The 143164-nt window shown below is 45.3% G+C and overlaps 3 protein-coding genes across 4 annotated transcripts; 2 read left to right on the top strand and 1 right to left on the bottom strand.

Annotated features, from left to right (window-relative positions):
* Window positions 1-17832: 17832 nt before the first annotated feature.
* TRIM25 (tripartite motif containing 25) lies at window positions 17833-40467 on the top strand. Its single transcript, XM_041724411.1, has 9 exons — window positions 17833-18520; window positions 22574-22669; window positions 25315-25548; window positions 29082-29253; window positions 30954-31019; window positions 33207-33233; window positions 33576-33665; window positions 33747-33845; window positions 36556-40467. Exons 1-9 carry the CDS (start codon window positions 17927-17929, stop codon window positions 37083-37085), a joined length of 1908 nt encoding a protein of 635 aa, XP_041580345.1. The 5' UTR covers window positions 17833-17926; the 3' UTR covers window positions 37086-40467.
* A 9368-nt stretch (window positions 40468-49835) lies between these two features.
* Window positions 49836-77861, bottom strand: DGKE (diacylglycerol kinase epsilon). Its single transcript, XM_041726117.1, has 12 exons — window positions 77713-77861; window positions 76956-77432; window positions 69056-69215; window positions 66932-67051; window positions 65750-65893; window positions 65343-65500; window positions 64915-64966; window positions 63675-63788; window positions 62574-62645; window positions 59159-59286; window positions 58832-58943; window positions 49836-58451 (listed from the first exon to the last, which is right to left on the bottom strand). Exons 2-12 carry the CDS (start codon window positions 77408-77410, stop codon window positions 58272-58274), a joined length of 1695 nt encoding a protein of 564 aa, XP_041582051.1. The 5' UTR covers window positions 77411-77432; window positions 77713-77861; the 3' UTR covers window positions 49836-58271.
* Window positions 77862-83351: 5490 nt separating this feature from the next.
* On the top strand, window positions 83352-111788 carry C12H17orf67 (chromosome 12 C17orf67 homolog). 2 transcript variants are annotated; one of them, XM_041726118.1, is made up of 4 exons: window positions 83352-83718; window positions 92719-92819; window positions 109657-109794; window positions 111441-111788. In XM_041726118.1, exons 1-3 carry the CDS (start codon window positions 83601-83603, stop codon window positions 109771-109773), a joined length of 336 nt encoding a protein of 111 aa, XP_041582052.1. In that variant the 5' UTR covers window positions 83352-83600; the 3' UTR covers window positions 109774-109794; window positions 111441-111788. The 2 variants fall into 2 exon arrangements, with proteins under 2 accessions (XP_041582052.1, XP_041582053.1); XM_041726119.1 differs by lacking the exon at window positions 83352-83718 and adding an exon at window positions 91043-91106.
* The last annotated feature ends 31376 nt before the right edge of the window (window positions 111789-143164 follow it).

The raw sequence follows: 143164 nt of genomic DNA on the forward strand, positions 1-143164 counted from the left end.
ATTTTCTCATTGGCAACTAACACAGGTCAGTTGCTCTTGAAGTGAGAGACTCACTTGGCTCATTGTCAAGCAGATGTCTGCCAGACCCATGTCTGAACAACCACATGTTCTTGGTCAGTAATTATTTCAAGTAACAATGGTGTTCCACAAAAAGAGCAGTTCGGCTCACCATGTAACATGCCTTTCCGTGAGAACACCACTGTTCTATGGTCTGTGGTAGCAAATGTTCCTCTAAAGGTCATGGTTTCATAACAGTAATTGTCCGTTCTCTATCAAGGACACTCTTAAGGCAACTGGCTTTTTTTCTTTTCTTCTTTCTGAATCCAGAGCCCAAGTGGTACCACTGGCTCAATTCATGCAAAAGTGTGGCAGTTCACTGCTTTTGCACCATCATTGCAAACATATAACATAGTTGAAAGACAACATCTTCATAGTTTTGACCTCACAGACCCCCTGAAAGCATCTTGAGGACCTGCAGTAGTCCACAGACTACACTTAGAGACCTGCTGGCCCACTGGAAAGACATGGTTTGTTTTTGTTTTTGTTTTTTAAGATTTTATTTATTTATTCATGAGAGACACAGAGAGAGAGGCAGAGACATAGGCTGAGAGAGAAGCAGGCTCCCCGCAGGGAGCCCGATGAAGGACTTGATCCCAGGACTTCAGGATCACAACTTGAGTCAAAGGTGTCTAGCTTGGGCATCCCGGGTGGCTCAGTGGTTTAGCGTCGCCTTCGGCTCAGGGCGTGATCCTGGAGACTCGGGATCGAGTCCCACGTCAGGCTCCCTGCATGGAGCCTGCTTCTCCCTCTGCCTGTGTCTCTGCCTCTGTGTCTGTTATTTGCTCCCGAGGGGGGGGCGGGAGGTGGGGTTTGCTGGAGTGTGGCCAAGCCGGCAGGCTCCTGCCTCCCCATCACCCGGTTAGGAACGGTTAGGAACGAATGGAAGGAAACAAATACGCATTAGGAATTGAGCAAAAGGTTTGCGCCGAATCCCTTAAGAATATGTTCTTGCAAAAATTGTTAAAGGGAAAAAGCAAAACACAAATGAGAACAAGAATGTGCTTTTGGCCCACTGACAGCTGCTCTGTCTGTACATCATAAATACGGGGCTTGTTTTTTTTTTTTTAAACTTGTTTATAATAATGACCAATGGAATATTTTAAAAGTTGTATTTTTTAATGTAAATTCAAATGTATGTGTTTCATGTCTGATCATATTAAGATTTTTAACGACATACATCTTCCTCCTGTTCTGTTTTTTTCTTTTTTCTTTTTTTAAAGTTCTTATTTATTTATTTGGCAGAGAAAGAGAGAAATCGCACAAGCAAGGGGAGAGGCAGAAGCCGATTCCCCACTGAGCAGGGAGCCAGAGATCACACAGAGCACAGGACTCCATCCCAGGACACTGACTGATATCGACTGGAGCAGAAAGTAGCCCCCCCCCTTTTTTTTAAAGATTCTATTTATTCATGAGAGACACAGAGGTAGAGGCAGAGACATAGGCAGAGGGAGAAGCTGGCTCCCCGCTGGAGCCTGATGTGGAACTCGATCCCAGGACTCTAGGATCATGACCTGAGCCAAAGGCGTCTGGCTGAACCACTGAGCCTCTCAGGTGCCCCCAAAGGCAGCCGCTTAACTGATTGAACCACCCAGTTACCTTCCCTCTGCCCATCCCATTTTTATTTATTTATTTATTCAGTATTTTTAAAAATTTATTTTATTATTTTTTAAATTTATTTTTTCAGTATTTTATTTTTTTATTCCATCCCATTTTTAAAAACAAATGCTGTCTTACAAAAACCCTTGGAATTTCAAATGCTTATTCCATTAATGCTACCAGTTTGCTAACTATCTTTGGACCTCCTTTCAGGAACAATCTTGAGAACTCTTGTCAAATAATCATAGCAATAACAATAAGAAAAATATAGCTAATAGACAATTTGAATTCTCACTTTTAAGCATAGATTTAATTTCTGGAAACAGCCAAGTTTGGTGACTCCATTTTTAAAAATAGACTTTGCTTCTGGAGCAGTTTTCACAGCACAATGGAACAGAAAGTACAGAGTTCCCATATATCCCTTGACACTCCGCCATTATCAACATCCCACACCACAGTGGTACATTTGTTTCAACTGGTGAACCTACACAGCATCATCATCCAAAGTTCAAAGTTTCCATTAGGGTTCACTCTTGGTGTTGTACATTCTATAGTTTTGCTAAATACATAGTAACGTGTCAATTGTTATAGTGTTATATAGAATAATTTCAAAGCCCTAAAAATCTTCTGGCTGTGCCTATTCATTTATTCCCATCTCCTAGCCCCTGGCAACCACTGATCTTTTTACTGTTTCCATATTTTTGCCTTATCCAGAATGTCATATAGTTGGAATCATGCATATAGCCTTTTCAGATTGGCTTTTCTCACTTAATAATATGAACTTAAGCTTCTTCCATGAAGAAGCTTTGTGGCTTGGTGGCTCATTTATTTTTAGCACTGAATAATATTTCATTGTCCAGAGGCACCACGATTTATGTACCCATTCAGCCATTATAGAACATCTTGGTTGTTTCCAAGACTCGTCAATTATAAATACAACTGCTATAAATATCTGTGATTTTCAGATGGACCTAAGTTTTCAATTGCTTTAGGTAAATACCAAGGGCCATGATTGCTGGATGGTACAGTAAGAATATATTAAATTTTGTAAGAAACTGCCAAACTGTCTTCCTAAGTGGGGGTACCATTTGCATTCCTTCCAACAATAAGTGAGAGTTCCTGTTGCTCCACATCCTCACCAGCATTTGATATTCCAATGTTCCAGATTTTGGCCGTTCAAATTGGGATATAGTCATATCTCTTTGTTGTTTTAATTTGTAATTCTTTGAGGACATATAAACTGGAGCATCTATTTGTAAACTTATTTGCCATCTATTTTCTTTGTTGGCAAAGTATCTGTTCAGATCTTTTGCCCATTTATTATTTGAGTTTTTTTTTCTTGTTAAGTTTTAAGAATTCTTTGTATATTTTGAATGACTGTCTTTTGTCAATGATGTTTTTTGCAAATATTTCTCCCATTCCGTGGCTTGTCTTCTTTATTCCCTTGATCTCAATCCATTTTTAAGATTGGAGACAGAGTTGGGGTGCCTAGGTGACTCAGTTGGTTGAATGCTTGACTTGATTTCATCTTGGGTTGTGATCTCAGTGTCGTGGGATCAAGACCTGGGTCAGGCTCTGTGCTCATCATGGAGTCTGCTTAGGATTCTCTCTCTCCCTCCTCCCCTCCCTCCCTCAACTCAAACTCTTCACTCTCTTAAAAAAAAAAAAAGAAAAAGAAAAAGACTGAAGAGAGAGTGAGAAGAAATGACTTAGAAAGAAAGAAAGAAAGAAAGAAAGAAAGAAAGAAAGAAAGAAAGAAAGAAAGAAAGAAATAGGAGACAGGGTGGTGCTAGATTATCCAAACAGTGGACTAGGCCTAAGTTCAGGGTACCACCAAAAGGATCATCAAAAGCATGAGGAACAAAATATTTTTGAAAGAATTTGGGCAGCCTGGGGATCCCTGGGTGGCTCAGCGGTTTGGCGCCTGCCTTTGGTCCAGGGTGTGATCCTGGAGTCCCAGGATCGAGTCCCACATCAGGCTCCATGCATGGAGCCTGCTTCTCCCTCTGCCTGTGTCTCTGCCTCTCTCTCTCTCTCTCAGTCTGTGTCTCTCATGAATAAATAAATAAAATATTTAAAAAAAAAGAATTTGGGCAGCCTGGATGGCTCAGCAGCTTAGTGCCTGCCTTCAGCCCAGGGCGTGATCCTCGGGTCCCAAGATCGAGTCCCACATTGGGCTCCCTGCATGGAGCCTGCTTCTTCCTCTGCCTGTGTCTCTGCCTCTCTCTCTCTGTGTCTCTCATGAATAAATAAATAAATCTTAAAAAAAAAAAAGAAATAATTTGATGTTAGATAACATCCACTTTTGGCTATAACAGAGTAATTGGTACAAGAATTACCCTTCCACTGAACAACCACAAAACTGAACAAAATATGTTATGCAACTTTTTTCAAGTATTGGGCAAAAAGTAGCATAGGACTTTGATCCTGTGAAGGGAAACAAGTGAAGGAAGCCTCACAATTGCCCCAAACTCCTGTGTGTTATGGGTCACTGATCTCAAGTGGAAAGTATCTTACAGAACTGAGGGGACAGAGATTGGATTAGTGGGATACTGAAAAGTTAAGAATTGGAGGGCAGGTTCCTGAAGAAAAGGAAGCTGTGTGTGGGGAGGAGGATTCTGGAGATCTACACAGGGCTCCGCCATGGGTCTTTAACTGGGGCTGCCATGCATTGCTGCAGTGTGAGGCTTTGCAAGGCCTGGTAGGGATTGTCTGTTGTGGGATTGAGAGTTGAATGGTGATAGTAGAGTTTGTGTGGTTCTGAGAGATGTTAGTGCTCTGACCTGGCCAGACTGGAAAGACTTCTACGAGCTCCTTCAACTTTCAGGTGAGACTCCAGAAAAGACATGATTTAGGAGTCAGGAATATGTCTTAGTTTAAGGGCCAAGCCCTAAGATCAAAGCCAAAACTAAAATATATGCATTCTGATGGGTATACTTTATTTATTTTATTTTTAAAAAAGATTTTGTTTATTTGAGAGCAAGAGCTCACAAGCAGGGGGAGAAGGAGAAGCAGACTCCCAACAGGGAATCCAACACAGGACTCTATCCCAGACCCCAGGACCATGACCTGACCTGAAGGCAGATGCTTCACCAACTGAGCCAACCAGGTGCCCCTCTGGTGGGTATACTTTAGTAAAGAATAAAACCAAAGCTGACTTGGCCGAAAAGCCATGCCTATGATTTAACAACCTAGCAGAACAAAAATCACCCTGTAAAGGAAGATAGTATAATCCAGACTTCCAAAAATGTATCATCCAAAATATTATGTATCCAGCACACAATAAAGAAATTATTAATGTGGAAAAACAGGGAGACTTGACCCTTCCTCCAAGAAAAACAAACAAATTAAAAAATCAATAGAACAGACTCCAAAATATCACAAATGTTGGAACTGACAGAGAAGGATATTCAAGTAGCTATTATTATAAATATTTTTAAGGCCTTAAAGGAAAATATAGTCAAAATGAATGGATAGATAGGAAATCTCAGCAAAACAATCGAAACCATTAAAAAAGAGCAAAGTGGGGATTCTAGAATGGAAAAGCAAAATATCTGAAATTAAAATTTAAACTGTAGGATATTAACATCAAGTTGGAGACTTCAGAAGAAAAACTGAATAAAGCTGAAATCAGATCAGTAGGGATTATCTTATTTGAAGAATAGAAAGAAAAAAGATCAACAAAGCCCCAGCAACCTATAAGCAATATCAAGCAGGCTAACATATATTTTAACTAGAGAGAGAGAGCATGGGGCCAAAAACACTGAAGAAAAAGTCCAAGAAATTCCCCAAATTTGCAGAAAAACTTCAAGTTACAAACCCAAGAATCCTAGCAAACTCCAAGCAGAATTAAAGAAAAGACATCTAAGGCCATCATAGTTAAAATGCTGAAAATGATAAGAGAATAATCTCACAATTCACCAGAGGAGATAAAATACCTGCAGAGAAACACCTATACAGGGACACCTGGGTGGCTCAGTGGTTGAGTGTTTGCCTTTGGCTCAGGTTGTGATCCTGGGACCTGGGTGGCTCAGGTCCCCGGATCCTACATTGGGCTCCCTGCATAGAGCCTGCTTCTCCCTCTGCCTGTGTCTCTGCTTCTCTCTCTGTGCCTTTCATGAATAAATAAATAAAATCTTAAAAAAAAAAAAAAAAACACAACAACACATACAGTACAAGTGACAGTTGACATCTCATCAGAAAAATGGAATCCAGAAGACAATAGAATGACATCTTAAAAAAAAAAAAAAGATTGCTCTATCGATTGATTAGAGAGAGAGAGTGCATGCAGAGGGAGAAGGAGACAGAGAATCCTCCAGCAAGACTCACCGCTGAATGTGGAGCTCAATGCAGGGCTCAGTTGATCCCAGGACCTGAGATCATGACCTGAGCTGAAATCAAGAGTCAGCTGCTTAACCGACTGAGGTATCTTTAGAATGACACCTTTATAAAGAGTTGAAAGGAAAGAAAATAAATTTAGAATGATATATCCTGTGAAGTTATCTATTAGAAATTAAGATGAAATAAAGGCATTTTCATATAACCAAAAGCTGAAAGAATTCATTGCTACATGGCCTGCACTATAGGATATACTGAAGTCAACTGGTATGCATAAGAAGGAAGAGTACCGGGAATGGTAAATATGTTGGGAATTTATCTATATTTTTATATTGAACCATATTTTCTTCTTTTTTAAAAAAACTTTTTTGGAAGCTAACTGGCTTTAAATGTAATAATATATTACTGTTAAAAGATAAACTGAGGCACATGACATTTTTGAAGAGTTTATTTGAACAAGCACTGATTTGTATCAAGCAGTACTTGCCCTGAAGTGGTTGGGGGTGCTCTACTGGCAGGAGCTGGGAGAAAGCTTTGTGTTATAATTGGCTATACCTTAAGCAGCTGCCTTATTTGGGAAAGCCTAGTTCACTGGTTGTGATTGATGGTTCTTAAGCTTTGCTTTCCTAACCTCAAGGCACTATTCCTCAAGGAATGGGCTCTGGCTCAGGTTTTGGTTTGGCTGCCGAAACATCAGAGCCATCCGACTAATGACTTCCTTGTTTAATGACTTTTTCAGTAGTTGTGGGGTTTATTATGTAAGTATATGTGACATATGTGGCAACAATAGCAAAAGGTAATAAGATTCTCGTATTTTATATGAATTATTAATGCAATGTTAATTCTAAATAGACTGTGATAAGCTAAAGATGCATATTAAAACCCATAGAACAATCACTAGAAATATAATAAAAACTATAGGTAAAGGCCAATAAGAGGAAACAAAAATGAAGTGTATAGTGTGTGTGTGTGTGTGTGTGTGTGTGTGTGTGTATGATTTTATTTATGAGAGAGAGAGAGAGAGGAGAGAGAGAGGGAGGGAGAATAGTCAGGGGGAGGAGCATAGGCAGGGCTCGATCCTAGGATCCTGAATCATGACCTGAGCTGAAGGCAGATGCTTAACTGACTGAACTACCGGGTGCCCAGGAAATGTATAATATATTTGATTAGAAAGAAAGACTGGAAAAGAGGGAAAGAAAAACAAAAACCAAAGAGATAACTAAAAAAAGTAGCAATTTGGTAAATGTAAAAATCAATAGGTACATTAATTGCTAATGGACAACATACTCTAACTAAAAGGCTAAGATTAGGGGATCCCTGGGTGGCTCAGCGGTTTAGCGCCTGCTTTTGGCCCAGGGCGCGATCCTGGAGTCCCGGGATCGAGTCCCACGTCGGGCTCCTGGCATGGAGCCTGCTTCTCCCTCCTCCTGTGTCTCTGCCTCTCTCTATGTCTATCATAAATAAATAAATCTTTAAAAAAATAAATAAAAAAAATAAGAGGCTAAGATTATCAGAGTGGACAAAAAAGCAAGATCCAACTATATTTAATCTACAAGAGACACATTTTAAACATAAAGACACAGAGAAATTGAAAGTAACAGATAGAAAGATATACCATGCAGGGAGTAAGATAAAACTGGTGTGACTCTTGCTATCAGATAGAATAGATCTTAAGAGAAAGATTAGTATGAGAGATAAAGGGGGACTTTTCTTTTTCTTTTTTAAAGACTTTGTTTTTGGGGTGCCTGGGTGGCTCAGTCAGTTAAGCGTCTGCTTTCTGTTCAGGTCAAGATCCCAGGATCCAGCCCTGCATCAGGTTCCTTGCTCAATAGGGAGCCTGCTTCTCCCTCTTCCTCTGTCCCAATGCCCTGCTCATGCTCTCTCTCTCTCAAATAAATAAATAAAATCTTTTAAAAAATTGTTTTTAAAAATACTTTATTTTTGAGTAATCTCTACACCCATTGTGGGGCTTTAACCCACAACTCTGAGATCAAAAGTCACATACTCTACTGACTGAGCCAGCCAGGCACCCCAAAGGGGATTTTTCATGTTTATAAAGGAGTTAAATAATAAGAAATACATAAAATCCTTAATGGCATGTACCTGTATTCGTTTCCTAGGGTTGCCATTATATAGTACCACAAACTAGGTGATACAAAACAACAAAATTTCATTCTCTCATGATTCGAAAGACTAGAAGTCTGAAATCAAGGTGTCAGAGTGACCATGCTCCCTCTGAGACTTAGGAGAGACTCTTCTTGCCTCTTTCTTGCCTCTTCCTAGTTAATGGTGGTTTGCCATCAATCTTTGTTGTTCCTTGGCTTGCAGTTAACAGGACTTCAATCTCTGTCTCCATTGTCACATGGCATTCTCTCTTCATGTGTGTTTGTCTTCACATTGCATTTTCCTAACTTGTATTGAGTCCTAATGAACCCATCTTAATTGGTTACATTTGCAAAGACTCCTTTTCCAAACGAGGTCATATTCACAGATACCAGGGATTAGGATTTTATTTTTTTATTTTATTTTTTTTTAAGATTTTATTTATTTATTCATGAGAGACAGAGGGGGAGGGAGAGAGAAAGAGAGAGAGAGAAGCAGAGACACAGGCAGAGGGAGAAGCAGGCTCCATGCAGGGAGCCCCATGTGGGACTCGATCCTGAGTCTCCAGGAACAGGCCCTGGGCTGAAGGTGGCGCCAAACTACTGAGCCACCTGGGCTGCCCGGGATTAGGATTTTAATACGTATTTTGGGGAGATACGATTCAATCACTATAGTACTAATAACAGAACTTCACAATACATGAAGAAAAACAGGTAAGTGAAAAGTAAGAAATCGACAAGTTCATTATCATATTGAGGAATTAACATCTCCTGTCAGATACTGGTAAAACCTCTGGACAAAAGGAAAATTGAGAAGGATACAGAAGATCTGAACTTTAATATTATTGACATTTATACATTCAATAACTGGAACACACAGTTTTCTTTTCAAGTATACTAGGAATGTTCGTTAAGATAGACCAAATGCTTCCTCTGTGAGATTTCTCTTCATGTCTTTTGCCCATTTCATGATTGGATTGTTTGTTTCTTTGCTGTTGAGTTTAAGAAGTTCTTTATAGATCTTGGAAACTAGCCCTTTATCTGATACGTCATTTGCAAATATCTTCTCCCATTCTGTAGGTTGTCTTTTAGTTTTGTTGACTGTATCCTTTGCTGTGCAAAAGCTTCTTATCTTGATGAAGTCCCAATAGTTCATTTTTGCTTTTGTTTCTTTTGCCTTTGTGGATGTATCTTGCAAGAAGTTGCTGTGGCCAAGTTCCAAAAGGGTGTTGCCTGTGGTCTCCTCTAGGATTTTGATGGAATCTTGTCTTACATTTAGATCTTTCATCCATTTTGAGTTTATCTTTGTGTATGGTGAAAGAGAGTGGTCTAGTTTCATTCTTCTGCATGTGGATGTCCAATTTTCCCAGCACCATTTATTGAAGAGACTGTCTTTCTTCCAATGGATAGTCTTTCCTCCTTTATCGAATATTAGTTGACCATAAAGTTCAAGGTCCACTTTTGGGTTCTCTGTTCTGTTCCATTGATCTATGTGTCTGTTTTTGTGCCAGTACCACACTGTCTTGATGACCACAGCTTTGTAGTACAACCTGAAATCTGGCATTGTGATGCCCCCAGCTATGGTTTTCTTTTTTAAAATTCCCCTGGCTATTCGGGGTCTTTTCTGATTCCACACAAATCTTAAAATAATTTGTTCTAACTCTCTGAAGAAAGTCCAAGGTATTTTGATAGGGCAAAAGACATGAAGAGAAATCTCACAGAGGAAGACATGGACATGGCCAACATGCACATGAGAAAATGCTCTGCATCACTTGCCATCAGGGAAATACAAATCAAAACCGCAATGAGATACCACCTCACACCAGTAAGAATGGGGAAAATTAACAAGGCAGGAAACAAGAAATGTTGGAGAGGATGCGGAGAAAAGGGAACCCTCTTACACTGTTGGTGGGAATGTGAACTGGTGCAGCCACTCTGGAAAATTGTGTGGAGGTTCCTCAAAGAGTTAAAAATAGACCTTCCCTACGACCCAGCAATTGCACTGTTGGGGATTTACCCCAAAGATTCAGATGCAATGAAACGTCGGGACACCTGCACCCCGATGTTTCTAGCAGCAATGTCCACAATAGCCAAACTGTGGAAGGAGCCTCGGTGTCCATCGAAAGATGAATGGATAAAGAAGATGTGGTTTATGTATACGATGGAATATTACTCAGCAATTAGAAACGACAAATACCCACCATTTGCTTCAACGTGGATGGAACTGGAGGGTATTATGCTGAGTGAAGTAAGTCAATCGGAGAAGGACAAACAGTGTATGTTCTCATTCATTTGGGGAATATAAATAATAGTGAAAGGGAATATAAGGGAAGGGAGAAGAAATGTGTGGGAAATATCAGAAAGGGAGACAGAACATAAAGACTCCTAACTCTGGGAAACGAACTAGGGGTGGTGGAAGGGGAGGAGGGAGGGGGGTGGGGGTGAGTGGGTGACGGGCACTGAGGGGGACACTTGACGGGATGAGCACTGGGTGTTATTCTGTATGTTGGTAAATTGAACACCAATAAAAAATTAATTTATTAAAAAAAAGATAGACCAAATGCTGAGCCATAAAATAAGTCTCAACATATTTCAAAAGACAAACATCTTAGGTAGTAGAGGTGAATAAGATTGGATTAAATTAGAAATCACTAACAATAAGATATCCAGAAAGGCTCCAGATATTTGGAAACGAAGCCGTATCCTTATAAAGTAGCTAATGAATCGAAGAAACTACAAAGGAAATTAGACAATATTTTGAATGGAATGATAATAAAAACACATATATCAAAACTTGTGGGATATAACTAAAGCAGTGCTTAAAGAGAAATTTAGTTTTAAATATATTAGAAAAGAAAAAGTTTAGCAATGATGATCTAATGTTAGAACTTCATGTAAGCTTGAAAAAGAAGAGCAAATTAAACCAAAAGTAAATAGGAGGAAATAATAAGAAAATAAATCAATAAGAAAAAAAAGAGTACATAAATAACAGGTAAAATTAAAGCCAAACTTTGATTCTTCAAAAAAAATCAGTAAAATTAATAATATATTAGAGGGATTAATCAAGAAAAAAAGAAAAACAAAAATTGCTTATATCAGGAGTGAAAGAGGAGTTATTACTACAGATGCTACTGACATGGTGACTTCAGCAAAAATGGCAGAGTAAGAATCTTTTAGGGTTCCTGAACCTAATTCCAATATGAGTGGGGGGTACCTCCAACAACACCAAACAAGTCTTGGATGCCAACAGTGTGTCTGAGAATTCAGCTCAGTTCTGACACTTTTTACCTGGAGATAGCACCAGATTCTATAGGTTAAGGGCTCAGTCCTACAAGACTGCTCCCCATTTACAATGTCAGATGCCCATTGCAAGACCCAGACTGTTTCCTGCACTTCTGACCAACTAGCTATAGATTGGAGGCTCCAACAATCTCCTCCTTAAGTTTGATTAATTTATTAGAACAGGTCATAGAACTCAGGGAAATTATTTATGTCTACCAGTTTATAAAAGGATATGATAAAGAATATGAATCAATAGCCAGATGGAGAGATACATAGGGCAAGATCCCAAAGGAGCTTCTGTCCTCTTGGAGCTTGGAGCCTGGCTTGGTGACATATGAAAACATTCTGGTTCCCCAAGCATCAAGGTTCTCTGAAAAGGACCAAAAAACTATTATCTTGGAGTTTTATGAGACTTCATTACATAGTCATGAGACTAAATTATTGGCCATTGGCTAATTAAACCTCCAGCTCTCTTTCCTCTCTGGAGATAGGGGTGGGGAATACTAAAATTTCCAATCCTCTAATCACTTGGTTGGTCCTCTTAGCAATCATCCTCCATCCTTGGGTGGGATCCAAAAGTCCCCCTCATTAATAAGAAGCCACCCATTTCACCTTTATGGCTCTGGAGTGTTTTTAGGAACTGTGGGTGAAGATCAAATATCTGCGAAATATATTTTGGTTATTCAAATGGCCAAATAGATATTTCTTATAAGTCATTATATTGTGAAAGACCTCTGAAAATTCTGCTTTCATAAAAGAAACCTAACAAAAATGGTCAGGATCAACCTTTTCAGAACTCTGGAAAAGAGTGAAGAGCTTGCAGCAATTCAGGAAATGCTTATTTAAGAAAAGTGGCTTAATATCGATGAGGACAGCAAGCTTTGGGTGTTTTAACTTGCTGTATTCCCATTATTCCCACCCCAGCTCCATGGTAGTCTTAAAAACCAACAGTCTGGGCAGCCCTGGTGGCTTAGCGGTTTAGCGCCACCTTCAGCCTGGGGTGTGATTCTGGAGACCCGGGATCGAGTCCTGCATCAGGCTCCCTGCATCAAGCCTGCTTCTCCCTCTGCCTCTCTCTCTGTGTCTCTCATGAATAAATAAATAAAATCTTAAAAAAAACCAACAACAATATTCTGCAAACAAGTCTGAGCCCTTGGAAAATACTAGAAAACTTATTGGTTCTAAGGATTTAAGGAAATCTCTATCCAGTCATTAGGTGATCACTAAGCCAACTGAGCAGAGACTCAGTATATAGAATTTAGGGCATTAATTCAGGAAAGTCACTAAACAAAAACAGAGACAAACAGCTATAACAAATCCTGGGGAGAGAGGAATCCAGCGTCCATAGTATCATGCTGTATTATTTTAAATGTCCAGTTCTGAAAAAAAAAATGAGGCAAAGAAACAAGAATGGCCCATATAAGAAAAGAAAAATCAATAGATACTGTGTCTGAGGAAGTGCAGATGTTGGACTTACTAGACAAAAACTTAAAATCAGCTATTTTAAATATGCTCAAAGAATATTAGAAGAGCATTTTTTTTTGTTTTTTTAAAGATTTTATTTATTCGTGAGAGACACAGAAAAAGAGGCAGAGACATAGGCAGAGGGAAAAGTAGGTTCCATGCAGGTAGCCGGATATGGGACTCAATCCCGGGACTCTGGGATCACATCCTGTTCCAAAGGCAGATGCTCGACTGCTGAGCCACCCATGCATCCCGAGAAAAATACGTTTAAAGAAATACATAAAAGGATGAAAATTATGTCCTTCTCAACAGTATCAGTAAGGAGATAGAAAAAATTTATTTATTTTTTTAAAGATTTATCTATTTATTTGAGAGAGAGAGAGAGATGGAGAAAGAGTGGTGGGGAGGGGCAGAGGGAGAGGGAAAGACCGTCTTAAGCCGACTCTGTGCTGAGCATGGAGTCTCCATCTCATGCCTGAGATCATGAGCTGAGCTGAGTTGGATGCTTATCCCAACTGTAAGGTGCCTTCTCCCAATTATTTTTTAATTTTAAATTTTTATTTATTTTTAAAAAATATTATCCTTTCCAGAGGTAAGCAAGCTTTTTTTAAAAAAATATTTTATTTATTTATTTGAGAGAGATAGAGCATGAGCAGGAAGGAGAGGGAAAAACAGACTTCTTGCTGAGCAGGGAACGGGATGTGGGGCTCCATCTCAGGACCCTGGGATCACAACCCAAGCCAAAGGCAGACGCTAACTGGCTGAACCCTCCAGGCACCCTGCTAATTTTTTTTTAAAAGAGCCAAATGAGCGCTCACTTTGGCAGCACATGTAAAAAAAAAAAAATCAAACAAAACAAAACAAAATCAGAACCAAATGGAAATTCAAGAGTTGAAAAGTAACAGAAATGAAATGAAAAATTCACCAGAGTTCAATAGCAAACTTGAGCAAATGGAAGAAAGAATTTGTGATTCTGGGGGGGATCCCTGGGTGGTGCAGCGGTTTGGCGCCTGCCTTTGGCCCAGGGCGCGATCCTGGAGACCCGGGATCGAATCCCATGTCGGGCTCCCGATGCATGGAGCCTGCTTCTTCCTCTGCCTGTGTCTCTGCCTCTCTCTCTCTCTGTGACTATCATAAATAAATAAAAAATATAAAAAAAAAAAGAATTTGTGATTCTGGATACACAGACCATTGGAGATGATCCAGCCTATGAAGCAGAAAGTGAAAAGAATAAAGGAAAATGAACAGAGCCTCAGAGATCTGTGGAACACCAACCACCATACCAACAATATAGAATGGGAGTTCATGGAGGAGAGGGGAGAGTGTTGTGCCCATGATTGCGAATCTGAGAAACCACCAAGGAGCCGACACCGATGCAAGCGCACGAGGGTTTATTAGCAAGCTCAAGCTTGGGTCCAAGTGTGCCCGACACAGCAGAGCAGGGACTTGGACCCCGAAGAGGGTTACAGCTGGGTTTTTTATAGGCTGGTCTAGGGGATTTTCAGAAGGGGTGGAGGAATTTCTCAAGTTCTGTTTACATTCTGATATGAGGCTTAAGGACATTGAGCTCTGTTCTCATTCTAATATGGGACTTTCTACCACGGACGTGGGCTCTGTTGTCTTTCTGATATGGGATTCTCTGCCAAGGACATTGAGGACATTCTGCAGTTTTCCCTGGTAAAGTTCAGCTCTTATTCACAGGGGCCTAAGATGGCTGTACTTGTGCTAATGCTAAACTTTAGGGGGAATGGCCTTGATTTTTCTCGGCCTCCACAGAGAGAGGGAGGGTAGAAAGAATATTTGAAGAAATAACAAAGGAATACAAATAGTGCACCAGAAAATATTTAGCACGAAGGAAGGCAGTAATGGAGAAACAGAAGAACAAAAAAGATATAAGACATAAAAATGAATAGCAAATGGCAGATATAAATCCTACCTTGACAATAATTCAATGTAAATGGCTCAAATGCTCCAATGAAAAGGCAGAGTTTGGTAAGATGGATAAAATAAACACGACCTGACCATATGCTGTCTACAGAAGCCATCCTTTAGATTCAAAGACACAAATAGGATGAAAAAAGAAATAGCATGCAAACAGTAATCCACAATAGACCACATTTAGGAGATAAAAGATGTCTCAATACCTTTTAAAATATTGAAACAATATAAAGCATATTCTCTAACCACGATGGGATGAATTTAGCCTAGCAGCGACGTAGGCCAGCCTGGGCTGAGGACCCACAGGAGTAGGTCCAATCGCTCCTTACAGGACCAGTCAGGAGGGCCCTTGGCTTCAGACAGCTAGAAATCACATGTGAGCCAGGAGGAAGTGAACATGGGGTTTACTGAGCAGTGATAGGGCGTTAGCAAATGGAGTGTCTGGGAGACTCAGAAAAGAAAAAGTGAGTTTTCCCATCACTTGGGGCTAGGAGTTTATACAGGAAAGGGGTCCAGGGTACGTGTTCCTTCAGGAATCCAGGGTAGAGTCCAATCGAAGACGAGTGTCAGGTGAACAACAGGTGTTATTTCATAAATCACCGCAGGTAGGGGTATTGATGCTAGCGTGGGCTGAGATTTGTTCAAAGCTAATGTCCTGGAACATGTTTGGGATCTGGTTCTTCTTAGATGTTATCCAGTGTTTAGGGGGCTGGGATGAGACTCGGAGAATGAATCACTCCCTTGCTTCCCCCTTGGAGTGGGAAAGTAGCTCCTTTGGTTTAGCCACATGCTAGGTGAAATAGAGAGGGTGAGTATATGGGGCCTTTCGAAAATGGAGCCCCTTCAGCTTCTCTGTCTCAGGTCTTAGTAAGTATCTACTGCATGGAATTTGATAAAGATAAACTATGTTCCCTCTAGTCTTCACTAACAAGCCCTTCTAAACACTCAGAAAATTCTAGACATTCTGGATGAGTCACCAGGCCACCTCACCCACAAGAGCTAAGTCATAGGGTGTTTCACATAATTTATTTCCTGGAAAGGGCTCCATCCCTCCCATTGGGAGGCAACCTCTTCTAGTAAGAAATGTTTGGTTTCTAGAATGTGATAGGCTGCATGCCTATCTGGCATCTCAGGCAAGCTACTTTGTTTCTCTAAGCCTTGGTTTTCTTATCTGTAACATGAGATAATAATACCTACCTTAAAGGTTTAGTGCAAGGATTAAATGAGATACTACATACAAAATTTGATTTCCTAACCCTTCCTTTCCTTCTGCCTTCCTCCTCCCCAAGCTAACAACAACAACAACAACAACAACAGCATAATATAAAAGTGAACAAATGGGGTTGAATCTTGGAGGGATAGAAATAGTAAAACCAGGAATTAGAATTTTAAGCAAAGCAGTCCTGAGCCACAATCTCAGTCCTGTGTTGTATAATATATGTGATCCTATTCTAGGACCCACCTTGGGTGGAGAGATTACTTAAAAAAAAAAAAAAATGATGAGCGGAGGGCACTTGGCCGACCCAGTCCTAGAGCGCCAGGACTCTTGATCTCAGAGTCCCCAGTTTAAGTCCCATTTGGGGCAGGGTGATTACTTAAAAAAAAAAAAAAAAAAACCAACCAAACAAAAACCAAACACATGACCCTCATCTGTAAAATGGATGTAGTAAGTCTTCTAGTGTTTGTAAGGATCATAGGACATAGCATACGTGACTTATCTGGCACAGAGTAGGTGCCCCATAAATGGTAGGGTTTACTTTTAGCAGTTTAAGACATTTACCTTTTGTAATTTTTGTGGTTCACTGTGTCCCCAAGGCAAACTCCAGCTAACTCTTCTCAAAACACTACCTTTCTTTTCTGTACCCCCTCTTCCCTCCTTTGAACAGCTGTCTTCTCCTGTACACTCACTTCTCTTGCACCCAGGCCAGGGGAACAGAGCTGAATGAATGAATGGAAATAAATCTAAGCAATTTTGAGAAAAACGTTTGTTTCAAAGTTATTGTGTGTGTGAGTGTGTGTGTGAGAGAGAGAGACAGAGAGAGTAGTTTAATATAACTAGTTTGTTAAAACTAGTATATCTGCAAACCCCAGGAAAGTAGAACTGGAAATTAAAAAACAAAATACAACTGCATGTTCTGTCGGTTGGTATGGAAAGAAATCGCCAGCTTTAAGCACGAGTGCCTGGGGTCGGCCTTCAGGGACCACCTATCCTTAGCTGCTGTGCCACAGTCCGACCGACCAGCGGGGAGGAAACGAGTCTATTTTATGTATTTGTTTATTAAAGGTTTTTTCTCCTTTTTTTTCTTTTCTTTTTAAAGATTATTTATTTATTTATTCATAGAGACACAGGCAGAGGGAGAGGCAGGCTCCATGCAGGGAGCCCGACGCGGGACCCGATCCAGGGCCTCCAGGATCACGCCCTGAGCTGCAGGCGGCGCTAAACCGCTGCGCCACCGGGGCTGCCCTTTTTTTTTTTCTTTTAAAAAATATTTTTATTTTTATTATTTATGCATGAGAGACCCAGAGGCAGAGACATAGGCAGAAAGAGAAGCAGGCTCCCTGCCAGGCCCGATGGGGCATCGATGCCAGGACCCCGGGGATCACGACCTGAGCCACCCAAGAGCCCCAGGGAGGAGTTAGGGAGGGAGGGAGAGGGCAGCCCGGGTGGCGCAGCGGTTCAGCGCCGCCTGCAGCCCAGGGCGTGATCCCGGAGACCCGGGATCGAGTCCCACGTCGGGCTCCCTGCATGGAGGGGCTTCTCCGTCGGCCTGTGTCCCTCATGAATAAACACATAAAAGCGGGAGGGAGAGGGGCACCCTCCCTGCCCGGCCCTCGGGCGCTAGCCCAGCGGAGACAGCCCGGCCCGGGCCCCCAGCGGGAGCGCAGCTCGGGGAGCTCCGCAGGGCGGCTCAGCCTGCGCCCGGGGCGCCTCGCTCGGCTGCTGGGGGCGGGGCCGGGGGCGGGGCCGGCCGCGGGGAGACACCGCCGCGGGGGGGCGCCCTCCCCCACCGCCCCGCCCCACGTGACTTCCCTGGCGCCGCGGGCCCGCCCTGCCGCTCGCTCGGTTTCGTTTCCTCGGCCTGGGGCGGGGCGCCAGTGTCCCCGAGCCGGCGCGTCCCGCGCGTCCCGTCCGGCCGCCGAGCGCCATGGCCGAGCTGGTGCCCCTGGCCGAGGAGCTGTCGTGCTCCATCTGCCTGGAGCCCTTCAAGGGCCCGGTCACCACCCCGTGCGGCCACAACTTCTGCGGCGCGTGCCTGGACGAGACGTGGGCCGTGCAGGGCCCGCCCTACCTGTGCCCGCAGTGTCGCGCCGTCCACCCGGCGCGGCCGCAGCTGCACAAGAACACGGTGCTGTGCGCCGTGGTGGAGCAGCTCCTGCAGGCGGGCGCGGCGCCCCAGCCCCCCGACGGCCGCCCGCCCGCCGCCCCGGCCCCGGCCCCGGCCCCGGCCGGCCAGGTGGCCTGCGACCACTGCCTGAAGGCGCCCGCCGTCAGGACGTGCATGGTGTGCATGGCCTCCTTCTGCCAGGAGCACCTGCAGCCGCACCTCGACAGCCCCGCCTTCCGGGACCACCAGCTGCAGCCGCCCGTCAAGGACCTGCTGCGCCGCAAGTGCGCCGAGCACAACCGGCTGCGGGACTTCTTCTGCCCCCAGCACGACGAGTGCATCTGCCACATCTGCCTGATAGAGCACAAGGCCTGCTCGCCCGCGTCCCTGAGCCAGGCCAGCGCCGACCTGGAGGTGCGCGGTGCGGGGTGGCGCGGGAGGGCTGCTGGGCGGGCGGGGCCGAGGGCCCACGCGGGTCACCTGGGCTGGGAGGATGGGCCTTGCTGGGCCCGACCACCGAGGCAGGGCGAGGAGAACATACAGGACATACAGGCCTCCTCTGTCATCCGCGGCCCACCCTCCGCGGGCCCTCTGTGCAGCAGCTGATGTGGCTTGCCTTAAGCCTACTCCCCGGCTGACGGCGTTTAGTAGACGGTTTCCAACATCAAATAGGAGCCCTGGAGGTTACCTCGGGAGATCTTGGCAGCATCCAAGACGTGGATCTAATTGGGTTCATCCTGCAGTTGAGGAAGCGGAAGATCCAGAGAGGTTAATTTAGCCTAAACTAACCCCGTGAGTGGTGGGGCAGGCATTGGGACCCCTCCCTGGTTCGACTCTAGAGTTTGCCACTTTTCCCCATGACCAGCCCTGTACCCGAGTTTGGGACATTCCTGGAGGCTTGAGGTCATGTGAACCAAAAAGCTTCGGTAGGCAGAGAGTTTTTTTTTTTTTTAAATAGTCACACACACACAGAGAGAGAGAGAGAGGCAGAGACATAGGCAGAGGGAGAAGCAGGCTCCATGCACTGGGAGCCCCACCTAGGATTCAATCCCGGGTCTCCAGGATCGAGCCCTGGGCCAAAGGCAGGCGCCAAACCACTGCGCCACCCAGGGATCCCCGAGAGTTCTAGTGACCAGGGAGGATCATGATGAGCAGAACCGTGGGCAAATGCCAGATCTCTCTGGAGACCTCCACAGGCAGCGCCAGACTCTTGCACCACAGTACCCTCCAGCCTGGCTGTGAGACTTTCCGAGCACACTGTTGGTCCCCGGGGCCTGAGTGCTCATCGGTAAATTGAGGAGGTGGGACCAGGTGGCTCCTAAAGGAGCCTTCCAGGTCTGTGATGGTTTTAGTGGTTTGGGGTAAATCATAATTTCCCCTTCTGGACTCAAGGCAGGGCTGACAAGGTGTAATCGGACCACCTTTTTTTATATCAGCATGAGCTCCACAGTATAGCCTGATTGCCTTTAAGTCTCTCAGCCCTGTCATGGAGAACAAGGACTGTCCTGTTGTCGAAGGAGATAGGAGGCCTGGCAGAGGTTTGGGGCGGGGGCGGGGGCGGGGGCCTCCAGGACCAGGGGCCAGGTCTTGTTCCTGTGCAACCATAGCCATTCCCGGGCCTGGTCTGCTTCTCTGTCTGAGCTGGGGCCCTCAGAACTTCTTCCCTGAGTCTCAGAGACCAGACCTCAAGACATGGCCTGAGAGTTGACCTCTGAGGCATGACCAGGTCAGGCACGGCCACCTGGGTCTCCACCAGCTGCCTTAAAGAACCTGTGTCACTTTTCAAGCCAGGAGCTGCATTCTGCCCCATATCAACTATGGTTTGGGGCAAGTAACTGCAATTTTCTGAGCCTCAGCTTCCTCATCTGTAAAATGGGATAGTAGCCTTCCCTCCCAATCTGCGAGGGCGGTCAGGAGGCTCTGGAGGGATGAGCTGTGTGGAAAGTGCTTTGTAGGCAGGCCCCCATGTCAGGCAGGTGGCTGGTTGACCTGGGCTCTGACCTGGGCTTGGTGTTGACTCCTGGGTTTGAATTCTGACCGCTTCCTCTCTGGGCGAGTACTGCCTAAGTGCTGCAGGTGTACTTTCTGTGCAGCTGGGGTGGAAGAGAACTTGCTGGGGGGGGGGGGCAGGTATCAGGCTGCCCATTTCTTCTTTGCCTCAGGGTGCATGGGCCTATCCTTGAGGACCCATGATGGCTCTTGCCAAAAGGCTCTTCTAGAAGTTCTTGTCCATGAAGTCAGAAGGCAAGTAGGGTCAGGAGGATTCTTCTCAGCCTGGCCTGGAGCTACAGCTCTCTCTCAGCCTCTGGGGCCTGCATCCGTAAGTGCTTGGCTTTGTAATCCTTGTAACACGCCTGGCCTTGCCACCTCCCCAGGCCTCACCATTGTCCTGGCTAGCAAAGTCCTTTGATCGGCCTCCCCTTCTAGCCCTGCTGCTGTTCACTACTGGGACAGAACCAGTCTCATTGGTCAGTGCCCCAGCCTTTAGTGGCCGGCTTGGCTTGGCTACTGGTGTGGGGCAGACTCAGGACTCTGGCGCTTCCTACATCCTCTTGGAGGACTCAAGTCCCCAATATGTGAGCAGAACCTCAGAACTTCAAAATATTCTCTACCCTCAATGAGGAGATTGTTGCGCCTCTCAAAATCCTTGGGCCACTTTCTTTTGCCTGGAGCCTGTTGGCCCCTCTCTCTGCCATCAGGGGATTGCCATATACATTTCATTAGTGGTGGAAACAATTTTCCAAACCATAGAGTTTTGGGGTGTACTGCAGAGAGTGGCTTTTGGAGGTGGAACAGTTGACAGCCCTGGGTGTTTTGAGTTCTTTTCTAGCTCTGAGACCCGTGAGTCAGGATCTGCCTTGGCCTGGCCTTCTGCCTTTGGCCCACTGTTTATCTTGGCCACCGTAAGAGGACGGGTCAAAGGGCATTGTCACGCAGGTTGAATCTGAAACATCATCAGTACGTTGGGCTTTCAGGGACAAATTAGTGTGGCCTTGGTCTCTGCCTCCAGCCCTTCCATGTGACTCTCGTTGGGTTGTTCAAATCCAGATTCAAGGTCAGATTTAGGCCTGAATATCTTAGTTGAGTGGGAGAGGCAGGAAAGTGGAGGCGAGGCTGGAGGATGTTGAGCCAGCTCATTAGGGGAAGTAAATGTTTTTTCTTGACATTTCTAGTGTACTCAGTGCTTTCATTATAACGCCAGGACCTTGTAACGCTAGTTAACAGAAATGTGACCTCAGGCAAGCCACTTAATTACTCTGTTTTTCCATGTCCCAATTTATAGAAGACAAGTAACTCCCACATTATAGTGTCAGTTCTTAGTTTTTGATCAGTTAATGCCTATAAAGCACTAGAACAATGCCTGGCTCGTGGTGCAGATATAAGAAACTCTAGTCACTATGATTATGGTGCTGGGTTTTTTTCCTTCCCGTTTCTGTGCCCCTGTTTTTCACCTTAGCAGGGAGGTCGGACGCTCCAAGATTGATTCTGAAAATTTATAGAAATGCTAAGAGGCCTTGGATGATATTATCTTCCTTCATGCATAATTGGCTCTGGTTCCTGGAGGTGGCTAGGGACTTAGCGATTTTGAGTCACCTTAGTTCAGTTTCAGGGACTGAGCTGATGGTTAGCTGGCCTACTGCTTGCTCATCCTTATTCCCAGCCTGTAGCCTGTGGAGATCCCCGCCCCAGAGCCTTGGACTTTGACTCCTGTCCCTCTGCTTCCCTGTGGTTGACAGTGGTTCTTTCAGCTGTCTTCCGGAATGGCAGGTGGCTCTGGGAGAACCACTCCAGACGCCAGGCTGATTTCTCTGGATTTGCTCCCCCTAGATCTTGGCTGCCATCCTTCCCTGTTTGGTTAGCTCCCCATTGTCATTAAGCAGATTTTTCTACCCAATAAGTTTGCTTTTCTGGTTGTTTATAGGGGGAGGGTGGGCCCCAACGACCTCATCTACCATCGTGGAATGAACCGTCCCTGCTCGTTCTTGGCTTTGTGAGCTCAGCCCCCGTGCAGGCCTTCTTGCCTCTGTTTCGTCCTCAGTAAAATAGGTGCTAACAAAGAGGCTCCTAATAAGCCAGGCTGACATTTCGTTTATCCTTACTAAAATCCAGGCACTGTGCTACTGTGCTGAGTTCTTACATTGTTTCTGTTAATCCTCCACTGGCCCTGTGAGGTAGAAACATTTGTATCTCTTTCTTGGCCAAGGACACAGGTGAGAGATGCTTGGACAGCTGGGAACTGGGGACTGGCACCCTGGTCTGTCTGTCTCCAGGTTCTATGCTCAACTTCTTTCTTGTACTGTCCCTGTAGGAGTTTGAAAGGAGGCAATAAATACGAGAATACTACAAAGAGCTAAAGGCAGGCAAGACTTGGGTTGGCGGAAGGCTCTGTGGGATAGATTCTGGGGGCAATCCCTGCTGTTGGGGGCTGGTTGAGGTGGTTTCTCATGCTGGTGCTTTTCTCTGCAGACCAAGCTGAAGCATAAACTGACTGTCATATACGATCAGATCAGTGGTGCATCCAGGGCGCTCGAGGACGTGAGAACCAGGCAGCAGGATGTGCAGGTGAGTGACGGGGCTCTCCACCGCCAGCCACGGCCCTGGGGGCTCCAGTCGGTTTCACACACAGGGTCGGGAATAGGCATCACCTTGCAAAACATCCAGAAAGCTATGTCCCTGAAAAGATCTTTTGTAGACCTAAACTGGAAACTGTCTACAAGCCCTGACTGTGGTACAGGGAGGACAGGGGCAATCCCTAAAAATTTGGGCTATACAGTAGTAATATCGGGGCGCCTGGCTGGCTTAGTTGGTAGAGCAGGGGACTCTTTTATTTATTTATTTATTTATTTATTTATTTATTTATTTTTATAGGACTCTTGATCTTAAGGTTGTGAGTTCGGGCCCCATGTTGAGTGTAGAACTTACTTAAAAGAAAAAGATCGTGAGGGGCTCCTGGGTGGGTCAGTCAGTTAAGCATCTGCCTTCAGCTCGGATTATGATCCCAGGATCCTGGGATCGAGTCCTGCGTCAGGCTCCCTGTTCTGTGGGGAGCCTACTTCTCTCTCCTCCTCTCCCTGCCATTCCCCCTGCTTGTGTACTCACTCTCTTCCTCTCTCTCTCTGTCAAATAAATAAATAAAATCTTAAAAAGAAAAAGATTGTGAGAAAAAAGTGCTAATATAAAAAGTGGTTATGATTTAAATGGGAAAAAAAACAGGAAGCAAAAATGTAGGTCTAGGGCTATCGTACCACAAACTCAGTTTACCAGGACAGAAATGTGTTCTCTCATGGTTCTGGAGGCCAGAAGTTCAAAAGCAAAGACAGGGCCACACTTCTGGTTCTAGGGAAGAATCCTTTCTGCCTCTTCCAGCTTCCAGTGGCTCAGGCATTCCTAGGCTTGTGGCTGGAGTGACTCCAGCCCTGGCCTCTGTCTTCACATGGCCTTCTCCTCCCTCTGTGTCTTTTCTTCTGTCTCTAATAAGTCATCTGTCATTGGATTTAGGGCTCACCTGGGTAATCCAGGATAACTTCATCTCAAGATTCCTACCTTAATTTACCTGTGATACTTGGCTCCTGTGGGCAGATCTCTGAGCCCAGCTGCACAATGGAATCACATCTTTTTCCCAAAGGTGGCTGTGCGGCCTACATGAAGGCATGTACAGGAAAGTACCTGTACTGGTTGGAGGGGGTCGGCTAACCTGCTAACAGAGATTACCTCCCTCCCTCCTCCAAATTTAGAGGCTTAGATGAGATAGAAGTTTCCTTTGTTCCCTTTGGCAGATCTGAGCCACCCAGACTAGTGAGATGTCTCTGTCCATGTGGACAGGACAGGACTCAGAATCTTTTCTTCTTCTCCTTTTTTTTTCTTAAAGACTTTTATTTATTTATTCATCAGAGACACAGTGAGAGGGGCAGAGACATAAGCAGAGGGAGAAGCAGGCTCCCTGCAGGGAGCCTGATGCAGGACTCGATCCCAGGACCCTGGGATCATGACCTGAGCCAAAGGCAGATGCTCAACCACTGAGTGACCCAGGTGCCCCGAGTCTTTTCTTCTTACCTGACTACTGCAGGGGGTTATCTCACCCCTGGCTGAAGCTGGGTGGCCATCACATCTTCGTTCTAGCCTGCAAAAGAGGGGACAGGGAAGAAGAGTGTTGCACACACCACTTCTGCTTATGTTGCACTGGGGCTAGCTTAGTCCCCTAGCCGAGTCTAGCTGCAGGGGAGGCTGGGAATATAGTCTGTGACAGGGCAGCCATGTGCCTTTGTAAACCCCAGGAGTGTTCTCTTATTGAAAGAAAGCCATTCTGTTTGTTCCTAAGCATTAAAGGGCATCATGCTGTATGTTGTCTTCTGCAGGTTGTCTTTTCCCTCATGGAAATTTGTCTGTGCATTGCCCCAGCTCATTAGTTTTCATTACTGTTTAATAGTATATCCCATGAATAATTTGCAGATTTGTGTCTTATTGATAGACATTTGGTTGTTCCCGGGGTCCTGATAATTCAAACAATGCTGCTTAGGAGCATTCTTGTGTCTATCTCTGGGGCAGGTTTTTATTTTTTTTAATTCAATTAATTAATTAATTGATTGGTTGGTTGGTTTTATTTTATTTATTCATGAGAGACACACACACAGAGAGAGAGAGGCAGAGATACAGGCAGAGGGAGAAGCAGGCTCCATGCAGGGAGCCCGATGTGGGATTTGATCCCGGGACTCCAGGATCACACCCTGGGCTGAAGGTGGCGCTAAACCGCTGAGCCACCCGGGCTGCCCAGGTTTTTATTTTTAAAATTTTTAAAAAGATTTTTAAATTTATTCATTTGAGAGAGAGAGTGAGCGACTAAGAGCATGAGAGGGAGAAGGGGCAGAGGGAGAGGGAGAAGCAGCCTCCCAGCTGAGCAGGGAGCCCGACGTGGGGCTCGATTCCAGGACCCCAGGATCATGACCTGAGCTGAAGGCAGATGTTTAACCGACTGAGCCTCCCAAGCACCTCATCTGAGTGTTTTTCTAGAGAATATTCCTGGATCAGGTATGAGCAGATTCAGATTCCCTAGATACTAGTAGCCAAATTCCCATGTAAAGCCATTGTGCCCATTTGTCCTCACATGAAGTACAGCTAAGACTACCTGGTGTTCATCTCACAACACTTGGTACCACAGGCTTAACTTTCTTGCCTATCTGATGGATGCCCCTGTGTCTTGGCCCCATTAGGAGACTGCAAGTCAGAAGATGAAGCAGGTTAGACAGGAATGCATGGAAATCAAGGCCCTCATCGATGGCGCAGAGGCCATCTCAATACAGAAGATAAGGGAAGAGGAGAAGAGGGTCAGTACCAAGTTGGGCAACATTTACCAGATCCTCCTCAAGAAGAAGAGTGAGATCCAGACTCTGAAGGAGGAAGTTGAACTTGCCCTGATCAAGCGAGACGAGTTTGAGTTTCTGGAGGTAGGTCTCGATAAGACACTGGAATGCCCTCTCCGCCTGCCTGCATGCTGTTGACAGTGCAGCGGGGCCTGACGAGGTGTGGCTGTAAGTGGTCATCGGAAGCGGCCCCGAGTGCGCACTGTACCCGGTTCCTGTGCTGCAGGACTACCTGCCACAAACTTAGTGGTTTGTACGGGCATTTCTTTGTCACCTCATGCTTTCTGTGACCCAGGGGTCGGGACGTGGCCTAGAGGCTTGCAATCTGAGTGTTGGCTGGGCTGCATACCTTTTGGAGCCAAGGGCTCATGGGTTTGTTGGCAGAATTCAGTTCCTGGGGTGCAGGCCCGAGGTCCCTGCTCTCTCCCTGGCTGGCTGAGGCCTGCTCCTGGTTGCCAGAGGCCGCTGCAGCTCCTTGCCGAGTGTCCTCCTCCTGGTTCCTGACATGGCAGCTACTTACTTCTTCAAAGCCAGCAGAGAATTTCTCCCTCCAGGAAAGCCTGGTCCCTTTTTTTTTTTTCTTCTCCTTAGGTTATTGGTCTTTCTCTTTCTCTCTCCTCTCTCTATCTCTCTTTTTTAAAAGTAGGCTCCACACCCAATGTGGGGCTTGAACTCATGACCCTGAGATCAAGAGTCATGGTCTACCCACTGAGCCCGCCAGGTACCCCTCTTTTTTAAAAAAAATGTATTTATTTATTCATGAGAGACACACAGAGAGAGGCAGAGACATAGGCAGAGGGAGAAGCAGGCTCCTCACAGGGAACCTGATATGGGACTTGATGATCCCCGGGACCCTGGGATCCCACCCTGAGCCAAAAGCGTCTGGCTCAACCACTGAGCCACCCAAGTGCCCCCCCCCCCCCCCGCCCCGCTTTTTAAAAAAATTCTAATTCCAGTATATAGTTAACATACAGTGTTATGTTAGTTTCAGGTGTACAACAGATTCAACAGATTCAGATTCAACAATTCTCTACATTACTCAGTGCCCATCATGATAAGTGTACTCCCAGCCCCCATCCCCTGTTCCCCCAACCCCGCACCCTCCTCCCCTCCAGTAAGCACCAGTTCCTAGAGTTAAGAATCTGTTTCTTGGCTTTGTGTGTGTCTCTCTCTATTCTTTTACCCTTTGCTCCTTTTGTTTCTTAAATTGCCACATATGACAGAAATCATGGTGTTTGTCTTTTTCTGACTTATTTTGCTGAGCATGATACTCTTTAGCTCCATCCATGTCATTGTAAATGGCAAGATTCCATTCTTTTTTATTTTTTATTTTTTTTATTTTTTTATTTTTTTAAATTAATTTTTATTGGTGTTCAATTTACCAACATACAGAGAAACACCCAGTGCTCATCCCGTCAAGTGTCCGCCTCAGTGCCCGTCACCCATTCCCCTCCACCCCCCGCCCTCCTCCCCTTCCACCACCCCTAGTTCGTTTCCCAGAGTTAGGAGTCTTTATGTTCTGTCTCCCTTCCTGATATTTCCCAACATTTCTTTTCCCTTCCTTTATATTCCCTTTCACTATTTTTTATATTCCCCAAATGAATGAGACCATACACTGTTTGTCCTTCTCCGATTGACTTATTTCACTCAGAGTAATACCCTCCAGTTCCATCCACGTTGAAGCAAATGGTGGGTATTTGTCGTTTCTAATTGCTGAGTAATATTCCATTGTATACATAAACCACAGCTTCTTTATCCATTCATCTTTCGATGGACACCGAGGCTCCTTCCACAGTTTGGCTATTGTGGCCATTGCTGATAGAAACATTGGGGTGCAGGTGTCCCGGCGTTTCATTGCTTCTGAATCTTTGGGGTAAATCCCCAACAGTGCAATTGCTGGGTCGTAGGGCAATTCCATTCTTTTTTAAAAAAATATTTATTTATTCATTCATAAGAGACACAGGCAGAGAGAGAACCAGGCTCCCTGCGGGGAGCCTGATACAGGACTCTATCTTGGATTCCGGGATCACACCCTGATCTGAAGGCAGACGCTCAACCGCTGAGCCACCCAGGTGTCCCAGCAAAATTCCATTCTTTCTTATAAGCCTGATCCCTTTTAATGGCTCTGACCTGGTGAAATCAGGCCCACCCAGGACACTCACCTTTCTGATGAACTAAAAACCAACAGATTGGGGATCTTCTTTACATCTGCAGTATTCATTCAGTTTTCCCATGCTTGGTAACTGAACCACAGGAGTGATATCCTGCCGTATTCACTGTCCCACCCGTACTCCAGGGCATGGGGAGGGGGGAGCAGATTATACGGGGTGTGTACCCCCAGGCCAGGTGGGCATCTTGGGGGCCATCTTAGAACGCTGCCTACTGCATATGCCTCTGCCCCTCCTCCCCATGGACCCTGGAGGTGTCTTTCTAAAGGCCCTCAGTGACCAGATCCTGTCTTTGCCAGCAGCCTCCTCTCTTGCCACCCGCCCCCAGCCCATGCTCTGTGCTATAAGCACCGCACAGCATTCATCGTTCCCCAGACACACTGGGCTTTGGATGGGAACTCCAGGGCGACTTCCTCTGCCTAGTATATCCTGTTTTTTTTTTACAGGGCCACCCCAGCTTCCCCCCATCTTCCTCAGATCTTGTTACCCTGCCATTACTGGTGATGGAGCAGGTCACGCTGCCTCTGCTCTAGCACTGGGTGGCGTGCTTTTAGATGTGCTTGTAGTCATGTCCGTTCAGACTGTCTGCTCCTTCGGGAAGCCCATCCCTCATCACTGCCCCCTTCTCCTGGCACGCAGCGCATGTTCTGGTGAGCCCCATCGATGGGGTGACAACGCCTCAGAGGACCAGATTCCTTGTTTAGGTCCTGGGGAGAGTACAGGAGTGACTGGGAACCTCCTCTTCTCCCTGCATGGACTTCTCTCCATGCCTGGGCTGGGCACCACTGATTTTCATCTCCGTATTCCTTCCTGTTTGTTGGAGTGGCTGCCTGCAGCTCTTTGAGAATGATTCTGAGTCCCTTTCTAGAGCCTCTTAATGCTGTATGACCCAACTTTATCTCAAGGTTTGGGACCTTCGGTACATTCCTTCCTTTTCCCTGCATATGCCCTGGCCGAACCTGGGCCCCCCAAGGCATCCCTGTCCAGTTTTAGAACGTGTGTTCAGAGCTGGTCCTCGAGGGCCGGACATGGTCCTGCACCTCCTTACTTGGCCCACCACAGCTGGAGGAGGGGGGAACATTATCCATGGGGTTCAGCAGATTGTGTCCCAACTTTGTCCCTGCCACTAATTGGCAGAGTTCCTGGCAGGATGCTTGTTATTTCCTTTTTCTTTTCTTTCTTTCTTTTTTTTTTTTTTTTGACACTTGTTGTTTGTGGACTTTAGTGTCTCTCATGGTAGGTGACTGGTCTCTGAGGGCCTGTCCCCATCCAGAGAGCTGTGACCAAAAGTGACACATTAGCCTCCAGCAACTTCTGGCCTGTAATTTGGGAAGGCTGATTGGACTGAGCACATGTGGGCATAGGGAAGCTCCTCGTGATGTTCATAAAGCCGGAGCTCGGCCCTGGCTTCCCTGGAGCTGCCTGAACTAACTCCTTGGCTTGTTTCAGAAAGCGAAAAAACTGCAAGGAATCTCAACAAAGCCACTCTACGTCCCCAAAGTGGACCTGAATCAGGAGCTGATAAAGGGTATCTGTCAGGGCACCTCAAATCTCAAAGAGAGGCTGAAACACTATATCAGGCAGTCCCAGGACCAGAAGGCTGAGGAACCCACCAGCTCAGGTAACCATTAGCAACCACCACGCTCCCCTCCTGGGACCCCTGAAATGGGTTGGGTCCCCTCAGTGTTTTGGTGTCAGGGAGAGGGTCTTGATTCAGAGCACAGGGGCTTGAATTTCAGGGTCCTGAGACATCTGCCCCCTCCCTCCATCTGGGAGGTGGTGGGGAAACATCCTGGGTTGTAGCCATCCTGCGTAAAACATTTCTGGGGGCCTTGATGCTAACAATGGGACTTTCTGGACAGGCTCTTTTTGTCTGTGATCTTGAGGCTTGCTCAGATGGCTTTTTTTTTTTTTTCTAAAGATTTTATTTATTTACTCATGAGACACACAGAGAGAGGCAGAGACACAGGCAGAGGGAGAAGCAGGCTCCATGCAGGGAGCCCGATGTGGGACTCGATCCTGCTTCTCCAGGATCATGCCCTGGGCTGAATTCAGCACTAAACTGCTGGGCCACCTGGGCTGCCTCTTTTTTTTTTTTTTTTTTTTAAAGATTTTATTTAAGATTTTACTTAAATATCTCCTGACTCAGTCCACTGGTCCCCCTGCCCGCCACCACCTGCCTGCTTTCTCTTGCCACCACCTGTGGCAGCTTTCTAAATAATCCTTCCGTATCCATGCCTGTTGTGGCCAGAGAGCTTTTTAGGATGCAAATCTGATCTCCTGGGACTTTCTTCCCTCACCCTGTTAAGAGAGTTTCCATTGCTTTTAGATTTCAGACCACGCTCTTGACAGTGTTCTACAGGACCCTGCCTGGTCAGGCCCTGTTCACTTCACCAGTCCTGAAGTGCCCCCTTGTCCCACACACGTCTCTGCATTCAGTTCCTCACATATGCTAAACTTCCTACCACAGGGCCTTTGTACATGCCCTTCCCACTGCCTAGAAGGCTCAGACTCCACCATCCTCACCAGTTCACTCCTCTCACTTTTCAGAGATTGGGTGAAACATTGTATTTCTCAGCAAACCTTCCCTGTCACCACCACTCCCACTCCTCAGACTAGGTCCCAGGATCTTTATCTTCCTTTGGGAGCCTTTGCTTTTCTGTCATTTTGTTCTTCCCCCACTAGATTGCAGTTTCTGTGAGGGCGGGGCTCAGTCTGTTTTTCATCCAGTACTCTCTCCCCTCTGCCAGGCACTGAGCCTTGCACACAGTTAATCTTACTGCATAACCCAGGTGGTGGGCTTGCATTTCAGCTTGGCTAGCTGAGTGTCCTTGCAGAAGGGCCTCTGAGACAGGTGTGGCACACTCTGTATAGAGGGTAAAACTGTGGATGAGTTGGCCATGCATTTTTATTTTCCTACTACATCAGTGATTGCTAGTCTGGTGGAGGAGGGTTGATGGAAAAACTGGAGGGGGAGGAACTAGCACTGCATACCAGGGTTATTGGCCTCATTGCCACAAGCAGGGGGCTCATCCCTGTTGACACTGGAAGAAATTGAACCTCAGAGAGGCTTCAGAGGTCATGGAGTGGGGCACTGGCAGAGAAAACACTTGACCCCCGCTATATTTTAAGCCAGAGAAATGAAGGACACAACAAACTTGTCTTCATGTCACCTTGTTTCTAGCTCTTGTAAATGAATGGATGGGGAAAGTCACTGGAAATTGCCTTTGTAAAGCCTCTCTTCTCCCGGCCCTAGGCAAGCTGGCCCGGAGGGTGCCTTCAGAGGAGCTGCATAAACTAATGCCTTCTTCTTTGGCACAGGGAACCCTGGAGAGCATGGCTCAGCATCCACGCACAAACCCATACATTTTGCGAAAAAGCTCCCGAGTAAGTAACTCTGCTGCTGTTCCTGGGGCGCAGCATGGCTGTGGCCAGCCGGGGCTCCAGCCGAGACCCTCATAGGCATGGCTGCTCCCACCAGCCTGGCCCAAATTGCTGGGGGAGGGGGGCGAGTGCCTCTGGAGATGCATCTGGCCACGGGCCACTGAGCAGGAGCTGGAGGGGCTGTGGTGAGAGCTCCCCTGGGGTGCTCAGCAGGACTGGCCCATCAGCACTGGCTCTGCAGGTGGCCTGGGCCAGCAAGGTTACCAAAGCCCGCTTGTCTCGAGAAATATTTGCCAACACCCAAGTTTTGGCCCTTAGGCAGAGTTGTTCCCCCGCCCCCCCGCCCTGGCTCCCACCCCGGGAGGAGCCTGGCAATGGTCCCCGAGGAGCCAGGGTGGCTGCTCCTCATGGAGCTCAGAGCTGTTCTGTCTTGAGTCATCCTGTGCTTCTGCTGGCAGGACACTTCCCGCCCTTCCTCCCTTGTCTTTCCCTTACTTCCCCCTGCCCCCCCAGCCACTGAAGACATTATTTTCCTAATCGCCCGCACCCATGAAATTTTAATACCGTGCATATGCAGTAAGTCTATTTATAGACTATGCTTTTATACATATAAAGAATAAGATTTTTTTCACCTTCTACCAAAAATCCATTTTGGCCCGCTTGGGGGCATATCACTGCCACGGTGAGAAGGCATGTGCTATTAGAACAGAATAGAGCCAGGGCCCGGGTGCTGGGTATGCGTGGAGTGGGAAGCCCCCAGCTCAGCGGGCAGATGTGGAAGGACACTTGGCATGACCAAGGGAAAAGGAAAAATAGCAGAACCAATGCTGTGCACCTGTGTCCTTCTCAGAGCACCACCCCTGCCCCCGGCAGAATTTCTTGCTGCTGCCCCAGGTCACAGCGCCACTCTGGCAGGAGTGAGCTGTGGATGCTGGCCACGGGCTGCCATGGGGCAACGGGCAGGGAAGGAGTGGACCAGTCACAGTGTAAACGGGACTTGGAGCAACTGCGATGACCTGGGAGGGGGCCCTCCGGAGATGCCGGTCCTGCGGGAGTGGGCGGGAGAGAGGGAGATGGGGCCAGTGTGAAGACAGCGTCTGGAAACAGGACTCAGGAATGGGAGGAAGGGGGACCAGGGGGTCACATGGGGCTGAATGGGGGCTGGCGGGGAGGTGGAGGATGATAGAAGAGAGCCAGGGATGTCCACCACGTGAAGTACCCTGCAGGCAGGCAGGGATAAGAGCCAAAACACCCCTTTTCATTCTAGGGGTGGGGAAGGTGGCAGAAGGAACCCGAAATCCTCTAGCTCCAGTAGATTTGAATATGTTTCAGACTCACCAGGGGTTTGTAAAACACAGATTGCTGGGCCCCACCCGCAGACTTTCAGATTCATCAGGGTCATGGGTGGGATCCAAGAGTGCATTTCCTACAGATTCCCCAGCAGTGCTGATGCTGCTGGGTGGTGGGGGGGTGCGCTTTGAGAGTCTTTGCTTTAGCTAAATTCAGTTTTCATAGTTGCATACTCCAGATAGTTTTTTTTTTATTTTAAAGATTTTATTTATTTATTCATGAGACACAGAGAGAGAGAGGGAGAGAGAGAGAGGCAGAGACACAGGCAGAGACACAGGCAGAGGGAGAAGCAGGCTCCATGCAGGGAGCCTGATGTGGGACTCGATCCTGGGACTCCAGGATCATGCCTGGGGCTGAAGGCAGGTGCTCAGCCACCCAGCCACCCAGCCACCCAGGCGTCCCTCTCCAGACAGTTTTTAAAGATTCTTGTGATACTCAGCAAGCACCTTTCTTTGCTGACTCCCTTTTCCATCTTTTTTTCTTTTTTGGGGTTATGTTTTCTTTTGTATTTTTATTTTACAGAGGTATAATTTAATTAGAGTATAGTTAATTTTGACAGACGTGTATGTGTGTGTCACCTTACCCAAATCAAGTTAGAGAATTACCCCAGAAAACTCCTTCATGCTCCTCATTATCGGTCCCAACCCCCAAAACCACTGTTGCATGTTTCTGTCATCATAGATTTGTGTGCTTGCATCCAATGAAAATATCCTAGTGAAATATATTCCCAGTGAAAGTATCTGTGTGGATCACATTCATGCAAATGGTTCTCATGGGATTTTGAAGGTGTCATTGGGCTGTGCTTGCAAAGATCTTCATTCTGAAAATTTTCTTTTTCAGAAGAAGAAAGGAAAACCAAGAAACCTGGTAGGTTATGTACCTGTGCATCTTTTTGTTTCTGGAGATTGCTCACGTGTGAAGCTAAGTGCTGGCAGGCTGCGAAGGCTGTCCTCTGGCATTGGGGCTCCGGGATGGAGCCCGAGTTCTGGGATTATGTTCCTTTGGGGCAGGGTGGGGATGAGGCCTGAGGTTGGGGGTGAGCTCAAGTACATGTGAGCGAGATGAAAAGTGAATGTTGCCCTGGGTGGGCTCACCTGTATCATGCCAGCTGTCCAGGTGTGTTTGTGGAAGTAGCTCTTGAAGATGAGTGTGGAAGGGAGGACAGGCCATCTAATCCCTCAGTGTCATGTTTCTCCTCCTCATCCGCAGCCACTGCCTCTGCCTCAGCCTCGTCTGTCAAGATGCCAACCTTCGGAGCCCCAGAGCAGTTACCGGACCTCAAACAAGCAGGCCTGGAGAGTGAGTTATTGCGGGCAAGGGGCAGTGCGGGGTGCCCACGCTGACTTTGTTCTGAAAATGGCTGTCTGTGTCCTCACCCAGCTGGAGCCAAAGCCACCTCCGAGCAGCCAAACCTCGTGTCCCTCAAAGCCAAGGTGCTGGAGAACTTCTTACTCAAGTCCAGGCCCGAGCTCCTGGAGTGTGAGTAGTGTTGGCTCTGAGGTGTGATGCTGTTGGCTCTCAGGCTCTGGGTGGCTCTGTGCATGGCTTTGCCCTCGCCTCCGCCAGGAGGTCCAGCTTGGTCCCCCTTCTTCTTGCTGGTGACTGGCCTATCCTCCACTCTGCCGCAGCCTGACTGGCTCCGTCCCACCAGCACCTTCCTCCCCCCTCCCCAGCTTCTTTCCAGCACAGATTCCACAGACGGTGCTCTAAACCCCTAGCCCTGCATGAGCCCAGCTCCCCGCTTTCTCTGGGGTCCCACCTGCTGTGCCTCAGGCATTGCTGGGGGCCCACTGCCGGTACTCTGGTTTCAGTTTTCTCCTGACTCCTCTGCCATCCCAGAACCTTCCCACTTGCCATAACCAGTCTTCTCCCTATCCCCCACCCACCCTCACTTCATAGAGAAGAGGGGCCCCTCCTCCCCTTGTTACTCCCATCTCTCCTGCATCTCCACCTGCCCCCTCCTGCGCCCACCCCAAGGCCAGCTACTCCTGTTCTGTCTGGACTCAGGCTCTGAGTTAGGCCTCCCATCCCCACCTCTTCACCCTCACTGGCTCTCCTGGGGCCTGCCCTTCCACAGCATGTTTAAATTTTCCTCATCACGAGAGCAAAAGCGAAACAGAGGAACACAAAAGCAGCCAAGGCAGCCCGCCTTTCTTGGCTGCTGCTCTGTGTCTGTTTCCCTCTCACCTGAATACTGGTTAAAAATACAAATTCCTGGGCGCCGGGCCAGTGCTGCAAGATCAGGCTGCAGGGGACCAGCACAGAAGGCTGTGTGGTCCTCTCATTTCCTCGGTGATCCTATTGAGGGAAGTTGGAAAAATACAGCCGTGTGGAGGGGAGACTCCAGTGCTGGGCCTCAACTGTGGCTGCATGTCAGAGGCCCCCCTGCCCTGCCCGCCCCAGGCTTGACCAAACCCTGCTGGTGGAGCTGTAAGTCTCCATGTTGCTGGAAGCCCCCCAGGGCTGTGGGGGCCAGAGCCACGGGCCTCATTCTCCCACGGCAGTCTGGCCTCTGACCCTGCTCCCTCTCCAGGCCAGCTCTGGCTGCGGGTAGCGGCAGCCCCATGCAGCTAAATGTCAAAGCTGCCATTCAGCTTCAGTTGGCTGGGCTGCACAGCTCAGCGGCATTCATCGTTCTAGAAGGGAACACTCACCATGCTGCTCTGGTGCTCTTCCTTAAGCTCCTTTGCGAGCTTGCCTCCCTCAACCAACTGTAAGTGGTTGGAGTTGCATCCTCAGGCCCAGCTCTGGGCTCCTCCTGCTTGCTCTTTCTGTTTCCCATCCACACCCGCAGCCTCGCTCAACAGCCACCCGTACCCTCGTCCACGCAGTAGCCGAGACTCCGCCATGGAGCGTGCCCCTGGCCCTGCTCCCTCCGCAGCTGCAGGGGGCCAGGTGTTGGGGGCAAGGGGGCTCGGCTTTCTCAGGGCCTGCCTCCCCGGAACTTCCTGCTCTCCTGCCCCCATCAAGACCCAGGCCTGGCAGAGCCGCGTAGCCGCTGGTGGTGCCCTGACCCTTGTGTTTCTGGAGCCCTGTGCTCCTTGGGAGCAGACACGTGAGCAAGGGAAGGCAGTTCTAGCAACTCAGGGCCTTAGAGAACATTTTCCCTTGTCCGTTCGTTCATTTTGCCCAGGGGGAGCCTCCGGCCTCCATGAAAAGCATCTTGCCCTAAACCACCTAGCAAGGGAGTGGCAGGTGGGGGGAGACTCCAGGCCTCTTGGTTCCCAAGTTCCTGGGCTAGGGATTTCCCCTCTGCCCTGCTGCCCTGGGACCTGTTTCCCACAGTCCAGGGTCTCCTGGGAGGGGAGGGGCAGAGATGAGTGTGTCCCAGGAAGGAGGTGGAGAGTCAGGACAACAAACAGCTGAGCTCCATCTTCAGATCTCCTGGAAGTGGTTGAAAGTGTGGCAGGAAGGGTGGGGAGGCCAGTGCTGGTGTCCCAACCAGGAATATTCAGGTAATCGCTATGTTTACAAATGCCATTTGGCTCCCTGCTGCCCACCAAGTAGAGTCTAGATTCTTTAGTTCTCTGCTCTGTGGCCCAGACATGTCTCTCTTCTCCTGCTAGGACTTCTCTCCCAGGTGCTCAGCCTTGCCTGGTCCTACCACGTGCCCACCAATCATTGTGACCCCAAGCTTTGCTCTCAGTATCCCCTGTGTCCAGAATAGCCTCTCCCTACCCTACTTGCTTCTGTTTAATTTTCCTCATCAAACAGCGAAATGTTTCCCTGTACCCTCCCCACCCTTCAAGTAGGACCACTTGTCCCTCTAGCAGTGTAGGCAACCATTCGGTGGGGTGCGGTCTCACGGTGTTGTTATTGATGGGCTTGTCTTGCTTGTTGCAGTGTGTACTCTGTGGGGTCAGGTACCATGTCTGGTCAGAGTTGTGCATCTTGCCCAGAATCGGGTGCTAAGTAAATGGCCCTGGATGGATGAATAGACAGCTGGGTGACTGATAGATGGAGAGATGGAGAGACAGATGGACAAATGTCTGGCTGGCTGGACAAAATGGATGGATGGATGTGTGTATGATGGGTGGATGGTTGGATGGGTGGGTAGATGAATGGATAGATGGATGGATCAGTGGAAGGATGGATGGATGGATTAAAAACCTGTCCCAGTTAGGGAAAGGCTTAAAAGTGAGAGCACTTTGGGCTCCTGTAATCAATTCCTTGGGTGATGCTTTCTTAGATGCTGTGAAATTCAGCCTGGACTACAACACTGCCCACAACAAGGTAGCTCTGTTGGAGAACTACACTGTAGCTTCTGTGGCAGACTTACCCCTGAACTACCAGCCACATCCCAAGAGGTTCACATACTGCTCCCAGGTGCTGGGCCTGCACTGCTACAAGAAAGGGATCCACTACTGGGAGGTGGAGCTGCAGAAGAACAACTTCTGTGGGGTGGGCATCTGCTATGGCAGCATGCCACGCCAGGGCCCGGAGAGCCGGCTCGGCCGCAACAGCGCCTCCTGGTGCGTGGAGTGGTTCAACACCAAGATCTCTGCCTGGCACAACAATGTAGAGAAAACACTGCCTTCCACCAAGGCCACGCGGGTCGGTGTGCTGCTCAACTGTGACCATGGCTTCGTCATCTTCTTTGGGGTCTCTGACAAGGTCCACCTGATGTATAAGTACAGGGTGGACTTCACTGAGGCTCTGTACCCAGCCTTCTGGGTGTTCTCTGCCGGGGCCATGCTCTCCATCTGCTCCTACAAGTAGGCAGGCCGCAGACACTGGCCTCTGGGTGCCCGGGACTGGGATGACAGAGCTGCCAGTGGACCTCTCTGAGAGCTTCCTGAGATTTCCTCAAGGGTTGGGAGTGTGGGAGAGGACCTGTGGAAAGCTAGGGTTAGGGGGTTGGGGTAAGAGGAGCGATCTGGCCAGGGGAAGAGGTGGGGTGATTGCACTATGGGCCAGGAATCACGGCCACCTCCTGGTGCCCATCAGGGCAGGGAAACCTCCTCCCCCTTGTTCTGCTAGGTCCCCGGCTACTGGCAGGTGGATGGGGCTTTGGGGAGTAAAATCATTAGCACCCTTTCCTCTTGGAGGGAATCTGTAGCCACTGCACACTCTTTCTCAGGCCATGTGGTGTAGGCTCCTTTGCTCTCTGGAGCAGCCTTTGGATCTTAGCTTTTTTGATTACTCTCTATAGGACTATTCAACTCAATAGATTTTTTAAAAATTCCAAAATAATTGAATTTCAATATTATTCATCCCCCACCTGTGGGGGTTCAGGTGTATGCTCAGGTTCCTGGTTATTTTCTATCCTTAAGCTACCCATAGCGGTCTCCACCCAGATCAGTTTCTGGAAGAAGTGTGTCCTCTCCCTCCACTGGAAAATAGCCCTGCTTCGCTTCCTCTCCTCATACCTGACACCCCTTGGATGGTTTTTAGGACGTTGAATCCAATGGGAAACTTTTCAGGCTAAGGTTTTGAGCCCTGATCTGAATCCCCCTGTGTGGGATTTGTGATTCAATATCAGGGTGACCCAGGTCCCACGCATGGCCACCCCTCCCAGTCCTACCCTTGGTAGACACTCTGGCGGCACCAGAGAGCCTTGTGGGAGGCCTTCTTCCCAAAGCTCAGGCATTGGGGCAAGGGACGCTACTGGGCGAGGGCTGCCCTGGGTTGACAAGGTGTGATGGTTCTGCTCTCCGGAGCGTCCTCTTGCCTTGCTGCTAACTGCTCAGCGAGAGCCTCTCCTCTCCTGGCTGGTGTAGATACCACAATGACCGGCAGTCGAGTGCCTACAATCTTGTGGACAGGTCACTGGGGCAGCTTCGGGGACTATGTGAGCTCACCTGCTGGGGTGACTACCTAGGGCCAGAAGCGCCTTCTGGCAAATCCCGGGGAAATGGCAATGTTCCTGTTTACCCCTGGCCACGGCTGCACACCCAGTGCTGGCCTTCATGGGAGTCAGATGCCTGTCACTGGCTCTGGCCCCTTCTCTTTTCCTCCTTTGAGCTAATTCCAGATGTGGGGATTGACCAGGACAGGGGGCACGGAGACTTTCAGGGCCAGGGAGGGAACAGGCTCCAGGGCCCAAGCAGAAGGGGATGACTTTCCCGCAGTGTTTCTCTGCAGTGAAAAGAACCGTAGCCCACGAAGGGGAAGGAGGGCATGGATTGCCGAATTCCCCGAGCTCCTTATGTCCTGATGTTGTCAGGACATAAATTGCCAATCCAAGAGTGGGAGGAATTTAGCCTCTTGCTGGTGAAATGAATCCTGCTCTGGACTTTCCTAAGAGGGGAGCTCAGATCAGGCTCTTTGTGGTATAAAGAAGAAGTCACCATTGGGGATGTGGGGACCCCAGACCTCTTCAATGAATATTTGAGAATTTAACACATCTCTGACCTTGTGCTGGAATTCCAGGGCACTTCACTCAGGCCCAGAGCACTGGAAATTCCTGACAGGTGTGTTTGTCTGGATTGTCTCCCAGCAAGGACTTTCACTTCCTTGGGAGGGAGATCATCTTTGTAGGGAAGAGATCCCTGCAGTAGCCGAGATGTGGTTTTTAAAAAGCTTTCTTCCTTTGATACTGGGAAGAAGAGTTCTTTAGTGATTCTTCTCTGCTTTTGACCCAGGTTAGAAGCATCTTTATTGATCTTCTGAAACAAAAGTCCTGTCTGAAGCCAATTCCTACTTGGGGAATGGCTGGGGTTAGAGGAGGGGAATGCTGAAGACGAATCCAAGGGTCCTGCTGTGGCCTCCTTGTGCACACCTGAGACTCACAGAGTGCTCGTCCCTGGAGATCGTACAGCTCGGGACAGGGAAGCAGGGTTGCCTCTGTTTCTAAAAGAGGCAAGTAGGTAACCCACGCTGAGCTCTGTACAGGGCGCTCTGGAGATGTAAATGGAGGAGTGCACCCTTGCTGTCTCGAGCCATTCTATTTGCATTGGGGAGACAGTGTTCCCTCCCCACTGCCCATCCCAGAGTTTGGGGCAACTTTGTATTTATCTGACTTCTTGTTTTGCAAAGTAAGTCAGATGAGGAGGTTGGATGACTCTGCTTCCTACTCTTGCCATCCCATCATGGAGGAGATGCCTCCTAGATGCCCCCTGGTACCCTGGGGAAGAGTCAGAAATCCCCAGGAACACAAACATAAAAATACTATCCTAGATCTGGGTATCAGGGACTGACAGTCACTCTGGTATGATCAGGTCAGGGTCAGGTTTTTGTATTATTCAAGGCTGGCCGGTCTGTCTGCTTTAATTGCTCTGAAATGGATCTGTGATCTGTAATATTGAGACATAATCTCTTTATCCTGCCTCCTCCCAACCCAGCACACTATTGATTTTAGTTAATTAGGAGTATTTGAGCTATTATTTCATGATTTTTTAGGGAGTCGATTCTTTCTTTTTTTTCTTTTTAAGATTTTACCTATCTATCCATGAGGGACACAGAGAGAGGCAGAGACACAGGCAGAGGGAGAAGCAGGCTCCATGCAGGGAGCCCAACGTGGTACTCGATCCCAGGTCTCCACGATCACGCCCTGGGCCAAAGGCGGCGCTAAACCACTAAGCTACCCGGGCTGCCCAGGGAGTCGATTCTTTAAGAGCTGATTAGGGTCATTACCACAGATCTTTTGAAACCCAGGAGAACTACCAGCATGAAGGCTGGTTGACGTGCCTAGGAAGCTGTAATGTAACAAAGCAGTGTCTGGTACTTTTTCTTGCATTGAAGACATTGTATGCATTGTCTACACACAGCAAAAAGTATAGCACTTTCTGAGTTCTGTGAGTCCTTCATGATTTTTTTTTTAAGTTTTCACGAATTCTTGAGCCCGAAGGAGTTCGTGTGCCATAGACTAGATGTTTGTGTTGCTTCAAAGATTATATGTTGAAAATTAGCCCCCAGTGCAATGGTATGGGGAGTGGGTTAGGTCATAAAAGTGAAGCCCTCATGAATGAGATTAAGTACCCTTATAAAGAGACCTCCCTAGAACTCCCTTGCCCCTTGTGCCATGTGGGGACATAGCAAGAAGACGGCTGTCTTAATCAGCAAGTGGTTCCTCACCAGACATTGAATCTACCAACAATGGATCTTGGCTGGATCTTACAGCCTTCAGAACTGTGAGAAATAAAGTTTGTGATTTAAGCCATCCAGTTTCTGGTATTTTTGTTATAGCATCCCAGACGAAGACACCGTGGGAGCTGGGAAACTGAATAAAGGAAACTTCATTTAAAATGGAGTTGAGGGTGGGCACCTGGGTGGCTTAGTTGGTTGTGTCCAACTCTTGGTTTCAGCTGAGGTCATGATCTCAGAGTCATGAAATTCAGTGCTACCTTGGGCTCTGTGCTCAGAGCAGTGTCTGCTTGCCCCCCTCCCTCTGTTCCTCCCCCTGCTTATGCCCCATCCCCCCAAATAAATAAAATATTTTTTTCCTAGAATGGAGTTGGGAAGCCAGAAGGGGGGGTTCTCATGCTGTACTACTCCTTGCAGTCCTTTGCAGACCCAGTGGGAAGAAAGCACCTTGCATTCCCAACAGGAAAGCACCTGCACTTTACTACCCCAGCAGGAGGAAGGGAGATTTTTCTCCTCCTCCTGGCAACAGCTCAGCCAATGAGAGACCCTTACAGCTTAGCCAGTGGAAAGCCTCTTAGAACTCCCAGTTTACTCCAGCAGGTGTTTTGTTGGTAACAGCCCTCCCAACTCCCCCCAGCCCACTTTCCTCTATAAAAGAATGTCCATCCCAGGTGGTAGTGGAACACCACTGCATCTTGGACGATGGATGGAACCTAGCCTTTCCTGACCCTGTAGTTATAGTCTGCCTGCATTTTGCTGCAGAACAATCTCAATACGTAAACTATAGGGGGGCAGGTCTAAGGGGAAGAGAAGGGACAGTAATATGATAAGGACGGCTAGTCAGGTGGGAACTGTTTTGGGTGTTTTGGGTGAAAACACGTCATGACTGATGATTTCCCCGGCCCATTTTTGTGACAGAATTTTCTATGTTGAACAGTTGTTTCCTTTGGGAAGTCCAAACACTTGAGGTTTTTCATTTTTTCCACGTGCTCCTGGGTTTTCTCAGTTGAAAACTTATAGCTGGGGGCACATCTCCCAGTTGGATTTTGAAACGTTCCTGGTTGAATGTCCATGAAGCTTGCTGATGAGATGCCAATGCATGGGGCTAGGGCATGATGCATGCTATGGTGCTTCTAGGATGTTCAGCTGTTGCATATGTAGCTTTGTGGGGGCATTTATTGTGCTTGGTGTTCTGTGAGCTTCCTGGATCTGGACTGATGTCTGACATTAATTTGGGGAAATCTGCAGTCATTATTCTGAGGAATAGTTCTGTTCTTTTTTTTTTTTTTCTTCTTCTGGTGTTCCATTATGTGTATATTATACCTTTCTAGTAATCCCATGGTCCTTGGATATTCTGGGGTTTTTTTTTTTTTTCAGTCTTTCTTCTTTATGCTTTTTAGTTTTTGAGGATTCTGTTGAGGTACATACTTTAGCTCAGAGATTCTTTCCTCAGCCATGTCCAGGCTACTAATAAGCCTGTTAAAGGCATTCTTTAGTTGTTACAATGTTTCTGATTTCTGCCATTTCTTTCTCTCTCTTTTTTTTTTTTTAATATTTAATTTATTTATTTGAGAGAGAGCATGAGCAGGGAGGAAGGGCAGAGGGAGAGGGAGAAGCAGACTGCCTGCTGAGCAGGGAGCCCGACTCTGGGATCATGACCTGAGCCAAAGGCAGGTGCTTAACTGACTGAGCCACCCGGGCACACCCATCTTTTTGGTTCTTTCTGCTTACGGCACCCATTGTTCCTGTATGCTGTTTACTTATCTATTAAAGCCCTTAGCTTATTAAAGTTGTTTTAATTTTTTATTTTTTTTTAAGATTTTATTTATTCATGAGAGACCCAGAGAGAGAGAGAGAGAGAGAGGCAGAGACACAGGCAGAGGGAGAAGCAGGCTCCATGCAGGGAGCACAGTGCGGGACTCGATCTCGTGACTCCAGGATCATGTCCTGGGCCGAAGGCAGGTGCCAAACCACTGAGCAACCCAGGCGTCCCAATTATAGTTGTTTTAAATTCCCGGTCTGATAATTCCAACCTCCCTGCCATGTCTGGTTCTGATGCTTGCTCTATCTTTTCAGCTTATGTTGTTTGCCTTCTGGTGTGCTTTGTAACTTCTGACTAGCCAGATGTGGTGTACTAGGTGAAAGGAACTGCTGTAGACAGGCCTTTGGTGTGGTGGGGAGGAGACATGTACCATTGTCCTGTGATGAGGTCTCAGATTTGGGTGAGCCTATGCCTCTGGACTGTGAACTTCACAAATATTTATCAGTTTTATTCTCCTCCAAGTAGGACAGGATGGCTAGAGGGGGCTGGAATGGAGTATTCCTCTGCCCCCAGATCATTAAGCCCTGATAAAACCCCAGCATTGTAGGCTCTGGTTAAATAGTTTCTCCTGAGGGCAGGCCTTGCTAAGAAGAGCAGAGTGCTCTGCTGTGTTTCAAAATGGTTCCTCTTGCCCACCCTCCTGAAAGCTCAAGAGGATTATTCTCCAATATTTACTGTGGGAAACCTGATTGAGCTCTTGGAGGTAAATCTCACAATATAGTGGGAGTACCTCCATGACTGGGTCCCCTTGGAGTTTTTAACCTTCAGAGTCGTCTACAGAGCCTCCAGCAATTCTTCAATTACACTCTAGGTGTTTCTACTCCAGCACTGGTTCCATTGGTGTCTACTTTCGGCAGTCATGATTCCTTGTGTTTGCCTGTCTTTCCAATCTTGGGGACAGCAGTTTGCCCTGCGTCCTCCCCTCTCATATGGGTCCAATGGTTGATCATTCAATCTGTCAGCTTTTTACTTATTGGTAGGAGGAAATTGCAGCTTCTAAGCTTCCTATGTGTGGAACTGGAAACTGGACATTCATTCATGCTTTTATTTTTATTCAGTTCAAAATACTTTTAGTTTCCCTTATTTCTTCTTTGACCCATCAGTTATTTAGAAGTGTGTGTGTGTGTGTTTTTTAACATATTTGGGAGTTTTCTAGATATCTTTGTTACTGGTTTTTAATTTAATTCCATTGTGGTCTGAGAATATACTTCGCATTGTTTGAATTGTTTGAAATTTATCAAGTTTTTTTAAAAAAAGATTTTATTTATTTATTTATGAGAGATACAGAGAGAGAGGCAGAGACATAGGCAGAGGGAGAAGCAGGCTCCTCGCAAGGAGCTCCATGTAGGACTTGATCCTTGGACCCCGGGATCACAACCTGAGCCAAAGACATCTGGCTCAACCACTGAGCCACCCAGGCATCCTGAAATTTATCAGGTTTTGTTTTATGACTCAGAATATGATACAGCTTGGAAAATGTTCATATGCACTTGAGAAGATTGTGTATACTGCTGTTGCTGGGTGGAGTGTTCTATAAATGTCAGTTGGTCAAGTTGGTTGATAGTGTTGTTCAAGTCTTTTATTTATATCTTTACTGATTTACATCTATTTATTGTATTGATTCTTGGGAGAAGGGAGTTACAGTCTTTGACTGAAAGTGTGGGTGTATCTACTTTCCTTTTTATCAGCCTCATATTATGAAATTTGAAGCTTTCCTATAAGCACCTAAATATCAGTTAGGGTTTTTATATCCTTTTGTTGAAGTGACCCTCTTATTCTTATGAAGTGACCATTATATGTCCCACTAGAATTCTTCACTCTGAAAACTACTTGTCTGATATTAATATAGACATTCTAGCTTTCTTTTGATTAATGTTAGCAAGGCATATCTTTTTTCCATCCTTTTGCTTTTAACCTATGTCATTATATTTAAAGTGGATGTCTTATAGATGGCATATATTTGGTTCTTGCTTCTATCTGCAATCTGACAATCTCGGTTTTTACCTGGTATGTTTAGACTATTTACATGTAATGTAATTATGCATGTAGAATGGGAAATAATGCTCTGGTCATCTTTGAAAAAAAAAACTGCCATAATGCTCTTCCTTTTTTTCATCTCTCCCCAAACACTTCTATGTGGGTTTTGGAGTGGCCAGTATCTATGTTAATTTATTTTTTGTTCTGTGAGATTACTATTATTTTACTTTTGAGAACAGGGAAAAGTTCATATGAAAAAAACTACTCAGCTTGTAATTTTACATTCATCTTCTCTATGTAGAAGATTCACACACACACACACACACACACAAAATAACATTTGAACCTTACTACCAATATTTATTAATAATATTGTATTATTACCCTTTGATGTTCCTGGGACTACCAAATGTGAAAACTCTTGAAGTGACACAAAGAGTAGTGTCACCTGCTTAGTTGCACAGAAACTAAATTCTTAAAAGGCAAAGGCCTTTTTTAAAATTTATTTTTAAGTAATCTCTGCACATAACATCGAGCTCAAACTCACAACCCTGAGATCGAGAGTTGCACGCTCCACCAACTAAGCCAGCCAGGTGCCCTCAGAAATTAATTTTTTTTCAGAAACTAAATTCTTAAAATGCCAAACCAAATTAATGCTTCATTAACAGAAATTGCTTCTTTATTAAAAAAAAAAAAAAGCTCAGAAATGCATTCCCACTTTATAAAACACTCATTTATAAAGGAATGACATCTCTTTATGTAAGACCAAATGAAAAGGCTGAATGCAGTATATGCTCTATTTCTTTTTGGGAAAGTTATTTTTAAAAATATAAATCGAAATTTGCTAATGATAGGAGTGGCAACTAACTTTAGTCAGAAATAGATGCCAGCAATGTAATCTTAAAAAGAATTCTATGAAACGTAAACAAAAAGCTTCCCCATTTACTTCCCTGTTGTGGGGTGGCCACACAATTTTGTACTCTTCTATGAGCAGACCTCTGTTCTATTACCAGGAGTCCTGCCTATTAGGTGGGGTGGTTTCTGTTTTGCCTTTGTATTCCTTAATGACTCATAATGAGACATTACTCTTGATGTCTAACAGTTGGATATTTCTTTAGCATATTCAAACAGTGACACATAAGTGACCTTTCATTTATCACCTTTCTGGAAGGTGGCCAATAACCAGAAACTAAGTACAACAGTATTAGGTATGGTTGTACACTTAGGAAACTGCAGGCTTTGCCATGGGGAAAAGGAGAGAATGCTAGAAGTGATCATTCCCAAGGTGAATATGGGAGTATTCTGGCAAGGTGGAGACTAAATGAAGGTGAAAAGTAGATGCTGGAATTGTATCCCAGAGTTGTGTCTCTTCTCTGTTGTGTTTGTGATCATTCCCTTTCCATGAAGTAGTTCCTTTCCCCTGTGCAGCCAAGTATGTCCTGTGTTCCTTTAACAAAGCATCAATAGTTAGTGAAAACCCCACCAACTTGCCAAATCTGGTATAGCTTAAGGGCGAGCTTCCCCAGGTCATAGGTCATCTTCTGTTGCTCTATTTAGGACACTTGTCCCGCCCCTGCCCCAGATATGCCTCTGTGGGTCATCAGTGGTTCCTTGCGTGAAACTCTGACTACAGATCCCCTCCCCACAATGCTACTGTTGCCATACTGGCCTAATGGAGGGAGTATTCAGTGAATACTTTGGAATTCTTACTATATGCCAGGTATTGTTCCAATGCCGGGGATACAGCAGGGCAAAAAAACAAACCCAAATCCCTGCCTTCATGGAGTCTATGTTCTAGGAGAGGGAACAGAAAACACATATTAGGGAAACAGTGCTGTGAAGAAAATAAAGCAAGGTCAGGACATAGTGTCATAGATTTATGTGTGTGTGTGGTAGTCTAGATAAGATTTTCAAGGAAGATCCCTCTGACGGGATGGCATTTGATCAACATCCAGAATGAAGTGATGTAGAAGGTCAGACCATATGAAGCTAAGCTTGGGGAGAAGAGCAAAGGCCTTGTGGCGGGAATGTGTCTGTCATCTGGAGGACATCGTGGCATAGTTTTGGATTTTATTCCAAGTGTGAGGTAATGCAAGGAAGGCCACACTTCCCTTTAGTCTTTCTCTCTCATTTCCCTCCAGAAAGTAAGCTCCACGAGAACAGGAATTTCAACTCTCTTGTTCACACTATTTTGCAAACATGCAGAAAAGTTCCTGGGACATAGTAGATGCATAAGAAATGTTTGTCAGTTTGTGAATGAACATTGAGAATACATGCTCCAATGTGCATGAAAGACTGCAATATGTTTGGGGTCAGCCAGAGGAATTTAGAGCAAAAAAGTCATAATATTTAACACTTGATGCTAAACATGACTATTTCCAGAGTTCTAGGGGAAAAAAGCAAAAGTTAAATCCTTCACAGATATTCCCTAGAAGCCTTCTGGAGCTTAGCCTATCTTTTCTGGTCTGAGTCCATCTCATTTTACTGGGAGGAGAGAGCCCTTTCTTCAAACTTGAAGAAAGAGAAAACAGAGAAAACCTCCATACCCCTCACAAAACCCAGATACAGACTGATTTTTGCTCTGGGATTTAGTTCTTCCCATTTCTCCCCAAAGGACAATTCATACGACACAACATCCGTAGGAGCAAATTCCCTTACACCTAGGTATTTAGTCTGGATGATTCTCAGACATTAGATGCATTTGAATCACCTGGAGGACTTGTTAAAACAGATTTCTGGGCTCTATCCCCAGAGTTTCAGATTCAGTAGGTCTTGAGACTTAACATTTTTTTTTTAAGATTTTATTTATTTATTCATGAGACAGAGAGACAGAGAGAGGCAGAGACACAGGCAGAGGGAGAAGCAGGCTCCATGCAGGGAGCCTGATTGTGGGACTCGATCTCGGGTCTCCAGGATCACACCCTGGACTGAAGGCGACACTAAACCGCTGAGCCACCCAGGCTGCCCGGGACTTAACATTTCTAGCATGTTCTCAGGTGTTGCTGATGCTGTAGATCTGGGGACTGCACTTTGAGAATCACTGGTCTAGAAGAACACCTTCGGGGGCATCAATAAGTATATCCATCTGGGCTTTTGCGTGTCTAGTTTGGGTCCCTTTGATGTCCACTGACTCAAGAGAAAGAACGTTCATTTGGCAGCTCTCTACATGGTGGAGCCTTCCCTTGAATACTGATATTTCTCATCTCCTTGACTTGGATCATACTTCACTTCCCCTTTCCTGGTTATTTGTCATTTCATCCTGTCAATTCTACTTGTCCACTTCCCCTTAAAGGTGAGTGTCCAGGGTCCCTGCTATTCTCACCGTAGCACTCTGCCCTCCAGGAACCCACCAACCATCACCATCATCACCATCACCATCATAGTTAACACTGATTTCCACTTCTTATGTTCCTGGTATCAGACTTTATACACACATATTAGTTAGGACTCCACTTTTGATGCCAATGAACAGAAAACCCAACTTTAAAAAATTGGGAAAATTTTCATCTCACGCACCAAGTAGTCTCAAGGTAGGGCAATTCCAGCGTTGACTGACTCAGTGGCTCAACATTGTCATCAGTGGGTCTTTCCTTCCTTCCACACTGCCATTCTTAGCCTGTTGGCTTTGTCTTCCTTCAGGTCTGCTTATCTCATGGTCAGAAAGCGATTGCAATGGCTGCAGGCATTCTGTGTAGTCATGATGCTGCAGACCCTAACATACCTTATTACATCTTCCAAGCCACGCTGAGAAGGTTCTATTCTCCATTTTTTTTTTTTTTTTTTGTAGATGAGGAACACAGGCTCAAGAGATGTTAGAATCCTGAAGGCGTTATGTTATGTGAAGTAAGCCAGATGCAAAAGGACAAATAGCGTATGATGCTACTTATATGAGGTACATAGAATAGGCACATTCGTGAAGACAGAGGGCAGGACAGTGGCTCGCAGGGGCTGGGAGAAGCAGGGAGTTGGGAGTTAGCGGTTCCTGGGTAGGTGGTTTTGGTTGGAAAAGATGAGAAAGTTCTGGAGATGGATGGATGGTGGTGACGGTTGCACAAGGGGAATGTACTTAGGCCACTGGATTGCACACTTAAAAATGGTTAAAATGATACATTTTGTTATGTGTACTCTACCAACAGAGCAAGAGTGAGATTCCCCAAACGGCCACAGCCCTTCATGCTTTTCCAGAACCTTCCCACACTCTAATAGGCAGAGCTTATTGCTCATTTTGTTGAGACTTGGCAGTTTTGTCACCACCTTGGTCCTAGAAAGTGATAGAGGTGACACTGTGGGACTTTACAGGCCAAGTCACAAAAGGAGCTAGGGCTTCTGCCTGGCTCTCCCTCTCCGGCTTTCCTGGGAACTCAGACACCGCGGATGCGGATGCGGGAGCCCCGGCCCAGCTGGCGTCCCCACCCGAGGGGTATGCGAATGCGTGAGCCCGCAGCAAACAGACCCCGTGAGAAGTGCACGGGCCCCGCCCAGGTTGCAGATTCAGGAGCAAAATAAATATTGGTACTTGAAGCTACTAAGTTTTCAGGTAACTGGTCACACAGCCGTGCGAACTGGAACGCACACACAGTGAGTGACAGCCAGAGCCCGGACCCAGGACCTGGGGCTGAACGCTGCTTGCTGGTCCCCCCACTTCTCCAACGATGACGCACAAATCTGGTCACGGGGCTCCAGCCGGCGTGGCTGTCCTGCAACTTCAGTCTCTGGGAGTGCCGAGCTTATGTCCTGTTGCTCAAAGCCAGCTCTCCCTCGCCTAGAGGACCAGCCCTGCCAGGCCAGCGTGACGTCCTTGCCGGTACCGCTCAGGCCAAGGCTTGAAGCACGCCGTAGCTGAATCTTGCTAGAATGCCTTGTGATCCTCCCAGACGTGAGACGCGAGGTCCGTGAGGAGCTGGTGCGAGGCTGTCTTCTGTTGGTCTCCGCATGCCTCCTGGGAAGCTGTCATGAGAGCGTTTCTCAGCTCCCTGAGGTTCCGGCGAGGCGTGGGTCTCAGAATCTCAAACCACTTCCCTGCAGTGTAGAACTAGCTCCTCAGCAATGCTTGCTCCACGCTCATGCTGCAGTCACCTGGCCCCCTTTCGTGTCACTGGTGTGCTTTTTGGTGTGTGAGGCAAAGATCCCTGGGAGCTCATGCTTTCTCTCTCTCTCTCTCTCTCAAATAAATAAAATCGTTAAAAAAATAAAAATAACAGTTTATTACTTAAAGAGCAAAAAGAATAAGCCGAAGGTGCAAGCTCCCAGGGAAAGGGTGAAGTAGAGTCCTCGCTGAGCAGGGAGCCTGACGCAGGGCTCCATTCCAGGACCCTGGGATCATGACCTGAACTGAAGGCAGACGCTTAGCTGACTGGGCTCCCCTGGGAATCCAGGAAAAAACTGTTTAAATCTAAAAGTGGCTCCTCGTAACTTCACTGATTCAATCAGTCAGGGCTTAGCCTTGGCAATGTATGTGTGAACTTGAAATCCTGCATTTCCCCATTCCTGTCATTTATGTATTCACAGTTCATATTTATTGAACAAATTCATTCTTCCAAGGCTTGGAATCTTTTTTTTTTTAAACTTATTTTTATTTATTTATGATAGACATAGAGAGAGAGAGAGAGAGAGAGAGAGAGGCAGAGACACAGGCAGAGGAGAGGGAGAAGGAGGCTCCATGCCAGGAGCCTGATGCAGGACCCGACCCCGGGACTCCAGGATCGCGCCCTGGGCCAAAGGCAGGCGTGAAACCGCTGAGCCACCCAGGGATCCCTAAGGCTTGGAATCTTGAGACAGCTTAACCCTTTCCTTGAGGTATCCTTCATCCAGACCTGTCAATTCTTCTTCTGTAAATGTTCTCATTTCTGCCTCTATTCTCATCTGTGGTCTCCACCTGCCTTTAAACCCTCATCCGCTCACTCCTAGATTGTAGTAGTGCCCTTGAACTAGGCTTCCTATTTCCAGTCCTTCTCCTTGTGACTCATCTTCCACGGTACTGCCCGAGTAATGTCAAAATGCCATTTCATACGTGGTACCCCAAGGTTTTCAGGCGTATAGTGATGCTTTGGCTTCTTGTTCAAGGCTCTCCGATTTTTGCTGTTATCTCCACATCCATCTTCCAGTAATCCTCCATGTTAACCTTTTCTTCTCACCAGCTTGGCCAAAACAATGCTCTTTGAATATGCCAGGTGGCATCTCCCGTGAGGTTCAGGCCAAGTGCCACTTTCTTCCTTCCTGAACCCGTGTGCTGCTGAGTTCTCTGTAGTACTCAGTGGGTTTGTGGATGAGTCCGAAAAGAAAATGACTAGATTGCAGAGGATAATCAGAACAAGTTCACTGCCAGTTGGTAGTAAATGTCTGAGACATCTCTACTGAGTCTGGTGATCGTGGCTCAGAAGTTCGTAAGTGGAGTCTAGGAGGCCCCTGGAGCTGGTTGTAAAATTCTGCTGTGCGTGTATAGCAAGACTCTAACACTGTGTGTGTGGGTGTGTGTGTCTGTAACTATAACTGGCTTCTTACAAGGTCTGCTTGTGACCTAGTAAAGGCTGAGAACCCCTGACCTAGACAAAACATGGCAGGACTTAGAGACAGAGCAACAACAAACCCCATTAGATTTTGGAGTCATAAGACTGACCGGAATCCCAGCTCTGTGAGACACTGGCATGTCACTAGCCTTTCCGAATCACAGTGTACTTGTTTGGAAAACAAATTACATCTCCTCTGCCTACTTCAGTTGGGCTTTTGTGAGGAATAAATAAAATATATGAAATTGCTTCATAAATGATCATTCTACAAGCATAAATTATTATCCCACTTAATTCCAAGCCATATGGTTCTGCGTATATGTTCCAGTTTACACAATTTCTTACCTATCTTGAAATAACAAGTTCTTACCAGTCTTTTTAATTTGAAATAGAGTTGACAAATTCTTATTTGTCCTCTCTCTCCCTCCTTCCTGTGATCTGTTTCCTTGGTTCAAAGTCCTTTGTCATTACCTGGATCATGGCCACACACTTTGGTAGGATACTAAAGGTCACTGCTCCTATCACCAAATTGCAGCAAGTCTCCTGCAACATTTCAGGCAGAGCTTCTTTGTGAGGAGACTCATTGCAACTGGGCCCCCTCCTCTACTGAGGGATGTAAGGATTTATTTAAAGCAGGGCTTCTCAAAGCTAACTGTGGTGGACCAGGTGGACCAGGAGGCTGGTCAATGCATTAGATATTGGTATTTTTATAAAATAGAGAAAAATGACATGAAAAAGACATGCAAACTACAAGCCACATTTGATTATCTTTAGATTCAATAATCAACTGCCAAAATAAGGTATAAAAATGTCTAAATTCTTAACTCAATTTCTGCATTTACTGCCTGATAGATTGCAAGCAATTTGTGGGCCATGCTTTGAGTACAGATTTACAGGGGTTATGTGAAAACAAAGCCCGGCAGAGAATCTGGTTACTGGTCAATTGACGGGCTCCTGGGTCCAATCAGCCACAAGGGAGGAATGATCACATGGCCCTTTGGCAGTCTTGGCCTGGGGCCACTTCCCGGGGAATGGGGCATGAGATACACACAGGTATGCTGTTTGCCTGGACTGCCCTAGGACTGTCCCTAGCAAGTTCATTTGTTTGAAGACTATGGAGTGTGCTCTGTATGCTGGAAATTGGATGCTGAAAGTACTGTTCTGCAGAGTAAGTGTTCTGTAACACAGACGGAACCTTCACAAAAGATGTGCAAATGCTTGTTAATTTGAATGCAGGGATGAACAAGATAAGCTCCCTGCCCTCAAGAGCTCAGAGTGTACACAGCTTTCTCACAAATTAATTCAGTTCCTAATTCCTAGTTCCAAAACCCTACTGAAAAAATTACATTCTTGTGGCCAATGTGCAATGCTTTCAGTTCATCAAAATCTCTGAACAAGTAATTCATCTTTTTATGTACGTGATGAGTTTCCTTGTGTGTGTGTGTGGGGGGGTCCCTTTGAGGGCTTATCATAAACCCTAGCATTCTCAGTGCCCAGCATAATGATGTGTCTGCCCACACCTTACATTGCTTTCCATACTGTATAGGGTTGATGGGTGTGTCGAGGGTAAAAAAAGCAGCAGGCGTGAGGACCTGGCATTAACATCCAGCTCTGGGCGACCAATCTGTAAAATGGACTTGATAATGTCTACTTGCAGCACTGCAGATTATGAGTTGAAAGTAAAAACATCTAACATAGGACCCAAATGCCCAATAATGTGTTAAATAAAACTGCATAAAAAAAAAAGTACTTGTCCAGGGTTCTTCAGTTAATAGTCTTCCTTGTGAACTTCCGTGGGCGTCACAGCCAAGCGGGGTAATTCATGTTTAAACTGACCGATCAGGAAAAGGTACACTGTCCTTGGCATTGTCTGTTTAAAAAAAGCAGGTAAGTGAACAGGGAATTTTAAGTTACTTCAAAATATTTGTAAGAATGGAACTTTTGGGTAAAGATGACAAGAATGAATGTGCATTCAAGTACAAGTGCTTTGCCCCAGGCTACAAGAACCATTAGCGGTACGAAGCTTCTTTCTGTTCGCAAGCAGCTGACCCAGAGTCTCCCACACAGTTTGTCCTGCTGCAGACCAAGGACCATCTTCTGGGAAACTAATTCAAAGCTGCCTCTCTTATCTCACTGTTGTGTCAAAAAACACAGGATCACGCTTTTTGGAGTGAACTTTAAATTTTATTAAAAAACAAGCAAACGTTTTCAACATATCAAATGTTTTAATTCCATTTCTCTGTCTGTAGGCATCAACCACAACAATACAGAGCAAATGCAACAAAGGCAAGTACAGCAGGGTAGTTAAGTGGTAGGTCTGTGGCCCTGGGGCCGGGGGTGGGGGAGAAAGTGCACAGGGCTGGTGGGCTGTGTCGGCGGGGCCATCCCAAGTGCTGACGCTCTGGGCTCCGAGAGCAAGTGCCGCCAGCTTACCTGCCAGTGATCAGGGCCAAGGATCCAGGCTGCTCTAGACTTGTATAAAATAGAATTACAAACCAGAGTGCGCCCTATCTGTAGGGCTCATTCAAGCCAACCATTCTACAGAGAGACTGCCAGGCCCAGAACTAGAGGAACAAGATCAGATGTTCTGATGAGCCACCGTCCTCTGACACTAGCACGGCTGCCCTTCCAGCAGGAATGTTCTCATCCATGGCATGGTCTGGGCATCTGACAGATCCGTCAGATGCCCTGTTAGTCTGGACAGTGTGAGGGGAACAAGGACAGCAATCTAACTTCCCAGCTCTCCTCTTCAACTCCCCACACTGGTCACCAAAAAGCACCACACTGTGGCAACTTCTATGGTCTATCCTGCTCAGTGCCTGTGTATGCACGCTTCCCTTTCATGGGGAGGCAGCCCAGGCCCCAGCAGAAACTGAGGAAGTGTCTGGTGTCAGCAATGTGCTTGAATCTGCAGCTTCTAGGTGACTCACTTTCTTCAGACGTTTCTGGAGATGACTAACTTCAATCATTTAAGTTTTGTGAACTTCTGTATGAGACAGTGACATTTTTGGATTCTTTCTCCAGATCCTTGGAATGTACCTTTTTGATATTCCTGTGAGCCTCACACACAGACTACAGTCAGGGCCTTGGGAGTAAGTGTGTGTGTGTGTGCGTGCGCACGTGCACACCGTCAGAACTAAAACTAACTGGATTCTCAGACCATTTCTTCACTAAAATTAGAAACATGAGGAACAGAGGTTAAGCCAGTGCTTTACTATTCAACAAAATGCCTTTAAAACTTTGAAATAGCCAAGTTGTCATATTCCAAGCAGCAACCAAGACCTCCAAAATATTTTCCACCAAAAAACATGAGGTTTCTGAATATGTACAAATCAGCAGAAAATTAACCAGGTGACAAAAGTCGTCAGAGTAGTGGCTTCTAAACCCTTAAAAAAAATACAGTGGAATCCTTTTTTTCAAGAAGAGGAAGGATTTTATCTACGGAAACTTATTTTAAGCAGCATCCAGCAGGGGGCTGTGCCGAATGAAGAGAGAAAGCAGGAGCTCTGAGGGGGTCTACTCCACTGATCCCTGAGCACTGCTTGTGCTCTAAGCTTCCATGGATCACAGTCCAAAACCGATTTCCATAGAAGGATCTGAGGCTACCAATTTTTAAGCAGTCGGATAGATTAATTCGGATAGGATATGAACAAACTGTTCATAGAATTCCTTTAGAAGAATGATCTGGGGGGGGGGGGGGAGAAAGCAGTTAGTGGAATCTCCCTTCCTAAAATTTTTCTTAGACAATTTTAAGAACATCCAATTAATTCGATTTGTCTGCAGGGTATTGATTCAACAGAAGCCAACATGAGGTACGGTATGGGCCAGTAGGTTTAAAAATTTCAGGGCATCCCTGGTGGCTCAGTGGTTTAGCGCCGCCTTCAGCCTGGGGCCTGATCCTGGAGACCAGGGATCGAGTCCCATGTCAGGGTCCCTGCATGGAGCCTGCTTCTCCCTCTGCCTGTGTCTCTGCGTCTCTCTCTCTCTCTCTCTCCTGAATAAATAAAAACCTTAAAAAAATTTTTTTTCAGTGTGCATCAGGAGCACTCGAGGTCCTTGTGAATAAAGCCAGAGATGCCTATGTCCCATCTCCTGAAACACTGATTCAAGTCAGAGGCTGGGCTTCAGCATCAGAGTCAGTCAGCTCCCCAGGGGCTTCTGATGCTGCAGACCACCCGTAGATCACACTCTGAGAAACAGGAGATAGGCCTTAAAGGGAAAATTTGAGAAAGTAGGGACAAACTTTAAAACCAAAACCACCTCTTCCATCTTGTTGCTGGGAACATACCTTCATTCAGATTGGGACAGAGTAACATCACTGTTTTTTCTTTTTAAATTCCTAGATATTTTTTTAGATAAATCTACCTATATTCTATTGTTCCAAATTAGGGAGAATTAAAAAAAATTCTGAATATAAAGTGCTGGTTCTTGCTTCAATATTATCATTTCAAGGAAAAAACCACACAAAATTATCACCTATTCTGTTGACCTTTTTGGCCAAACAAGTACAAATTATGAATTCGGATCCACGTGAATCTGTAAATTAATATAACCTTTAAAGTCTTCTATTTAGTGCAAATTTAAAATTCCATAATATACAGTAAATACAATTTTACTTTATATTACAAATGCAAACCATTTTTCTTTTGACATGCTGGTAGTATTAATTTTTATAATGCCAAAAGGACTTTACAATTTCTGAGTCACAGAATATTTTACAACTCTAGGCAAACATATTTCAAAAAGCAAATACTACATGTTTTGACACACCCTACAAAAATAAAAATAAATAATTTTGACTATAAAATTTTTATAAACATTAGCTACATTAAGAGTTCACAGCTAATTGTTACAGAAAACCTAAAACTCATTTAAGATCACGTAATCTCTCTATGAGACAACCTGTATTTTAAAACACAAGTCAGTTTGATTTCTGCTAAACATAACAAAGCACTGAAAATTATCACCATCTACTGGAGGGATCCCTAGGAGCTGCCAGGTATTCAGTGTTTAAGCCACTAAGTTTAAGGAATTAGGAATGTACTAGGACGGTAAAGGAGAGAAATCTAAAAACAGACAAGGAGATATGCTTTACTTCGTGTATTTCTTCCTGAGAATGTAGAATTTGCTATTATGTTTAAGTCAAGACACTTTAAAATGAACAGGAAAATATCATGGCAAGTTATTTTTGGAAAGTACAGAATCCCTGGTAATGCTGACATCTGCTACTCTAATATATAACTTGCAAACATGAGCCTTGTAAACTGCCCTTATTTAAAACAAGACATGTGCCTATCCATTTATTTGAAATGCTGGGTAAATGTACCTAAAAAGTAAATGGGCTTTGCTAAAATGGTACTTTATGATAATGATATTCAGAAATAACTTTCCTAAATGAAAATGAAGTCTGAATGACTGAATAAAGCAACAGAAAAACTTCTTGAATGGTCAGTAGGGGAAAAAAACCTTACTGGATTATGAAAATTGAACAAATTTGTTTAAATACACAAGGGTGTTATACATAAACCTGTTGTAAGTCCAATGTAACATCAGGGTTAGGGTATAGTTTTAACGGTTAAAAAAAAAACTAGTTATTTTGATTATTTTAATTCTGATATCCCAAACTAACTACTTTGATTCTATAATTAGCATTATGGAATTATATTATAGATAAATTACAGCCTAAAGCAAAGTGAATTTAACAGTGTATTTATAAAATGTGGTATCTGTAACAATGTTGACCATGAGTTAAGGAATAAAATTCACTATACTCAAAACATGATCAGTCCATAAAAGAAAATCTATAAAACTCTCCCACCAACCTCGACAAAGGCGTATGAAAAAGGTGAAAACAGATTTACTCACAAAATCTTTCAATACTAGAATTTAACATCTCCTTGTTGAGATCTGGAAGAGATTAACTTAAGCCGAATAAAAGTATTTTATATAAATATAATGCACTGACTACTGTATCCTTTTTTCCTTCAAAACATGGCCCCAGCCTGAGGATCAATGAAATTTAAGTTTATGGCAATTCACGGATGACAGATCCAAAACGGATCCCTAAAGAAGGTTAATATTGTTTTGGGAGATACAGTCTAGTCTTTCAGAGATGAATGTCATGAAAGACCACCAAGCCCACAAAATGGGCCATTTGTTAGAAAAACACCAGGCTGGTTCACACCAGAAGAGCGCCCTCTAACGGTGAACCATGAGACTAGCCCTTCCATAAGTTTTTGGCAAATGAGGGTCAAATAAAAACAATGAAACAAAACTTTCAGTTATGCAAAAGTTGTTTGCCAGTGCTTTCATTACCCTCTTTTTAAAAAATATTGAGTAATATTTTTGGAAAATGAGATTATCTGGGTAATATATATGCCAGGAGAATTAAATTATGGGTTTTAATTACTTAGTCAATAGGCTACATTTCTAATTATGACTATGTGATAAGTTTAACATATTAAATAAAGCCATGTATTGTAAACACTAACCACAAATATACCACAACGAAGAAAATAAATAAATAAAAAAATATCTCTCTCATTTTAAAATAAATAAATATAAACATCTTAGCACAGGAATCTGTCCACTTCCCTAAGGGAAATTTCTGTTAAGTACTTTGGATATCAAAAACTACTGTACTTCAAAATACTACAAGACCACTGGACTTTTAGAAGTTAGTAATCATGACTGAACTTTTTTTTGAACAATTACTATGACAAATTTTCTGCAGTACTTTTTTTGAACTGTTGATACTGTCTTTTACTCAGGAGAAACTGGTCAACAGTCCAACTCAGAAACCCTTTCAATCCAAAGTGCTCTGAATGTTCATCTTTACCATCTCACCTATCTGTCTGCTGGCTACACGTGGTCATAAATGAGATGCTGAATTTCAGTTCAACGTGTTCATTAATAAGATTAACCGAACAACATTTGGGGGTCTGAAAATGCTCTCAAGATAAAAATTATAACAAAACATTTAAGTATCGTCTTTAACACTTGTCCTTTTAGGTTTCCTGGAAATAGATCCTTACGGATCCACTCAGTGTTGGGAGGCAGGAAGTGTTCAGGGGCAAGCTGCAGGAGGAGGCCCTGCATTAACCATGCTGGTTTGACACTAAGCATATCCTTTCAAAAAAGTAGGTTAATTATTTAAAAATGTTATGGTGTCACACATTAAGAATTAAGATGGCAATGATTTTTCCACCTACATCTTGCTGGATGGGTAACATGTCCATCAAATGTGTGCTCAAGAATAAGGAATGAGGGTGCATGCCTCAGAGCAAGGCCCATTCTCCAACATAAAGCCACGAGAAACACTTCACCTTCAAGTAATTAACATTCTGTGACTTTTTAAAGTCAGTGCATTATGAATAGGGCGTTCTGCTGAAAAAGGAACAGGCATCTGTAATCAACTGGAAATTTGGCTGTCTGGGAAATGCTATTTACATAAATGTATCCCCATTATGCTACTGGTGAAATTAAGATTAAACAGTTGGTAGAGAATTTCTAACTTCCGGATGACTATGTATCTACTTGTTGGTGAGGATTTTACTCTTTCATTTCCTCATCCGCCTACTCAGTTTCCTTTATGTCCTCTTGATCTGAAGTACTGGAGATGTCATCATCTGTCTGTTCTCCGGAGAAATACAACATCAGTGCGTGTGTCTTGTGAGTTATGGTGACGGTGCAGGGCCCCTGGGCCCATGGCTCCCCATCTACCTGCATGGGCATCATCGAGCACTTCAAAATCAACTGGTATGGGGGAGATAATTAGACAAAAGTCAGCCCCCAAAAGTTCAGAAGGAGGTCCTCCTTAATACTACCATCCACAGCCCCTTAACCTTTCTCAGGGAGTTCTTAGCCTTTCGTTCTTACAAAATTAATCTGAATTTATCTTTGGTCATCAATGGTTTAAGGGATTCTTTTCCACTGAAAGCTTTGTTTCTTCTACACTTCCTGTATCTTCCCCCTCACACCCAATCCTTCAGCAGAGGCTGAACAACAGTGCAGGCTGTACAGCACCCTTCAAGGGAAGCTATAGTGTGCAGATCTTCTAACGCAGCAGTGGCTTAGAAATGGACTCAGACCATGAGCCTACGTACAGATGAAACACAGAGCAACATTCCACCTACCCGCACCGTGTGCGCTTGTCCTATTCGGAAAGGGTTTGCCAGTTTCACTTGAATCTGAGCGCAGTGGAAAGACCCGTACACTCCAACGACCTCCAGCAAACCATCGTCATGCCTACGGGTGGAAAAAGGAAACACCGATTAGGTGATGCCATGAAATACAACCAGCCATGTTAGGACAACAACGTTTTCACCAAGGTGGACAACTGACTTATTAAATATTCGTATTAATGAGGTATGGAAAAACGAAAAATTTTGAACACAAAATATTAACAGTTTATAGAGAATGAGGGAACATGACATATCAAAAGTGACCACAAGTGTACCCACCTGGCTAGAGGGTAAGTCTCGTCTCCCATCCCTTCCCACAGTCTGCAGCCACCGCCCCAGTATCCGATGTTCAGAACTATAATACCTTCCAGGTTAGGCAGTTCTACTCGCTCGCCATCCAGTTCTAGCTTTAAAGAAATCCGAGGAGTTAGTTACTATGGGGCATGCTATTTCCAGACATATCCGCTCAGGATTCACATCCATTTCCATACATGTAGGGTGTGAGAGACGCACGTGTAACAGATTCCTTCCTACCCGCCCCCCAACCCCCCAGCCCCCCCACCAAGGAATCTGCCTTCCTATTCAGTGGTTATTATAATACATTAATGGTAACATTCTTTTTTTTTTTTTTTTTTTAGGATTTTATCTATTTATTCATGAGAGACACAGAGAGAGAGAGAGGCAAAGGGAGAAGCAGACTCCATGCAGGGAGCCCGATGTGGGACTTGATCCTGGCACTCCAGAATCATGCCCTGAGCTGAAGGCAGGCACTTAACCGCTGAGCCACCTAAGCATCCCTCATTTTTTTTTTTTTTTTTTTTACCAAGGTTAAAATGGCACAGTTTTTGTTAAATCTCAGTATCTTTTTTCCGGCCTCTTCTGATTTGCCGTGGCACCGGAACTACTCCCTTCCTTTGCTTCTGGAAGCCAGACTCTCCTTCCTGGGGTGGTCCTTCTCAGACAACACTGACAGCCCCACCTCCTGCCTCAGGTTGGCTATGTCCAAGGCTCCACACTCTTCTCAGGCTGCAGACTATGGAGGAGAAGCTCAGCAACTGCCATGTCGTTAACTGCCATCCCGGGGCTGCTAGCTCTAGCTCACTGGGCCAGGAAAAGCACTGGGCCAGAACTGTGTATCCTACTGCCCATAAAACACTTCAACCAATTGCGGCCCTTGAAATTGCTATGCATGGCACTGAGCTAACGTGAAGCGTCTTCTCTACGGCCCCGACCACCTACTTCCCAGGAGAGAAGGCTTCAGGCCCCAAAACCTAAGCCACAAAGATAGGGCCATCTTTGCCTACTTCGCTTTCACCCTCCACTTCTAAGTAGCTACCATTTCCCTCACTTCCACTGACAACCAGTCGGGCACTTCCTCAAGCTCCTCCCCCACGTGCTCCTGCCAGCTGTCTCTCCTCTTCCTCATCGCTCTCAGAGCACTAACAAAATGCAAACATGCCATCCCCGATGACAGCCTGTCAGTGCCTGATTCGTGCTCAGTACAAAATCCAACTTCTCTGACAGGCCAGCATGGCCCCTCTGTCATCTGGCCTCAGCTCTTGCCCCTCTCCCTGCCACAAGCTATGCTCCAGCAACTCACTCAAAGACACCACGTTCTTTCTTCCCTCTGGATCTCTACACGTGTTCTTCTTAGTCTAGAACAATCTTCTTTCTTTGGAGGGGGGCGGCAGTAAAGGTTGACTGAGCAAGAGTGAAGGTTACTGAATGACAGAGGACAAAGCTCCCAAAACCCATCTGAGAGCGTTGCCCAGCCTAGAACAATTTTCACCTTTTTTCACTTAGCTATCTCTTACTTAATTTTCAGATTCCACCTTGTCACTTCTTTAAGAAAGACTTGGTATGGTCCCTTTCCCTAGACAGTTTCTCCAGCCTCTGGGTTATGCGCTGCTCTTATTCTTTTAAGATCAAATACTTTCCTTATCACATCATCCCTCATTCTGTATTGCAGCATGGTTTAAGTATCTTCCTTCTCTCTACACCATAACCTTAGTGAGAATGAGGGATTGATTGATTGATTGATTTATCTCTGACTTGTCAAATTTCCTAATTTTTTTTAAAAAGATTTTTATTTATTTATTTATTTTTTTTAATTTTTATTTTTTACTTATTTATTTTTAATTTATTTATTAATGAGACACACACACACACACACACACACACACACAGAGACAGGCAGAGGGAGAAGCAGGCTCCATGTTGGGAGCCCAACGCGGGACTCGATCTGGGGTCTCCAGGATCATGCTCTGGGCCAAAGGCAGGCGCTGAACCATTAAGCCACCCGGGCTGCCCAGAATGAGGGATTTATCACTGTATCTCCAGGACCTAAGACAGTGCTTGGCATTTTATAGGTGGCTTCACAAGTAAATTTTTTTTTTTGTAATATTTTACTTATTTATTTGACAGAGAGAGAGCACAAGTAGGCAGAATGACAGGCAGAAGGAAAGGGAGAAGCAGGCTCCCTGCTGAGATGTGGCGCTCAATCCCAGGACCCAGGATCATGACTTAAGCCAAAAGCAGATGCTTAACTGACAGAGCCAGCCAGGCACCCCCACAAATAATTTTTGTATAAATAAAATATCAGACACATAAAAATAAAGTATTATCATGTTTGGCTTCACTTTACCAATGCTATCAGAGCCCAGGATAAAGGAAAGATGATAAAACCTTTTTTTTTAATGGCAAATCTTGCCATCTATCCTGAGTCGTGGCTGCAAAATCTGTGAGCTCAGCATCAGCCTGACCGCCACGCCCTTCCTCCGTGTACATATCATCAGGCTCCTCACATTCCTTATTTTTCTTTTTCCCAAGCTGTTTGCCTGGCTTTCCTTTTACTTATTTTACTAGTTCTAGGCTTTTCTGGCTTAACGTCTTTGTCGGTATGGTAGCCATTACAGATTCTTTCTGGAAGCAAGCAAGGAATATATATATAAGACTTTGGGGATCCCTGGGTGGCACAGCGGTTTAGCACCTGCCTTTGGCCCAGGGCGCGATCCTGGAGACCCGGGATCGAATCCCACGTTGGGCTCCCGGTGCATGGAGCCTGCTTCTCCCTCTGCCTGTGTCTCTGTCTCTCTCTCTTTGTGACTATCATAAATAAATAAAATTAAAAAAAAAAAGACTTTGCCATATCATGATGTCAGGGATACTGCAGCAATAAGCACTCATTAACATTCTACTTTTACTGCTTTTACATCATCTTTACTTTAGTATAGAAGAAAGATACACATCGCAACCTAATATAAATTCAACTTTGCGTTTAAACTTCCTCTGAGAGTCACTGATGGGGTCAGGCACTGTGTGAGGTTGCTTCACATCTGTCATCCAGTATGAAGGGAAGCTGTTCAGTATCAGTTAAACAGACTGGAGGTGGATAAACTTGGGTTCAGATCCTGATTATGGGTGTATATGGATGGACACTGTATGAATTTGGGCAAATTACTTAATTTCACACAGTTTTCTCCTCTGCATAATGAGAATATAAAAGTACCTGCCCTATAGGGTTGTGGTGACAATTTAGTGGGATAATGCATATAAAGCATTTAATAAATTACCTGGCACATAGTAAATATTCCATGTATGTTAGTGAAATATGTTAACAGAAAATTCAGCACTTTTGTTAAAAGAAAAAAAAAAGTTTACAACCCACAGATCACCTAAAACTTTAAAAACTTACCTCAATTTTTTTATTCAAATCTTTACATTCTTGCACTAAACAGTCTTTGGTTCCATAGAATAAGTAAACAGCCTATGAGAAATGGACAGAAAAAGGGATATTAAAGCAACCTACCAAACTCTGAAAGCAAGACAAAGACCAAAGTTTCCTGACATGACCACTGAGCCATGTTTCCTTAGAATGGACCAGATTCTCATGGGAATAATGGGCACCATTACTTTTGAGCTGAATTAGTCCATTTTTCAGGGAATGTGAGAGGGAGCGGTTCGCCTAAGTGATGTTTTCTCTCAGTTTATCCAAAAAGCTGCATTTTACAAAGAAATACTGTATTAAAATCAGAAAATTCTACCTTTTCCTAAGGTAGAGTTACTCACTGAAACAGGAATACAGATCATTCTAGTGAACATTTTATAATCACTTTTGGATATAGGAAGGTTGATGGAGGCTCTGAGATGTTAATCACTAATCATACAAACAGCAACACTGCCTTAGTAACTATATGAATAGGAAAGAACTCTGTAAATTTGAAATGTCTGTGAAACAAAACCAGGAGAAAAACTGTTTTGCATTTAATTTTCACATCTTGTTGCTTAATTATCAAGTCATTAAAAAAATTCCAAAATCAAACCTCCACCGAAGGAATCAATGGTACTAGAAATTAGAGTGATGATCATAGTTAAAAGCCATAGTAAACAAATTGCTGCTTCTCTTACTTCATCTGCATTTTGGACTTTTTTGAGGCTACAGGAATCTGTTTTTTCCACTGAGGCCTTCACCCAAACTTTCTCCTGCCTAAAATTTTCTTCCTTAGTTTACATTTACGTAAATAAGATAAGCAACATGTGTCTTTCCATTTCTTACTTCCATTAGTTGTCACCTAAGCAAAATGTGAATTTTAGAAAGCTTGTCACAATTATAAAATACTCTGATAAAATACATTTAAGGATCTAATTTGACAGTCTTACACAAAACAGAGCAAGTAAATGTTTCCATAAGTAAGTTCTATCTGAATCTACTTGAAAGAGTGCAAGATAGAATCGAACTATTGATTTTTACTGTACCTTCAGTGATAAGCAGGAAATGTTATTTTATCCAACACACCTTATTAAGAATTCTGCTAGAAAACAGAGATGGTGCCTTCTCACGATGAGCATGAAAATTGAGAGCCATGAGAGCATCAGGTCCAACAGAAAAATAGTTGTTCATTGTGAATTCCTGTGCAAAAGGGTAAGAGTAAGCAACAGATTATGCTTCAGTCTAAGTCTATGACATGTGTAAAAAATGTAAATCTTAGTCTTTTAGTTCTTTGTGAAAATTTAATACTTTCTGCAGTTACTTTTCACTTAGAGCTGATGCTACCCAGTGAAGTTTCCAGAAATAAAGCTTCAGTTCAAAGGCCAATAACAACCTATATGAATTTCTTCTGGTTCACATGCTACACCTCAGATCTTTTCATCTAGCACAGCTCTACTTTGCATCCAGGCTTTCCACGCCTGTGTTCCCATCACATGTGCTTTTCACTTTCATTGCAACTCTCAGGGTCCCTGCTTCATCTACTTCCCACCCTGCAAAAACCCCTCAGTCTCCATCTCAGCTCTGTCTCTTGCTCCTGAGCCTGGAGCCTGCACTTCCAACTTGCATCCAGTGTGCCACAGCCTCGAGGGTGGTGTGCCCCAAATCTAACTCATCTTCCTCTTCTTCAAACCTGAAACTCTTTCTCTTTTTCTTAGGTTGGTTAATGTCATTTCCATACATCCAGCTGAAACAACCAGAAACATGGTATAATGTGTTATCTTCTCTTTCCCTAATATCCAACAGCTGCCACATCGCCCCTCAATTCTACCTCTAGAATATTCTTTAACTGTCTTCCTGCTGAGAGTCCCAGTGTTTTGCCCTTGTGCAAGTTTCCAGGCTATTTTCCATCCTCAGAGTATCTGCTGGAAAATACAGAGCTACTGAGCTACTGTCTCTGTAGTTGTTGCTACCCAGAATCTGCAACCTGTAGGATCTACTTCCTCTGCCTGGAAAGCCTTTTGTGCCTTTCTCTGTTGCTCTAGATTCTGTTTGCCTTGTAAGGACCCTGCACACATCACTTCCGCTGTAGTCTTTCCTGCCTGATCTGCTGAGGAGGTAAGAAGTGCACCTGCCCTGTGTTTTCCCCCATGGCCCTCTTTGCAGTTCAACTTGAGGGCTGAACATGTGGGTTTCTCTTCTGCTCTGGGAGCAGTCCCTGGAGGTAATAAGCACCACGTCTCTGCATCCCGGCACTGGGCCACACGTGTACAAGGGGCACTCCCCCGTGTCTGCTGAACCATCTGCTACTGAGGCCCAAAAAACATACCTTGGGTTTTCTTAAGTTGTAGTACCCTTTATTTGTTACTTGAACTTTCCATCTAAAAAACAAAAGTTACAAAAAAAAAAAAAAAGGTAATTATTACTAAATTAACCACCAGTTAACTATAATTATTACCAGTCAATTCTGGATGCCTATAGATTAGGTTCTTCTATGAAAACAGGATTTGAAAAAATAAGCACGCCTAAGTGACGATGCAAATTCTGAGGGATATCCCCAGCCTCCGTGACTCCAGTCCTTCCAATAATAACACAGTAGATAGCAAGAGAATAGAAGCCCAGTGCCTGTGGATGAGGACAACTAACACCATCTTGTACATTTAAATGACATCTGATAACCACACGAGTCTTCATCTTTAAACCAAACGATATTCCTGAAGCTCCAGAAATCCACTGTTCAGGAGAAATACTGCTCACCTGTCTAGTTTAATTCCATCTGCTTCCATTACGTTTCTTAAGACCTGTGCAACTGGGATCTCCCCTGCGTACCCCGTGCCCCAGCCCAGGGTGTTGGACAGATCGTTGCCTGTTCCCAAGGGCAGGACCGCCACCTGTGGAATGTACTTTTCTTGTCCCTAGAAAACCAGAGATACAGGTGAGAGGCTTCTCTTCAGACCATCTGTAGGGTAACAGTATTTGGTAAAACTCATAGACTGAACCATATGTCGCTTTTCTGAAGGTTAGGAGATCTGCTTAGTCATTATATTCAAAACCGGTAAAGTCTTCTAACACTCCTCAGTGTAGAAATAAAGGCAGCCCGAATACCATAACCCTTGTTTCGGAGCTGCTGCTGTAGGAGGCGTACAGGTCTCAAAGACAGATACCTTCATCTTCATCTCATCCACTGCGTCCAGGACCCAGCCCACTGTGCCATCCCCGCCGCAAACAAGCACTCGGGCTGAGTGATAGGGGAGAAGAGTACAGAGCTGCAGGGCTTTGATTGGGGGAGTTTTAGTCACATCGAAAACCTAGAAATGAAAGAAAAGGAAAGATTACTTTTATCCAACATTGTCCTCCATCTGTGAGGACAAGCTCCTTTCAGAGGAGTACACAAACAGCAGGCACAGTGAGAGGGAGAAGCAGGCTCCCCACTGAACGGGGAGCCTGATGCAGCACTCTATCCCAGGACCCTGAGATCATGACCTGAGCTGAAGGTAGACGCTTCATCAACTGAGCTACCAGGCGCCCTGATTCTTATTTTTTAAATTGAGGTATAAGTTACATATAACAAGACTCTCATTTAAAATGAACCCACTGAAAGTGGACAATGAAGTGATTTTTGGTAAGTTTATGGAGTTGTGCAAGCACCACTACAATCCAGTTCAGGACATTTTCACTGCTCTAAGAAGATCCCTTGGTGTCTGGATGCAAGCACTGGATGTAAGATCCCACATTGCCTGGCTTCAGGCAGCCACGCACCTCCTTTGTCTCTGTGCTCCTGGCTTTTCTGGACAGGTTATATAAATGGAGCCAAACTATATGGGTCCTTGCACTTGGCTCACTTTGCACGTTTTTGAGGTTTACTCATGGTAGCATGTATACATCAGTACTTTGTCCCTTCTTATTGCTGACTGATATTCCCTTGTGTAGGTACAAATTTGGTCTTACCAATTTGCCAGCTGATGGACAGCTGGGTTGTTTCCACTTTCTGGCTATTATGAATATTGCTGCTATGAACATCTGCATTAAAAGTCTTTGTGGGATGTCCCCTATGCTTTCACTTCCCTTGGGCAGTCTGCTAGAAATGGGATTGCTATGTGGTATGGTGAATTTCTGTTTAACTTTTCAAGAAATTGCTGTGCTGTTTTCTTAAGTGGATGCACCATTTTATATCCCCACCATGAAAACCCTTTCTCCATATATTCAAATGGTCTGATACTCTTATAATTCTTTCCTATAACAGAGTGACAACTGGTTTAAAGCATTAACCACCACTACAATTTAGGGAAAATGAAAAGCTAAACATGACAAGATTAATATAGACAGAAGCTTTTCTCTTTCATTACCTGGACTGGGTTTAGGAGGATCCTAAATTCTCCCAGCAGCCCTTCTCCCATGTTAGTTCCACTACGAGAGTTGGCCAGGATTATTAATGGGGTCCACTGCTTTCCAAGCTTAGAGGCTAGCTAAAAAAAATTAATGTAAGTGAAAAGGGTTTAATATCTCAAAGATACTGAGCAATAAAATTTTCATTTCTTGGTAACGGGTGCTGTAAATTTGCTGGGAGAAAAACAACTATCCCAGCACAATGAATACAATGTATAAATCAAAGAATTCTAGGAATGGAAAGTGAACTCAGAGATAATAATTCAACTTGTACTTATGTCTTAATTCTCTTCTCCATTATTCTAGATAAGTCACCTGGGTGATGCCTAAATAATAAGAAGGAACTAACAAGGTAGCCCATTCCACTATTAACTCAAATTATTAGGAAGTTTGACTTAAACGGAGTTAAAAATCTTTCAATAATGTCTCTTTATTGTTCTAATTTTGCTTCCTAGAGCAACCAGAAATAGTTTTATTTGTTCTTCCACAAAACTTCTGCTCCAACACCTGAAGCATTGTATCTTTTATGAGCCTTGTCTTCTAGGTGATCCATTTTAAGTTCTTTCAACTGTTCACAGAATAGACAGATTTTCTCTGCTCTCTTACTTTGTCCTTTTCTGGATGTATTCTAATGTATTTTAGTTTGCAAGGGTTTTTTTTTTTTTTTATTAAAAAAACCTTTTTTTAAAATGGGGTACTCAAAATTAGTTTTAAGAATTCAGATTTGCACAAAGGCCAAAGTCAAATGAAATTCATGTTCTTTTAACCAATCCATTTCTTCCCTCTCCCTTCTCCTTGTGGATGTAAACCTGAATGGAGATGCTTCCTGGCCTTACTTACCATTTCTCATCCTGCAGGGTCTCAGATTGAATTCAGACATATTAAGGGACTGTATATTTAAAAAAACATGTATAACATTAAACATAATGCCTTAATTTTTTTTTTAATTTTTATTTATTTATGATAGTCACAGAGAGAGAGAGGCAGAGACACAGGCGGAGGGAGAAGCAGGCTCCATGCACCGGGAGCCTGATGTGGGATTCGATCCCAGGTCTCCAGGATCGCGCCCTGGGCCAAAGGCAGGCGCCAAACCGCTGCGCCACCCAGGGATCCCACATAATGCCTTAATTAAGAAAAAAATTATTTTAGAGAGCAAGTGAGCATGTGTGAGCTGGGGGAAGCCCAGGGCAGAACGAGAGGGACAAGCAAACTCCATGCTGAGGGAGGAGCCCAGGCTCAGGACCCTGAGATCATGACCAGAGCCAAAACCAGGACTTGGATGTTCAACCCACTGAGCCACCCAGGCGTCCCACTGTTTTAAAATTTTAAAATGTCTTTTTCTTCAGCAGGAATACTGACAAAGATGACATTTAAGATATAAAATCCTAACTTGGAAAAGACATAAAATATAATTTCAAAATAAAATAGTTCAATTATTTTGGCATATTTAAGTAGGAAATAAATGCAGATTTTTAAAGTTATCCCTTAAGAACTACATAAAGACTGAGAGATACATTTACATCAGTTTCCATACACATATATCCTGCAAAGCGTTAACACCTTTAATGTTCAAATTATTTGTAAGGAGCACCTAATGTGCAAGGTAAATCTATCTTTAGGCACATTACATAAAGTTCCAAATAAAAAATTCGGTTAGAATAACGTGTGAGGAAAATCCATGTTTTCTTTTCACAGATAGTAATAAAGAATTTCAAAGCTGGATGTTTATCAGAGCTATCTGAGGACCCTAAAGAAATACAGATTCCTGGGACCTGCCTTCCACCCACTAAACCAAACCTGGTGATGGCGGGGGGGGGGGGGGGGCGCTTGGGAATTTATTCTCAAAAAGCTCCCCGTGTGATTCAGATGCAGGCACTGACTGAGAAACCAGTAAGAGAACATTTCCAATTTCCCTTTCAACATGAAAGCGCTCCAGAGCCAAACCCTGTGGCACATCCCTGACCACTAGGCGGGGTTCTACAGCTCACCATAGTGATTCTTCCCTCAATGCCCCACACTTGTTGCACACTGACTTCAATGACTTGTGAAAATCAATTACATAAGGAAAAATGAACTCTAATTACCACTGCATAATCCGTTTTTTTGTCTTTACGCATCTGATTGATAGAAGTCAAATAACTTGGGGGGATGATGAGGTTTCTGAATTCTCCAAAATCACATTTTTCATTCTTCAAGCTATTTTTCATGCACTCGTCATGTACTGTTTTCTGACACCAAATGCACCTGTGGGAAGAAAGAAACAAAGACAATAATTAATTTTAAACCATAATTTCACTGATGTGTAAACAGATTGTTCCTGTAAAAAAAATTAATAGTAATCTCATCATTATTAGAACATAAAATCTACTAAATAAAAGATTTGTAACTGCCTGCATAGTGAAAAGGAGTGATCAAGTTTGAATATACTTGGCAGTGTAATCTAACAGTGGTTTTTATTTTATTTTTTTTTATTTTTATTTTTTTTTTAATCTTTATTTATTTATGATAGTCACAGAGAGAGAGAGGGAGAGGCAGAGACACAGGCAGAGGGAGAAGCAGGCTCCATGCACCGGGAGCCTGATGTGGGATTCAATCCCGGGTCTCCAGGATCGCGCCCTGGGCCAAAGGCAGGCGCCAAACCGCTGCGCCACCCAGGGATCCCCTAACAGTGGTTTTTAAAGTGTGGTCCAGGGCCCCCAAAGATCGTTCCAAGACGACTCTGAGGTTAAAATCACTTTAATAATAAGGGGCACCTGGGTGGCTCAGTCAGTTAAGTGTCTGACTCTTGATGTCAGCTCAGGTCTTGACCTTGGGGTCATGAGTTCTGGCTCCATGTTAGCCTCCGTGCCCGGTGTGGAGCCAACTTAAAAAAAAAAAAATCACTTTAATAGTAATACCAAGATGCTATTCCATTTTCCTTCTCTCAGGAGTGTGCAGACCCAATGCAGAAGCAGACAGGAGTATGTAGGTGGCCTCTAAACCAAAGAAATGTACCAAAAAAAGTAAAACAGTGTCACTCTTCTCAAGTTTCATTTCTTTTTCATAAAAATATTGTTATGTTACTTTAAAAAGGAATATTTAAACAATTTCTCAGTTTTAATGTAAAACATGGAAATGCCAGTAGACATAATCCACATAAACAAAAACCTGGGTCTACGACAGTGGTTCTGAATCTGAATTATTTGTGTTTTTTTTTTTAAAGATTTTATTTATTTATTCATAGAGACAGAGAGAGAGAGAAAGGGGCAGAGGCACAGGCAGAGGGCTCCATGCAGGGAGCCCGACATGGGACTCGATCCAGGGTCTCCAGGATCACACCCCAGGCTGCAGGCAGCGCTAAACCGCTGCACCACCGGGGCTGCCCAATTATTTGTGTTTTGGTTGAAATATGTTTGTGAGGCCTAAAAGTCCTTCCTGCTTAATGAAATGCTCCACTGGCCTGGGTCCAGTTTGAAAACCTCCTAAGTTAGGACATCCTTGAACAGTCTAGTAAGTAGAGTAAGATAGTCAATTTCTTGTTGGCAGTTAATACAAAACTAGTCTATATATTGCATTTGAAATACAGGCAGAAGACATTTATATTCAGATTTACCTCTGGATGGGCGTTGTGTGTGAAATAAACAGAATAGTGCTGGAAAAGGTCCCGGGTTTCCATTATTAATCTGCTAAGAATTTAATCCACTCACAAATAAGGCAGAGCTGACTGTATAGACAAAAGCAGGCTGACAGAAAATAATGGTTATAATTAAATGAGTAATTAAAAAAAAAGAGGATAAAAGGTTTTTGCCCAAGGTCACCCTTTTGCACTTCTATTTTAAGGTTGTTTTTTTCCGGTGGATGTTCAGATTTGCCAAGTGATTACTGCTATTTACTCAGGAATCCTATTTGCTGCTGAAAGCAGTGTTATCTGCATTATTTGTTAGAAACTATAAAATAACCTGCATATGTTTTGTTTATACTTGCTTTTAAACAAAGCCTGAGAAACCACAATACATGTGTACTGCAAAGTATACCAACTCCATCTACTGTGGTATTAACTTTATTTATTTATTTATTTTTAAATTTTTTTTTATTATTTATTTATGATAGTCATATATATAGAGAGAGGCAGAGACAAGGCAGAGATAAAGGCAGAGGGAGAAGTAGGCTCCATGCACCGGGAGCCCGACATGGGATTCAATCCCGGGTCTCCAGGATCGCGCCCTGGGCCAAAGGCAGGCGCCAAACCGCTGCGCCACCCAGGGATCCCAAAAAAGAGGATATTGTTATTGAAAATAACCTGAAAGAGTACCCCTGAATTATTTCACATAGGTGTCCTCCAGTAAGAAATGTGGGACTCAGGGGTAAGAAGAACATTCACTTTTTTTTTACTCTATAGTCTCCTGTACGAGACATTTAGATAATTTATTTTTCTAAGTATAAACAACATGATGAACTACCATAAACAGAAATGAGATTATTTCTCTGGAATCCTAGAAGTCAATTTCCTGCTCAAAGGGCATGAATTTTCCTAAGATTTTTTTCTTTAATAATTCTTTCATAATTTTTTGAGTATAGTTGACACATAATATGTACATTCATTTTATTTTTTTTTATTTTTATAAAGATTTTATTTAGAGAGAGAGAGGTAGAGACACAGGCAGAGGGAGAAGCAGGCTCCATGCAAGGAGCTCAACGTGGGACTTGATCCGGGGTCTCCAGGATCACACCCTGCAGCACTAAACCACTGCGCCACCAGGGCTGCCCTGTACATTCATTTTAAATATACAATATAGTCACTGATAGACTGTCTAGTGTCCTTGTTTTCAGTGCATGGAGATGTTCATCATATCTAACACTTGATAATCCTGCACATTAGTGTTTTAAATGTTTTCTTTGATAATTGGATAGAAGACTTTTGTTTTAATTTGGGGGGTCTTTGATCATTAGTGAAGCTGTATATTTTTCTGCCTGCTTCTGCGAATTGACTCATGACCCATATTCATCTTTTACTAACTTTTAATAATTGCATGTACTTTTTACTTATGCAGGATATCAATCCCTTCTGTCACATTTATTGCAAATTTGTTTCAAGGTTTTTTTGTTTTTGTTTTTTTTTTTCAGTTTTCTTTTAAATTTACTTTTGAGGGTCGCCTGGGTGGCTCAGCGGTTAAGTGTCTGCCTTCAGCCCAGGACGTGATCCTGGAGTCCCGGGATCGAGTTTTGTATTGGGCTCCCTACATGGAGCCTGCTCTTCCCTTTGCTGTGTCTCTGCCTCTCTTTCTCTCTCTCTGCATCTCATGAATAAATAAATAAAATCTTAAAAAAAAATTTATCTCTTGGGCAGCCTGGGTGGCTCAGCAGTTTAGGATAGAGTCCCATGTCGGGCTCCCTGCATGGAGCATGCTTCTCCCTCTGCCTCAGTCTCTGCCTCTCTCTCTCTCTGTCTCTCATGAATAAATAAATGAAATCTTTAAAAAAATATATTTCTTGATAGATCTCTTTCCCTCTGTGGTTTATTTAAATGTTTTTATGCCCTGAAGTCCTTCACCATTTCCAAAAAGACACTTGCCTATCGTTATTCCGCTAAACCCCCATCCCACCCATTCAGTTTTCATACTTACATCTTTTTAAAAAAAGATTTGGAATTTTAGTCAGAAGAGTCAGAGAGAAAGAGAGAGAAAGCGTACACATAAGCAGGGGGAGGGGCAGAGGGAGAAGCAGACTCCCCACTGAGCAGGGAGCCTGATGGGGGGGCTCAATGTGGGGGCTTGTTTCCAGGATCTGGAGATCATGACCTGAGCCAAAGGCAGATGCTTAACTGACTGAGCCACCCAGGTGCCCCCATATCTATCTATGTCTTTAATTACCGTGCTGCTTCTGGGGCTAGAGGTTCCACTGAGAAACTCATGGAAGTGTCTAGGTTTCTTGGAACCTTATTCATCTGTGAACTAAGAGCCCCTGCTTTAATATATCTAGTGTTTATTTTGGTATATAGTATGATACGAAAATCTTTTTTTTTTTTTAAGATTTCATCTATTTATTCATGAGAGACAGAGAGAGAGAGAGGCAGAGACATAGGCAGAGGGAGAAGCAGACTCCATGCAGGGAGCCCGATGTGGGACTTGATCCAGGGACTCTGGGATCGCGCCCTGAGCCAAAGGCAGACGCTCAACCATTGATGAGCCACTCAGGCATCCCAAAAATCTTGCTTTTTTTCCCCCCCAAAGAGTACCTGTCCCAGCACAATTCATAATCTTTTCTATCCCAGCTGATTTGGGACACCTTTATCATTTACTACATTCTCATAAATTTCACAACAGATTCTTTTAACTAAAATGATGGCTATTATCAGCCTTGGCTCTGTAAAGCTAGAGCCAAATGCTTGCAAGCTATGAAACATTAGACTTTTCCTTACAACTACCATAGTCAAAATTGGGACTGGTTTCTTTATTTTGTTATTAGGGTTTAATCTAGATTTCAAACCTGATGGGAGAATAAGACACTACAAATATCCTGATGTTTTAGTTTCAACAATCATGTCATTGACTAACTGCTTATCTGTTTACTTTGAAAAATTTTAAACCTACACAGAAGTCAAAAAGATAGCAAAATGACCTTAAGCCAACCCTTCACTCTGATCCTTAATCTTTTTTTCCCACAATTGCTTTACCTCTTTTGATGTGAACTCATATACTGCTGAATCATTTAAAAGTATTAGAGACTTTATGAGATTTTTACCTTCCAATACTTCAGCAACACCCTTTCGTTTATGTACTGTCTAGGGCTGGTTTTATATTATGATGGACAGTGAGTTAAGTAATGGTCTGCAAAGCCTAAAATACTTAGTTTTGGCTCTTTATAGAAAGTTTGTCTGCCTCTGCTCTAGAAGGTGATCTAGTACCTTTTCACTGTTTCAGATAATGAATGAAATGAATGAATACATACCAAGAGAACACAGAAACATAAAGTTTAAGATCAAAGCCAAGACTGAAGTAGTCGATGTAATTACCTGCTAAAAGTCAGAAGCTTTGTTTCATTAATCAGCGTGTTTGTGCGCCAGAGCCCACACGTGCGGGGGAGGAAGGGGGCATGCAGTGACAGGATGTAATGAAAAGGTCTTATAAATAAAAAGGTACCTTAAGTTTTCCTAATAAGAGATGGCATACTATGGGGAACAAAGGTTTATTTAAAAAAATGTAATGAATACTTATAATTCCCTATTTTAGTCAGAAGAGAAGTGGGAAGGAAAAAAGGAAGACCAGGAAGGCGTGTGAGACACCAGGTGCAGAAACACATTATAGTGGTTGGGGTGGATGGGAGAATATACTCACAAGAGAAAAAGCCTACAGGGAAAGTAGAATCTGGCACAGTGCCTGGCACAAAATGGGTATTTGCTATGTGAAAATTAAATAATGACCTAATGAGTGTAAATTAAAGGGCCTTTGTCACTCATTCTGCAGAGCTTAACTGCAGTGTGATAAAATCACTTATTACCTGAGTCTATGTAGTTCTCTTAAGTCTTGTACTTACTTAGATTGTGATATAGAGCTTACCACGGCTGGATAAAATCCAGAGACGGACAGTCTGGCTTGTGTTTAAAGGTTCTAAATAGATATTTATTTTGTTTATTTTTCTGAAATATCTCATTCCTACAGAAGGTCATAGCAGACAGTAATCCTGCATAAGATTATTGGCTAAAATTAATCAGCACACTGCGGGACATTCAGGACACTGTGCTCTTTTCCCCATGGGAATAATAAACACTTCCTAAATTATACAGAGATCGTTTCTACCATTAGTGAGGGGTTCTAGCATGCTGGGAACAGATGGCTCAGTAACTGGTAAGAAGAACCTCGTGAGGAAAAGATCTATCCTCACATTCATTGCACACAAAGGGGAGGATACAACACTAAGGACAGAGGCTGATGTTATGAAACGTACATAAATACAGCAGTGTCTCCTCAACTTTAGAATTATCTGCAGGGCCTGCTAGAGCAAAGATTGCTGGTCTCCAAGCCAAGTTCCTGATTCAGTGGGTCTGGGGTAGAAGTAGGGTTGCCAGGAAACTAGAAGATGTTTGGTTAAATTTCAATTTCAGATAAACAGTTTTTATCAGGTATAATAGGTATAAGTCTGTCTCAAATACTGCAAATGTTTTGTTTGCTTAATCTGGCAACACTAGAATTTGCATTTCTACCAAGTTTCCAAATGATGCTAATGCTGCTGGTCTGGGGAACCTACTTTGAGAACTACTGAAATATAGGATAGAATGTCATCACCCAGAAAAAAAGATGTGGGCTTGGGGGTGAATAGAAGATCAGGTAAGGGTTCTTGGCGGAAAGGGCATGAGATGAGTCCCTAAGGATAACTAGAAGCTACCCAGGGGAGGACAGCCTTGAGAAAGGGAGGGGCAGAATGAAAGAGTCTGATATTTTAAGGAAGCCACAACCAGCTTGGCATTTCATCATGCAGGTGGGGTCCAGAGAGCACATGAGACTCTGGGTACCGTGTTAAGCACCTGAAGTTTACACTGGAAGTTCATCAGGGTAAGTGACCAGAGCAACTGAAAGGGTTTAAGTAGAGCAGGGACTGGATCTGATAATACGTTTCTAAGATTATTCAGGTGGAGGATCAGAGCACTAGGCTTATTCGTTAAGGAGTATCTAAAGCACAGTTAAGATATTTATAGAAGCCATTTTTATCTAATTCTGCAGACACAAAGAAGGGAAGGAAATAAGATGCAAGTCATGTCTTCTTTCCAACTAATTCCAGCTTTTGAAGCTAAAGGTGACTTACAGAGAGAATTACAAAGTTTACTTAAAGACGCTGGGTTATAACCTAGCTCTCACTGATGCCAAAAGGACTTCTAAATTTGAAAGATAACAAAATCAATGGTTATAAAACTCTGTAGTTGTTTAAAACATATTTTTGACAATTTTTCTTAAGTCTAAATCTGAAGTATAAAAATAGGTGTTGACCTAACAGTGCTTATGCTAAGTTAAAAAAAAAAAAAAGATTTTGAAGTAAAATACAAAATAAAGACAAAAACAAAAAAGTAACTTGCCATCCAGTGTCAGGTTTCTATTTTAGTTTCTAAATAGGTTTAGAGCCCTTTCCACTTGTCAGAAGTAAAACTCATAACAATGAAGATGTCCAGACGTAAGGCTGAGCCAAGGCTAGGCATGTCGGTATGCCTAACCCTATCCCGGGGGTTACAAATCCCAGAGAGCAGGTCTATTTTACCACCGTGTATAATTCTCTTAACTGTAAAATGAGTTAGATCAAATGACCTGCGGAAGCAGCCTCCCTCATTACCAACCTCTAACAAGAGCAAAGGGCATCTTCCCCTATTTTCAGATAGTATTTAAGAACATTAATGTGTTGTCGTGTGTGTATTTAGAAGCTGCTTAAATATTTTTGGCTTAACCAAAGACTTTTGTCTGAGATGCTACATGTCCTGCCAGGCCATGTGACAAAAGGAGAGCCCCTCTAAGTGTTACCTTTCGCTACAGTGGGGATGTCTATATTCGAAAAAGATGCTTCCAGGGCTGCCATGGAAGGACACTGGTTTTCACTGCCCATTTATAATACCACCCGGAGGAGGATCAGTTTCACGAGTCCAGAGAAAAGCGAACTGTGTCCATACTTCGTTGTTCCTTACGTAAAATGGAGATAATCAACAGGAATAAACGCTAAAATACCACGCACAGTGGCTATGAAGTATGCAGCACTTGGGAGATCTCTGGATCCGAATTAAGGCCCAAGTGTCATTACCTAAAAGGGCACGCGGGCTGAGGAGTAGGGGATGGAGGTATCATCCAGGCGGATGACCACTGCAAAGCTGCCCTGTCTGCCCGATACCAGGGACGTTTATGAACTTGTCTCCTTTCAGTGGGCAGTGGAGGCCATTGGCAGAGGTCAAGGTAGGCCTCTGCGCCCGCTCCAGGGGATCCTGCCGCTTAGCACGCATTCCGGGACCGCGAGGACCCACAAAGGCCTCACCTGTAATCGCAGAGCTTGGGCTGGCTGCCGCACTGCTGCTTGCAGACCACGCAGTAGCTGCACAGGGGCACGTTGCCTCGGATCCAGTGGTGGGGCATGGCGTCCAGGGCCCTGGCGTCACTCTTGAGCATGATCTCCTTGCACGGGAAGCGCTTGTCGGCCTTCTTGAGGCAGCCCTCGTCCACGCGCAGCCCGCAGCAGTCGCAGAAAGCGCCCAGCAGAATGTGCTGCGCGCACACGCAGCAGTAGGTGGGCTGGCTGAACAGGTCCGTGTCGCGCCAGCCGTGCTTGCTCTTGCGAAAGATGTCCCTGCGGTGCAGCTGGCGACGCGACCGCTGGACGCTGCACCAGAAGGTGATGAACACCGGCAGCAGCACCGAGCACAGCGTCCACAGGACCAGGTGCCCGTCGGCAAACAGGCCCTCGTGCGGCGCCGGCCGCCTCTCCCCTTCCATCGCGTCCAACGCCGCTTCCGACCTGGGAGAGGAACAGGCGGGTACACCCGGGCTCGCGGGGCCCGCGCGCCGCCTTCCGGGGGAGCCTGCGGGGCGGGGGGCGCTGACTCCCGGGACGCGCGCGCGCCCGCGGCTCCCAGCCGCCCGCCCCCGGAGCCCCCCGCCAGCCGCGCCGGGCGCAGGAGGAGGCGGCTGCCCTCGGCAGGGACGCGGCCGCGACCGTTAGCCCGGGGCCCGCACGCCGCAGCCCGCAGGCGCCCGGACCTCCCCGCAGGCCCCGGCCCCCGCCCCTCGGGCCCTACCTCGCGTGGGTGGGAACGCGGCTCCGCCACCCGGGCCTGGGGCCGCCCTCGCTCCGCAGCCTGCCCGGGCGCCAACGCCAGCGGAGGGCCCCGCGAGGCCGCACGCACGCCGAGCCGGACGGCGCGGGCGCGGGCGCGGGCGCGGGCGGGGCGCGGCGGGGCGCGGCGGGGCGCGGCGGGGCGGGGCGGGGCGGGGCGCGGCGGAGGTGCGAGGGGCGGCGCGGAGGCCGACGGGCCTGGAGGGGCGGGGCCTGGAGGGGGCGGGCCCGAGCGGAAGGGGCGGGGCCTGGGGCGGGGCCTGGGGCGGTGGGCGGAGTCACAGTCAGGTGCGGCGGTAGAGCGCTGCGAGGTAGAGCCGTGTACGGCTGTAGCCCTAGAAATTGACAGTAAGCGTACTGCCTGGCGGAGGTGGGAGCTGGCCCGGTTTTGCATGATGGAAGGGAGAAAACTGGCAGCTTTGATTGTGTTACATCCTAAAAAAAAAAAGCACGGAACAATCCAAGTCAGGAATTAATAAATGTCGCCTGCGTTCTTGCCAGTTGTTTATTACACACGCGCTGTGGGCCGGGTACCGAGGCCGGGAGCCCCCAGCTCTCCCAGAGTGCCGGGTGTATTGTCACAAGCCTGACGAGAAGCATTTATTTAGACCTATCAGTAATGGCTTACTTGCACTGCAGCCTCCATCTCTGCACTTGCTAGGCACCAGGCTGAGTATCATCCCCATTTCCCAGATGAGGAAAACCAAGGCACAGAGCGGCAGAGAAACATGCTTGAGGCCTCGAAGCCGATATTGGGACTGAGGTCCCTTTGTTTTAAGTTAGTGGTCCAAGTGAGCTTCAAATCCAAACAAAACCATTAGAGTGTCTCTTATTTTGTTATTTCTCTAAGAACCTTGCCCCTGGGGATCTTGTTAAAATGCAGATTCTAATTCCCTTTTTAGGGAAGAGGCCTGAGAGTCTGCATTTCTGACACATGGTTCAGTGATGCTGATGTTGACGGTTTCCAGGTCACACTCTGAGTAGTCATCTAAAGTGTTTGACCATCTGGATTATGAAGCTTGGGGGCTGGCTGTGGGGGAAGCGGGAAGAGCCCAAGGCTGCATGGTGAGACCTGGAGCAGATCGATCCTGGCTGTACACATCTGTGGATCCTAATTGAGGCAGAGCTCTTAATGTAGTTTTGATTTGAAAACATAACAAAGAATACACTTTTAAAAATTGAGGGGTTTAAAAAAAATTTCCATTGTGGAACATTTGGAAAATGTAGAAAAGAAAAAAAAGGAAGAAGAATCATCCATCTCTCACCCCAAAGACAACGTGTACTTGCAGATCTTGGCAAGTAAACTGTGGTTTACTTTTTCTTTTTTAATTTTTATTTATTTATGATAGTCACAGAGAGAGAGAAAGAGGCAGAGACATAGGCAGAGGGAGAAGCAGGCTCCATGCACCGGGAGCCCGACGTGGGATTCGATCCCGGGTCTCCAGGATCGCGCCCTGGGCCAAAGGCAGGCGCTAAACCGCTTTGCCACCCAGGGATCCCTGGTTTACTTTTTCTATACGGAATTTTGATTGTATGGTGGATATGTTCTCTGGCTATTTTTTTTCACTTCCAAAATAACTTCTAGACATTTTTTTGAATTTATATTTAGTGATTTCTTAATATTCCATTCTATGAAGACAGTTCACAGTTGTGACCTTACCTCTGTTTTTGGCTCTTTGTCTCAAATATTTTGCTATGATATATATAATTCCTCTGTTTAGGTTTCTTTGCTCAGATTCTCACATTTGGGTAAAGGATATGAAAAGTTTAAGGGTTATGGAAATTTTTTTTAAACAATCATAATCTCTCTTTCCTAAGTGAAAATCACCTGGGAAATTTATCTGTATAGGGACAGATTAATAGAGATTAGCAGGTCTGAGGAAGACACTTTTTAAAAAAATATTTTATTTATTCGAGAGAGAGATTGAGAGTATGAGCTGGGGGGAGGGGCAGAGGGAGACAGAGCAGCTGATTCCCTGCTGAGCAGGGAGCCCAGTTACAGAGGATGCAGATGCGGGGCTCCATCCCAGGACCCCGAGATCATAATGTGAGTTGAAGGTAGACGCTTAACCGACTGAGCCACCCAGGCGCCCCTGAGGGAGACACTCTTACACTAAAGGAAATGATAATAATAGTTATTATTATAGCCAACCTGTGTTGCCTGCTTAGTTAGAGCCTGGGCACTGTGCCAAGTTTATCATCCTCATTTTACAGATGAAGAAAACTTGTTTGATGTCATATAGCCAAGAGTCAGTGGAGTTGGGGCTTTGACTCCAGTTAGTCTGAAGCCAAAGCCAGTCATGCTCTCAAGACAGGCAGATGTCTCAAGATATGTTCTTTCACCACCTACAGCAGCATTTTCTAAAAATGTGGATTCCCAGGTCCTGACCAGGTCTCCCGAATCAGAATTGTAGTGCAGCTGAGATTCTGTGTGCCTAACAATTCCCCACATAATTATTTTATTTACTTGTTCGAACATTTTTTGGGCTTAATTGTGAAATATATCACGCACACAAAAGATCTTATGAAACATAATGCACATACATGCAGTTAAACATATACGCAGTCAAAAACAGTAATAAACACCTGTGTGCCCACCACACAGGTTAACATGTTGAACATTAGGAGCCTCTCCTCTGCCCACCCGATTGCTATCCTCATCGGGAGACTACTATCCTAATCTTTATGTTCTCCACTCCCTTGCCTTTGATAGTTTTGCCATCCCTGAAAGTATCCCTAAACAATATAGTTTTCTTTCGAAAAAACAAACACAAACCTGGCTCTATCAGGAAATAGGAGTAAAGGCACTAATATATGAAAGATCCTGGAGTTGATGCGTTGAGTGGTCTGGGACAGAGTCTGAATCCAGATTCTCCGAGAAGATACCACCTGGGGAAGTCAGTGAGCATGGTCTTGGGAATATTGCTAACCACAGTGGGGACAACCGAGTAGGGCTGTAGTTTGCTCATCTGGCAAAAATCTGGCTGGGCGGGGTGCCTGTGTGGCTCAGTTGATTGAGCGGCTGCCTTCAGCTCAGGTCATAATCCCAGGGTCCTGGGATCGAGCCCCACATTGGGTTCTCTGCTCAGTGGAGAGCCTGCTTCTCCTTCTCCCTCTGCTCCTCCCCACTGCTCATTCTCTCTCTCTCTCAAATAAATACAAAATCTTGAAAAAAAAAATGCATGGGGCTGAGGGAGCAGGAACCTCATCAGCTCATAGTTGTCAAAGTACCAAAAGTCTATCCACAGTGTGTCTGGACCTCATGGAGCACATTGCCCCTGTGCCGACCTGGCCTGCCTGCCCTTTGTGTCAGAGCACAGTGGTTATCTTGGAATTTCTCTTCACTGTTTTTCTGTGAATTTTCTGTTTCCTGGGTCCTGGGACTTCCCCTTTCTTGGTGAATTCCTGTGTGTGTGTGTGTGTGTGTGTGTGTGGAGCACACCCATCAGGAACTTTAGGAGCAAAGGTACATGGAAGGTATAGTTTTGAGTCCTTGGATGTCTCCCGATATCCTTGTTCCACCCTCCATACCTGATTATTTATCTGGGCATAGAATCCTAAGCTGGAAATAATTTCTCTTCACAACATTTGAAGACATCGCTCCATTTCTGCTTGCTTTTAATGTTACCACAGAGATGTCTGAGGTTATTCTTATTCCTGATCCCTTGAATGGGACTTGTTTGTGCTTTCTGGAAACCTCTAGAATCTTCTCTTTTTCTCTAGAGTTCTGACATTTCAGACATGTGCCTGGTGTGAGGCTGTTTTCATCTATTTTTCCAGGTTTGCTGGGTGCTTTCAATCTAGCAGCTCATATCCTTTGGTTCTAGAATCATATTGTTCATTTCCTCCTATTTTCTGTGATCTCCTTTTTAAAACTTCTGTTATTTAGATGTTGGACCTCCTAGACTGTCCTCTCTCTTCTTACTCTCTCCTTTAAAAAAAAAATAGATTCTATTTTTTAGAGCAGGCTTAGGTTCACAGCAAAATGGACTAGAAAGTGCAGAGATTTCTGGTGTACCCCCAGACCCCACACAGGTAGAGCCTCTCTCACTGTATCAGCATCCTCCAGCAGGGTGGTGCATTTGCTATAGTTGATGAACCTCCATTAACACACCATCACCACCCAAAAGCCATAGCTTAGACTAGGGATCACTGGTGTACATTCTATGGGTTTGGACAAAGGTATAGTGACATGTACCCACCATTATAATATCCTACAGAGTAGTTTCACTGCCCCCACAAATTCACTGTGTTGTGTCTATTCATTTTCCCTTCAATCCCCACTCCTGGCAACCACCGATCTTTTTTTTTTCCCCATCTCCATAATTTTGCCTTTTCCAGAATGTCATAGAGTTGGAGTCATAGCATATGTAGCCTTTTCAGATTTCTTTTCCTTTAGTAATAAGCATTTACGGTTCCTCTGTTTTCATGGCGTAATAGCTCATTTCTTTTTTTTTTTTAAAGATTTTGTTTATTTACTTAAAAAATATTTATTTATTTATTCATGAGAGACACAGAGAGAGAGAGGCAGAGACACAGGCAGAGGGAGAAGCAGGCTCCAATGCAGGGAACCTGATGTGGGACTCAACACAGCGTCTCCACCAGGATCCCGCCCTGGCCTGAAGGCGGCGCTAAGCTGCTGAGTCACCTGGGCTGCCCTATTTACTTTTTTTTAGAGAGAGAGAATGAGAGAGCGAGCTTGAGTATGAGTGGGGGGAAGGGCAGAAAGAGAGAGAGAGAGAATGAGAATCTCAAGCAGACTCCCTGCTGAACACGGAACCCGACATGGGGCTGGATCTCAGGACCTTGAGGTCATGATCTGAGCTGAGACCAAGAGTTGGATGCTTAACTGACTGAGCCACCCAGCCACTCCAATAGTTCATTTCTTTTTAGTGCTGAATACTATTCCATTGCTGGAATATTATTAATCACAGTTTATTTATCCATCTACATACCAAAGGACTTCTTGGTTGCTTCCAAGAATTGGCAATTATGAATAAAGCAACTATAGATGTTTGTCTGTGGGTTTTTGTGTGGCCATAAAATTTCAACTCACCTGGATAAATGACATCTTTAAAATATTTTTTCTCTCTTGCTTTTTTTTTGAACCTTCCCTCTACCTCTTTCTCTCTCTCATTCTCTCTCTCTCAATTTTGCTCTTTTTCTAAAATAATTCCATAGCTTTATCTTAATTGATTTTTTAATTTCTAAGATCTTCTTTCATTGTTGATTTGATTTTGGATTCTTCTTCTTCTTCTTCTTCTTCTTCTTCTTCTTCTTCTTCTTCTTCTTCTTCAGCATGCTGTTCACGTTTCATGGAGCAAAAATGTTTTCTTGTCTCTCAGAGGATACTGTTGGATAGTTTTTTTCCCCTTCTCTCCTCGCCTGGTCTCTGATTGCCCCATGTGGCTTTTCATTGGTTTTCTTTGTCTTCACCTTCCGCATGAGAGGCTGTTACAGATGTCTCATGAACCTCCAGGTGATTCTAGTTTAGAGAACCACTGCCAGAGTGTCTTAATCTCTCTGAAGCTGATTGTCCCAACTGAGATCCCACAGAGAAAAACAACACAGATTTCAGTACCTTTTTCCCAGAATCGAGCTTTTCTCTCCCAATTGAAGGTTTAGCACTTTTCCTGAATGAAGTGTAATGTGACAGCAGTCTTAGAAGTGGTTTCACAAATTATTCGATCCACAATCCACTCCTCCAGTGTGTTTATTTGTACCACTGTACGTTCCTACACTTTGCCTGTCATTCCTGTTTAGGTTGGAGGGAAGCCTAGCACTGGCCATTGGGGATCTGATGCTGACCTTGGCTGTCCCTACCTGCTGGGCAGTTGGAAGCCGGGGCCAATGTCCTGGGCCCAGAGCAGAAATTACAGCCCCCTTGTGGAAGCATGCAGCAGGCCGGCTGGGCTCCTGTCCAAAGCCAAACCATCTTACCATTGTATTTACTGCTCCAAACAGGAAGGTATGTGTTTGTGTAGAAGTACTGAGAGTATGAAAAGGGAAGCCAGGGGCATGGGGTGTAAACATGGAGCAGGGAATCAACTCCTCTTGGAAAGGGACCATGTTTTCTTTTCTAATAAAGATGGATTTTTATTTCAACAATATGCAGAATTATATATTATTTATTTATTTATTTATTTATTTATTTACTTACTTACTTACTTACTTATTTAAGAGAACAGTGAGAGAGAGAGAGCACATGAGCCTGGAGCAGAGGCAGAGAGAGAGGAAGAAGCACTGCTCCCTGCTGGTCCTCAATCCCAGGATACTGAGGTCATGTCCTGACCTGAAGGCAGATGTTTAACTGATGGAGTCACCCAGGCGCCCCTAGAATTATATACCTAAATGTATGTGTGATTAATCTCTGCATCATTTGATCATCAAAAACATTTTTGTCGACTTTCTATCACATGCCTGAGAATGGGATGGACATGCAAATATAAGCAAAAGTGATTTCACAAAGAGAAGGAGGAATAATAACACTACTGATAATAATAATAACAGTGGTTTCCGAGTATTAGAGCCTTCCTGTATTTGTCAAGTACTTTACATATACTTTCTCTTTTTTATTAATTTATTTTTAAATTAATTTTTCTATTATTTCTTTTCCTTTTTTAATTTTTAAAATTATGTATTTATGTATTTATGTATTTATGTATTTATTTATTTATTTATTTAGGAGAGAGCACGAGTAGGGGGGCAGGGGCAGAGGGAGAGGGAGAAGCAGACTCTCTACCAAGCAGGAAGCCCAATGCAGGGCTCAATCCCAGGACCATGAGATCATGACCTGAGCCAAAGGAAAACAATCAACAACTGACTGAGCCACCCTGGCACACTTTCCTTTCTTTTTTAAAATCTCAAAACACTGTGAGAGGTAAGTTATAATTATTATTTTTTTCTTATAAATGAGAAAACAGTAATTTGGGTAGTCAAGAAATCTGCCCAAGTACAGCTTCAGTATAACCTAGGTATGAAGTTTCAGAGCCAGATTCAAGCTCAGGTTCACTGATGACTCTGCTCTACAATCTTTGCCATTATATCAAAAGGCCTACACACTAGATATTCATTCATTTTTGAGGGAAGCTTCTGTCAGGACCCTATAATAAACTTAGACTCAATAGCTTCTGGGTTGGGACCCATCTTGTAGGAACCCTTGTATCAGTTAGCTGTTGTCAGAAGGATGCTGTGTAATAAGCCACTCCTAGACTCAGTGACTTAAAATAACAATCATGTAATTTTAAGGATCTGCAGGTGTTGGGTGGCTGTGCTTCATGCTGTGGGGGCCAGAGGCCAAGTGAGCTGAGTGGGGCTGGGTTGAGTGGGTCTACTGCTCAATAGGCTGAGCTTCTTGCTCAGATCCTTTCCAACTGAGATAATTCTGAGGCTCTGCTTGAAGGGGAGAGGGGCAGCTATTTGGGGGAAGTTCTTTTTTGTAGCAATTGCAGAAATGCAAGAGGGTGCACCTTGGTGCACAAACACACTACAGGTACCCTTGTTTGTGTTGTGTCCGATACCACCCCATTGTCTGAAGCAAGTTCCTTGGTTGAGCCCACAGTCAAAGGGCAGGTTGCAAAGTCATATGGCAAAGAGCATACATATGTGGTGGCGGTGGTGACGAATCAATGCTGATGCTCTAATCCACCACACCTGCCCAAATCTAACATCTGCTTGTATGGTGTGCCTGTAGATTAACATGTATACTATTCATGTGCAGTTTATGCAGTTATTATTATAAATATTATAAAAGAATTATATGTATACTGTAAAAAATAAAAAGTTTATAGTCTAATGGGAAAGGTAGAAAAAAAAATGAAAACAACTACAAAAAGGAATATTAGAAGTTATTTAATTGACTCTGGGCCTAAAGAATGTGAACATATTACAGTTCTCTTGGGACAGATTCAGCATCTTCCTATAATTGTTTTTGTTTTTGTTTTTAAAGATGTTTCCTGGGACACCTGTGTGGCTTAGCGGTTGGACGTCTGCCTTTGGCTCAGGATGTGATCCTGGAGTGCGGGGATCGAGTCCTACATTGGCTCCCTGCATGGAGCCTGCTTCTCCCTCTGCCTGTGCCTCTGCCTCTCTCTGTGTGTCTTTCATGAATAAATAAATAACATCTTTAAAAGAAAAATAAAGATGTTTCCCCTTGTCTCTGAAGTTCTTAAAGCTGACAGAATTAGAAATCACTGTCTTGGGGCACTTGGATGGCTCAGTCAGTTGGGCATCTGACCCTTGGTTTAGGCTTGGGTCCTGGGGTTGAGCCCCTCGTCGGGCTCCGTGCTCCATGGGAGTCTGCTTGCATATTCTCTCTCTCTTCCCCTACCCCTGCTCGCACACTTTCTCTCTCAAATAAATAAATACATCTTAAAAAAAAAAAAGAAATTACTATCTTATCCTTTTTTTTTCTCAAGATTTTACTCATTTATTTGAGAGACAGAGAGAGAGAATAGGGGAAAGGGGCAGATGGAGAGGGAGAAGCAGACTCCTCAGAGAGCAGGGAGCCTGATGGGAGGCTTGATCCCAGGACCCTGGGATTATGACCTGAGCTGAAGACAGATGCTTAACCCACTAAGCAATCCAGGGGACCCCACTGTCTTATCCTTTTAAGAGAGAATCTGGTGTGATGATGGCAGGAGCTTGATGGTGTCAGGTTTATCATTGATCCTTAGGCAGTGAAATTTGAGAATTCTTTTTATTTTTTAATTTTTAAAAAAGATTTTATTTTTAATCTCCACTCCCAATGTGGGGCTCAAACTCACAACCCCAAGATCAAGAGTTGCATGCTGTACTGACTGACCCAGCCAGGTACCCCAAGAATTCCTTTTACAAAAAGACAGGAAACCCACACAAATGGAAATATCAGTTGTGTAAGGATGACGTGATTTTGGTTGGTAGCATTCTTTCTGTTGGTAATTGGTAATGAAGCTTTCCTAGGCCTCTGCATCTAATGAAGATCTTCAGATTTGATTAAAATCCTAGCAAAACAGTCTGAGGCACAGCAGAGCCATCTCTCTCCATTTACAGTGAATTCCTGGCAGCTTCTAGAAGAATTAACCTCCATGGCCTTGTGTTTCTTTCCCGTGACCTTGGTTATCCCCTGGTGCTGCCCTCTAGGCTGCCACCTTGTGGAGGTTTTGGGAGTTGCAGCTTCAACAGCACTGCAGATTCACCTCCTTTGATCCCCCGGCTGCTTTCCTTGAGAATCAGGGTAGAGGGTAGAAAAGAATTCCCACCAGAGTGACACTCATTACAGAGTGATCGTGCTCTTTCAGTTTTCCTATAGTTATCCCTTTAGGACAATATCGGCAGAGGGACATTTGAGTGGCTCAGCCATCACACCTGAAGAGCCCTCTGCCCCTTCCCCTGAAACCTTGAGCCAGCCTCCCAGGGTGGGTTATAGGCCCCTGACTTGTCTCTAGAAGCACCTCTCTTGTCCACCAGCGGTTCCTTTTTTTCTTTTTCTAAAGTACAAAAGTAATACACACTTCTTTAGAGCTGATAGTCCAGTGGAAGAGCCAGATTTTTAAAAGTAAACAAAACCAGTATTTACTTACACATTATGGTGAGTACTATGGAAATGGAGTGGAATGGTGGGGCGGGGGAAGGGGCAGGGAAACTTCATGAGGTTGGTACAGGCAGGCTTGCTTGAGCAAGAGAATTTCAAATCAAAACCTGAAGGATAAGAAGGATCCAGTCATTAAAAGATGGAGGAAGAGCATGTGCAAAGGTGCTGAGAAAGGGTTTGTTAAGTGTGGCTAGATTGCAGGGAGCTAGAGGGGAGTGGTCACAGTGGGGCTGGAAAGAGCAGCAGGTGGAGATGCCACGGGGTTCTGTGGTGCACGGTAAGGATTCTGATTTTATTCTGAGTCCAGTGAGAAGAAAGGATTTTTTTAAAGATTTTATTTATTTATTTGAGACAGAGGGCTTGCACGAGAGGGGGGGGGGCAGGGGCAGAGGGAGATTGAGAAGCAGACTTCTTGCTCAGCAGGGAGCTGGAAGGAGCTAGATCCCAGGACCCTGGGATCACAACCTGAGCGGGAGATAGATGCTTCACCGACTGAGCCACCCAGGTGCCCCAAGAAAGGATTTCTAATCAGGGAAGTGATGAGGTCCATTTTCTATTTTAAGAAAGTCACCCAGGGACACCTGGGTGGTTCAGTGGTTGAGTATCTGCCTTTGGCTCAGTTCATGATCCTGGGGTCCTGGGATGAGTCCTGTATCAGTTTCCCTGCAGGGAGCCTGCTTCTCCCTCTGCCTATGTCTCTGCCTCTCTCTGTGTGTCTCTCATGATTAAATAAATAAAATCTTAAAAAAAAAAAGTCACCCTTGTTGCTGCATGGAGAATGAATGGATCGAAGTGAGTAGGAAGGAAAGTTGGGATACTAGTTGGGAGCCTGGTGACAGAAGCTGAGTGAGGAGCAACAAGAGTAGCCTAGATGCAGGTGGTAGAGATAGAAGGATCTAGATCCATGCTGTCCCATGTGGTAGCTACCAGCCACATGTGACCACTGAGCACCTGAAATGCATGAATATAAAAATACATACCGGATTTTGAAGGCTTGATAGAAAAAAAACCTCACAAAATATTTCATTAGTAATTTGCTTAGCTTTATTACATATTGACATAAATAATATTTGGGATATTTCATGGTATATAAAATAGATCATAAAAAATTTCACCTGTTTTTTACTAAAAAAATGTGACTACTAGAGAAATTTAAATTATGTAGGTGGCTTGTATACTACATTATGTTTTTGGTTTTTTTAAAGATTTTTTTATTTATATATTCATGAGAGATGCACAGACAGAGGCAGAGACACAGAGGGAGAAGCAGGCTCCCTCTGGGGAGCCTGATGTGGGACTCGATCCCAGGACCCCAGGATCATGACCTGAATCAAAGACAGATACCTTTCCAACCACTGAGCCACCCAGGTGCCCCCACATTATGTTTTTTTTTTTTTGTGAACACTACTTTTATGGACAAAAGTTACTGAATTTAAAAAATACTTTTCTTAATTTCTAATATGTCCAATTTACATTGAACACAGTAGAAATTTCTACAAAGGTATACATTTTCTTTTTTTGTTCCACTGAAGATATTTATTTGATAAAACAATACAGTCAGTGTTCGATTTGACCGTGAAGAACAAAAGCAATGAAAAATTTAACAACGCACATAAAAAATCCCAAGATGTCTAATGTGACAAATATCTATTCCTAAAATAATACTCCTAAAATTCCTCAGTTATTGAAAACGATATAAAAACAGAAGGATGTGGCAGAGAGCAAAAAACCAAAGATCTAAATCTGAGCAACTTTGCTGATAATGCATTATTCCACCCCCAACCCCCCCACCTCGCCCCAGTTTACAATCTGTTCAAATTGTCTTTATACCATCAGAGCCCGCAGAACATTTAGGTTCAATATCAGTTACACAACATTAGCACTAACTCGGACAACTACAGAGAGGTCATTGTTTTCCTTTGAGCTGGCCAAGTGACCACAGAAATAGCAGCTTACTCCTCTGAATTGAGGATTTCATCCTCACCAGTGCTACATACCTTCTGGACATATTTTTTAAAGAATATATTTAATAATTCCTTTTTTTAAGATTTTATTTATTTATTATGAGAGACAGAGAGAGAAAGAGAGAGAGAGAGAGAGAGGGGCAGAGACACAGGCAGAGGGAGAAGCAGGCTCCTCACAGGGAGCCCGATGCAGGACTCGATCCTGGATCCTGGGATCACGACCTGAGCCGAAGGCAGATGCTCAACCACTGAGCCACCCGGGTGCTCCTATTTAATAATTTCTTTATGTAATAGTTACAGATGATTTGAATTTAAAAAGGATGTCAGCTTACTGAGATTTTATTGTCTTTAGAAAAATAACCCTAAGTCTGGAGTGAGCTGCTTACCCTGCTTACTGACGGCATATTGCAGGAGGCCCTTTTGAGCATTGCGGGAAGAACAGTGGTCTTTAAAGACTGGAGAGTTTGGCTCTACCCCGGCATCCATAATGTGCAAACTTGATCGTGCTTCCATCTCTCTGAACCTCACTTTCTTATTTGTTAAATGGAGATGGTGCAAGCTGCTACTTACCCCTCATCTTTTTTTTTAATGTAAATTTATTTTTTTTTGGTGTTCAATTTGCCAACATATAGAATAACACCCAGTGCTCATCCCGTCAAGTGCCCCCTTCAGTGCCCGTCACCCAGTCACCCCCACCCCCCCACCCACCTCCCCTTCCACCACCCCTAGTTCGTTTCCCAGGGTTAGGAGTCTCTCATGTTCTGTCTCCTTCTCTGATACTTCCCACTCATTTTCTCTCCTTTCCCTTTTATTCCCTTTCACTATGTTTTATATTCCCCAAATGAATGAGGCCATATAATGTTTGTCCTTCTCCAACTGACTGACTTCACTCAGCATCATACCCTCCAGTTCCATCCACATCGAAGCAAATGGTGGGTATTTGTCATTTCTAGTGGCTGAGTAATATTCCATTGTATACATAAACCACATCTTCTTTATCCATTCATCTTTCGATGGACACCGAGGCTCCTTCCAGTCTGGCTATTGTGGACATTGCTGCTAGAAACATTGGGGTGCAGGTGTCCCGGCGTTTCATTGCATCTGAATCTTTCTTACCCCTCATCTTCAATCACACCCACAAGATAGGGACTATTATCTCCTTTTACGGGGGAGGAAACTGAATTTCAGGAAGGGTAAGTGATTTACCGAAGGTTACGTTGCTAGAAAGAGGTGAAGCCAGGACATGAACCCTGGTTTTTCTGGCTCCACAGACATTTGGGAAAAAACTTTCCCCTTTACTCTGCACTTTGCCAGTTTCCCTTCCTACCTCCGAAACTCTCAGGAAGGTCAAATCAAATTGGTGGACGGGCTTTGGAGAAATGCCATACAATGTGCAAATGTAAGAGATGATTAGTGAAAGAGATGAAGACAGGTGGAGCATACTCTGAAGCTACAAACACAAACTACTGCATGACCGTGTCTGTGTAAATGAAGCGAATATCGGTGCAGCCTTCTCAAATTCACGCTATGCAGTGCCCCATCTCAGAGGGGTAATTTCCTTGCTCAGGATGAAAACTGACAGGGTTTCAGAGGAAAATAGTTTAGTGGTCATATTAAAAACTCAGTCATATTCACTTAGCATCATACCGTAAGTGCAGCTAGTTGCAGCATAAACAAGCCTGGGCCGGACGTGGCTTTCTTCAAGTAGGCTGGCCCATTCCCGGGGGCCTTCATTCTGCAGGAGGCTGAGACGCGAGCAAGGCAGGATGGAGAAGCTATTTGTGCTCGTCCTCTCCCTCACCTTACTGACTGACTTCGCAGGTGAGCATAAACTCTGAAAACGGCCTACTTCTCTCCTGACATGATAAACTGGAATAAGCCTATTTTATATTTTTGAAATATTTTTTCATTTCAAAGAATACATAATATGTAATAATTCAATCCTCCCTGCTCACCAGGAGCAGGCTCCCAGAATTGCTATCATTAGAGATAAATTATTTTTTTTAAATCTTTAAATGTATTTGAATATTAATTTTCAGAAATGCTGATAAACCTTTAACTATACTATATTTTATTTGATTTATTTTTATTTATTTTTAATTTTTTTTAACTATTTATTTATGATAGTCACAGAGAGAGAGAGGCAAAGACATAGGCAGAGGGAGAAGCAGGCTCCATGCACTGGGAGCCCGATGTGGGATTCAATCCCGAGTCCCCAGGATCGCGCCCTGGGCCAAAGGCAGGCGCTAAACTGCTGCGCCACCCAGGGATCCCATTTTATTTGATTTATAAAAAAGATTTTATTTATTTATTTGAGAGAGAGAGAGCGAGCATGAGTGGAGGGGAAGGGCAGAGGCAGAAGCAGATGCCCCACTAAGCAGAGAGCCTGATGTGGGGCTTGATCCCCTGGAATCATGACCTGAGCAGAAGGCAGATGCTTAACCAACTGAGCCACCCAGGCACCCCAACTATAGCATCTTTTAGAGTTCATATGAGATCATCAAGACTTGACAGACTTATTTGATGATATCATTTGGAGTTTATGTGTGATTATTAAAACTTAATATATAATTTTATTATCATAACAGCTTCTTCAAGGGATCATGTGTGATTATCAAGTTTAACACAATCTTGTTCTCAAGGAGAATCTTCCAATAACAACTTTTAGTTGATTTAGTGTTTTGGGGCTTTAAAAAAAAAATCAAAGCAAATCTAATGGAAGAGAAACACATTGACCAGAGAACTGAGGAAAATATGTTTTAAAAAACTTATCCAGGGATCCCTGGGTGGCACAGCGGTTTGGCGCCTGCCTTTGGCCCAGGGCGCGATCCTGGAGACCCGGGATCGAATCCCACGTCGGGCTTCCGGTGCATGGAGCCTGCTTCTCCCTCTGCCTGTGTCTCTGCCTCTCTCTCTCTCTGTGACTATCATAAATAAATAAAAATTTAAAAAAAAATTAAAAAAAAAAAGAATACAGTTCATTATCTTTAAAAAATAAAAAAATAAAAAACTTATCCAGAGGCATCCGGCTGGCTCAATTGGTAGAGCATACAAGTCTTGGTCTCAGAGTAGTGAGTTCGAGCCCCATGCTGGTAATAGAGATAACTTAAAAAAAAAAAAAAAAGAAAGAAAGAAAGAAAGAAAAAAAAAACTCTATATTCATGAAGTTAGCACTCACTTTTAAAGAAATACACCATTGCAATAGGTAAGTCTGTTGAAATTGTACAGCTTTTGCTCTGAGTTTACCATGTTAGAAACAATTTACAATTCTTCTCGGAGCCCTCTGGAATGCCACATCCTTTGGGACAGGTCGCCGTGAAAGAACTTTTGTGTGTGACCGAAATTGAACTTGCAAATCCTTTGTCTTAGATTGTGAACTGGAGCATGAGCTTGTGTGCCTAGAGTCCCTCAGGCCCCTTCCTGACTTTTTCAGGGTCCTCCCCGATTCTGACGGAAAAGCAGGCCAAACAGCTTCTCAGGTCCCGACGCCAGGACAGGCCAAGCAAACCTGGCTTCCCTGATGAACCCATGCGGGTGAGTGCCAGCCCCCTGCTACTTGAAGGGACAGTGTGATCTCTTCTCCTCCTCCTCCTCCTCCTTCTTCTTCTTTGTCTTCGTCTTTGTTATCGTCTTCGTCTTCTTCTTTTTTTTTATTATTACTTAGTATTTTTATTTATTTTATTAATTTAATTATTTAATTTTTATTTATTTTAATTTAAATTGATTAATTAATTAATTTTATTTTATTATTACTTATTTTTATTTATTTTGTTTTAATTTTAATTTAATCATTTTATGGATTTATTTTAATTTAATTATTACTTATTATTTTTATTTATTTAATTTATTTATTATAAATTTATTTAATCCATTTATTTGAATTTAAATTCAATTTGCCAACATACAGTATAAGGTGCTCATCAAGTCGCATGCTCTCCTTAATGCCCAGTTACCACATCCTCCCACCAATCCCCTGTTCTGTAGCCCTCCGTTTCCCAGAGTTAGGAGTCGCTTATGGTTTGTCTTCCTCTCTAGTTTTTCCCCTAGTTACGGTCCCTTTCACTATTTCTCATATTCCACATATGAGTGAAACTGTATGTTGATTGTCTTTCTCCAAATGACTTATTTCACACAGCATAATACCCTCCAGTTCCACTCACGTCGAAGCAAATGGTGGGTATTCATCATTTCTTTTTTTTATTATTAAGATTTTATTTATTTATTCATGAGAGACACAGAGAGAGAGAGAGAGAGAGATTGAGAGAGAGAGAGATCGAGAGACAGCCAGAGGGAGAAGCAGGCTCCATTCAGGGAGTCTGACGTGGGACTGGATCCCGGGTCTCCAGGATCAGGCCTTGGGCTGAAGGTGGCGCTAAACCCAGGCTGCCCCTGCCTTGTCTTCCTGAACCCATCCTTGCCTTCATTTTGTCGGTTGTGCTGGGTGCTATTAGATCCTGCCACACTGACCCCAGGCCTGGCTTGTCCCCCCATTCCCTGGAGAAGTACTAACATTCCTGGTATTTTTTTTTAAATTTTTACCAGGATGAGTTCATTTAAAAATCTTTTATTAAGGTACAGTATTAAAAAAAAATGCAATGTTGCGCAGTGCTGAAGAGTGCTGGCTCTGGGTCAGACTGTGTGGGCTTGGCTTCCCATTTTCTACCTGTGTAAACTTGGGCAGCTTTCCACATGTTTCTATACCTCGGTACTCTCATCTATAAAAGGGGGCTAACAATAAATATTACTTACCTTCCTCTAATATTGTTATTCCAAATAATAACATAAAATAACTATAAGGATAAAATAAAGGAATTCCTAGTAAGACACTTATAATAATAATACTCAGCAAACAGTAACTACTCCTTTGATTATTAAGTACCAGGGACCAGGCAAGGTGCAGAGGCTGTCAGAGCAGTTGCTTGGAATTCTGCTCAGAGTTGACAGCAGACACAGAGAAGTCAGTGAATGGCTGTTATACAGAGTGGCTTAGAAATGAATCAAGGACTTTAGGCTGTCAGGAGTGGGCATGCCTTGTCTGTCTTTTCTTCCTGTCTGTCTGTCTTTCTCTCTCTCCCTTCTCTCTTGAAGTCAGATGTGGCTTGAAATATCTAAGCACAGGGTAGAAGGGGTGGGGCAGGTGCAAGATCAGGGAGGGTTGGAGTTCCGTGGACTTTATCTTGTGTTCTGTGGAAGACAATGGGGAGGTGAAGACTGGAGCTTCAGATAGATGGTTTGAGAACTGGTTAGAAGAGAAGAGGCTGAGCACTGAAGTCTGGGGACACCAACACTCAGAGGTGAGCAGAAGAGGAGGAACTCGAAGGGGGTGAGAAGGAATGTGGGCAGACATTGGGGAAACCCAGAAAGTGTGGGGAGCGGAATGCTTGGATTGAGGGTCCCCAGGGGCTCCAACTGGCACCTTGTGCTTTTGGCCTGATGTCTGGAGGGGCTGTTCCAGAGGCTCTTCCTCAGCAACCTAGGAGGCTACAGGTCTCAGAAGACAGGCTCTAATCAGCAGTAGAGTCGGCCACTGGGCATTTTCTCTGCCGGCATCTGGCCCTGGTTCCTCTGAGCTCCGGCTGGGGAACAGCAGCCTTCACAGGGGCTGAAGGCATCTTAGACATTGGGCAACAGGTGAGTTTGGATGGTTGTAGCAGGGGAGATTGGACCACGCAGATCAGCTTCCTGCCTCCCTCGCTCCTCCCGCATCACCCTCCCTGCCATTCTAGTCTTGTGTCCCCAACACGGCTGAGTGTGGTCCTTCCCTGCCCAGAACTTCCTAGAGATCCTTCTCTGACCATTTCCTTCCTTTGACCTCTGGTCGCCACTGGTCTTCACCTGTGACAACCTGCTTCTTGCTTCAAACTTTGTGATTTTACTGAATGTCTGACTTTTTTGGTTTTGTTCTGTTTTTAGTCATCTTTTATAGGCTGATCACCAATGACTTCTCTTAACTGCCTTGAGCCTACAATATCTAGTTTCTGTGTGATTCTCTCTTGCCTCAGAACTCACTGCTGACCCCTCATGCCTCCTGTGTATAGCCCAGCCCTGCATGTCCCTCCCCAAACACTGACCCCAGTGTCCAGAATTCTCTGCCACTCAGCCAAATTTGGAAAAGTGCTCATGTGACCTACAGGTGAAGTGGGAAATAAATATGCAATAAATTACTTGGTGGCTAGTCTATATCAATAGTTCTCATCCAGGGATGATTTTGCTCCCCCATCCCCAGGGACATCTGGCAGTGTCTGGAGACATTTGGTTGTCACAATGCAGAGGAGGCAGGGGGAGAGGGAGGGGGCAGTGGGGGGATAGGTAAGGTGGGAAGAGGGAGGGTTTGCTACTGGTGTCTCATGGGTTAAGGCCAGGAATGCTGCTAAACATCTTATAATGCACAGGGCAGCTCCCATAACAAAGAATGATCTTGCTTAAAATGTCAATAGTCCCAAGGGTGAGGAACCCTGGCTATACCATGCTGAACAACCTCTTTCTCTTTTATTCTGTGCTACTGTATGCATCTCCTGCACTATCATTTATTATTACATTATATTTATTATTTTATATTATATTATATTATATTATATTATATTATATTAACCCACATGCAGAACCCGCTGAATCAACAAGCAATTTCTGGTATCACATTTTTCTAGGAATGTGTTTCTTAACCTTGGCTGCATGCTGGAACCAACTGGGAAAGTTAAAAATTTGATGCCTGGGTCCCAATCCCAGGAGGGGATGGCCTGGGGTGTGGCCTGGGCATTGGGTGGATGACAAAGCCCCCCAGGTGGTATCAACGTGCAGCCCGAAGCTGGGAACTACTGTGCCAGGCCTTCTGGGAGAGACCTGGCATATGTAATTCCAGCTCCTGTGGGCCAGTCGGGAACATGAAAGCTAAAAGCACGAAATGTTTAGGGAACAGTTAAAGGTTGAACTGAGTGATATGGAGATCGAAGGCATCAGTCTGGATTCAGTTGAGTCAGAGAGAGTAAGAGGCTCATGGGGTGCATGCAGAGCGTGCTTCTTGCTGACTGATGTGCACTTCATTAAACTTAACACTGATAGGGCCTTACCAAGTGCCAGACACTGGGGACATAAAACAAACTAGACAGTCTTCCTTCTTCCAGGTGCCTGTGTCCATTGTGTGGAGAGAGAGTCACAGCGACTCAACTAGATTCGAGTTCTCTAATGAGGTTGAGAGGAAAGGGTCTCTAGCTCTACCTGGAAGGAGGGAAGAGGTGTCCACCAGCTGAGGCTTGAAGGATGAGGAGTTTTCAGGCAAGGGATGGAGGGGAGGTGGGAAGCATATTCCACCCAGTGCCGTTCAGTCCACATTCTCCCACTAACTAGTCATGGACTTTGGACTTTGGACTTAGGATGAGTCAGTTTCCTTTTTCTGGAGCTCACTTTCCTCTAGAGTGTAGAGAATTTGCAGTGAATCTGGCTAAAAGGTCTATTCTAGGTCTTGTATTTTAGGGTACTGAATAGAGCTTTGAGGGAACAAGCCAGGTTTCCCAGTGCCAGTCTGCAACTTGAGGAAGAGCCAAGGACTGCAGGATGCGGCCCCCCCGGTGAGAAGCCAGAGGAGTTTATTTAGAGGGTTTCTCTAAAGCTCCAGAGCCTCCTCCCTTCATGGTGGCCCTGCTACCACTGTATCCAACATCCGAGACCTATATTTGACCTCTTCCGCCATATCAGGTCTTGTTGTTGACTTTTCCTTTTCATGGATTCACTAAGAGCAAAATGAATATCCATCACCTGTCATGTAGAAGAAGCGATTTACTCATTTTAGGTGACAGCTGACATCGCGATGATCCTGGTTCTTCATCACTGTTGACAGTGATGGAGCCCTGGACGGACAGGGTGAGCCCACATTTGTCTGGACCTGAGTGGCAACCTGTGGCCGTAGGGGAGGTTAGGGGTTGGTGGGTGGGACTGCCTCACAGGCTTAAACCCTACAGCATGGGAACTAAGGGCTTCATTAAGTCCCTTTGATTTGTGAGGAAGGAACCACACTTCCTTGCTCTTTATCTTTTGCCAAGATACCTGCTACCCTCCTTGTTTCTCTGTGCAAACCTTCTACTTAGTGGTCCCTTTGCTAGGGAAAGGGCACTGTCCTGCAGATGCACCATCCTGTGTATTCAGTGCACGCGCATCCTGAGTGTTGTGTGTGTGTGGGTGTGTGTGTATGTGAAGGTGTGTGTATTTGTTGTATATGTGAGGATGTGAATATATGCGAGAGAGTATGTGTGTAAGAGTGTATATGTATGGGTGCGTGTATCACTATGTATGTATGTGAGGCTGTGTGTGTGTGTGCTTTGGAAAAGACCTTGCAGAAAAAAATTTAAAAAAGATTTTATTTATTTACTCATGAGAGAGAGAGAGGCAAAGACACAGCCAGAAGGAGAAGCAGGCTCCACGCAGGGAGCCCGATGCAGGACTCGATCCCAGCACCCCGGGATCACCCCCTGAACCGAAGGCAGATGCTCAACCACTGAGCCACCCAGGGATCCTGCAGAATAATTTTTCAGAAGGTCTGGATTCCAATTCTCTCTCTTCCACTTTCAACCTTGACTTGAGTCCCTGGAATATGTGAAAGGACAGGTGATGGCAACGGAAGGTCCTGTGGGGCTAGGTTGGAAAGCCATGGCTATCACAGGAGAGTTGACTTCCATTCTGTACTCATTAGGAGCCACCAGGAATTTTGGGCAAGGGAGTGACAAGATTGGAGCTAGTTGCCAGGAGCCATGAGGTCTGGGACAGAGGTCTGGGACACAGCCTCGTCAAAGCTGCCCTTCGGCTACCACTATCCACGGGTAATGGGAAATGACACTTTTGGACAGGTTATGGCCCCTCCTTGCCATGTGACTCAAGAGATGACCAGATGGAAATGAGCAGAGAGAGTGATGTTTAGGAAATGCATGCACTCTTGGGGACTGTGCCTTAAGACTCATGCTCACCCCTGAGTTGAAATCACAGAGATGACTAGTTGGGTTATTTCATCTCACTTCTTCCCTCTGAGGGAGCATGCAAAAGAAAACCAGTACAGAGAGGAGAGGCTAGTGATGGGGGTGAATGAATGGAGCTTTGGACAGAATTCCTAATGCAAACAAGTATGAAGATTTGCAGCATCCCCTGTTCAGGAGTATTTACTAAGCAACGTTTATGATCCTGACATGTGGTCTAAGTATTAACAGATGTTGGCTTCTTGTGGACAGACAGGTGTTTTGGAGACACATTCGGGCAAGCTGTGCCCGTGCTTCCAAGGGGCTGGACTGTTTTGACCACAATTCACCGCAAGGACTGTTCTTTTCTGACCATGCAGTGGCAAGAACATCATGCTCTTGGAAAGGTGTGGCCCTGCATTGCAGGGAGCATTGGTCTTGGCCTCAAAGGAGTGTAAGCATGGTGCTGGGATCTTTGATAGAAGAAGGTGGAACCCTGTGGGGATGAGGATAGAGGCTGAGAGGAGATATGGCTCTGGGGAAGAAAACAGGAGGGATGTTGAATGTATGGAGGCAGCTGGGCAGGAAGGGGTAGGGGACACTTATTTACAGCAGTTCCTGGCATTAAATTTGCAGCTGTTTTGTGCTCTGTGTGTCATTACCCTCTGCAACCCCTAGACCTTAGGAGAAGCCTGCTAATTCGGCAACCTTGTGTTAGTGGTTCTTTGTGGGGAATGGCAGGTGGCGGGTGGTGTGCTGTGTGATTGACAAAAGAGGATGGTAATCACTCAAATCTGGAAGCTACAATGGTGGCAAAAGAGACCATGGGACTGATTTGGGAGAAACATGGCTCCCAAATCTTCAGAGATTTGGGGGAGTGGGTTCTAGATCTCACAGGAATGTGATGGGCACTCCCAGAAGGCTGAGATTCACTGGGGGGAAGGAGGCAGCCATCTGGATTAGGTGTCAGTTGAATCATTTTGGGGTCTACATTAGGACCCCAAATAGTTTGCAAAGACCTCGTGTTAGAATAGTTTTAAGATCCCAAGGGAAGGAGGGGCACCCATGTGGCTGAGTCAGTTAAGCGTCTGCCTTCAGCTCAGGTCATGATCCCAGGATCCTGGGACCGAGCCCCACATCTGGCTCCCCATATAGGGTTCTCGGCTCGGTAGGAGGGCTGCTTCTCCCTCTTTCTCTTCCTCTCCCTATTTGTGCTCTCTCTCTCTCTCTCTCTGTCAAATAAATAAATAAATCTAAAAAAAAAAAAAAAAAAGATCCCAAGGGAGGGGAAAAAAATCCGCCTTGGGTGAAATTGATGCATGGAAAGAAGGGCTAGGTTTATGTTTGGAAGGAAGAAAGTGGAAAAAATATTGAGAATATTTTTCTCAAAATATTTTTCTCAGAATATTTTTCTCAAAAATATTGAGAATATTGAAATATTCCCTGAATATTTCCTCAGTTATGATTGTGCTTCTGTTGGTCTTTGGGGTTTGGGTCTAAACTCTTGCTATTCAAAATGTGGTCCCCAGCCCTGGCCACCTGGCTTTTTGGAGCCTCACACTCCTCCTTGCACCTCCCACAGGCCCCAGGGGGCCGGTGCACACTGTGGTTTGAGAGCAGTAACTTCAGTCCTGCAGAGCTAGCTGCGAGGGGGGACTCTCAGCCTCTGTTCCTGACACCCCAAGGCCCAGGAGCCAGCCCGTGTTTGTTTTGCATGACAAAATTGACTTCTCCCCCTTCCTTCTGGGCACTCTGCTCCTTTGGATTCCAGTCTCCCAGGACACCTGCCCCTGCCTTCTCTGCCTGCTTGGCACTTTGTGCACCTCCATCTGCTTTGCAGGATCCTCAGTCCTTTAAATGTCAGAGAGTCCTAGGGCCTGTCTTCCCACCTCATCAGTCTCGTGAGTTTAAATATCATGTCTATGGCGACAACTGCACATTGCCTCTCCCGGGAGCTCCAGACTCATTTACGTGACCGTCCACTTGCTTGGCAACATTTTCCAGACAGCTCAGACCCAACAGCCCTACATTGAATCTGACACCAGCTCCTGCTCTTGCCTCCCACATCAGGATGAATAGTGCCGGCTTCCCCTAGTTTTGTGGGTCCCATATCCAGACTGACCATTCCTCACCCTCTACTGCTAACACTGGGGTCCCTAGAGGAGATAGAGAAATTCTCTTTTACCTGGCCTCCCTGCCTCCTCTCTGGATCCCCCTGTGTCTGTTCTCAAGAGGGCAGCAAGAATCAGATGTTAAAAATGTAAACCAGATCTTGTTCCTCCCTGGCTCAAAACCTTCCAACAATTCCCTGCCTTATGCCCCATAAAATCCCTAGTCCTACAGTGGCCTACCAAGCCCTAGAGGCCTGTTGTCCCCCTCTTGGCCTCCACCTCGGCCTCCGCTCTGCAAGCTGGCCTCATCAGTGCGCTCTGAATGCATCAGGCTTAATGTATCCCTTCGCAGCTACAGTGAGGCTGTATGGTAAGTAGGGTTGGCTTTGTTCGGCAACTTGCTATTTTTTTTTTTTTTCATTCAGCAATATGTCTTCATCTTGCTCATTTTTAGCTGAAGCATAGTAGAAATGTATCATGCTGTGGCCTGAATGTCAGTGGTTCCCCCTCCCCAATTCATATGCCAATGTCCTCACCACCCCCTGCCCCCCATGTGATGGTATTTGGCTCCAGAGAGCTCCCTAGCCCACTCTGCCAAGTGAAGCTACAGCGGGAAGTCTGTGACCCAAAAGGGTGCTCTTACCCGGCTATGCTGGCACCCTAATCTCCAACTTCCAGCCTCCAAAACCGTGAGAAATACATTTCTGTTTTTCATAAGCAACCCAGTCTGTGGTGTTTTGTGAGAGCAGACATATTTCAACTTAACTTATTTAGCCCTTCCCAGAACAATGGACACTTTTGGTTACTTCCAGGGTATGATGAAGATCCTTTTGCACATGTGTTTTGCCGAGTGCAATAACAAATGGACTGGCTGGGTCAGAGGGCTTATGTACTTTTAGCTGAATTAAATATGGCAAATGGCCTAATCAACTCTACCAACCCTCATCTTGAGAATGCGTAAGAGTACTTGGGTCCCTATACTCTGGCCAGTACTTTCAAAATGAAAAGAAATAAAGTTTTTATTATTTATTTATTTATTTTCAAAGGACTTTATTTATTTATTCATGAGAAACACAGAGACAGAGAGGCAGAGACATAGGCAGAGGGAGAAGCAGGTTTCTTGTAGGGAGCCCAATGGGGGACTTGATCTCAGGACCTCAGCATCCCGCCCTGAGCTAAAGGCAGACGCTCAACCACTGAACCACCTGGGCGCCCAAGAAACAAGGTTTTTTTTTTTTTTTTTTTTTTTGAAACAAGGTTTTTTAAAGTTACCACACTTACCCTCTCTTCTATCTGTACATGTTTATAGAGACATGTTGCCAAACAATAGGAACCATATTTTTCTTGGTGATAAGATTCAGGGAAAATTTTTTACTTTCATCTTTACATCCTTTTTCCTATTCCTCAGTGTATTTGTCTCCTATGGTGGCCATAACAAAGTGGCACAAGTGGGGTGGCTTCTGACAGCAGACGTCAATTCTCTCTCTCATTGATTCTCTAGTCTAGGTCTAGAGACCAGAAATTGAGAAGAAAATGTTGGTACGTTTGGTTCTTTCCTGCCGAGGGGGTGGGGTGGGATGGGGGCAGAGAACTAGCTCTGGGGGAGAATCTGTTCTGGCTTTCTCTCCCAGCTTCTGATGGTTTCTTTAGTCCTTGGTGTTTTTTCAAACCGGCTCTCTGTCTGTGATCACAGGGCCTCGTGTCCCATGTGTCCCTGTGTCCAAATTGCACTCATTTCACAAGGACACCAGTCACCAGATTTAGGGCCCACCTTAATCTAGGATGATCTCATCCTAGCTTGGTTACATCTGCAAAGATCCTCCTTCCAAGGAAGGTCATGTGTGCAGCTTCCAGATGAACATAAATGTTGGGAAGGACACCATTCATTCCAGTACGCCCAGTCTCTTAGTTTCAATAAACATATAAGTCTCACAAAAACAATACAGGAGAGTGGTGAGAGGTGGTCACAGATGGCTGGGTCTGAATCCAGACTTGCAGGTGTCTGTATGGACAACTTGGCACCGTTCATTGGCATTAGAAAGCTCTGAGGAGAAGCAGGTTGTCTGCTATGATGGTGTTTGAATTTGAAATTCTCTTATCGCACTTGCCTTTGCATTTGTTTCTTCTGCTCTTGTCTACCTGGTTAACTCTTACTTGTTCACAGAGATTCGTGGTAAATTATGCCTTTTTTGGGAGGCCCCCCTGATGCTCCTACCCTCCCCACCATGAATTAGAGCACCACTCTGGCATAACACAAGATAGCTATTTCTGACTTTTTTTTTTTTTGGTCTCTCTTTCTAGACTATTCTAAAGTGCTTGAGCAGATGGACTTTTTGTTGCATTTCTGGGTCCTCAGCACCAAGCACAGTATTTGGCATTTACTAGATGCTCATTATACTTATTTCCATTCCTTTTTTTTTTTTCTTCTCTCCAGGGGAGAAATTGTGGAGGATATAACTCTATCCTACAACTAGGAGGTTATTTCAAAGACATCTTTTCTATGGCCTCACTTAAATTCATTACGTTTCTTGTAATCATCCCAAAATTTAGGGAAGAAATTATCTGCCAACTGCTGGGGTGAGCCATGGAAATTCTTTAGAAAGATGACATTAGAGCTAAAATTATGTCTTCTGTGAGTGTGTTCATAAGTGGTCATGTGCCCTGGGAATATGCTTTCCATTCGGCCTGTGTTTCTTTAAGGAATGTTCTTGTTGGGCACGTATAAATCATATTAGCTTTATTGTAAGTGGTCTTCTTAAAATATGCTTTCATGTTTAGCTCCTTGACAAATATGTGTAGTCACTCTACTACCCTTTTGTGCCCCATGATGTCAAAGGCCAGTTTGGAGTGACAATGATGTAAATCGCACACATCACTGATCTGCTTTCTTTTAGCGCTGAGCCCTAAAGTTACGTTTGGAGCCACCGTCCTGCGTAGAGGACTATCTTGCTTGTACTAATGAGCAAAATAATTCATCCAAATGTTGATGGACTTTTAATTTCACGCAAATGTCAGAGGAAGGATTTTGCCTTCTTGGAAAAAGTTCCTGCCTTGATAGATTAACTGTCCATTCTATAATAATTCTCTGCTTAGATCAGGTTCCAGTGAGTATTTAATTTCATTATCACACCAGTGCCATCACAAAGGATCACTTCCAATTTCCTCTCTAATTACTGGAGATTATTTACTTAAATCATTACACTTGGGATTGGACATGGAATGCAGATATTGGTTTTTGTTTTGCTTTAATTTTTTTCCCCTTAAAAGAAAGGAATCTAAAAAAAATTAAAACATTTTCCATCTATCCTTTCTTTCTTGATCCAGGAACATTTGAGTTTATCATTAATGCTGGGTCATTTCTAATGCAGCCAATGCAATTGTTGAATTTGTGGTTTTCAGTAGATTTGCAGTTTGGCTTTTCATCTTGACTAATGATTGCTTCTAGGCCTTTGTGGCATATCCATTTTCCTAACGTTTTAAATAAATAGGGAAATGTCATGGAAACCAGTGCTTGTTTCTTTCTCTCTCTATGTGTGTGTCTGTTTTGGTTGTTTTTCTTCAGTGCTGATTTCAGCTGCTATTTAGGAGTGTGAGATATATATTACTCTTTGATGCTTTTTATGTATGTTTGGCCTGGGCCATCATAATGAGCAGATTGACACAGATATTGAGGAAACTTCCAAGAGGGGTTTAGAGGGATTATGGAAAAAGAAGAGTAATTTCATCTATTCATTTACTCATTTGTACATTTCTCCAGTGATTTTTATTGAGGTCCTACTATGTGCCAAGTGCTAAGCCTTATACTAGGTATACCTTGATCACTGCCATTAAAAAGCCTGTTTGGAGGTTTGGCTGAATGGGACAGAGATTAAATGAGTAGGGATGCAAATAAGCATATAAGAGGTATGCAAATATGGAAATATGGGGTGCCTGGGTGGCTCAATTGGTTAAGTGGCTGCCTTTGGCTCAGGTCATGATCTCAGGGTCCAGGGATAGAGCCTCATATTAGGCTCTCTGCTTAATGGGGAGTCTGCTTCTCCCTCTCCCACTGCCCCTTCTACTTGTGCTCTCTCTCTCATACACTCTCTCTCAAATAAATAAAATCCTTTTTTAAAAAATGAGGCATGCAAATGCTATATGCTAGTGGAGACGTTTGTTAAAATCCCCACTGATCTCATCAGAAAAATCTGTACGTATTGGGAAACGGTCAGACTCAAGTTTATCGTTTAGTAACTAGTACTGTCAGTTGTTCCTTGAAGTGACAGGCTCACTTCATTCATTTTCAAAAAGGTGCCTGCCAAACACAGCTAGTCCTTGACACCAACAGTCACTTAAGGGCTCTTCTTTGAGGAAACCACTGTACTTGGTCATGTGACAGAGGTGCTGCCTGCATGCTTCACATTGGGTCACTTTCGTCTGCCTCACAGGGGTGTTCTTCAGAGAAACAGGCATTTTTAGAATATTCTATATTTATTTATGTATTCTCACTGTGAGTGCGTGATGGTAAAAGACACAAGGACAGTGATAATGGTCGTCACTATCACTAAAATGGTTAAGGCACCAGTTTCATCCATCTATGAAAAGGCAAATAATGTCTTAGATTATCCTAAAAAGAGTTCCCCCCCCCCAAAAAAAAGAGTTTTGACCTCATGGAGCCCTGAGGGGGAGCATAGCCCCCACTTTGAGGAAAAAGTGCTGCTTTGGTCTTTCATTCTGCCAGCATTTATTGACAATTTCCTGCAGACCGGTTCCTGGGAAAGGGGCTCCACCTACAACTTCAAGACAGGCTCAGATCTTTCTTATCTAATTGTAACCACAAAGAATTGGGCAGCGCATAAGGAAGAGGCTTCTTGCAAAGGCATTGCAGAGTTCAGGTCAACTAGCAAGAGATGATAAATTCCAGGCTCACAGCCCCTGGGCATGAAGCAGAAAGGCAGGTTCCTGGAATGAGAGAGCCTTCAGGAGAGGATGCAGCCATCTGACCCTTTGGGACTCCACTGGAGGCCTCCCTCTCTCCTACGTCTAATCCCCTGCTGGGGTCTCTACTTCAGACCCATCTGCAAGCCCCAGGTCCCTAAGGGAGTCTGGGCTGCACTTCTAGGTCAGCTTCTCATTGTATAGGGCCAGGTGAGGGAGGAGAGAAATGGATTGAAAGGCATAGATGGAGACTATGTATGTGGCACAGAACCTGTATCATTTCATTTAATCCTGACAGCCCAGGGAAATGAGTGCTAGAGCCATCCCTGTCGTGCAGATGGATGCAATGAAGATGGACAGGCCAACCGATACTGGCAGAGTCTGGACTTGAACAGACCCCGCCCCAGGCTCACACCCAGACCTCTTAGCCTCTCTACCCGACCGCCTGGCACACAGGCAGGCAAGAAGGTGGCCACATGGGCTTCCTTCAGTGAGCTGCTCGCAGGGAACTGTAGAAAGACAGCTGTGTGCTGGCAAAACTTTGTTCTTTATTTACAAGACTCCACACTGCTTTCCTGTTTCCCCCAATTATTCTTCTTCTGCCCCCAAACTCCCCAGACAAGGCATGAAAGGGCAGGATTCAGCCCAAAACTCACAAACAGGTCCTTGCAAGCTGCTAGGGAGTCGTGGTCCCACAGTGGGGTCCCGCAGGAGCCTCTCACCATCTGCCTCCTCCTTGGCTGCCCCAGAGACTCCCTGCCTGGGACAAGAAATGCATTTTGACAAGTCAGATGAAAACAACAATGATAAACAAAACAAATTCAAACTGCATGGATCCTGCAGGAAAGGGGGAAAAAAAAAACAACTCAGGAAACTTGGACACTTTATAATTCATTCCTTTGCACTGTCATTAAAAAACGTTTTTTGTTTTTATTTTATTTATTTATTCATGAGAGACACAGAGAGAGAGGCAGAGGCACAGGCAGAGGGAGAAGCAGGCTCCCCGGACTTAATCCTGGATCCCCAGGGATCACACCCTGAGCCCAAGGCAGACGCTCAACCCCTGAGAAACCCATTACACCTGCTTTTTTCTTTTTTAAGGCTATATTTAATATAAGATGCAGACTTCCTACAGGGTTTCATAGAAACTTAAAAAATTACAGTTCTAAACTGGATTCCTCTCTCAAAGCTTTACAATACCATAGGAGAGTGTTCAGGATTTGGGATTTTTATGATATTTATACATACCAAAATAATTTAATCTTGCACAGATATTACTGAATATGATTACTCTCTCCCAAAGTGAGATACCACTTCTCTGATTATTGACCTGCTGTTTTGGGATACCCATGTGTGTTTATATGGATCTGTTTTACACTTTGCAATGGTTCCCATCCCATAATTACAGCATCCAGACTTCATTCAGAGCAATGTCAACAGCCTACCTCCAAGTTAAAAATTATTCTCATCTTCACCTACTCCCTTTTGGGGAGAAACTATCAAGTTCATGTGCCAGTATGTAAGCCCACCCACATGGCACCACCACTAAAAAATATGATGTAGGTCAAATACATCCTTACTCTCAGGGAGAGGTCACTGACAAAGAGAGTGACTAGGGCAATGCTGGGGGATGTCTGGAGAGCTCTGAGGTCACAGGGAATCTGAGAAGGCTTCCTGGAGGAAGTAACATTTAGGCTGAGGCCTGAAAAGTCAGGTGAAAGTGAGACAGGAAAAAGAGAAGGCACGGGGGTGTTCTAGGTGGAGAGAATAGCATAAGCTCAGAGAGCAGAGCAAGTGTGACCCATCCAGGAAGGCTCGGGCAGATTGATGGTGAGGGAAGGTCAGGCTGGATCACAGAGAGCCATACAAACCACATTAAGGAATTAAAATTTTCTCCTAAGCCCTGTGTATCCCATTCAAGTAATTTCATCAAGGAAGCAACATGGGTAGATTTTTTTGTTCTAGGCAGTCTGGGCTTCTCTGTTTGGATCAGGAGATGGAGAGACAAGGTCTGTAAGGAAGAGATTTTTGTCACTTCACTCTTATTTAAGAAGCAACCTGTTGATTTATCATTTATCATTTTTTCCATCTTGTGTATCATTTATATGAGATAATGCAATGAGAAACAATGTGGGAAACCCACAGGCTGAGCTTGGTTGAAGACGGAGCCTTGTTGGGAAGACAAGACCACCCTGACCCTGGAAGCGACCCTCACGTGGATGGAGGCAGAGCATGAGTGAGCAAGGACGTGAGGGGAGGGAGAACCACCTCACGCAAAGCAAATAGCTGTACTCCTGAGGCTGGATCCCGGTGCTCAGTGTATTCAGTGGGCGGCTCCTCTGCAGCATACGTCGGTAGCATCTGCTGTCTGTGCTCTGTGCTCCTTTCTTGGACAACGGCACAACCCTAGCACCCATGATCCTGTATGGCTGCTGGTTGTCTCCATCCTGTTCCCCATCCATCCCGTACCCTGCTCTGCTCAGGTGGCTGACCTGCACAGTCTGCACCGCTGGGTTCCCTGGCCAGCTGGCTTCTGTGTGGGCTCAGCAGGACATGGAGGGCAAGAGGAAAAAGAGGAGAGAGGGGCTGGGGCATTTGTTCCCTGCTCCCTCCCTGCTCGGCAGAGGCTGCACCCCTCCATGACCCCCATGGCCTCTTCCTCTGAGCCTTGTATAGGCATAGGCGTGTCCATGGCTTCCCTCTATTGCTAGTCCCTGGGTGCTGGAATGTTCTTTGGTGGTCCCCTTAACCCTGTTCTCATGGACGTGAATGGCCCTTCATTAAAGACCCTTCAGGTGAACCATATGAGGGAGAAAGTGATTCTAGAGAAGCTCGGAAGTCAATGAGGCTGTCAATGACAAGTGTGGAGCAGGGCAGGGGGCAGGGCCTTTCTCTGTTGTTGTGAAGCATGGGGAAGTGGAGTAGATCCTACAGGAAGCTGCCCTTACCTGCTGGGTACAGTGACGTTATCCAGGGCTGCAGACCAACCCGGAGGGCAGAGTGAGTTGTCACCTGCTCCTCCGTCCAGGTGGGCAGTGCTGGTGAAGGCCCAAGGGCAGCTGTGACCCCTTTGGACAGCATTTTGAACTGGTCACTGTCAGGATGGAGCAGAGATGTTGGGGGCAGGTGTGGTGTTGGGTGGAGGGGTAGGGGGGCTAAGTGAGGAGTGGAGGGGTGAGGAGGAGGCTGTCGTAGCCTGGGTGGGGAGCGCTGAGGACCTGACCTACAGATGTGGCAGCGATGCAGGGGTGCAGCTGAGACTATCAGATTTTTAAAAAATCTTAAAAAAATAAAAACATTTTTGAGGAACTGCTAGGCTGTTTTTATGAAATGCCCCTCTCTCCCTAGTACTGTTTTGTTGTTGTTGTTGTTTTTAAAGATTTTGTTTATTTATTCATGAGAGACACACAGAGAGAGGCAGAGACACAGGCAGAGGGAGAAGCAGGCTCCATGCAGGGAGTGCCATGTGGGACTGGATCCCGGGACTCCAGGATCACGCCCTGGGCCGAAGGCAAGCACTCAACCACCAAGCCACCCAGGTGCCCTGTTTTGTTGGTTTTAAAGTCTCTTTTGTTTGATAATAGTATTATAGCAACTTCAGCTTTCTTATAGTTATCCCTTGCCTCTTAAAAAAAATGATTTTTATCACAAATGCATGCAGCCACAAATAATATTTTATTTAGTGATTCATGTTTTGTGACTACATAGGTAGCTATAATTCATTCATGGACACTGCTGTATAATACTCCATGGTGTGACCCTGCCCCAATTTATGTATCCATCTTCCTGTCAATGGATATTTGGCACTGTGCTAGTGTGTTGTTACTACAGAGTTTTGCTGCTGTGAACATTCTTGCACAGCTCCTGATATACATTTCTCTGGTTCTCAAAGTGACCAGCAGCATCAGCATTGGCTGGAAACTTGCCCAAAATGTAAATTCTGGAGCCCCACCACAGACCCAGTGAATCAGAAACTCTGGCTGGTGGGGCCCAGCAATCTGTGTTTTGACAAACCCTCCAGGTGATTCTGATGCCTGATATTTGAGGGCCGCAGCTTAGAGTCTAACTGAGGAGTGGGATTTCTGGATTGTAGGCCACAACCAATTTTCAAAGTGGTGGCTCCACGTTACACCCCACTAACTGTGTGTGAGTTCCCATAGACACGCGCCCTCTCAGCACTTAGGGTTGTCAGATTTCTTTATTTTGCCCATCGACTGCAGGCTGCCTGACTGCTTTTCCCCCCCACAGAGACCTGGGCATGACAGGTTCGCCTCTGGTCCGACCTCTCAGCCTCCCTCGGCCTGTCCGCGCCCTGTCTCAGAGGCACCGCCGTGCCATGCTCCATAGCAGCTCAGCTGTCACTGTGGATAAAAGACTCTCTGCTGTGTGGGTTTGTTTTGACAGGAGTACATGCACCATCTGCTCCGCCTGGAACACCGCGCCGAGGAGCAGTTCCTGGAGCACTGGCTGAACCCTCACTGCAAGCCCCACTGTGACCGGAATGTGGTCCATCCCGTGTAAGGGGCTCAGGACCAGCTTCTGGTATGATCCTTTTCCTACCCAGGCCTTCTGGTTTTGGGAGATGGTGCTGGACAGCATGTGCATGGGCCCGGAGCTTTCAAAGCCATGGCTTAGGGGAGCCAGCTAAGCAGCTGGCTGAGGGCTAGGGAGTGGCAAGAGCCAGGCAGGGCGGAGAGGCGGCAGCCAGGATGAGAGAGGTCCTGGGGACACACAGACTGACCCCTACAGACTCACCAAGAGATCCCAAATAGGGGAGGGATGTGACCCTATTTGCTGTCCAGACAAAGTCACTCCAGGATACACATCTAGAGGTGAGTGGCTCTTGGAGACTCTGGTTTTTACAGTGGGGGTGGGCAACCGTGGGCTTGACCAGTGACCTCCATCACAACCATCACCACTGTGGCCAGGACCAGCCACGTCTTCCCTGCCTTCCCCTAGCCTTCCAACCCCGGGGGGTCTGCCCAGCCCACCCATTCTGCATCCCTTTTGCTCAGGGTTTGCTTTTGCAGGCCACCTGCGCTGGACTGTGAGCGTTCCCCGCGCCCCTGCGCACCTGCCTGCGCTCTGCTCCCGCGAGGCCACTTGCTTTTTCCCCTCACTGTCTCCCCGTTTCCAGATCCTGTTAGATACAGTAGCAGATCCCTTCGGAGGGTGAGCCTAGTGGGTGTCTCTCCTCCTCTGGACTATGGACTAAGCAGGACAGGATATGATTGGGTGGTTTATCATCTGCGGTTGGGAGAAATCGTACATCTCCATTCTTGTTGATTTTGTGCCAGCGGAGGAGCAGTCCCTCTAGACTAGGGTTCTTTGTAAGTTTCGGGGTGCTCTCATGTGACGTCTCCTATTTGATCCTCTTAACACCCCTGTGCCATTTAAGGGCATACTTTTAGCCTTGTATTATGGAGGAGCTAACTGAGCGTGATTAAGCCGCTCACTCATGCCAGGCAGTAGTTGGGATGGCACCCTCCCTGTGGATGGTGGCACTGCTGGTCCTGTGTGTGTCCGGGGGCGGGGGTGGGGGGATGTGGAGTCCCTCTGAGGGGCATCAGCCAACAGTGAGAGGAGGAGCATCTGCCTGGTGGTGGAACAGAAGCTCTGCTTTTGAGGGGCCGGAGTTGGACCAACACCTTTCCATAGAGGGAGACACTGCCATTGTGTGGGTGGGGAGAGAGCAGAGGTTTCGGGGTGCGAGCCCCCCAGGGCGGCACCCTCCAAGGCCTGACTGAGGAGGGCCTTTGCCTCCAGGTGTGCCCCGGGGTGCAGACTAGGCTGGCTCCTGCAAAACCAGGTTCCACGGGGGCCTCACTGCAGGCAGCTGGCGCTCACCTGGAAACAGAGCAGCAGTGGCCCGAGGGATGCACTAACTTGGGACGTGGATTCAGAGAAGATTCGGGTCATGAAAAATGATCGCGGGGCGGGGGGTGGGGGGGTGGGGAACAATGTCACTTTCTCTCTGCTTCATTTGCAAAATGAGGACAGTAAGGGTTCCTCCCAGACGTGGTCCTTCTGACCATTACAAAAGTCGGATGCATGGAAAACAGTGCTGCCCTGGTGCATATGGGGGAGTGCTAGGAGATGACAGCTGACAGCCGGCTGTTGGCCCTCTCCCTCTCTCCTTTTTATCAAGTCGATCATCACAAGATGGTTCTTTTCTTGTTCTTTTCCAGCCAGCAGTTTGATAAGCAACAACCTGGCTACTGTTGAAACACGGGATGAGGCTCCTTCTTTCATTTATTTTTCAGCCATGGAAACGGATGTTTTCAGACCTCTGTGGCAAAGGCTGCCTCGGGGATTGTTGGCAAATATATATACATGTATGCTGCTTCATTTGACTAACCTGCATCACTCATTAAAGCCAATAGCTTGAAGTATCACTCCCTTCCCTGCCCCTCATGGCCTTCCTGCAGGTTTGACAGGGTGGGCAGAAGGAGAAGCTCACCTGGGGCCAATAAGCTGGAACTTCTGGAAAGTCTTGCAGGGTATAGTGAAGCCCAGCCTGGGGGCTGCAAAGGAGTCCCGTCATCTATTCCACACCCCCCCATCCTGTCTGCTCTAATAAACGCTGGTGTTAAACCTACTTTCTGTGCTGTCTCCTTTCTTTTCCCTCTAAAAATGACAGCTGATATTTCCTTGCCTGTGAATCCAGCATTGGAAAGCTTATGGTTCTGTGAATAAATAGATGGATGCAAATACAAAATACCTAGCAATTTTTCACAAGGACCATCTTTTTTTGGTAAAGGGATTACTTGCCCAAGGCCTGCCCTGGAATTAGAGGCATCACTTAATACCAGGTGCACACCCTAGTCTTCTAGCAAAGGATACTTTTTTTTTGGTGGAAAATGGATGGTGGCTTCCATGTCCCTCACGTACCCCAACTCCCAGAATCAGAGATTACACTATCAAAGACCAACAGAAGCAGGCAGAAATTGGGAGGGGAAGGGAAAGTGGGCTGAATGGTCCTACAGAGAATCTGCCATCCTCTTTTTGGAGGTTTGGAGAGCTGCCCAAGGCCCCTGGGTTACAGGGGGGAGGGAGGGTCTGTCACTTGACCCAAGGGACCCTGGGCAGGCTTGTCTAGGGAGCAGTCACGGAGGATCTCAGGGCCAAGCCCCGCACTAGGATCTTTACATACTAGGATTTTTGTTGAATCATCACACCCACCCTATGCAGTAGATGTGGTTTATTATTTCCACTTTATAGGGGAGGAGACTGAGCTTTACAGAATTTTGATAGTGTATTCATTTTCGGTCTTGGCTGCAGCAAATTACCAGAAACTTAGTGACTTAAAACAACGTGAATTTATCATTTTACATTCCGAGGTCAGAAGTCTCACTCCGTAGGACTGCGTTGCTCTCTGGAGGCTCCAAGGGTGAATCTGTTTCCTCATCTTTTCCAGCGTCTAGAGGCTGCCTGCCCTTCTCAACTGGTATCCCCCTCCTCCACCTTCAAAGGCAGCAGTGACAAGTCACGTCTCTCTTACACCACGTTGTCGTCTGTCTCCCCTGCCTCTCTTTTCCACTGTTAAGAACCTTTGTGATAACGTTGCGTCCTTTCAGATAAAGCAGGACAACCTCACTAACTTTGGGCCAGTTGATTACTGTGCCCCTGCCTCCCCATTGTCATGTAAGGTAACATATTTACAGGCTCCAGGGATTAGGATGTGGGTGGCATTATTCTGCCTCCCACAGGCAGTTTGTTCAAGTTCACGCAACTGGTAGGTAGAGCAGCTGGGAGTCTGAAGCTAAGAAGCCCCTCATCGCCCTGGGTCTCCCAAACACTCTGTACCTGTGCCCTAAACCTGAGATCCTTCTGCCTGGAATTAAGTGGTTTTCTCAGCTGAGCTCCTTGAGGGCTTAGCATGCGTCTTTACTGAGACACCATTGCATCCCTCACCTGGTAGGGGGACATCCGTCAAGTGCCAGAGCCATTTCACGGGCTCTGACATTGAACACAAGGACTTCCCCGGGGCACGCAGAACAGCGGCAGACAGGACGCTCCTGCTCAGTACCCCATGCTACCTGCCTCTCAGGGTGCTAAGAAGTAGGAGCTGAGTACCTGTGTATCTGTGTGTGGGGGGTGGGGGGTGGGGGGGTGGGCACAGAATGCAAGGGCCTGAGACTAACAGGTCAGAATAGAGAGAAGGACTAGAGCAGAATGAAAAATGCAGTGGACCCACAGGAAACCAGGGTCTTATGTCTGAGCAGAGGAGGGACCTTATTGAGCTTCCAGGACCCCCGGGCATGGTTCATTTCTCAGCGGCAAATGCTCCCCTTAGGAATAGAGGCGAGTCTGCATCTGTCATATAGAGCCTGGCTTTCAACCTCCTCCCCTTGACATCTGTGATGGATGTACTTGCCCAGAACACACTCCCCCGAAGCCCACAGACAAAGGGGCTTGGGTACTATAGTTCCCAGTGAGCTTGCTGCAGCCTCACCTTCCCCCCTACTCACGACAGCTTTTCAGATGGCAGGTGAGTGACAGCAACAGCGTGCTGGGACTGTCTTGATGGCAGCAGACATCAGTGGTTCAGAATACGGGCCTGGAGCCAGACTGCCTGCGTTCCACTCCTGGCTTTACCACTGACTAGCTGTGTGCCCTCAGGCAAGTTGATTGACCTCTCTGGGCCTCTGCTCTCTTATCTATAAAATGGAAATAATAACAGTACTTATCTCAAAAATGCTATTGTGAAAATTCTTTTGTTGAGTAAACACTTCATATAAGTAGCGATTACTGTTTAAAAAGATTAAAAGATTACTGGGCGTTGCTTCATTATCCAAGATAAAGTCTCTCTCTCCCTTTATTTAATTTTTAATTTTTTACAATAACATTAATGTGATTTCCCTAATGTTAAACCATCTTTAAGTTCCCGATCCAGTGTGGCTTGTCTGGGACAGCTTCTTGGGGGCGGGGTGTGTGTGTGTGTGTGTGTGTGACTTCAATGATTGTGAGGGAATTAGCTGGAAAAAAAGATGGAGTGGAGATGAGAGGTAGGACAAGGGGAGGGTTTAGGTGGGGAGTGTTGTTGCAGGCAGAGGCAACAACAAGTGCAAAGGCCCTTAGGTGGGAAAAAGAGCTGGTTTGTTTGAGGAGCTTCCACAAAGCCAGAGTGACCTCATCTCTGAAGAGAGAGGGAGAGCATTGGCCCCAAGGAGGTAGCCAGTAAATCTCATACAGCCCAGTTAACCTTCTCCTCAGATTTTTTTCCACGGATTAAAATGGACTACTCATTTTTTGGTGTAGTTCAGTTTTCAGATGGTTCAAATCTCTTTTAATGAAATGTGGGCCCTATCTTTTCTGTACTAGGTTGTATCAAGGTTCTTTTTCTCTTGCAGTTTAATGGGAATAGAGAACAATTGTTCTTAAAGTGTGGCCCCCAAGGGCCAGTAGGAAATTGTCAGACATGCGAACTCTCAGGCCCCACTTAGACTTTCTGAATCCGAAACTTGGGCCTGAGGTGCCTGGGTGGCTCAGTGGTTGAGTGTCTGTTTTTGGCTCAGGATGTGATCCTGGGGTCCTGGGACTGAGTCCCACATTAGGCTCCCCATGGGTAGCCTGCTTCTCCCTCTGCCTATGTCTCTGCCTCTCTCTGTCTCTCATGAATAAATAAATAAAATCTTTAAGAAAAAAATGTAAAATACCCCTTTACCCAGTGTTTGCACTCGTCATTCCAAAGTCTCCATGTCTTTGCCAACATTTGTTATTTTCCTTTTCTTTCTTTCTTTTTTTTTTTGATGATAGCCACCCTAGAAGTTGTGGAGTGGTATCTTATTGTGGTTTTGATATGCACTTACTAATAATGTTGAGCATCTGTTCATGTGCCTGTTGGCCATATCTTTGGAGAAATGTCCAAGTGTCTTGACCATTTAAAAACCTGGTTGTTAAAAAAAATAAATAAGTAAAAATAAAAATAAAAACTTGGTTGTTGAAGGGCTGATGTTTTAGGTGTGCTGGGAGCAGAGCTTACTAAGGGTAGAATCTTGGAAACGTTTCTGAGTTTCTGAGCTTCTCCTGCCTCAGTGTCCTCTTCTGCAAAAGGGGGATTATAACAGAAGGTGGAGTAAAGGATGGCTGCCAAGACTAAGGAAGCTGCTGCATGTACAGCTCTTGGAACTTTGCATGGCATGTGGTGGCTCTGTGCGATGTAACTGATAGTTCTTACTATACACCTGAGGTGAGGCTAACAATAGTAACGGAGCAAGAAGTTACCAGAGATTCATGACTGCTGGGAAGAAAATAAAACAGTGATGCAACAGAGAGTGACTGGAAGGCTATTTTAGGTCGGTTGGACAAGGAAGGCTTTTTGGAGGAGGTGACACTTGAGCTGACACCGGAATGACAGGAAGGAGCCAACTGCATGAGGATTCATGTACAGGAAGAGCTGAGGGAATGGCCAGGGCAGAGATCTTAAGACAGGAACAAGCTGGCCAGTTCAAGGAGCCACTTGGGAGAAGGACAGGGCGGCTGGTGTGGGGGCGGGAGGGAAGGGGGAGGGGGAAAGGGGAGGGGGAGGTGGGCTGGGCGGTCCCTCTGTGGGGTCCTGGCCGGCAGCGAAAGCACGAGGGGATGAGAGCTGGGGAGTCAGGAAGCCTGGGTGTCCAGGTCTCTACGTGCTCCTAAGGCTAGCACAAGTGACTTAGCCCATTTGGAACAGGCCTCTGTTTTCTCCCAGTAAAAGTGGGGCTGTTTATTCTTACCTCATGGGTCTGCTCTGAAGCTCAAATGAGATAAAATACAGAGGGACACACACATTTGAGATGGTATTAATCACAGGAACAGGAAAGTAGCACTGCTAAGCCCCCTGCCCTGGCCAACAAAGAGTGTGGGTGTTTTGGAAAATACTTTATTGTGTGTGTGTGTGTTGGGGGGGGCGCTGTGGTTCACTCAGCCCTCCTAGCTTCCCTCCTGCCTTCCTACCTTTCTTGAACCTTCCTTTAAGGTCCAGTGTGGTTGGGCTTTTACTGAGCACCTCTCTATGTGCTAGGCACGAGGCTGTGGAGGTGAGCAACAAGGTCTGTGACTTCAAGGAGCCTCACCCCTCTTCCCCATGAGGATCCTCCTTCGGAGGCAGTTAGAATGACTGCCCCCTTTCCTGTGTGGCACCAGCACTTTGTCCTTAGGGGATAAAGGGAGTATGGGGAAGGGCCAGGGTTTGGAATCAGGGTCTCCTTACCAGGCAGCATCCAGGTGATGGCTGAGAGCACTCCGAGGCCACACTGCCTAGGCCTCATGCTGGAGCCAGCCCTTGCTTGTTGTGTCACCTTTCTGTACCTCATCTGTGAGATGGAGGTAATTGTCGTACCCTGCCAGGGCTGTGATGAGGATTCAACACAGGTAATTTGAATACAGGTAAAGCACTAGAAGAATGCCTGGCAGGAAAGTTCTGTGCAAATATCTGCTCTTTAAAACAAGTCAAATCACACTAGCTTTGTGGCCTGGGCACGCCGTTGGACCACCAGAGCCTCACTTTCCAAATCTGCACATTGGAGCTAGTGTGAAGCTCCGGTGGGATAAGCGGTGCATAGCGCCCAGCCCTGGGGGGTCTCCACACACTGGCTCCCTTCCTCTCTCTCAGCCCTGTGTTCTGTTGGGCCCCTGTCTGTTTTCCCCTCAACCCCACAAGCCGGAGACACGGGCCTTATCTGTAGCCCAGGGCCAGCACCCTGGAGGTTCTTAGGAAATCTGTGCTCCGTGGAGTTGGAAATTGGACGTGAGGGTGTGTATGTGTGTGTGTGTGTCTGCGTGTGGGTTGTATGTCCATGCATCTGTGTGTGTCTGTGTGTGTGCCTATCTCTGTGTGCGTCTGTGCGTGTGTATGTCTGTGTCTATGTGTCTGTCCATGTGTGTCTGTGTGTATGTGTGTGTCTGTGTGCAGGTGTATGTCTCTGTGTGTGTGTGTGTGTGTGTGTCTGTGCGTCTGTGTGCGTGTATATATCTCTCTGTGTGTGTGCGTCTGGGTGTCCACGTGTGTCTGTGTGCATGTGTACGTCTGTGTGTGTCCGCGTGTGTCTGTGCGTCTGTCTGCGAGTGCGTGGGCGTGCTGGGGCACCGCCAACCCCAGGGCGCAGGGAGGGGCTGCCTGCAGGCCCCCGCGATCTGGCCGGCGGGGGCGGGGCGCCAGGGCTGCGAGGGCTGCGAGGGCCGCGCCGGCCACTAGGGGTCAGTGTGTCTCCGCCGCAGGCGCCGCGGGCCGCTCACCTGATGGGGCAGGCGCCCGCTGACAGTCCCTGCCTGACAGTTTGCAACATCTCCCGCCTAAGGTTAAAAAAAAAAAAAATAATTAATGAATGTATCTTTCTCCGTAGCAGAGAAGGGAGCCCAGACAACCGAAATAACAAGTCGACTCTCCTTGCAGGAAAATGCAGAAGGTGGTTAACCCGCCCCGTCCCTCGCATTCCTGGGCTGAAGGATTAGGAACCCAGTTGTGGTTTCTCCTCGGGCTATCTTGGTGCCTCCGAGGGTGCCACGGGGGAAAATCTGCTGAATTCTTCCTTTTCTATTTTCTGCCTGGGCGAGGAGGAGGGCGTTAATGCCGGCTGGCAGTTACATGAAACTGAGATGGATGGTAATGGGGTGTGTTAACAAACAGGGGCAGGAAATAAAGTGTCATATTTTCTGGAGGGCGAACCGCTCCCCGGAGACAGAGAGGCAGGATTCTACAGAGGAGACACTTTGAAGAAAAAAAAAAAAAACAAAAAAACAACCAACCACCCTGCATAATCTTCCCCTCCCCCTTCTCTCGCTCCTCTTCCCTTTCTGGTGCCTCTCTGCTGAGACGTAAATTCAGTCTCATCCTGGAGCTGGCTAACAGGCAAATAATTGGGCACCGAAAAGAAAAAAGAAAAAAAAAAACCTCACTTAGCTTCCTACTTGGATGTTTGGGTATTCCTTTGTCTCCGGCTGAATCTGGAGCTACAGAAGACTTTGGGACTTGGACGTAGAATTTGTAACATCAGAGCTACCAGTCTGGGACCCAGCTCCTGTCTGCCAGTGGTACCCACCCATCCCCAAACCCCCTGACTTGCAGATGGGATGCCCTGAAGGGGCCCCTTACTCTGGTTTTGCACATGCAAACAGCCTCACCCTGTTTCCTGTGTCCTGGTCACCTTCCTCCATGGCACCTTCTCTTATTCCTTCTGCAAGGACCCAGGACCCCACCCCCCCTTGCCTCCTCCCTGCTGTCCTTGCATCACACAGCCTCTCTGAACAAAGTGCTCTTTGAAGGCCTGGCTGCTATCTTGTCCTTGGTATGCCTGGCACCTGGTGCCGTGCCTTGTACATTGTTAGTAGGGTGCTCGATATATGTTTGTGAAGGAATAATGGTGGTGTCCCAAAGTCCTCTGCTACAAATAATAATGACCAATGTTGATGGAACATGTGCCCTGTCCTAAATGCTTTGTGTGCTTTTTCTCATTTTGTCCTTACACCATCCTTGTGAGACAGGAGGTAGCGTGCCATCATCACCACCATCATCGTGGCAGGCAGACAGGAATGATGGCCTCTTCCAAGCTTGTGCAAGCCTCTTAAGGTGAGAAGAGGAGGAAGGGCTGGAATGAGAACAGGGCAGGGACAGTGAGTCATGGCAAACCTACAGAGGTAGGGAGAGATTTGAGAGTGAGCCTCAGAAGAAGAAACTGACCTGCCCACAGCCACAGAACTTAGCAACCAGAGCAGAGATATGGACCAGACAGACTGGAGGGTGGGAGGACCCCCTGCCTCCCCGGGAGGCCCCCAACTTGGCATGGTGCATGGATCCCTCACACGGCACTGTGCACTTGCTAACTTGTGCTGTTGTAAAACGGGGTGCTTCTTGAGGGCCGGGCTGTGCTTCCAGCTACTCTGTAGTCTTCAAGAGAGAAAAGACCAAAGCAGGGCAGGGTCTGAGTTGTCCAGAAGTGGGCACCTGGGCTTGGCTTTGATTTGTACTGAATGTGTCCCCAGGGGGCCCCACTGCTTCTGGACTCTGGAGCCAGGCTCCCTGGGTTCCAGTTCCACCTCTGCTGCTTACCAACTGGGCCAGTCACTTAACCTCCCCACATCTTGGTTTCCTCATTTGCAAAATGGGGATAGTAGCAGCACCCGCATCACGGAGCTGTGGCGAGGATTACATGGGGTTCATGTGATGGTGCTTGGCACAGATACCGGCCGCTTGTTTGAGACACTGTGTACAGAATCTGCATTCTTTGCTGCCACTTATGAGCTCTATGTTGGTCCCTATAGAGTTCATGAAATGTCTCAGGGCCTCAGGACTCCCTCTTCTTCATTTAAAACGTAGTCATCCCATTAAAAACAAACAATATGCCAAACCAACAACATACTTGCGCCTTTGAGATGACAGGGGAAAGGCAAACACTTGGCATTCGGCCTTAGCCTCCACTTCATGTCACTTGTTAACAACATAGAAAGCAACAAGGGATGCCCATATAAGGCCTGGTATTCAATACATTCAGTGTATGGCTGCTTCGGGTGGACATACGCTTACAATTAATGAAGCCAGCCAGCTTCTCCGGATGGCTATAAATACTCTAAGGAAGAGAAACCCAAGACCAGAGGTTCAGGACACCCCGCGCCGGCGGCGGCACCAGCTCAGGCTCTTCCTGTGTCTGATGCAGCATGACTCGGTACTTGCTCCTTCCTGAGAGCTGGGTGAACCCGCTCCGGCCACATTTTTGTCAATGCGCCCAGTGGTGTCACCAGACACTACAACCAGACACTAAGACCGGATTGCATGCCATCGAGTTTTCTTCAAAAGGTGCACCAGGAGGAGTGTGGGTAGGGATACTCAGAGTGCTTGGGGGTGATTCTCATTGTTATCACGCTGGCTCCCAGGGTTTACGGAGCAGCTGCTATACCCTTGGGCACTGAGCCGGGTGTGGGGATGGTGGTGGGTCCCCGTCTCCATGAAGGGGCAGCCTGATGGGGAGTGGCTAGTAGACAAGAGGTGCTGTGACACTGAGCCCTGTGCAGGAGAAGGCCAGGCTGCTGTGGAGTTTATGTGGGGATGAGAGAGATCAGGGTAGGCTTCCCAGGACGGTGCTGTCCAAGCTGAGTAGTGAGGAAGGAGCAGGAGGATGCTAGGCAGACAGGGATGATGGCCTGTTCCAAGCTTGTGCAAGCCTCTTAAGGTGAGAAGAGGAGGAAGCCCTGTGGGGCTGGAATGAGAACAGGGCAGGGACAGTGAGTCATGGCAAACCTACAGAGTAGGGAGGATGGCTCATCCGGAGCCTTGATAGCCACGTTAAGGATTTGAGGATTTATTACAAGGTAATAGGATATACTTAAAGGAAAATAAAGTAATAAGATATATATACATATATATTTTTAAAAGTTACTTGTGCTGCGGGATGCCTGGGTGGCTCAGTGGTTGAGCGTCTACCTTTGGCTCAGGTCGTGATCTTGAAACTCTGGAACCGAGTCTCACATTGGGCTCCCTGCAGGGAACCTGCTTCTCCCTCTGCCTATATCTCTGCCTCTCTCTCATGAATAAATAAATAAAATCTATTTTAAAAAAAGTTACTTGTGGGATCCCTGGGTGGCGCAGCGGTTTGGTGCCTGCCTTTGGCCCAGGGCGCGATCCTGGAGACCCGGGATCGAATCCCACGTCGGGCTCCCGGTGCATGGAGCCTGCTTCTCCCTCTGCCTGTGTCTCTGCCTCTCTCTCTCTCTCTCTCTGTGTGTGTGACTATCATAAATAAATAAAAATTAAAAAAAAAAATTCTTAAAAAAAAAAAAAAAAGTTACTTGTGTGCAATGTGGATTGGAGAAGATTAGAGAGAAGCAAAGGTGACCCTGGAAGACCAGTTAGGAGCCTCTGTCCTAGGCTTGGGGAGAGATACGGGCCATCTGTGGGAGGGTGGGAGGGGTGGTGGCAGTGAAGGTGGATCTATTCTACAAACACTTAGGTGATAAAATGGATAGGATTGGATATGGGAGGCAGGGGCAGGGGAGAGAGAGGAATCATAGGTGACTTCCAGGTTTCTGAGTTGGAGTAAAGGAGTGGATGGGAAGGGAAATAGGTTTGGGGTAGAGCAGACTGGGTGTTTAATTTTGGTGAGATGTCCAAGTGGGATGACAGGGGAAACACTTGTGGAAGGGTTTGCAGTGTGAGGATAGGCTGGACGGTACTAGAGATGGGGAGCTGTTGGCCATGGATGGCATTTAAAGGCCCAGAATGGATGAGGTGGCGCAACTAGGTGAGCAGGTTGGTCCTGGAACGGAGAATATGAATGGCTCTTAGGAATTGGAGAGGTGGCAAAGATGAGTGTTGATAGCACTGTTGGGCTCCCCTGCAGCCAGTTAAGCATAGGTCTGGGTAACCCAGCTTCAGAGGCAAACCAGTTTTTGCACTCTTTGGCTTTGGAAGAAACAGCAGTGACATGGGCCCTTGGAATTTCAGCTACAGGATGAGAATTTATAGTCATTTCCTAGTCTGTTTGGGGGAGCTGCCTAAACCTTGTTGGGATCTAAAAGTCACAGGTCCTTTGCTGGCTGCTTGTCTTTGCGTGGTTGAACTTCTTGCCCCCTGACCTTGCTGGATCAAGAATCTCTTTTGGGTACTTTCTGTTTCTTGATCCATTCTAAATCTTCCTAGGCAGCCACTGGGCAAGGTAAGGAGGGATTCCTGATAAAAGAAAAGCATTTGTGTATGAGGTTCTGCTCGCAGCTGGTGGGTGTCTGATTTGGTGTTAGCTGGGAATAAGAGCTACTATGGAGGGAAGAGTGTGTGGCCCTCACAGATTTGAGCATTTAGATGCATGACCTGACCCTTGCCCTCTCACCTTTTGCACTCTGAGTCTCTTTTCCAATGGAGACAATGTCTTCTGGCATGGGAGATGATTCTAACTGGTAGAAGGGCATGACATTAAGTAACATCAAATCACATAGTGATGAACTTACTTCATTTTCAATCCTGTTTATGGAATGGATATTTTCAGGATATTTTCAATTTTTACTCATCTTTCCTTTGAACAAAGAATGAGCAGTTTCCTGGGGCCAGAAGGAGGCTTCAGCTGCACGCACTCTCTAGTGACAATGGCTTTATTTTCATTGATTTTAATGTTCTTTTCTCTGTGTAGCACGAGATGCTGGTAGTGCTGTCCACTGCATTGCTCCAGCTCTGTTTTGTGGGGTTCTTTGTTGCCTCAGCTAATCTGGCCTATCCTGACTGCTGCAGCAATGATGTAACATATTCTTTTGAAATAAATGTATTTATGTGATTTGACCTTTGGAACACAGCTATGGCAAAACATATAAGGGTGAGAGCACAAGTGGCAAAGTTTGGAGAATGATGGATGAGATCATAGAATTTAAAAAAAAAAATGAATGTGTGTGTGTGTGACCTAATTTGGGTGATCAGCCATCCCCGTTTTCCTGGGATTGTGTTTCTGGGATGTGGGACTTTCAGCTGTAGAACCAGGAAAGTCTCAGGCAACTGGAGTGAGTTGGTCAGCCCGGCCAGTCAGTCTTCATCAAAATGGGGTGGTTGGTATACTTACTCATCAGAGTCCCCAGGGGCTCTGGGTCAGATGAAGGAGTCACTGGGTCTTATCAAGACTCCTCTACCCAATGTGGTTTAACTCTCACGAGATAGATGAAGAAACTGAAGATAATAAAGTGACTGATTGGTGGCACAGATAGTAAGTGGCCAAATGGAGAACAGAACCGCATCTCCTGGTGGGTAGTTCCTGTTAACTTTCTTCCTCTGAATTTCCAGGTAGAGCTCTTTGTCCTACTGTCCTTCCCCGCATCACCTCTGTTGGCTTTCAGATGCCTCTATGAAAATGTCGACACAATGAATAATTTGATGGCATTTATTTATTAAGTGTGAAACACTGTCATTGAGAGCTTTCTCTATATTGATCATTGATCTTCACCACAACCCTATGAAGTAGCTCTCATTGTCATCCCCTTATTACTCATGAATAAATGAGGCATCAGAGAGTTGAAGTCACTTGCCCAAGGCCATCAGCTAAGAAGTGGCAGAGGCAAGACTTAGAACCCAGGCTGGCTGACTCAAGAGTCCATGCACTTAACCACTAAGCTACCCTGCTCCTTTGGGCTTTACCAACCTTGCCTATTTTTTAAATTTAAGATTGTATTTATTTATTTTAAAGAGAGAGAGAGAATGCTGGAAAGCGTGTGTGAGTGGGGGAGGGGCAGAGAAGGAGACTCCTTGCTGAGCAGGGAGCCAGACACAGGGCTCCATCTCATGACCCTACCATCATGACCTGAGCTGAAATCAAGGGTCAGATGCTCAACTGACTGAGCCACCCAGGCGCCCCTCAACCTTGCCTATTTTAGATGGCACCCTCCCAGAGGACAATGTCCCAGTTGATGTGTGGTGTGCTGCAGTGGAAAGATTTTGGGTGTGTAGCCATCAGGAGATCTGACTTTGAATCCTGGCTCCAGCATTCATTTAATATGCTTGGGCCTCACTTCAATTGTGTGTAAAATGGGGGAAAATAATACATAACATCCTATTCGTTTTTCTCTGCTAAGTTGTCATAAGGATCCCCCACGAGTAAGTCTGTGTGAGAAGACTTTGTGAACGGCAAAGCACAAACCAGATAAGCTTAGCTTCTGTAGAGCAGACGGTGGCCCGATGAGATGCTTGTTAAAGGCGCGATGACGGTGGGCAAGCCCTCTGCGAAAAGGCGGCGGATTCGCTCATCAGAAAGGCCCTGGTTGAAAGTCCGTATGGCACAGACACAGATAGTAGGTGCTCAGCTGGGACGAAGGAACCGTGAGAGCTGGGAAGCAAAGCGTGGGGGTTAAGGTGACGGGAGGCGCACAGACCAGCCGGGCTCCGTGCTAGGCTGCTGTTCCCGGTTCTGAGCTCAGCTTCACCGGAGGGAACCCCTGCGCCGAGCCAAGGGCCCCAGGCACCTGCGCTGGGGGGCGGAGGTGGAGGTGGAGGTGGGGGTGGGGGTCAGCCCGCGGTTCCTCCCGCGGCCCTTACCTGCGGGGAGCCTCATTTGTCTCCTCTGGCCTTCAGGGAGGCGAGGATCAGATGAAATAGCAGCACCCAGGGCTGCGCACTCTGTGGGGCCCTGGAACTCCCCCAGTCAACATTAGTCCTTATGATTAGGGGTGGAAGGCCCTTTTTATTTTTATTTTTTTAAAAATATTTTATTTATTTATTCATGGAATGACACACACAGAGAGAGAGAGGCAGAGACACAGGCAGAGGGAGGAGCAGGCTCCATGCAGGGAGCCCAACGTGGGACTCGATCCCGGGTCTCAAGGATCACATCCTGGACTGAAGGCGGCGCTAACCCGCTGAGCCACCAGGGCTGCCCTGAAAGGCCCTTTTTAAAAAGCGAACCGACAGTCGCCACAGGGAAGATGCGGATTTGCATGGCTCCATCTCCACCGAGACGTTGCAAAGAGTCGGTAAGGAGGTCGTGAAGTGTCCCTCTGCTTGCCGAACCCTGGCATCCTTCCTGGAGGCGAGGGCTGCCTCTCAGGACCCCTGGCAGCAGCCCGTGTTTGATGCCCGCCCGCCCTCCCTCCGGGGTTGAGTGTCTCCGTTCAGGTAATCCCTTAACTTTCGAGCTTTCGTGCGGGGTTACCAGATACAGGGCCGAGCGTTCCCACAGATGCCTTGCTGCTTGCCTTCAAACACCAAATGCTCTGGGTGCTAACAAGGTGTCTTTCAGGCGCAGTGTGGGGGCGGGGCGGGAGCGCTGGTTCCAGGGTCCTGGGGCAGCGCCCCTCCCCCTTGCACACGCTCCCCTGCCCCCCCCCCCCCCCAGCGTGTTATCTATGGGGATTGCAAAACATTATCAGAACAGGCCCCATCTGTTCCTGAAACTGTGGGAGAATACTTGTGTGATAAATTTACAGGGTCACTGGAAGACCCTCTAATTTTCTGGGAAATGACAAGGCGTCTGTGGCCACGTTGTGTAAAATTTCCTCTTTTATACCCTAGTTACATGCCATGGACTATTTACTCGGAGTCTGAGGGCATATTTACCATTCAGGCAACATCACAAGCCGTCAAAGAAATCTACTCAGAGTAGGATGTGTTGGGTGTCTGGCCTTTCTAAAAATGACACTCAGTTCTTTTTTTTTTTTTTTAATAAATCTTTTTAGGCGCTATGTTCACAGTGCAAATAGCTCAGGAAAGACACTGGTAGGGAGTCAAAGTTTAAGTCAGGGCAGACGTCTTGCATGGAAACAAGACCCAACCCAGCGGCTTTGCCAAGAAAGGAAGCTGGCTGTGTATTGGATTCCTCTGCAGTGCTCCTCCAAAGCCGATTGCTGATATATTGATCTGCTGAGAGAGCACCGCCAGTGTTCCAAGCCTCAGTGTGTCATTCAGAGCAGAGGTCGGATAACCACACGGTATAGAGAAGTTGCCTCCAAAGTCAATAAGCCGAAGGAATGCTTTGGGGAGAGATTGAAGAACATGTTTTTCCAAATTTAGAACCCACTCACATTTCGTGGGTTCTGAGATTAATATTGAACTTGAACATAAAGTTCTGGTAAAATACAATTTCCTGATTCAAAACAAGATGCTGTCCAAGGGAGCCTGCAGAGGTGTCTTGGAAGTCTTCTGTCTCTTGCAAAACAGCCTGGTGGAGGATTCAGCTGTGAATGAACCAGGACCAGCCTGACTCCCTTCCCCTTAAGCTCCATGTGGCTTTTCGAATTAAGCAGCCTCGCGGTGGTAGTGGGGGGTGTGGAGTGTAGGAAAGAACTCTGGAAACAGTGCTTTTGAGGTTTTGCTGATCCGAAGATGTTTGAAAATGAGTTTGAATCTCTCTGCCAGGTCCTGACAGTCCAAGAATCTTGCAGACTCTGGTTTTGGTCTGATAACAATCCCCAGGGGGAGTTTTTGGAAAACAGAGCAGACACGAAGCCTCCCCAAAAGAAAGAGGGCCACCCTGAGGCTCTGCCTGTCTTTATCATGATGCTTTGTCCCCTGGATTGACCCTGTGTGGTCCCTACTCCCAGGGAGGGGAAGGCACTGCCACCGTGCATGGGTTTTGGTCCCGAGCCTGAGGCTCCCACAGTCCAGTGGCCCCATACACTCTTTCCAGCTTCTCTAATTGTGTCACTTCTAAGCTTCAAGTCTACCGTCCTTAGCATGGCCCACCCCATCCTTTCTGGTCTTGCTCCTGTCCATCTTCTTGAGGGTTTCTCTTGTTGCCTAGCATCCTTGGTCCTCCAGCCCTGCTCACTCACTTTTGTGTCCCCCTACAGCACCATGCCTCTCTGGCTTCTCTGCCCCTGTCATCTGTTCTGCTAGCCTCTTCCCATCTCCCTCTTTACCCAAGAGTGCTTCACAGAACCCAGCCCTCTTCTGTACCACCTCACACAGGTATCCTGAACTTACCCTATCATAGTGCTCGCCACTGTCTATATTCTAGTAGTCACGTGTGTGCCAAGTTGGAGCACATTATATTCACCAGATGCTGGGGACAGCCAACTGTCCTGGATATGTCAGAGTAGGGAATGAGGACTAGATGACTCTCCCAGGGCCTGTGCACTGGGAAGGGTCCCATGTTCATAGCTTGGGCTTTTGGAAAGAAGAGGGTTATTGGGAAACTAGCGAGCTGAGGGAAGGCTGTAGAGTGTGGGATGTAATCCTTCACCAGGACTCCTCAGGTCTTCAGTAAAGTCATTATATCTACAAAATTACCACTGGAATTGTATTTCTTCTGGAAAGTGGTAGAGGGGCCTAGGGCCTCATCCCAAATGGCTCAAGGACATATTGGGGTTGGGATGACTCTTATTGACAGGAGTGGAGACTAGGTCAGGAGGAGGAAAGACTTTGCATGAATTGTGGAGAGGGGATCTGGATTCTCATAGGTTATAAGATTGGGGATTTGAGCTATGGGTAACACTTGTTTGTCTTGCCATTGGACTATGAACTCCTTGGGACTATGAGCAGAAAGTATGGTTCATTCATTTCTGGATCCCCAGTGTCTAACATAATACCTGACACATGGCACTCAGGGCTTAGTGGCTCAGTGAATAGTTGTTGGACGAATGGATAGATGGATGGATGGAAAGAAGGAAGGATGGAGGGATGGATGAATGAGTAGATAGATGGAAGGATAAATGAATGGATGGGTAGATGGATGGAAGAAAGGATGGATGAGTAGATGGGTGGATGGGTGGGTGGGTGGCTATTCTAAGCATGCAGACAGATTAATTGTGATTTTTTTTTCCTCTGCCTCGGATGCCTTTCCTCATCCTCCTCATTCCTCAGCCTGCTAACTTGAAGTCACCCTTTAGAACAGAAAATTTGAAGCAGAGGGAGTAGTGTAAGAAAAGGCCACAAAGCCTAAGAGAGCAAGGCCCAGCTGGGAAATTGCAAGAAGGCATGTGGGTGTGTGTGGTTGGAAAGCACATTTTAGGGGAGGGGGCAGAGGTGGGTGGCGCAGCTGGAGAATTTCAATCAGGGGTCAGACCACAAAAGGACTCCATACCTCAGTCCAAACCTTTGGACTCTATCCTGGAGAGAAAGGTTTCCTGCAGGGCAGCATCCTGCACATTTACATTCTGCTTCTTTGTCTATACTGCTTTTAAAATGGATGCTTACAATGGCCCTGCTAGGGACACCTTAACCCCTTAGAGCAGAAACCAGGCCAACCCTACTTCAGCAGGAAGTATTCTGGACCTGGAATCAGAAGGCTGGGGTTAATTTGCAGCTTGCTCTTTTAGCTTCTGGCTGAGGACATTGACAGAGCCCCTCACCTTGCACCTTGGGATCCTCCCCTGGAACGTGAGTAAATTAGAGTTTACCCAGGGCTGCCTTCATGGTTGTGCAACTTGTGCAGTCCCCAGGATGCTGTGCTTGCCAACGGTCCTGCCCCTGGTTTAACACTCTGCTGTCACTATCTTGAAATTCTTACTAATTTTTGTACAAAGAGCCCCATGTTCTCATTTTGCACCAGGTCCCACAAATTATGGAGCTGATCCCTAATCTATTTCACAGGGATGATATGAAAATAAAATAACATCTAGCATGTGAACGGTCTTTAAAGATGATAAAGCACTAGCTAAATGCAAGGCCTTATGGATATTATCAGAAGTGAAACAATCATCCCAGGTTTGCTGATCCCTCTGTAGGCCAGGAGCTGGGGACCTAAAGATGGTTAAACCTGGTTGCCATCCTTAAGAACTCTGTGCTTTTCCATAAAGGGCAGAGCTGGGACTTGAACCCATGCTAACAGTATCCAAGTCCAGCATTCTTTCTTCTACAATCAACTCTTGCTAACATGCCTGTCTGTTCCACTGTTCTCCAAGAGCTTTAGTGCTGGGGGCATCTTCCCAATCCTCAGTGCCTGAATGGTGCTTTGTACATACAGGTGCCCAGTAAATGTTTGTTGAATGAATTAACACATTTGAGAGAATAGGATCATGTTCCAAGCATCCCTGTTCAAATCTCCTTTAAGGCTCCTATCACTCATTTTGGGTTAAGACCCAAACTCTGTGTCTTGGTGCAAGGCCCTTAATGGTTGGGCCCCTGCCTATTCCTCTGTCCTCTCCTGTTACACCCCTACCCTCTGGCAGCTTCTCTGGCTTCCTTTGTGTCACTTGCATCCACCACACCCCTACCTCCCTAGGGCCTTGGCACATGCTATTCCCCTCTGTCTAGAACACTGTTTTTTGCTCTCATCCATTGCCGGCTTACTCCCAGCTTGTCACTTACATTGCATCTCAAGCTTCACCTTTTCACGGAGGTCTGTGCGCATCTCCCTTGCTGTCCTAGCACTTCTTGAGACTGCAGCTTTGCACTTTGTGTGGTGACGTCAACAGGTGCCCATCTTGCACACTAGCAGGATCAGATTCGTTTTGTTCCCTGCGGCATTCCTCATGAGCAGTGCAGTGCTTGCCATAGAAAAGGTGTTCAATACATATGTGGTGAGTGCATGAAGAAGCATCAAGTGTTTGTGTGTTTGAGCCTGGGTGTTTTCTCCAGCACCATGGGGGAAGCTCTCGTAGGCCTGGGACTATATTGTAATCATATAACAATGAACATGTAGCAGGAGCTCCTTTATGCACCGGGCATTGTGCCAAACCCTCCAAATATACCATCTCATGCTATCCCCATATTCCATCCACGAGATGGGATGGCCCCACTTGATGGATGGCAAAACTGAGGCTCAGGGAGGTTAAATGATGTAACATCCCCAAGGTTGTAGATCTCCTAAGAGACAGTCTGAACTTGAGGCCAGCTCAGGCTCACACAGAAGTCTGGGCTCTTCTTTGCTCTTTTACCACTTCTCATTCCTCTTGTTTTTTCCAATCCTGCTTTTCCCAATGATGTGCCTTGTTGATCTTTGTGGGCAGTACACATGCAGGGCTTATGCTGCTCACATGTGAGCCGTGACATATGTGACACATGGAATGAACACGGGCAAGAGACTCACAGGCAGAGGGGCCAGTCCTGGCCCTTAACAGTTGTGTCATTCTGAGCAAGTCATGTTTGCTATGTGAGCCTCATGTGCTTTAATTGTGAAGCTGGAAATTGCACGCAATGACTACATTTCTTTCCGGAGCTAATTCTGGGTTAGGTCCTAACTGAATCTATATGGTTCTTTCTAGATCCGTCCTTTTCCCTGCCCCAGCCACACTGCGCTTCTTCCTGCTTTTTGAATGTGTGAAGCTCCTTCCTGTCCATGGCTTTGGCATGGGCTAGGCCCTCTGCCTGGAGTACCTTCCTCTGATCTTCAGGGGGCTGGCTGCTTCCTTGGCATGCAGATTTCGGTTTAGGGCTAAGGTCACAGTAGGGCCTTTTCACCCACTTGAGCAAATGATGGGGCTCTAGCCCAGTCACTCTGTTACCTGGGCCTGGTTGGTTTACTGCAGAGACCTCATCACCATTTGAATTGTGTGTGTGTGTGTGTGTGTGTGTGTATAACATCTATACATGTATATATATTGCATATATATTTATACACTATAGCTATATATACAATTTGCATATAAAATATAACTTACAATCTTTCTAAATAAATATAAACATTTTATCTATCTGTGGTTTTGTCCATTGTCTCTGTCACCAGACCCATGGAAATAAAGCACTGGGTATCTCATGTATTGCTGCATTTTTAGCTCTTGGGAGGAGTGCTTTGAGTACTTACTGAATACATTGGAAGATTGGTTGAATGAATGAGTGGGTGAATGAATGAGTGAATAGTTCTGTGCTCTTTAAGGCACCAAGGATGAGGAGATAGCAGAGACGGAAGGTCAGGCAAGATCAGGGCTACTTGGTTCCATTGTCAGAAGCTGGGCCCAGCCTGAAACAATGTCAGTAAACGCCCCCCAAATAGTCATTAAATATAGGAATTTATGTAACCCAAACGGCTGTGGCATCTGCCAGTATGGCAATTGTGCTTGCAAACCCAGTAAGAATTATTCTAAAGAAGGATCACAAATCCAAAACAACTCAGAGGAAAGGGCATGTCCTACCCTGACTCTCCTGCCCTTTCCCCCTCTTCAACCAGAGTGTCAGTGCTCAGCTGCCAGGAGGCACAGCCCATTTGAATCCAACCATTGCACTCAGGAAGCTTGTATTTAAATTTGGGGGCATTTCCAAAGCTCTCAGGTGCTCTGCTGATGTTAAAATCTAAAGTCTCCAGGGGCTCCAATGGTTTACATGTGATATTTTAGAAAATGCTCCACAACATGAAGTGTCCTCTCTGCTCTACTCCTGCCTGCCACAACCCCTCCCCACCTCCCACCACCCACCACCCACCATCCTGGTTTACCATTTGATACTTTCGGGTTGCCCAAGGACTAGAGAGAAACGAGAGATTTTATTTTACATCCTACAGCTGTTGCAAAGCTGGAGAAACCCCACATATTTAAAATAGTGAAATGGCTTCCAGGCTGAGAATATTTCTTCTTCAGCATTTGAAGATCTGGAGCCCACTATTCGGTTGGCCCATCTCCGAAAAACACAATAAAAAAATAAAACATTTGGGCAGCACGGGTGGCTCAGCAGTTTAGTGCCGGCTTCAGCCCAGGGCCTGATCCTGGAGACCCAGGATCGAGTCCCACGTCAGGTTCCTTGCATGGAGCCTGCTTCTCCCTCTGCCTGTATCTCTGCCTCTCTCTCTGTCATAAGTAAATGAATAAAATCTTTTTTTTAAAAAAGTGAAAGTTTTCATCCTACACTGGTCACCCCCAAGTACTTAAGAGCAATTTAAGTACAGCATGGTGACTATAGCTAATAATGCTATATTGCATATTTGAAAATTGCTCAGAGAGTAGATCTTAAAAGTCCTCATCACAAGACAAACAATACTTTGTAATGACGTATGAAGACATGTTAAGTAGACTTATTAGGCTGATCATTTTGCAATATATAAAAATATCAAGTCATTACGTTGCACACCTGAGACTAATATAAATAATGTTATATGTCAATTATACCTCAATTTAAAAAAAAAAACAAATATGGGGAAGCCAATGAGAAATAAAGAGCAATTTAGGCTGAATATAATATCTACTGTTTTCACCTGCTTTCCAGACCAACTCTCCAATCGGAGAAGTGGGGAGGCTCGGTTCTTCAGCTGGGAAGTGCCTCCTGAGTGAGAAGAAGGGGCCCTGAGAATTGGTCAGGTCTCTCCGTGCTGCCCCTGGGCTGGCCCTCAATCCACCGCAGCCCCAAAACAAGAATCTAAACACTTTGAGAGAAGGCGATTTCACAGTCTCTCTGGGAGTCCTCTTTCATGGTCCAATAAGCCCTTACAGTCAGGAAGTCGTTTCTTGGTCTGACCTACGGCTCTTATGCTGCATTAAACCGTGTTGATCTTAAAGACTCCGGGTTTCCTGGATGGCACCTATCTCGGGCTTTCCTGGGGCCCATGAAGGTAAATGAGCCGCCTTTAAAGGGACATTTTAGAGGAAATCTGTCTTCCACTGTCTAATGGCTGGAGTGTTCCTGCTGCTGGAGCCTTTGATGGTTTCCTTGCTCTCCAAACTGCCTGCCCCACAGCGGGAGGCTGCCCCGGCATCTGCAGAGTTGAGTCGGGTCCTGGGGATGGTCTCTGAGGTGAGGTGCAGAGGAGGGTTGATGCACAGTATTCCAGTCCTCACCCCTCCGGTGGGTGGGGGGACAGTGCTGAGAGTATCCTTAGCTTCAGTTTGTCATTGCTTTACTAACCCACAGCTCCATCCGTCCTTCACGCCCCTCTCTGGGATACCTCTCTCAGGTCTCTCCATAGAGACCCTGCCTCTGGGCTGTACTGAGCAGTATCGTCATAGACTGAAGGCGCTTTCCCCTATCCTAACATTCCAACCACCATTGGTTCTCCGGTCCAGTTTTGAATGAAGCTTCTAGACCCGAAAGCCCTCGCAACGCAGCTGCGTGTTGTGGACGGGCAACAGGTATTTGTGAATGGAGGTGTTAATGAATGAATGGGATAGTGCATTACCGTGTACCAGACGAGACATGTTGGCATTTTGGGTTTTCAGTCGCTTCCCTGTTTAGCAGTGGGTTTTTTTTTTTTTTTTTTTGCCTCCCACTAACTGAGATCACAAAGCACATTTAGTAAGTAGAGAATTTGCCAGGAACTCAGGACAGGGAAGACCCAGCTGGGAATCCGGGAAAGAGTTTGACCAAATTTTGGCTTCGGCACTCAGCCATGAACCAGGCAGTACAGAGGCCAAGGAGACAAAACCACTTCTTGTATTGGTGGCATCTGTTCCAAGGTGCTTCTACGACTCCACCTTCCAGATCCAGGAAACTCTTCTTTCTACCCTTCTCTGAGCCCCCACCTCTGCCTCAGGCCTAACGGAGCCAAACAGGAGAGCAGTGTCAAGTTCAAGGGGCTCTGAACTGAGAGGTCAGCTTACTTTCCTGGAACTCCTAATGAGGGATATGCTGTAAATACTATGTCTGCATCTCCCTGTCCTCCCTGGACAAGGTAGCCCCCAGAGCTTGGAAACCTGGCTTCTAGAAGCAAATGTAATATTGTAAACTATTGGACTGAAGGGGTTGACCCTGTTTTACAGAGGCTGTGCTGTGAATAAGCCATGAGTTTGGTAACTGATTGTCCTGGGAATCAAATCCTGCTCCTTGAGCTGAAAGGGCATTTCAGCAAAAGAAGCTTGTCTCTTTCATATTTCCGTTAGAGGCATAATAACTCTCCCTCCCTGGGCACATACCTGGTTCCTCCAGACCCACAGGGACACCGCAGCCTCTTGCTCACCAAGCCCATGGCCTGGCGTGGGCGACCTTCTTCTGAGCCTTCCGTGGGACCGCTGGGGACCTCAGTTCTCCAACACCCTAAGAAAGCAAACCTCCACATCAGCCCTTGTGGTCAGACCAAATAACACCCCCAATGTCACCAGAGCACAAACAGTTCAGCGGATGAACAAGTCAAGGAACAAGTCAAGGACTTCTTCCTACTTGCTGTCTGGTGAAGGGAGCTTATTAATTAATGGTTCTCAGCTTTTTGCAGCTTGAGAAACAAAATAAAATACAGTAAGGTAAATCTGGACTTTTATTATTTTTTTTGGAAGGTGCTTTCAACTCCTTCATTTGTCCCTGACCCCAACTCCCTCTCTTTCCTGGGGGATAGGGTGCCATTCTTAGGGTGCGATACCCTTTCTTGAAGTTCACATGAGCTCTGAAGGGCTTCTTTTTAGGTCTCAAGTTTATTACTGAGTTCTCAGGCCTGTGGGAAGCTCTCTTCACTGCAGGACTTTTTCTCCTTCTGAATTTTACCGTCCTTACTGCACTTGATGGTCCCGGGGGCAAGAGGTTGACTTGCCTCACAGACCAGCCTGCGTCTTTTAATGGCTCACTTTGAAGAAGCCATGCAGTATTGGGCAGAGTCCTAAAGGACAGGAGGCCAAGTCAGAGCCAGAAGGATGATACAATGTTTAGTCTTTCAGCGGGATTGGAGCCTGAGTAGGGCCCAAGGTATGAGATTCCTTTCAGGTGGAAGATTCAGGATTTTGTTCATACATTGATTCATTTATTAATTATCCATCCATTCATCCATTGTTCCATTTATTGAGAACATATCCTATGCAACATATTTTCTAGGCCCTGGAAACATAGTGAACAAATCTGACAAAATTTTCTGTCTTCATGGAGCTTACATTCATTACATTTCACAAATACATGAAATACATTATGGGGAGACAAGGTAAGAGAGGTCACTGGAGTGAGAGGGTTGTGATTTTATATAGAAGACCTGGGACAATGGGGGCCATTGAAATGAATGAAACATGTATGTCAGGGAAGCCCATTTACATGGGAACAGGCGTGAGTTGGTGTGGTCTAGTCAGTCCCTTCTAGAAGTAGAAGGGATGGCACAGAAATAATAATCACTGTAGAGATTTTCACACTGAGCCTAAGCACTCCTCTGACTTTGCACACACTTGGAGGGTGCTTTCCATCCTCTCTGTATCTTCCACTAAGCTGAAGCTCTTCTGAGCAAAGAGAGTATTTAGCGCATCTTTTCAACTGCACAAGAAGACTCCTAGAAAAATTGAAGGTGTGAGGAAAGAGAGAGAGAGAGAGAGAGAGAGAGAGAGAAGGAAAGAGAGATAGATAGAGATAGAGATAGAGATAGAGGTAGATAGAGAGAGCTCTCCAAAAGAATGTGGATGTGGCTTTTGGTGCAAAAATTGAATAGAATAAAATTCTATTTTATTAGAATAAAAATGGGGGTAATGGGGTGGGGGAGAGATTGAGCCATCAGAGCCAACCTGTAGTTCCACAGCACAGAAGAAAACTTACAACATTTTTGAGAGAGCTTATTGCCAAAACTGCCACCAGACTGATTTAAGAGAAAATGAGACTGTTGGAGATGTAAACAAACTTCTGGGTCCCTGCCTTTCTTCAGGAAGGAAGCAGACTGGCAGTGTTGCTCTCCACTTAGAAGGACGTGTTCCCCAGTGAGCACTTCAGAAGTGCTCAGGCTGATGGAAAGGGAGGACTTCCAGAGGGCAGAGCCAGGAGCTTCAGAAAAGAAAGGACTAGGGAGCTGGTCTGAGAATGTAGAACAGGGCCCAAATCAAGGAACATTCTCTACTCCCAGATCACTCCCATTTCAGATGAGAATGTTTTTGCAGTGATTCTATCTTTGTTCCCACCATTGTATGTTGGGTGTCCATGGGGGAAGCAACTTGTCTTTTTGATTTTTAGGTTCCTGGTCAAGAGGAGCCTCAATGAGATCTGATGTAGGTCATGAGTTTCTGGATTTCCAGCGCAGTGTCAAGATTGGATATGATTTTTTGGGATTTTTTGGAGTGTCTTAGGGCTGGAGTCAGTATATTTTGCATGTGGGAAAGGATATTTGTGGCCAAAAGGACGGAAGGTGGACATTTTCTGTAAATGTTCATTCCTTCCCCTTCTTGTCCATCTCCATGGGGTAAGTATACTTGACTTTGACTTTGGGCTTAGTTATTTTACTTGTTTTGGCAAATGAGATATTAATGAATGTGACATGAACAGAGGCTTGAAACATGCTTATGCTGTTTCAAAGAGCTTGCTATCTTGCACGTCTCTCCTGTCATGAGAAAAACATGACATAGGCCCTGGAGAATGAGAGAGATGTGAAGCCGTCCTGGCTCAGGTGACCTGCAGATGTGTAGCTTGATGCAAAGTCACCCCAGCTGACCCTCAGGCATTCAGGTGAGAAACACTTATTGTTGCATGCCTCCATTTATATTTGTGGTTGTTACACAGTGGTACCTGACTGAGACAACCCACAATAGCAACCCAGAGCCCCAGGGCTTCCTGAAATGTAGGAAGTGAATAAATGCCTCACAAATAAGGAGTGGGTCAGTGCCAACAGAAAGGAGAAATGATTATATCCTTGAAAGGAGCTGAGAAAGTTCTCCCAACTGCTTTGAAAACTCTGCATAAGTAGTGGTGGGTCCTGGCAAAAGCGGGATGCTGTACAGAAGCAAATGCACCTCAAAGTCTCCCATGCTGGTCAAAGGAAAGGAATAAAGAGTTGGTTGAGGTTGTGGGTGAGGCGAATGGGTTTATAGACTGTGGCTGCCCAGGAATTTTAGTGCATATATACAGTGTACATAGTTAGTGTTTGATATATTTGTTATACAGTCATTTTCTGATAATTAAACTTCTTAATATAACCTTGTGGTCAGAGTGCTTTTCCCACATTCCAGAGATTACCAGGAGTCTGACTTTTTTTTTTTTTTTAATCTTGTTGTATTGTATGTATTTTTAGAAGGAGGTAGAGTAAAAATAAATAGATTAACCAGAAGTGCTGGGAAAGGGGGTTGGGTGGGAAAGAAAAAAAATGCCATTCACAAATAGACCATGAAACTAATTACCTGGATAAACCAATGTAAAAAAATTTATTGTTTGAGAAGGGGGTCATAAACTCAAATGCCTTAGGGGTCAGGCAGGTGACAAAAACAAGGGAAGCAGGCCGGGTGGGGACTTGTGGTGATAGGGAGAGTGTGTGCCCTGTCCAAGGCAAGCAGCTCTGAGTTGGTTCCCTCCAATTTTTGCCATGTGGGGATGGGGCCTAGTGGTGCCAAATCTGAATTTTTCTGAGAAGTAGGGCTGCCATGGGTGCTTGTGCAGGTTGTACACTGCACAAAAGTGCTCAACTCATAGGGTAATGGAGACTGAAATATAGTCCAAGCTTCACTTCACATGCCCTGAGCCAGGACACAGGACTTGGAGAGCAGAGGCAGGCTGGATTTCATTCCCCACTCACCCCCTTCAGCTTACCTTTGTGTAGTGCAGAATCATACAGGGTGGCCCCAGGATGCAATATCCTGCTTCACATTGTGGAACTCCTCCCTGTCGATGGCAGCCAGGGCACAGGTGCCCTTCTGAGGTTCAGGCAATCAGATATTCATTCCCAGGGCCTGGAGTTTTGTGTGAGTGACAGTAGCAGAGAGATGGAGAGGTTCCATGGGATGGCGTTAGCTGTGTTTCAGTGCATTTCACTGGTGATTGATAGAGCACTTTGGAGAACGCTGAGTTGTCAAACAGAATTCACTGGCATACTAATTGAGCCAGCAGGTCTCTAGCTATCCACCTTTGGATTACTTCCTCCAAGTACAGGAGGCAGCTTGTGAGTATATTTAGTTGTTCTTAGTAACCTTTGCACGTACATAGGCTGCTGCTTCATGAAAGTACCCTAAATTGTGTGTTTTGCCACAGTAGGCTGTCCTTCCTGGGCATCAAAGTACCAGGCAGTAGTTTAGTTTGTATTTATTCCTCCTCTACTAGAGCTTGGTCCTGAAGTGTACCAGCTCTGTGATCTTGGTCAAGTTTTGGTCATATGACCCTCAGCTTCCTTATCTCTAATGCTGACTTTGAATGCTGGTACCCATCGAATCCCAGGGATATTGTGAGGGTCAAGTCCAGTGAGATGATGCATGAGAAAGCGCTCTGCAAACTCTGACACAGCATGTTAGCACCAGGTATCACAGCTGCTGAAACGTGAGGATTCGTGGTATTGATGTTTTAAGCAGAGACGGAGCAGGCTACTTGATAATTATCCAAATGCTGGAAAAAGGGCTTTGCGCTGCTTCCTCAGGCAGTTGGCAAACCTGTGCCTTTCCCATGTCAATAAATGTTTGTATCACACCTTTGTATTATTTCACCTGATGCTCACAAGGGTCCTTCCTATCTTCTGCTGAGGAGACAGGCTCAGGGCCTATGGTTTTATGGCCAGCAAGGAGCAGAGCTAGGGAGTGGATTCAGGTCTTCTACTTGGAGTCTCCTGGAGCCATCAGAGCCAACCTGTAGTTCCACAGCACTGTCAATGATAGGAAGGACTCAGAGCTCCTGAGGGGACCAGCTGGAATCTCTTCTCTTCATCTTCTGGAAACAGCCTCCACCCCAACTTTTAGGGAACCACCTCCTTTTCTATTCAATACCATTCCCTGTAAAGCTGCTTCTTCACACCTGTGAGGGCAATTTAATCTAGACTAAGGAGGCATATGCTCCCAAGCATTTGAATCTTAAAAGGTGACACACAAGGATGGCAGGAAGTTTGCAGCTGGGTCATCCCAAGGCCAAGCCTTGCACAGTGATTCTCAAGCTTGAGTAAGCTCCAGAATCATCCAGAAGGCTTCTTGATGAACAGATTGCTGGGCCCATCTTTAGAATGTCTGGTTCAGAAGGTCTGAGATGGCGGCTGAAAATTTGCATTGCTAACAAGTTCCCAGGTGCTGCTGCTGCTGCTGCTGCTGCTCAGGGGACTATGGTCAGAGGTTCTCAACTAGGATGCTTTTGCCTCCCAGGGGACATTTGGTAACTTCCAAAGACATTTTAGATTTTCACACCTGAAGGGCTGGTGCTAGCATCTAGGGATTCTGCTAAACATCTTATGGTACATAAAGCAGCCCTCACAACAAGGAATTATCCAGACCAAAATACCAATAGTGCTGAGGCTGAGAAACTTTGCTCTAAATGAATGGTCTATGTGCTCCCACACTGAGGATCCAGAGATACTGGGTTCCTGCCTCCCTCGATGCTCTTCTATTGAGTCTGTGGGCTATACCAAGATCCTTCCAAATTGTTCCATTTACTTTTATTTAATCAAAGTCAGTTTTTGTTACCTGCAGCCAAAGATCTTGTAGAAGTAAAGATTTCACTATTTTAGAGGGTCAGGTGGGTGCTAGGAAGAGCATGGGCTGGTTTCTGGGTTGGAATGACACATAAGCCACATGCCTGATTTTCTTTCTTCCTGTGATTCTTGTCCTGCAAGGTAAATGCTGTACACTACCCCATGTTAAATATATATCATAGTTTGTTTGTTTTGGGGGATAAACTATTCACATTCTTTGCTCTTCCCCTTTTTCTTTTTCTTGCTTGTTTTATTTCTTAGTGATTTGTAGGTACTATCATATACATTCTGGTTATCAGTCCATTACCAGTCAGATAAACTGAACATCTATTCTATGACTTTTGTCTATGGTGTCATTTGTTGTATAGAACTTTTAAATTTTACTTCAGTCAAATGTACTCATTTTTTTTTTCTTTTTGGATTATTTTTTCCACTCTGTTTTGAGGCTTTCTGTATGCCAGTATAATATAGTCTCCTCCATTCTCTTTAAAAAACGTAAGGCACTTAAAACATAAAAGTCTAGTTTTTAATCCATCTGAAATTTATTTCTATTTGTAGAGTGGGCCAGAAATCTTATTTTAATTTTTCCATATGAGTAGCTGTTGGCCCTGCACCAATTATTGAACAACCCATCTTTTCACCATTGATCTATAATGTCACCAATGCATGTAGCTAGTTTCTATTTATTTGTGGGTCTCTTTCTGGGCTCTCCATTCTGGTCTATTGGTCAGTTTCTGCACCAATAATATACTGACTTAATTACTATAAATTCATAATATGCGAAAGCATGAATCTTTCCTCTTTTTGTCCTCCTTCAAATTATCTTGGCTAATTTAGTCTTTTAGTCTCTATATGTGTGTATATGTATATATATGTATGTGTGTACATGTATGTATGTGCATATATGTAAAGCATTATATATATAAAACACCATATATATGGAAAATCTCATTGAAATATTGATATATTAAATTAGGAAAAATACCTTTACGTTACTTTTGCTTATTTTAAAATGTGAACAGTTAACTAAAGATCACCTAATATTTGAGAAACATTTGTAATGGGGTGGGGGAGAGATTGAGAGAGAAAGAAAGAGAAAGAGGTGGAGAGAAAGACTATGAGAGATACCTTGGGAGATATAATTTAGAGAGTAAAGAACTACAACTTTTTTTTTTTAAAGATTTTATTTATTTATTTGACAGAGAGAGAGAGAGAGAGAGCACAAGCAGGGGGAGCAGCAGGCAGAGCAAGAGGGAGAAGCAGACTCCCTGCTGAGCAAGGAGCCAGATGTGGGACTTGATTCCAGGATTCTGGGATTGTGACCCCAGCCAAAGGGAGGTGCCCAACCAATTGAGCCACCCAGGTGCCCCTACAACTTTTTTCTAATTAATATTCTCAGAGATTTGAGAAGATACTATGCCATGATAATTCAGTGTGGCCTAAAACTAACAACTACAGAATAAGGTCTAGCTCTTAGGGATGAAAAATGTAAGTAATATGAAAAAATTAGTCAACGGTTGGCTTGTTTGATAAGAACAATGAGATAGTTCAGAAAGTTGACAGAGGTGGAAACTATGAAAGATAAAATAAAAGACAAAAGTTTAATCCAGAAGGTATAATATTCAACTTACAGGTGTTCCAGAAAGAGAATAAAATAGGAGAGATTTTGTAAATGGAATATTTAAAAATTTCCAGAGCTGATTAGACATGTTTATAAATTGAAAGGTGAGTGAAAAAGTGATTGAAAAAAGGTATATTAATGTGAAACTTCAGAGCATAAAGGGAAATGAAAAGATCCAAAAGGAAGGAAGGAAGAAAAAGGGAAAGAAAGAAAACATGTCATCTACAAAGGAATAAGAATCAGATTTCTTAGTGATGCGGGATCCTGGAATATGTAATATAGCAAATGACTTCAGAATTACAAGGACAAATAATTTTCAACAAATTTCTCTATTGAGAAAAGTTATCAATTGAGAGATATTTTCAAAAGATACAAGGATTTAGAGAAGGTATCTCTTACAAATTCTTTCTTAGGAAGTTACTTGAGATTGTGCTACAGTGAAATTGAGGGAGTAAATTGAGAAAGAGGAAGTCATAGCCTTCAGAATATTGTAGAATAATGATGCAGGAGAGCACTTCCTGAGAGTTTTCAGGAGGGCTAAAAAGGAAACATGTGGAAGTTAGGGTAGGGTTGTTGGGCAGTATTGCTAACTGAACACTTTGCTTGATGGAGAATTTGGGAAAAAAAAAGAAGTATAATAAAGATAAATAATGTAGGATAAAAAGCAATCAGAAACTCAAGGAAAAAAGCTTAGGATAAAGAAATCACAATTATTATACATTATTTAGGAATATTGTTTATAATAATAATGTACATACTGTTCATTTTCATATTTTAAATTTTTCAATAGATAAAGAATTGAAGATTTAATTGCACTTGCCAAACAACAGAATGTAAATGTTATCAAACTTGACAATGTACAAGTAAATATGTCAGAAGTTAGACGATAGGTGTGGGGATGAGAGCTAGGAAAAGACAGAGGCCCTAATATTTTTATAAAGTAGGAAGTTAAATACTAACAATAGTTGAAGGATTAACATAATGTAAATGTATTATTTGAAGTTACAAGTATAATTAATCAACAGTGATGTAAATATTTGAAGAGAATAGAGAAAGAAAGTGGGAGTGATATAAAGCAGCTAAATTCACATCTTGATATAGCAAGGGATCAATAGTGAATATATAAAATCGGCAAATCAAGAAACAAGTAAGTATATTTAGAGATTTCAAATTAACTACAAGAACTACTAGGTGAAAGAGTTAAAAAATAATTATCTTTTTAGAATGGAGTGAAGGGTGAGGAGGAATGAGGTCCTTCTGTACTAGTTTATTTTTTAACTATGTACACTGTTAATTTTACTTAAAAACAAAATAAGACAAAAGTCATGGGTCTTAAGCAATTCATATGCTATCCTAGTGTATTTGAAATCCAGCTTTGATACTTGCAAGCTATGTAGATGTCTGGCCCAGAAGTGGGGGCTAGGAAATATTAACTTCTTATCCTTCCTTCTGAGGGTTCCTTGTTGTTAACACCAGGAATGAACACTTCTTGGCTTAGTTTCATTCAGCCTCTGACCTTATGCCCTGAACAAGAAAACAGAATTGCTGTGCCAAAATTCTGGGATCCACTTCGTCACAAGTAGTTTCCTTACACATGTGACCCCAGCTCTGGACACATAATAGCACTCAGTAAATATTTGCTGAAGTGGAATGAAAATGCCTAGAGAGACCAAATGCCCCCAGCAGGTTCTGTCTGTGAACTTCTCTTCATCCAGAACCAGAAATAGTGACATGTTTATTCATTCAACACATGTTTGTGCAGATCCTACTATGTTCCTGGTCAGCCAGTGAGACAAGGCCACAGCCTTCGTGGAGACTAATGTGCAATAAATTTGTATGTAATTACACACTGCAAAAAGTGCATGAAAGAAAAGAACTGGACTGTTAAGAGAGGATAAGTTTATTGGAGGATGAAGGGAGAACTTTCTGAGGGAGTGACGTCTAAGTTGAGGATGAATAGGGCCAAGCCAGGTCAAGATAAAAGAGGGTTGTCTAGACAGAAGGAGCAGCATGTACAAAGGTCCTGAAGTGGAGAAGTTGAATGTGCAATAGTGGTGCATCTCATACTTTAAGGTGCACCCGGGGATATCATTAAAAGGCAGATTCTGATTCAGGAGTTCTGGGATGGGGCTAAACTCCTGAATTCCCACCCAGCTCCCAGGCAATGCTGGTGCTGCTGGTGTGGGGCTGCGGCTCACACTTAGAATAACACTGTGTTAGAGGAACTGACAATGCATGGAGAGAAGGAGGAAGAGGAGGAGAGGGAACTAGGAGAGTTAGACAGGGATCAGATCACGCAGGGTCTCATGAGCCACCTTGTAAATGCAAGCGGCAGACTCACACAGTCTGATTTGGTGATTGATAAAATGCTCCTTAAATTTTGTAAGTGCTCTGTGACAGTGCGGCGAATGCTAGTGGTTGAATCAGGCACACCCTTGGGGGTTTACAATGCTGGGCTTGTTCTTTGATGCTGGAAAACTCTAAGAACCAAGGGATTGCTAGAGGTGTTCTAAGTAGAAACTGGTAAACCACGCAGCCAGAAGCCCACCCTGTCTCTCATCTTCCCTCTGTCCCACCCTCAGATCTGCTGCTGCATTTACAAAAAAAGAAAAAAAAAAAAGGCAGTGTGGTATGCTGGAAAGAAGCCTGAAGGTGCAGGGGAAACCTCAGCTCACTGCCTGTGTATCTCCCTGACCTTGGGCATGCCCTTCCTCAGCCTGAGCCCTGGTTTCCA

Source organism: Vulpes lagopus, chromosome 12 (assembly GCF_018345385.1).
Source record: "Vulpes lagopus strain Blue_001 chromosome 12, ASM1834538v1, whole genome shotgun sequence".
NCBI classification, from domain to species: Eukaryota; Metazoa; Chordata; class Mammalia; order Carnivora; family Canidae; genus Vulpes; species Vulpes lagopus.

Coding starts and splice junctions, on each gene's coding strand:
- C12H17orf67 (XM_041726118.1), top strand. CDS start 83,601: ATGTCCTGGGCCCAGAGCAGAAATTACAGCCCCCTTGTGGAAGCATGC. Junction 83,719..92,718: donor TTACTGCTCCAAACAGGAAG/GTATGTGTTTGT, acceptor TGACTTTTTCAG/GGTCCTCCCCGATTCTGACG. Junction 92,820..109,656: donor TCCCTGATGAACCCATGCGG/GTGAGTGCCAGC, acceptor TTGTTTTGACAG/GAGTACATGCACCATCTGCT.
- DGKE (XM_041726117.1), bottom strand. CDS start 77,410: ATGGAAGGGGAGAGGCGGCCGGCGCCGCACGAGGGCCTGTTTGCCGAC. Junction 67,052..69,055: donor AAAAAACGGATTATGCAGTG/GTAATTAGAGTT, acceptor AATTTTTTTTAG/CTAGCCTCTAAGCTTGGAAA. Junction 65,501..65,749: donor TGGATGAGATGAAGATGAAG/GTATCTGTCTTT, acceptor CTGGTTTTCTAG/GGACAAGAAAAGTACATTCC.
- TRIM25 (XM_041724411.1), top strand. CDS start 17,927: ATGGCCGAGCTGGTGCCCCTGGCCGAGGAGCTGTCGTGCTCCATCTGC. Junction 25,549..29,081: donor ACGAGTTTGAGTTTCTGGAG/GTAGGTCTCGAT, acceptor GGCTTGTTTCAG/AAAGCGAAAAAACTGCAAGG. Junction 31,020..33,206: donor TTTTGCGAAAAAGCTCCCGA/GTAAGTAACTCT, acceptor TTTCTTTTTCAG/AAGAAGAAAGGAAAACCAAG.